General features: G+C 42.9%; 6 protein-coding genes and 1 long non-coding RNA gene across 9 annotated transcripts; 5 read left to right on the top strand and 2 right to left on the bottom strand.

Annotated features, from left to right (window-relative positions):
* The first annotated feature begins 23748 nt into the window (after window positions 1-23748).
* dlx4b (distal-less homeobox 4b) lies at window positions 23749-35760 on the top strand. Its single transcript, XM_035398302.1, has 3 exons — window positions 23749-24325; window positions 26913-27106; window positions 35143-35760. The coding sequence occupies exons 1-3, from the start codon at window positions 24004-24006 to the stop codon at window positions 35392-35394; spliced, it is 768 nt and encodes a 255-aa protein (XP_035254193.1). The 5' UTR covers window positions 23749-24003; the 3' UTR covers window positions 35395-35760.
* A 17358-nt stretch (window positions 35761-53118) lies between these two features.
* On the bottom strand, window positions 53119-57790 carry dlx3b (distal-less homeobox 3b). The gene is made up of 3 exons (XM_035398301.1): window positions 57250-57790; window positions 55363-55547; window positions 53119-54332 (listed from the first exon to the last, which is right to left on the bottom strand). The coding sequence occupies exons 1-3, from the start codon at window positions 57587-57589 to the stop codon at window positions 54021-54023; spliced, it is 837 nt and encodes a 278-aa protein (XP_035254192.1). The 5' UTR covers window positions 57590-57790; the 3' UTR covers window positions 53119-54020.
* Window positions 57791-75675: 17885 nt separating this feature from the next.
* LOC118217179 (integrin alpha-3-like) lies at window positions 75676-113300 on the top strand. Of its 3 annotated transcripts, XR_004763135.1 has the most exons (26): window positions 75680-76113; window positions 95242-95369; window positions 96444-96526; window positions 97544-97790; window positions 98413-98514; window positions 99152-99353; window positions 99692-99885; window positions 100643-100731; window positions 101396-101532; window positions 101793-101876; window positions 102309-102376; window positions 102475-102611; window positions 103278-103424; window positions 103840-103937; window positions 104876-105044; window positions 105366-105440; window positions 106197-106276; window positions 106964-107041; window positions 107489-107591; window positions 107932-108108; window positions 108478-108591; window positions 108806-108922; window positions 109025-109120; window positions 109215-109340; window positions 109990-110152; window positions 110562-110699. XR_004763135.1 is itself a non-coding variant. In XM_035399002.1 (25 exons), the coding sequence occupies exons 1-25, from the start codon at window positions 75914-75916 to the stop codon at window positions 110727-110729; spliced, it is 3219 nt and encodes a 1072-aa protein (XP_035254893.1). In that variant the 5' UTR covers window positions 75676-75913; the 3' UTR covers window positions 110730-113300. The 3 variants fall into 3 exon arrangements, 2 of the variants coding, with proteins under 2 accessions (XP_035254893.1, XP_035254894.1); XM_035399002.1 differs by lacking the exon at window positions 109990-110152 and having other exon boundaries at window positions 75676-76113; window positions 110562-113300; XM_035399003.1 differs by lacking the exon at window positions 110562-110699 and having other exon boundaries at window positions 75679-76113; window positions 109990-110224.
* A 126-nt stretch (window positions 113301-113426) lies between these two features.
* On the top strand, window positions 113427-116068 carry ccdc103 (coiled-coil domain containing 103). The gene is made up of 3 exons (XM_035399166.1): window positions 113427-114068; window positions 114370-114502; window positions 115036-116068. The coding sequence occupies exons 1-3, from the start codon at window positions 113926-113928 to the stop codon at window positions 115510-115512; spliced, it is 753 nt and encodes a 250-aa protein (XP_035255057.1). The 5' UTR covers window positions 113427-113925; the 3' UTR covers window positions 115513-116068.
* On the top strand, window positions 116068-117437 carry LOC118217283 (Ig-like V-type domain-containing protein FAM187A). The gene has a single exon (XM_035399165.1). The coding sequence runs from the start codon at window positions 116090-116092 to the stop codon at window positions 117356-117358; it is 1269 nt and encodes a 422-aa protein (XP_035255056.1). The 5' UTR covers window positions 116068-116089; the 3' UTR covers window positions 117359-117437.
* Window positions 117438-117676: 239 nt separating this feature from the next.
* LOC118217282 (angiotensin-converting enzyme-like) lies at window positions 117677-139169 on the bottom strand. The gene is given in 25 exon segments (XM_035399163.1): window positions 117677-119083; window positions 119210-119394; window positions 119876-119998; window positions 120570-120668; window positions 121111-121255; window positions 122130-122353; window positions 122763-122935; window positions 123366-123463; window positions 124514-124705; window positions 125458-125601; window positions 125776-125863; window positions 126884-127042; window positions 127712-127848; window positions 129007-129212; window positions 129629-129751; window positions 130212-130310; window positions 130561-130705; window positions 130897-131120; window positions 131513-131685; window positions 132121-132218; window positions 132571-132762; window positions 133109-133252; window positions 135001-135094; window positions 135338-135508; window positions 139141-139169. Coding segments are annotated over 23 exon segments (3477 nt in total). The 5' UTR covers window positions 135074-135094; window positions 135338-135508; window positions 139141-139169; the 3' UTR covers window positions 117677-118850.
* A 1274-nt stretch (window positions 139170-140443) lies between these two features.
* On the top strand, window positions 140444-143602 carry LOC118216998. Its single transcript, XR_004763116.1, has 2 exons — window positions 140444-140580; window positions 143379-143602. It is a non-coding gene; the product is annotated as an uncharacterized LOC118216998 (long non-coding RNA).
* The last annotated feature ends 577 nt before the right edge of the window (window positions 143603-144179 follow it).

Here is a 144179-nt window from a genome sequence, read left to right as displayed (position 1 = left end):
TCAGAGGGATCTGTCCACTTGAGTAACGCCTCGCAGAGTGAGGTTAAGTGACTGGTCACGGCGGCCAATCAGTCTGTATCCATGGATACAACCGATCTCCCTGGATGCCAGATTGTAACACAACCACCTGTAACGCCTGTCACAGGGGAATTTTTCTCCTGCGTTGTCCTATGCCATAACTCGCAGCTCTTGTTATTTTATTTTTTTCTTAGAAACCGATTGCTTTCTCAAGTGATGGAAGAATTACATTATTAGAAGTTCTCCTGCCTTCTTGTTCTCTTTAGTGACATCTATTTTACCTCTTTTCTTCTGTAGGAGTTTTTTTTTTCTCTGTTCCGTTCAATTCATTTGGCTTTGACAAGGATACTTTTACATTGCCTTTGCGTACTCTGTTCTCTTTCTGTCAAAGCATTCACTCTCTAACTTTCTGTCTTTCTATCTGTATCTTTCTCTCCCGCTCTTTCTCTTTTTTTCTCTCCCCTCTCTCTGTCTCTCTCTCTCTCTTTCTCACCAAGTCTGATGTCAGTCTTTCTCGCTCGTGTACAGTTTCTGTTTTGACACTGGGGCCTAATTACGATTGTAAATGATTGATCACTGGGATTTGATGGAAGAATGGACAGAGGCCCTCTCTCCTTCAGCAGGACCCAGGGCTGCAGTTCAGATGGGCCGGGGTGGGGTGGGGTGGGGGGGGGTGTTGCACGGATACCTGTGTGTCCCCCGAGCAGGGAGATTAGGTTTGAACACCTGTAGATTGGCCCGGCGGACTGGCTCATTCCGAGTCCTGAGAGAGACAATAATGCAGGTGTTGGGAGGAATCTCGGGCCTATTGTCCGGCCTAATCCTCCTATTTTAGCTCTTAAGGCTGGAGTCCGGGGGCATAAGCCTTCTCTTTGTCACCCGAAGGGACTGTACGAGCCCACTTTGGGAAGGGGATCCGGCTAATTGGTTCGAGAGCGTGAATGAAAACACCGGCCCAGATGGCGATGTGCTGGCCTCGCGCTCCGCGCGCTTGCTTGCGGCTCTGTGGTGCGCTTGCTTGCCGCTCTGTGGTGCGCTTGCTTGCGGCTCTGTGGTGCGCTTGCTTGCGGCTCTGTGGTGCGCTTGCTTGCGGCTCTGTGGTGCGCTTGCTTGCGGCTCTGTGGTGCGCTTGCTTGCGGCTCTGTGGTGCGCTTGCTTGCGGCTCTGTGGTGCGCTTGCTTGCGGCTCTGTGGTGCGCTTGCTTGCGGCTCTGTGGTGCGCTTGCTTGCGGCTCTGTGGTGCGCTTGCTTGCGGCTCTGTGGTGCGCTTGCTTGCGGCTCTGTGGTGCGCTTGCTTGCGGCTCTGTGGTGCGCTTGTCGTCTCGTTAGCTTGTCCTGCCACCCCCCGGTGTTTGCTGCCGGGAAGCCGAGTCCAAGTTTCAGTGCTAAAGCAGCAGTGCAGCTCCAACGCAGATTTACGGGGGAATGGATTTCAGTGGCTAAAATAAACAGGGTCTCATCAAGGACAGCTTCGAAAGTACAAAACAGGGCCGGCATTGTGAAGCAAAGCCCTGATGTGATTTCGTTTTTTTTTTTTTTGGGGGGGGGGTGGGGGTTTGGCTTTCCAGATGGGGGTGAGGATGCGCTCCCCCACCTCTACCTCCACGGCCCTTAATGTTGGGGCAGCTGGTGATGTTGGGAGCTGTGCCTCCCTGCTCGGGTATGGAGGCAATCTCTCCCCTTCCTCTCCAGACCAGACCTGGTTTAACCCCAATCTTCTCCATCTGCCTCTACGCACGGCCCTCTGCAGCTGCGGGTCCATTGATCTGTGTGGGGGTGAGGGGGGGGTGATTGGGGAGGCTGGGGGGGGGGGGGGGGGGGGGTGAGTCTGGATGGGACAGAGGCAGAGGGAGATAAATTGCAGGGGAAACGGCTTAATTGCCCCCCCCCCCCTCCCCGCTGGAATGCAGACGGCTCTCTCTGCTACGGCTCTGGGACCGAGGCGAGTCCGTCGCGGAGGCCTGGCGGAAGGTCCGCTGTCCGGAGCCTCTGTGAGCTCAGACCCACGCTGTCCCCCCCCCCGTGGGACTGCCAGGCCCCCTCCAAAAACACAGTCTGCAGCTTCCACTTAAAGAGATCCCTCGCAGTTCCATTAGATTCGGCCTCCGTTTAAAGATCCGCTTAAAATGAATGAATTCGGTTAACAGGGGCTTTCACTGTGACTCGCCGTCAGCTGAAATGAATGTGCACGTGTCCAGTCTGAATCCAGATCTGCAGCATGTGCTCATATTTATAAACAGTCAGCTTTTCTTTTGCTTCTGTCCGTACCGTACCTTTTAGCTGTTTGCTGTCCAGTAAACGCAGGGATTAGGCAGGGATTTTCAACCCGTTTTGCCATATTTTTGTGTTAGGAGGGAAAGAGCGAACTTGCAGTCAAAAGGCTGCAGTTTCAAATCCTAACTCCACTGCTGTTGCGAATGCCAAAAGGAAGATGGAGCACAGTTATATCTTTGATTGATTTTATGATTTTAGGTGCTTGTCAAGCATTCAGAAATCAGAACAGATACAGAACACAATGACTGTGCTTATACCTGTACTCCTAAAAATGATTTTTTTTCTTTTGGTCATCTTGTTATTTTATACCACCTAGTGGTCTTGCACCTGTTTGTGAAATTCTTGCCTTATTCAAGCGGATATAAAGCAATAAGTTGTTCAATGACCTGCAGTGTAAACCAGTGCAAAGTTCTGTACTGTAATATTCTGTAATACAGGCATCGAGACAGACATAGAGGACAACACAGGAAGCTCCTGACATCACGGCCCCACATTGGCAGAATTACCCACAGGCCTTTGTGTCGTAGTCATACTCCTCTCCAGCGGCTGCAGGTGTTTAGCCAGCCTGTTTCCTGTGAGTCACCTCAGGTCCTTGGGCTACCGCTCTAGTAAACAGACTTTATAGAGGATGTGACCACTCAACATTTCGTGACTGTCCCGCGTAAAAAACACTGTCCAATAAAGTGTGAGCGCTGAGAGAGTCACCCTGGACCGCTTGTTTTTCGCGAGTCTCGTCAGGGATCGGTCGCTCTCGGGAAAAGCGGGCCATCGGGGAATCGGCAAGAACAAAGCAAAGCTGTTTTTTTTTTAATTAAGTCGTTCGGAGAGGCTTTTCTGGAGAGCCTTTTGAAAGGTGAAGATATTTACCTGTGGGGCTGGAGGGTTTGAGGGCGGTGGTGCTTTAATGAGGAACGCTCCAGTGAGCGCGAGGGGGGGGGGCACGGGGTGGGGTGCGGTCATCAGAGCGACCGGCGGGTCGGACCGAGGGGTCGAGGGGATGAAAAGGCAGGGGCGCGACCCGGGGGGGGGGGGGGGGGGGGGGCGTGATGAAAGGGTCAGCCTGGTCGCAGGCGTGCGTCCGTCCCCTGCTTTGATCCGCCTCTCAGGTGCTTCTCCTGCGGCCGGTCACCTGACCGCCCGCCTGCCCGCCCCCCTGCCGCTCCGGGGCTGTCGCGCGCTGACTCGGCGGTTTTTAAAGCCCTCCGTCTGTGCGCAGGAGTGCCCCCCTCCACCCTGTCCCACCTCAGGGGGCCTCAGGATTCCCACGGTTCAGCCAAAACAAAGGACAGAAATGCCTGTTTGATTTCATTTCGTTTCAATTTCTGCTTGAGCTGCGTTCAGTTGTGCTTTACTGGTTAATCAAGGAGGGCTGAGAGAGGACGTTTTGCCAAAGTATCTAAAAAAAAAATCTAACTACAGTACTGTGCCATGTTATGTCATTTATGATAGGTTGGCATGGTAACAATAATCATATGTGCTGAAAGATGTAAAAGTAACATTTCGGCTCGATGACTCTTGTCATTACATGCAGATGCTCTGATGCAGCTGTTTTTTTTTTTTCTTTACTGAATCAATTCAGGTTAAGTACTTAGCTCATGTGTACAATGGCTGTGCCCCCCTTGGGATGGCAAGCCTAGTTCCTAAAGCATTGTGCTGCACTGCCACCCATTGTCATAAATATCATCGCCCCAAGAGCCAATCAGAAAGCAGCCATGTGACATCTTTCTTTCTCTTGTGTGTTTTTTCTTCTCCTCAGAAAGACATAAGCACTGGATTAGGCCCGTGACATGATTAATTCAGCATCAGAGCGCCCCCCTTTGATTAGGAATTTATTGCCGAAAATGGAGATGGGGACACACACACGCACACATGCATGCACACATACACACGCACACATACACATACACACACACGCACACATGCACCCACAAATATACATGCACACACATCCACATGCACACACCAATATGCATGCACACATACACGCGCACACATACACATACAAATATACATGCACACACATACACATGCACACACACGCACACATGCACCCACAAATATACATGCACACACATCCACATGCACACACAAATATACATGCACACACATACACATGCACACACAAATATACATGCGCACACATCCACATGCACACACAAATATACATGCGCACACATACACATGCACACACAAATATACATGCGCACACATCCACATGCACACACAAATATACATGCGCACACATGCACACACATACACATGCACACACGAATATACATGCACACACATACACATGCACACGCAAATATACATGCACACACATGCACACAAATATACATGCACACACACGTACACACACACACACACGTTCACACACACACACACATACTCTAAATACGATCTCCTCTGGGTCGGTCCTCGGGCAGCGTGTGAAAAGCAGGAAACCAGACCCGGCCCTCCAACCGCCAGGAAAGCGATACGCTTCCCAGAATGCTGTGCTGCTCTTACGCCCGCGGCGCTGAGCCCGGCGCCTCTGGAGCATGCGTGCGAGGCCCCGCGTGTTCCGGGCCACCGGATACGCCTGCGCCCGCGGCGGCTTGGTTTCACGACCGGTGTTGTGTTGCATACTCCGCTAGTCATGTGTCACGGGGGGGGCGGAGCTAACGCTTTCATATTAATGTCACATGCAGATCGGCCAGTCAGAGTTCTGAACCATTGGTCAAGGCAGGTTGGGCAGCCGGTTTTTCTGTAGATCTGCATTGCTTGCAGACTCTAATCGGCAGCGTGTGGAGTTGGTGCGATGCGGCGGCTCATTTCTGATATTAAGATGATGGATAGATGCTCTTTTCAGAAGAATGTGGAACGGCTGGTTGCTGGAAGGTAGCAGCAGAGCATGGAACCCCCTCACATGGAGCCGGGGGGGGGGGGGGGGGTGGCAGGGGTGACTGTTCTCGCGAGCGCGCCCGTCTCCGGGCGTGAGCAGACCCTCAGCTCCGCCCCCCCGGGGAGGGTGGGGATGGGAGACGGATGGGCGGAGGGACCTGTAAGAGCCTGTTCCCAGATGGCAGCACGCCGCCTCCGCAGGGCCGGGGGGTGGGGGTGGGGGGGGTGGGGAACGTTTCGGGGAGGTTCAAAGATGAGACGAGCCAAAATTGCTGCCTTTGAAGTCGGTGTCAGGCCTCAGACAGCAGCAGACAATCCGTCGCTCTGTGAGCGCCTCCCCGGCCGGTACCCCGTCCTCCCTGGAGCACCTTTTAACATGCCCCCCCCACCCCCCCCACCCCCCCATGACAAGTGCTTCAATATGACAAGCTGAAACACCTGAAGCACTCTGGCACAATGAGGACAACAGAACCGGGGTCAGAAGGCCGACGCTTCGCGCCACCCGCCATTGTTTATTGTTTTTCCCCTTTGGCTTTCTCCAGAAAAGGTTTTTTCACTCACAGAAGCTGCTGCTGGGTTCGCAGTTGGCAAAGAGGGCCACTGGTGGTTGTTGTTGTTGTTGTTGTTGTGCTTGAACAATGGCTTTTTTTGCGGGCTTGCTTTTGCTGTGAAGGCAGACGCTGCCTTTGAACTCGCTGGAGAATGTTTTGCAGGCTGTAGCGTAGCACATCGCTTAACAGGCGGCTTTCCTGGCTCTTTGTTCATTAGTGAGGGGTGCAGAAGCAACCCTAGGCGGATTTTAGGTGTTTCGAAATGGCTGTAGTTTGGTCAACGTCCGTTGCACGCCGTGGCAACGTCCGATTCTGCCCGTAGCTGTGAGCGGCTTGCCGCAAACTGGTGGAATATTTAAAATGGCTCTGTGGATTTACACTTCCAGTGAGGCTTTTGGGCAGCGTAGTCATTTTTCCTTTCTGGCAGTTTTCTGGACGCACTACACCCTGACATTGTGAGCACAGAAAGTTGAGTTCTGAAAGTGGCATTTCACTGCCAGGTGTCGGGGTTAGGCATTTGTCCAGGTTATGCTTAATATCAACATCCGGACAGTCACTGTGGTTTAACTTGATGTTCCAACAAGTCACTCGATACACATTTACTCTCAATATTAAAATCTGAATAATATAATTTAAAACATAACTCAAATATAATAACTTAAATCAAAATATTGTCTCAAACAGTAATATTATATTTCTAAATTACATAAAATACAATATTAGTACTATTTAAATTTACAGCCTAGACACATTTTCAAATATAATGTTTAAATTCTACAGTATTCTTCTGTCAGTATTAGATCAGTGGTAACCAACCCTGTTCCTGGAGATCTACCGTCCTGTTGGTTTTCACTCCAATCCTAGCAAAGCATACCTCATTCAACACCTAGAGATCACATTGAGATGCTAATTAGTAGAATCAGGTGTGCCAAATTAGGAAAACCTAGAAATATAAACCTACAGGATGGTAGAACAGGTTTGGTTTTCATTGGTTTAGATGAGGCACTCTCACACTGAAGTGCTCTTATAATGGAACATACATTTAACACGAGGACTTCATCAAATTTTACATTGGGCATGAACATAAGATTATTATGATATATATGACATTATTATTATTATTATTATTCATCACTGTAATATAACTTTTAAAAGCTGCAATAATGAAATTGGCTATCAGTGATGTCATGCCAAAAAAAAAAAAAAAATTCCTGGAACAGCAAAAAACTATTGTCTAATACAATATTATTTGTTTGGGGTTTTGAAGCAACTTTATTGGCCATTGAGTTGTTATACATTTACAACACAGCCGCATGACATTCAATGTGAATTAAAAGAAAAAAGAAAAATGACAACCAGTGGACATACAGCATCAGATTCCACAGCCCTAATGTATTTTTTTTTTTTTTTTTTTAATGCTGTAAATCTATGTACCAATTCATCAAAGAAATGGCAGTGCACATGGTGGAGAAAGCTAATGTTGAGGATGTGCCCTTTCAACACGATGTGCGTTACTGGGTCAAGCTGCCAAGGAGCTGAAGTGACATTACTAAATTGAGTTGGCAGCTAAGGCATCATAAATGATGTTTCCACAAAAGGACGGTTCACGGGATCACTGAGGGCACCGTGTACGTCAGGTGCACTGAAACCCTTCATGAATGCATCATGATATCTGATAATACACCTGTAATGAGCAGGCAATTTGACATTGGTTTACATTAATTGTTTTTAATACCATTCATGAATACACAGCATTGTGCCTATTGTGAACTTGTCAGATCTCTTTGTGACAATAGATTTATTCTGTTAAATCCAGACTTTCATATTGTTCAATTCTTGCATTTTTATTTCCTCATACAATTTTACTGTGAAATCAGCTATTATGAATCTGTTGTAAATTCCAATGTAAACTGCTTATTAAGACACCTTGCACTGACAAAAACATTGATTGCTTTGCTTGTCACACACCATATCATTTTACAAGATTACAATGCACTACATACACGTAATTGGAAGGCATTTATGCATGCTTATGTTGGCATGAATAACTGGTATTCATAAAAGCATTGTATAGAATTGAAAGCGATGCCACTCTCCGCTATGTTATGTATGTCCTTCAGTGCTACATGTGTTGGGGATTGTGTTCCTGAAGTCATTTGCTATAAACGTCCTATGTTTACCCTTTAAAGTAGAATTAATGTCACGCCTAACTGAATGTTGTGTGCTACCATCCAGCAAAGAGTCGTGGCATTACATTGTGGAGTAATTGAACGGCACGAAATTCTGCTCTATTCTATTCTAAGATTTTAGCATGGCCAATTCGCAATTATGCCTGAACTACATTAATACATTTTACCCTCACCACCGCCCAATGCCCCATGGATAGCTCTCCAGGATAGCAGGTTCGTGTTTAGAACTGGATGCCATGCAGCAAGGAGTCGATGTATTTGCTTTGTTGGACATTTGAGATTCTGCTTGCTATTCGTCAGAATATTTGACAGGATGTGCAGTGTGAAGGCGGCTGTTAAGGTTCGCGCCATTTTCAGCAAGCTCCGCCCCGAAATGAGCTGCCGTGAAAGCGACTGGCCAATCACGTGCACTGCTGTGAATCAGATGCTGTACTTAGTCTTCACTGCGATGAGTTGCACTGGCACGAGCCTTTCACTGAAACAAACTCTACAAGCTCTACTGAAACCAGGACAGCACACGACACAACTTGAAGGACAGGTATCTCCAGCCTGTTAGGCTGCTGAACTGGGCCTCACCGCATCTCCATGGCAACCCTAATGCTCCAGCTCTTTGTTGTGAGTTGGCATGCTTACTTAGCGTGCAAGCGTGTGTGTGTATGTGTGTGTGCACTTTCAAACGTGTGTGTGTGTGTACGCATTTTCCTTCTCTCTGGGTGTGTATGTGCACCGCACGCCTGCCTCCCTGTAGTCCGATATCTAAGGACAAACTGATTTAGAGGGGGTGATGGTGACAAGCCTCCTCTTGTTACCAGTGAAATCACAGGTGAGCTATAGTGCTCTGTCTCAGTGGCCTGTCACCTTTGGTGCAGCTTTATTTAAAACTTACATCGTTCATGATAGCAAGGTATGTACACTCTGATATCAGAGAGACAGTTGCCACCATTGCAGTGGGAATGATGTAGAATAATTACTGCAATATGACAGCAACTAGGTAAAGCATTGTAATGAAAATGTTTTTTGGGGGGCTCCCCCCCCCCCACAGTAAACGTTCTGTATTTGTACTGTCCTCCCTTCTCACCGTTAGGCCTCCCGCCCAGGTTTGTTACCCACCTGCGTTCCCGTCCTGTGTCTGTGGGGAGGGTAGGGGAGGGTCACTGTACCACATGGTAGACGGTGCCATGCCACCTTCCCTGCTGGGCAGCTGGCAGAGGTGCCCGGCCCACGGTGCCCTCCCGCGGCGCTGACCGCCAGGATGTCAGAGATCAGGCCGTCGGCAGGGGCAGGAGGGCCCCACGCATGAGGACGGAGTCACATCTGGAAACGACTTTTCGGAGGAAATGGCCGGGGCTGTGGCCCCACCCCCTCAGATGCACAACCCCCCACCCCACCCCACCCCACCCCACAGCCCCGATTCGTGTTTTGAAGTCAGTCGTAATCACTGGAGGGAAAGGAGGCAGTTAAACCATTAGGCTAACGAGGGCTCCTGTAGCCCCCCCTGCCCTGTAAAGAGCTGGGGTCTACAGGTGTGTCCTCAGCCCCATTCCACCCTCGACTGGGACCCACATTAGGGGATGATTACATTTAGTTTTACTTGAGCCTGTTTCTGTAGTTTAGTGCATGCGTGTGTGTGCGTGCAGGTGTCTGTGTGTACGTATGTATGTGTGTGTGTGTGTGTTTGTGTGTGTGTGTGTTTGTGTGTGTGCGCTGTAATATATGCACAACCGTGCGCATGTGTCCACAGTGTGTGTATATGTGCGTGTGTTTTGTGTGTGAATGCATCTGTGTGATGTGTAGAAGAGAGGGGTTACTGGTTACTGCTCAGAGGGACTGCGCACCTGTTGTGATCTGCAGCCCGTAAATGTTCCTCTTCCCTCTCAGCTGCCCCCCCACCCCCACCCCAGCATCAGACTCACACCCCCCCCCCCCCCCCTCCGCTGAGCTGCTTGCTTGTCCCAGCCATTGGCTTTGAAGGCATTTCTCCATTTGGGAAAACCTCAGGAGCCCCACTGCTGCGCCACTGCGCTACTCGGCCCTCTCCTCCTTTAAGCCACGCCCCCATTTGTTCGGCACAACGTCACATTTACGGTGGGATCGCTCGCCCTCCCTTTTTTTCCCTCTCAAAGAGGAAGCTTCGCCAAACTGCGAGAAAGCGATACCTTCCAGTCCAGTGCTTGAAGCGTGATTGCCGGGGGATGGGGGGATTCAAATCGATCATGGGGGGGGGGGGGGTATCGTCAGTCTCAAAGGCGCTCACAGACTGCGTACGTTGAGAAGTAGCAGAATTGCTGGCACAAACAAAGTCCCGATACGGAGCGCTGGTCCGTTCCAACCCTCCTTAAGCACTGCTCCTGTCAGCGTTTGGTCAGGCCCCATTCCTCCATTCAGATCGCCGCCACAGCGAAATAGACTGCAGCGCTTGGGTTGCTTTCTAGCACATTCTACTCTCAGGAGGCCCACGGGATACTTAACATTCTGTACGGAGCCAAGATGGTGAACTCTCTGACACTGGGATATCTGTCTCTGCCTCTGCATGAGCCAAAAGTTGCATCACTGGAACTTATTGGTACATCAACGTAATGCATTTGGGTTGTGTTCGTCCCACGTTGTTCAAAAATATGTTTGATTGGGGTGAGAGCATATCTGCTTGCGTAATGTGAGGCGTTTCATTATTTTAAGGCGTGAAGGTTGTTAGCTTGTGTATTTATGAGCGTGCGTGTGCGTATGTGTGTGTGTGTATATATGTGTGTGTGTTTGAAAGTGTGTATGTGTGTGTGTGAGAGGTAAGGAATGAAAGAGGTAGAGAGCCCATATCATATTTGGCTGGTGGGAGTGTTCTTTGGTTGCTGAAGATGGTCTGTGTTTGGTTTCTGTGGTCAGCACTGCAGGAAGTCGGCAGCCGTGGATGCATCAATCACAACCGATGTTTCTCCCTTGGGGGCGACAGACAAGCATCAGATCTCGAACACAGACAGAGCACCCAGTGGATAATGATGTCTGTGTCTTACCTGAGACCTAAACCAGAGCTGGACTGTTCAAGCGAGAGAGCGATTTCCCAAAGAGGTGCTCTCAGATTAGTCCGACAGAAAGATGGCAATCTCTGCTACTGCCTCCAGTTACCCTCATGGCTTCCATGCATGGACAAATGCTCAAATCTGATAAAGTGCATTTTTATCTCTTTTTGCATCTTATAAACTCATACAAAGTGTTTAGTATTTATTTCAACTATGTAAATTTTTCTGTGCGTGCCAGAAAATATTGGCAGTCACCAAAAGGCTGTTCCAGGACCTGTGACGTAGATGCAAAGAACGTCATCCACACCTTTCTGTCTTCAGTTGAAGTCCATTAAAGGGCGTGGCTTTGGTGTCGAACAGTACCGTCGAAAATGGCCCCGTCCATATTTGGTTATCTGACAATAATTTTTGAGTATTGTCATAGATTTGAAAATAGCTTCATAACCTAGTAAAATTATGATCAAAAGAACACCGACATACACCTTTCCCTGTTCCCTTTAAGTAATAACATTGGAAATGAAATGTATGTATTAATGAAAAATTAGTTTTGCCTGGATTAGTTTAGCGCTAATTATGGAGATGGAAGCCAAAGCTAGCAGTGGTGAAATATTTGGACGTTGGCCGTTTTTTCCTGTGTAACCTTTATTTCTATAACCTGTTTCTGTATATTTGTACATAAGCGGGCTGACCGGCTGACTGTCTCAAGGTCACGAGACACATACCCTAGTCCACCAACTTTATGCCTCTGTGATAAAAAGCGAACATCCTGGAAGCATTAATTGAACACAGATGCAAGTACTATTTTTAATGCTGTTATACACAACTGTATTTTTTGCCGGAAAAGGTCGCCTCAAATTTGCCCAATCTGAAAAATTCTGCCCAGAAAGCGTATTAAGAAGACCGCAAAAATAATTCGCTCCCTCAATACATGAAAACAAATCTCCCTGGATTAAGGAGAGATTGCTATCTGAATTTGAAGGACAGTTTGAATGTTAGCGCTTGTAATTTCTTTTGTGAAACTCCAGTATGTAGGATATTAATGCAGTACTACTGGATGAAAGTAGGCTAGTTCGTGTGAAGGGAATTCTAGGGTGTGCGTAAGATTGAATAAGCGATTTATGACTGTTAATATATTATTGTGCCTTAAAATTTTAATTCGAAATTAATTACAATATCTTATATTGGAAGGGCTGCATACTGAAAACATTACATTGTTTTGTGTTCAAGTCTGGATGTGTTATATTCTTTCCATTTTCGGATAAAAACTTTAATGCGTAACATTATCTGAAATAATGTTTAGTTTTAAAATGTTCGCCTTAAAAAATGTATAAAAATGATTTAAATAGCCTGCTTCATAAAATGGAGTTGCCCAAAGGGAAGTCATTCCAGTTTTGCGCAAACGGTTTTAAAGTATGCAACCGAGGTGAAAACCTAAGGACATATGTAATTAACTGATTAAATAAATTATACCCTAATGCATCCATCTTTGTGATCTGTACACCAGTGACTTCAGAGTATAAATGATCACCCAATCATGCGAGATATACGAACTATGCCACATTTTGTAGAAGAATAGGCTAGAAAATGTTTAGATCAAAAGTACATTTTGTTTAGGACCATATTCGGGTTTCAAGGTGGGCTAACTTGGAGTGATATTTTTGTCGCTTAAAGTTTTAGTGGCAGGACGATAATAAGTAATAACGCCGAAAATAACTCTTAAGGACAACAATGCAAGGCTGAAACCGTCTTTGTAGAGTAAGATATAAAAGTTTTACATATTTTTCATGATCAATTCTGTCTGTTCAATTGTAAAACAGTTTGAATCGAACAGTTCGTCCCTGGAAAGGTGAACATTTTAAATTAATTATTCATTAAAATTCGGGGTGGATCGGAACGCGAACATTTTCTCACTGTCTTCTTTTGAACTTCTCACAGATGAGCCGTTTATCCTACTGTGAGTTTTAGAGTAGATACTGTAACGAAAGGCTCCATCTCTGCGTATTTTCATCTGTACTGCTAGTAACGTGGTAGTGAAAGTGGACAGGTGCACGCAATACAGCACGAACCGCTGTGTAATCACTTATTATTATTATTATTATTATTATTATTATGTGCCTAGTATCAAAGGGCGACATTGATTAATTGATGAATATAGATATAAACAGAAGAAACAAGCCCCTTTTCGTGAGAATACCGATTTCATTTTTAGCATACACATTTTCTACATCAGATGAAACATATTACTACGATTTTGTTTTTAAACTAAAGATAATACGCATGAATAATTATTTGTTGTGGAATAATTTAAACGTACGCGCGCACACACACGTGAAGGATATGTTTTTAAACCTCATGTTACCAGGCTAAATTTTTGAAAAAGTTAGTATGACTATCTCTGTATCTGTCTTGACTGTACCGACATACCGATGTCTTTACGACCCTTGCCGTGCCGTAGGCCACAACACAGCATGTGTAGAAATGTATGCATTAGAAAGAAAATACATGATTTAAAGCTTGAAATTGTTTTTGCTGGGACAGATTATGCGTTGAACACCCGTTGTCTGTAGCCGATGTGCGGTATTTGAGAGAGACACAGCTACTGGGTTTAGTGTATAGCCCCTGGCAAAGTATTAGCAAGCTGCAGTGATTTACAAGCACCAGAGTTTTGTGGGAGGTGATGTATATAGGCCCGTTTATTCTTTACATACGCTTTTTGTTATTCAGCTAAATGTGAGTTAACGGGGTGTGCTTGCATTTATGTTGTGGAAGAAAATCGTTCAATTTCACATTTCTCACTTGGAATGTTTTAACTATAGGGGACGAATTTGTGCTTCAGCCTACTACAGGCGTAATTAATACACAATGAAAACGACTTTCTATAAGGACATGAGAAGCGAAAGAACAAAAAATAATAAACACAAGCCATGTCTAAAATATGTCAGTGCAGTTCGAGTTACCCCCCCCCCCCCCCCCCCCCCCCCCCCCCCCCCCCCCCTTTTATCTATTCTCTATTTCATGCGTAAATTTCATATATAAAATGCTACCCGCTTTTGGGCTCCTGTCCATTAACATCGATTTCTAATTGTTTGCAGCCGCTACAATTACGCTTTATTTCCACAAAATCGTTACATTTGTTTTGTTTCTCTACAATGGCACCACAACACTAGATGTTCTAAGATAAAAGGAAAACGTATTAATTTCGATTTGTTTGTGAAGTGAAAAAATCCCCCATGCATACTAGTAAATCCTCGTTACTTATGTGTTATCTTATAGAGTAATGCAACGAAGCACACATTTCAGATCCCTCAAATCAATATTTAAATTTCTATTGCATGTGCATTACATCCAAATACAAGGAAATAGCCACAGTTGTGTCTTCCTTCGGTGCCATGGCGCGAGGAACCGTTAAAAATTAATTATAGCTTCGGTGACTGTGTCGCTTGAGCATTAAACATTGATCGTGGACGTATAGTTGACTATTTTCCGACTGCTTTTATATTAACCAGTGCACATGCTGTTAGTAATGATGAATTTGATTTTTAATTCAACAAAACAGTCTGGTGGCGTTATTTTCCAATTCACAACCGGAGTGGTCTTGCACGTGATGCCAGTTGTGCGAAAATACGTCAGAGGGGAGAACATCCCTGCCCTCATTACGTCGATCAGTCCTGGAACTGCTGCCTGCAGGGGGACGTGGAGTTATCTATGTCTCTCTGGAAAACCAGATTTACATCACGTTTTTTGACTTATATAATCCAAAAATAAGGCAAAAATGCAATACAGAAATCCTGGACAAGCAATTATTTAGTGGCCATAGTTTTAAGGATTGATCGCCATCAGAATATGCGCTTCATTGTGTGTGTCTTTAATGCATTTTTTACTGTTATTTGTGTTTCATTCAGTATGTTGATCTCGTGCAGAGCCTAAACTGCTATTCTCATTCAACTTCTACCTTCTTGCAAAAACATATTTTAAAAAGCCGCTGCTTTCTGAAGGATTAACTTTTTTCACCTGCCCTGAGGGTTATTTCCTTCCCGAAGATCCACGTCCCTGTTTTTGTTGACACCTGACATGTTATTCTCTCTCTCTCTCTCTTCATGAAATAATGTTGTTCAGTGTGCTTGCTTTAATTAAAAAAGCTGTGAGCTGTCAATGGTACGATAAGGGACAGTAGTAGTTTTCCGAGATATGTTAATTTTTCTCTGAAATATAACCATTTAAGCCACTATATCTTTATATGAGCTACCTGGCTTGGGCGAACACATGAAACACACACTGCCTGAATAATGGAGAAATAGAAAGTTTTTTCCCCATCAGGTTGAAAGGACATTATGCAGAACAAATGTACAAATAAATGCACAAATAAAATACAAAATGACTAAAATGATTACATCTATCATTCATATGAGGAGGAAGACAGTGCTTCTGTTTTTACACTAAATGTGATACATTATCTGCAGACGACAAACAAAATAAACTAAAAGTACTGTAACATCTCCCGTGTAAGACTTTTCAGGAAAATAAAAGTTACACACAATACACTAAACCTACAAAGCAACTAACTTATTTCTCCTGAAATATCTTCCTCCTTTGCTTTAGAAAGAGCAATATTACATGGACAGTCATGTAACCAGGTACATTTTATACTTTGTTTTGCTTTCTAGTAGGAATGTGTGTTAGCACGTTAGCAGAATGTGCACATTTGGGAATTAGCCATTTAGTCATTCAATATATTCAATCTGAAAGCATTGTAGAATTTTAATAGCATATTTTACTGTAGTCACCCATTTTGAAAATCTGAAACACTTTTTTTTTGAAAACCCATCACTTTGTGCATTAGAAATTATAGTTTGTGAACAATCCGTTTTCTTGCAGAAAGTGATCAAATGTTAAATTTTTTTTGTCGGTTGTTGGACTGGTTTTGCATGCACAGTTTGAATAAAATATGCATGTTTTTGGCTTGCCCGTTTGCAGGCAAAAGCTCGTAATCCCTTCTAATCTTTATTTTAATTCTTATTGTGTACTTCACTCACACCTAAGCCTCACATATTAACTGTCACGCTTGGGCTTAACGTGGGGTTGGTTAACTGCTAGTGGGCTGTAACTGATCAGCTGACCAGATATTTAAATTGGCTAATTTTGAAAAGTTTGCGCCCGCAAATAAAAAATGTTGCGATTTGGCCAGAGGTTATGGTGCAAAGTTTATTCGCTGCACCCACCCGCAGAAAACCCGTCAAAGAAACGCACTGAAAATAATTATGAAAGAGAGAGCAAAGCCGGTAATCCTCCCCCTTTGTGACGTACAGTAATACTACAGCCTGTCCGGGGATAGTGTGAATTGTGCCAGGAAGTTAGGAAAGGGTGTATTGTGTTTCCAGGGAGGGATTGACCCCAGGCGTGGCCACCTGTAACCGTATCCCCGCACACCGGAGGAGACTGGCTCCGTCGCAGGCCTCCAGTGCTTCAGAGCCACTCACCCAATCAGACAGCGGCGTCTGCGGTGTTAACGCACGGGGCAGCTCCCGCCTTGGTGTGCGGCCTCTGGGCTCGTGAAATGGCGAAGCGTCATACCCGTGACTCAAGAGCCGCATTTCCGAAAAAAACTGCCAAATTCCAAAATTTAGGAGACAAAAAGAAAGAAGGGGTAAAAACTGTTCAGAAGAGATAAAAAGGATTATGGTAAGATTTTTTTTGTGGTCGTAGGACCAATATCTTGCTTAATCCAAGCAAGCTAACGTGTGGTGCATTTTGTGGAGCCATAAAGATGATGTTACAGGCGTAAGGAGTGACAGACGGGAGGGTTGGGGGGGTTGGGGTTGGGGGGGGGGGGTGCATTGCCCTGGAGATTTTGAAATGTTTGTCGGCGCTTCCACGCAGGCTAACAGAGGCCAAAAGGCCGAGGGCAAAGCACTGGCTCAGAACGTCAGACTCACAGATCTTTCCTGACAGAAAAATGACAGGCGGATTGCGTGATGCACTCTTTCACACACGCACTCTGCCACACCCACGCTGTCATACTCTCTCATGCGCACGGACGCGCCCTTGCACACATGCAAGCTCAAGCGCACGCATGAACAAATGCGTGCATACGTACATACATACATCCACACATCCACACACACAAACACACACAAACACAGCAGACAAACGCCACGGGAAAAAAAAAAAAAAGGTAAGTTCAAAAGAGCAGGCTGGCAGCCGTGCCGGGGCGAGACGTGACGGACAGACCGCACACGAGCTGCGGGGCGCAGGCGCACGCCCACTCGCACGCGAAGGGGCGCGCGTTTCGGGCGGCGGCGACGCCAGCCAGTCTGGGCCGCGCTCGGGCGCATTGTTATTAGCGCTTCTCCCCAGCGCGCAGTAAGCCGCGGCGAGGACACTTCCCCGCGCGCTGACTGCAGGGCTCCGCTTTGTTCTCCTCCGTAATGCAGACATAATTACAACCTTAAAGAGAGTCTACCTTTCCTTTTCAACTCCGCACATCTGCCTCCCTCCCTCCCTCCCTCCCTCCCTCGCTCCCTCGCTCGCTGTTATGACAGGCATTCGGAGGTGGCACCGGTTAGCGGCACCACCCTGCTGGGAGCCGCTCCGCTCCCAACTGCACCCTTTATTCGCCGGTCCGCCCTCTGTCCCGACTGCACCCTTTATTCGCCGGTCCGCCCCCGGTCCCTACTGCACCCTTTATTCACCGGTCCGCCCCCGGTCCCGACAGCCCGCCCCGCCCGCCGCTCCTCTGTGTCGTGTCTCTTTGGCACGCCGGCGCGTACGCTCGCCCCGCGATCGCGCCCCTCTCTCTATCTCCCCCGGAGTTCACCTGAAAACCGCCGGACGTTTTTGCGGCCTCCTGACACGAAAACCGCCGTTTAATCCCTCTTTCCGGGGCCGCCCCGTGACCTCTGTCGCCGTTTCAGGTTTTGGATTTGCATCTCGAGCGCAGCTCGCCTTTGTGGCACACTGGAAGCGGCGCTTTTGAGGGCGACAGGGCGTTTAAAGAGGAGCACGATAAGAGCTCTGGGTCATGGCACGCGTGGTCCGTACGGTGGTCGAGTCTTAAATCGCGTGTGAACGCGCGGCCTGACTGGGGGATCGGTGTCCCTCTGTGTCACTTTCTGTGCTATGATCCTTTCTCCATCGGTTACCCTCTCTGCTTTCCCCCTGCAGGAGTAGAGTTTTCAAAAATGCAATAGAAGTGCAGAAGGCTGCTCTTTTTTCTTTTCTTTTTAAATCCCATCAAATCACATTGCGGCCTAACGGCGTGAGGTGGAAGAGCGATGTGGCAGCGCGTTGATAAAGGAGATTGGCTAGCGTGTTTTGTGGGTATGCCTTTAGAGCGTGGACAGTGTGGGCACTGGCCCTCCCTTCCTCCCTCTCTCTCTCTCTCTCTCTCTGGCCTGGCTTCCATGGCCCATCAGCACTTTAATGACAAAGCCCAGGAATCACTGGCTCTCTGCTTTTTCCAAATGTGACTTAGCAGCGCTTAAGAACATAATCATTTGCGGCTTTCTGTGTGTGCGTGTGTGTCTGTGTGTGTGCGCGTGCGTGCGTGTGTGTGTGTGTGCGTATGTGTGTGCATGTGTGTGTCAGTGTGCATGCGAGTGCATGTGTGTGTGTGTGTGTGTGTGTGTGTTGGTTCTGTGCACCACAGAGACTTAGGCTGTCCTCCAGCTCCTGCTGAAGACGGTTTGGTGCTGGTGCCCAGCGGCCCGTGTGAGCTAGCCCCACACACTGAACGTGACCAAAATTAGCAGCTGCTGGGCCAGCTATGACCTCCCACCACCCTGAAATGCACGCACACACACGGAGCATGCATAAACACACATACCACACTCATGCACCTGTGAACGCGCTCTCTCTCTCTCTCTCTCTCTCTCTGGAGCATGCACGCACACACACACGTACACACACACTCACACAAACGTGTGCAGACACACACATTGCTCTCATTCGGTTAAACACACACACACTTGCTCTCTCATTGTGTTACACACACACACACACACACACACACACTTGCTCTCTCATTCTGTTACACACACAGTCAAACACATGTGCACACCCGGTTGAGGAGCAACCCCAATGGCAAGGATTGTAGCAGACGCATTCGTAGCCTCCCGCTCTGTCCTTAATTGGACGTGCAGATCAGTATTAGTAATGGGACAGCATCACAGCTTTGGTTCCAGGATTTTGACGGGGGTCGGAATCAAAGTCTAACGATGCTGCTGAGACTCTTCAATTACCATGGTGACGAGACCTGGCAGCGAAAGTCTGACACAAATCAGCAGGGCCAGATTTGAACTCCGCCGGCACTCCAGCTAGCTGTCGTCTCTATCACCGAGCTTCCCTGTCACCACAGAGTTCGTTGCTAAGCGGCTTCCTTTGCATGCTCAGGAACTGCCATCATTTCTTCATTCAGCTCTCTGGCATCGTCCACAGTGGGTTTTATGTGTAAGTGTCAGATCAGGCCTCCTGTCTGTAAAGATTTCCATGGGCTGGGAATCTGGTTTCCACTTGTAAGAGTGTGGATGACGTGTGTCGTGGAAGAGGTCATTCTGGCTGTTTCCTGTAGCTCAGTCCTAGCTCAGCGTGCATGCGTGCACGCATGTATTAATGCGGGAACACTATGAACGTCCATTTATTAGTGAGGGGTATAGGAAAGTATATGGCATACTTTATGCTAAAAAACATCATACATCATATTTCCTTGGGGAACTTCCAAAATGGTCAACATTAAAAGCCTGAGTTATGAACCAAAATGATACACACACACTTTTTGCATCTGCTGGTCAACTTTTAAGGCCCTTTTGCCTTGTGTTTCGTATCAAATAAGGCGTTTGTGTAGAACTGTTAAGCCCATTTAAATATTCACATTGAATTTCATGTGGAATATCAAAAATGATAACCTAACACACCCTATAACAACTACATAGAAAACCTCAAGTTGCCCAAAATAGCTTATATAACAGCTAAGTAATATTCAGATGTTATATTAATTAATTTCAAATATATTGAAATTAAGCCATTTTAAAAGAATACTTCTAAGAATACCAATTTACATACTTCTGAAGATTCTATTGCTCCTCGTTTTGTTTCATTTTTCTTTTTTGTAATTACCAGCCTCAAATTTATTTTGAAGTTTAAAGTAATATCTTACTTAAGCTTCAGGTCTTACTACTTACCTATACAGTCACATGTATAGTATTGAGTAATTCACTGTTGACCTTCAAGAAGGGAATAAAGGGGGAAAAGTCGGTGTTGGCAACAGTCTGCTGAAATTACACGGTTTAAGGTTGAAGGAGGGCGTGTTCGACGGTTACGGGTTAAATCAGAGACGTGGGGAATTTTGGCGTGAGATAAAAAGATCACGGGAACTGTAATTCTCGATACGTCAGGTCTTTTATCTAATGACATACGTCCTGCAGCAACAGTCCCGCAACAAGTCCATACATTTTCAATGGTGCGCGCCAATACAGTATGTTGGCGCCAAATGAAGCTGTAAAATACAGCGAATTTCTGAATGGAACATGTAAAGACGCCCTGCTGTCTGGAAATTAGAATATGTTGAATTTATTCTGACGTTTTGTATTTATTGGTCTCTTCCCCAAAATGGTGGTGAATTAAGAACTTCAGACAATATCGTGGAAATACATACTCACACAAAAAATGTATTCTGTGTTTTGATTATTTATTTTCCATACTGTAAAAAAGTTTTCAAGTTATTTAATGTAATGACATCCATCGCAAAACTTCAGATACACATTAACCAGAATTTTAATTTGGCCAGTATTGTATTTTAATATTCTTTGTTTTTATTATTATTATTATTGTTGTTGTTGTGGTTTGATGTTGTTGATGTTGTTGTTAAAAGAGCTTCATTTTTTAAGAACAAAAGTGCTTACAGACAAGCTGAATGTGATGCGTCAGTGACAAAGACTTCTGGATTGCAGTCTGGCGCCGGGTTGTCACTCACAAAATATTCTGACATATCTTCAAAGAGCTGTCAAGTTATAATGTTACACGTTCAAACGGGATTAAATACGAGGCCTGGCCCCGTGGGCATCTGATCAGCAGAGTGCATAGCTGTATATTGTTCTTTTATTCGCCATAAATTGCCACACTTACATTTTTGAAAGTGTGTCCTTGCAATTGGGTCTTGGATAGAAAGTGTTCTATTTATATGGAATGTATATATTTTTGTCGATGTTAATATATAATCACATTTAATAAATCGGACACATACGCGCGCACTTCGGTTTTGTTTATACGGGTGGGTGTGTATGTGTGCGCGCGCGTGTGTGTGCGCGTGCGTGCGTATGTGTGTTGAATTTATATAACATTTGAATATTAATAACCTGTCATAAGCTATATTGGCCGACTTTAGGTTTTGTTCGTAGTTGTGTATTAGGTGTATTAGGGTATCATTTATGATTGAAATTCCACCTAAATTCAATGTAAATACATTTCATTGGACTTAGCCAATGTACGCAAAAACCAGCACGCAAAGTGTGTGTGTGCAATGTGTAATATACTTTTTAATAAAACAAGCGAATTCCTTCAGCAATTCATATGCTTATAATTAGTCGTATCGTTTATATTAAATTATCAAAATAATTATGAAGCAAATTTCAATCCTCATCACTTGGACCTTTGGGATCTCCGTAGAGTGAACAAAATGGTATTCACATGGAAAGGGTTAGTGCCAATTAGGCGCGTGCTTCTTAGACTATAAAAAGCTTTAGACATTGCAACTGGCTCTCTTCAAATATAACCCTTAAATATAATAATTATGAAATTATTTTTTAACGAAGGTCTTAGAGTTTCCTTTAAGGAGATAATAGCACGTTATTTTCTGGCCTGTTTACTCGTTCAAACATAATATGTCGGTTTATAGATGGTATTGCACATGTATTCAGGTTAGCGTACTCTAAATGTTGATAAAACAAACACCTGTCCGATTTTAATTTAAAAGAAAGTTTAGATCCTCTATAGTTCAAAGTAGGTCTTTAAATGTGAACTTCTGTGCTGCTGTCATACCAAATGTTTGGATTTGTTTTTGCCCTACAGTGTTGCATTCACTGAACGCATTTGAACTGGTTGATATTATTATTATTATTATTATTATTATTATTATTATTATTATGATTGTTGTTGTTGTTGACAACTGCTGCTGCTGTTGTTAGGCTATTTTATAAATTGTTCAACGCTACAATTGGTTTAGTTCAGTATATTTATTGTTATTTTGAAATATAAAAATAAACAATACCATAAGCTATATTTCATGTGCAGTGTTAATTTTATGTGTTATTCTGATGAAAGCAATGCTGGTTTGCTGCAAAGCGCCTAAGTTCATATGCTATATAGACATCTAACAGTTAAATTGGTAAGGTGCATGTGTATTCCAGATAATAGTGTGACTGACACATTTTCTGTTGCGACTCACTCTCATTAAAAAGTCTGCAACCGGCATTGTGATATCAGTGACGTGATCCACCAAAGTCTCCCTACACACACACACACACAAAGGTCGATCAGCCAGATGTATTCAGAGTTGACTGTACACTGAACACTTTAAATTGAGGGCCTAAAAATGTTCAGTGTACACGCCTAAGGCTCTATAGCCTATGTAGCGCACAGTAGTCTACGTTTGTCTGTCGGTCTGTTTCTGCCTATTAATTCTCGGACATAAATTACTCTCTTGGAAATAAATTACCCTTGTGTTCTTTTGGCTGAAAATGATAATACAACCGCTTTTAACATGTTGATATCCTCCTCTGTATCCAGTATTTGTGGACACAAAGAGATGAGTCTACCGTTTTGCCTATCATGCAGTCGACTAATCTATTCTGAATAGCGCAGAGTCAGAGACACTAAAACACGTGTGCCCCTGCACCCTCCTCCACATATCGCGAGTGTCGTTTTCTTTCTTCATATGTTTTGTTTACAAATATTCCAGTTAATTGAAAACATCGGGATGTAAATACCAAGACAGTGAACGCTGTTTGGTTTAAATTACGGTGTTCAGTTCTCGGATTACATCAAATCACACGTTTTAAATTGCCATCGAGAACAGGGTTTTAACTTTTACAATAACACACAGTCTAAACTATGTGCATTTATTTATTTACTCTTGGAAATGTGTATTTATTCGATGTATGTCCATCTATTTAACTAGGCCTACTTTCTGATATTTTGGTGTTTTACTGGTCATCTGTTTTGTGGTTGCGTTTTTCTCCTCTTCCGTGCGTTGCGTGACCTTGGAATACCAGGTATTTCAGCATAGTTTGAGTAAATGTAATATCATGCATCTGCAGTTTAACGAATACCGTTACGTAAATCTTGTTATTTCATATGGACCGTAGCCTATTTTGAGTTGCAGCGACTTGTGGCAATATTTCGTGGTGACGTTTTTAATATTGAGATAAACTTGTAATCAGTTGTAGCTTTGTTCAAAACAGTCAGGTACCTCGATGTATTACAGAAAAGTAGAGTTGACCTGACTTCACGTAGACATTTCATCTGTATCCTACACATTTTATTGGCATTGGCTACATTTGATTATAAAAGCAAAAAAGACAAAACACACACATACACACACACACACACACACACACACACACATATATATATATATATATATATATATATATATATATATATATATATATATATATATGGTTATTGAAAAGTCGCGCTAATGAACTGATCATGCAGGCAGAGTTCGTTAGCTTTAATCCATTTAATTGGCTTTGCCCTTGGGGTCGAGTGACATAGCAGGTTCTCGCAACCAATCAGTGAGGCGTTCGCGGATACCAAGTGGGGTTGCGAGACTTCGGATTCATATCCATGAAGTATTTGGAGAAACTGCGAAGTTTCCTGAAGATTTAACTGCGATTTCCTCTAAACCATATTTAGGCTAACTCTACACGGTGCATTTGTCAAGAATCTGGAGGTGCATTTGCAATCTAAGGAATACATTTTACTCCGCTGTTTTTGAAGGATGGATCTGGTTCAACTTTTCTCTCGTTAACGGCAATTTTATGCAGTCCGTCTTACCACCTCGTTTTCATGGACCTCACGATCAATGATGACTATGAGTTCAATGCCTGATAGTTTGGTTGCTCCAGACCCATCAAAATCAGCCTTTCTGGAGTTCGGTCACGGGTTCCCTACCCATCAGCAACACGCCCCCGCGTTGTCTCGCAACCACTATCCGGTTCACGGATTGCATGCTGGTGGACACTCGCAGCACGAGAGCCCCTTCTCGTCCAGCGCGAGCTCGTACGGACGCCCGGTGGGATACACTTACCCGAGCACGGTCCCTACTCACCATCCCAGCACGTACCTGCCCTACCAACATAACAATCACAACAGCGCTTTGGGGCACACAAGACTAGAAGACACTGGTACGTGAAATATAATTATTTTTAATTTTTTAAAGCTCGTTGTGCCCTGAAGTAAATGTTTTCTGCGGTATATGTGTGTTTCTGGTTTCGCAAAGTAGGCTACAATAACAAATGGTGTTGTGGAGCGAAAACCAAATGAAAAAGCTCTGTGTGAATGTTCATAAGATGTTTTTCGTCTGGAGATGTGTGTTAGGTTTTATATATACGCGTAATGCTAATGTAGCCTATTAATAGCTGATTTTGACTAAACGGTGTTGTATAAAACTGGCAACGTCCCGTGCTGGTGTATGAGTGACCTATGGTCTATGCATGTGTTGACGCAGCCTTCGCGTTGTGCGCTAAAATTACGTAGCCTAATTCCCGTTAATATTAAACGTTGCCCAAGTAGCCTATATCTGTAATTTCAGATGAAAAGTTTGTGTGTTAACGCCCCTAATGAAAATGAACCACACTTGTAATTATGGTGGAACTACATATCATTACACGGGTTTTTGTGTGCTGGTATAATCAGTTTTAAGTTGTTGCTTTTAAATAGTTTTATAGCTCATACCATTAGTGGACTATACTATCGTAAGTTGATCGTGTTCTGGTCATTTTGGCACCAACACTCAGAAAAAAAGGTATGAAAAAGCGTATGTAAAGGTACTAACACTTGTCACTGGGGTGCTACCCTATAGGGACATAAACTTGTACCCTATCCAGAAACACATCATTCAAATACCTTTTTTTATTTTAAAAGGTACTTATTAGTACTCAGATCATTGGGAAAATGTGTTCCCTAAAGAACAACAAATTGCCTCAACTGTACCTTTATTCCTCAGAATGCCCTTTTTTGTGAATATACTTGTTACGCATTTAATCTTTGTCTTTTAAACCATTTTCCAAAACAACAAAATGTAATGATTCAAACCGTAAAACTACATGCGCAGCATCCCCTGTTACCTGTAACGTCTTGGTACCCTTCTGCTGCATGTTTAGATTTTACACGGACTAATTCGTCATTGATCCAAATATAGCAATACAGAGTAATCAATACGCTACACGTACTTTAACACTCTCTCTCTCTCTCTCACACACACACACACACACACACACACACACACACACCGAACACATATCGACATAATATCAAATTAATCATTTTTGTATTTTCTTGGTCGGTTTTCAGGTCGATTTGATAAGCCTGTTTTAATGGCTATATCCAATAGGCCTATCGTGTATCCGTCGACGTGTAGGTGATCAATCTGTTAGTGTCTATGAAGTGCATTGGCGGCGGTGCAGGCCGGAGTGTAAAGAGTGTGATGTATGCTTCATGCAGAACTATTACACGGTAAATAAAAAGGAGGAGCACTGACACGCTTAACATTCACTCTGTGGTTTCCCGCAAATACAAGGCTTTGTGGAAACATGGAATCTGAAAACCATTTTCCTTTAATCATAAGCTCCGTGGTATTTGCCTTTGTAATTACTTGTATCTCGTTTTGTTCAGTGTTTCAATGGCAGGACTTAATAAATATCCGATGACTAATATCGTAGTTTTACAAAGGCATGGATAGGCTACCTTTCAGATTAATCACTGACGGGTTTTCAGTTGAGATTTTTAATAATAGAGAGTAGGCTATCGGGAAAATCAGAAATTAATACATCGAATTATTATTAGTATTGTTCTTGTTAGTAACAGTAGTAGCAATGGGAGCATCATCGTGATCAACGGCATTTGTGTCTTAGGACTCTTGCGGCGAGAAATAAACTTTTTCTCCTCCAGTTTGAAGTTCTCACGTATATAGTTGGTGTAGCCTATAATTGGTCATTTATGTCTCCAAATGGTTTAAAATCTCATTATTATTATTATTATTATTATTATTGGATATGATTCCCTCTTTAATACTCTTTCACAATTTGTCGCCTACTATTGTGTCCAGAGCAGGGGGAGTTTCACTTCACCATAAATCTAACTGGAGAATCAATTCGTTTTAATGTAGTGATCGTGTTTCTGTGATTAGGCCTACTGGCATAAATTAGGCTAAATATCAACGAACATGTTAAATGGTAAACGGCAAAGACTAGGCCAATAAGCAGAGAGTGAGAACCTAAGTGATCTGCCGATCTTTTTTTAAATTCCCTTATTAATCATATGTATGCATGTACAGGCACGTATCAGCAAGCTTGTGAGAACGATGGAAAAGAAGAAGAAAAGAAAACCTCCGATGTAGGCATATTTCTGAAATATCTGTGAGAATTGTCAAACCCCTTTTGGTAAATTTGACTTGAAAGGTATAGCCATCCATTTAAAATGCCCGATAATTCAGGAGTCTATGTTAGGCTTTTTTCCACTTCTAGACTGAGATACTGAGACCTGGGCCTACTCCAAGGGGTCGAGTGCCAGAATCAGGCGAAATACAGTGAGACGAAAGCCTTTAACTACAATACAGTTCAGTTCATTTTACTCACAAATGATGTATTCTGCAACAAACGCAAATAGATCCCGCTAAGATCTGTGAACTGGGCTGCATTGGATTTTGCTCAAACCTGGTTTAACCATTTCTTCTCTAATGTTTTTTTTTTTTGTTGTTGGTCCCGTGTTAAGATCACGAGAAGCCGACCGTCATAGAAAATGGAGAGATTCGCATAAACGGCAAAGGGAAGAAGATCCGAAAACCCAGAACCATCTACTCCAGTTTACAGCTGCAGGTGCTCAACCAGAGATTTCAGCAAACCCAGTACCTCGCCTTGCCCGAGCGCGCGGATTTGGCGGCAAAGTTGGGCCTGACTCAAACGCAGGTAAATTTACTGCCTGTATCTGACGCAATTTCTGTTGCTTACAACGGCAGAACACGTTTTCGGCGGCGGTTTTTGTGCCGCAGGATGAATTTTGGGTTCAGGTCGTTTGTATGGAGACGAAGTCTATTACTCCTTTTTAGATTTATGGTCTGATTTGACTTTTCCAAATTACTGTGTCTGGTAGCGGTGCATTTATGCAGGGGAAAAAAAGAAAGTGACTTGAGTGTGAGAGATCATTCTGATGATAATCATGTTGAGCTGGTAGGAAATCACGTCTCAATGGAACACTGACGGAATTTGACGGTGTTTCGGAATTTGACTTAAAATTATTTCGTTTAACTAATTTAATGGGCTAAATATGAAATGACACCCTTGTCGTAATGTAGCCTATCTATTCATGGAGTCGTGTGCGTTGTCGCAGGTTAAAATGAGTGGGAAACCTTTATTTGGATGGTTTAGAAACTCGTTAAAATAGAGTTGCAAAGGACAAAAATACAAGGTCCTCTTTCCGAACAGGCTTTCATATATTCAAGATCAGGGAAAGTATGTGTGTATGCATAAAGAATGAGTGTAATGTCAAATCAAGCTAAAAGCTCTATCAGAATGTGTCTTGAGTTTAATCATAGTGTAGGAGGTAGTATATTTTGTAATAATACAGTGTAGGCAGTAATACATTTTTTTACTTATGAAGTGTAGGAGGTATTACATTTTTTATATATATTTATTGAATATAACTTCACTTCCCCCGTAGAGTAAGCCCTGAGTAATTAAATAGGAGTCTGACAGTTCTAGGTAATTAAATGAAACTTACAGAATTGTTTCAGTGAAACTCACATCACAACTCTCCACTGAAATTCTGTTCTATGACATATATTAACTAGCAGTGGGATTCCCACTCACAGAACCACATGAGCTACAATTGTGATTAAGAGACAGACAATTTGAATTTACGTTCATGATTCTTATTCATATTTATTATTATTTTCACTAGTTCAATAATTTTCATTATTTTAAAGAGTGAAACCAACAAAATAATGTTTGCTGAATGATCAACGACTATTCGTGGGTTGAAATGTTACATTTTGTTTATTTATAACCCAGAACATATTGGGTGAGGGAGTCAAACCTGTGTGTTCGTTTTTTGTTTTCCTTAAGAGTTCATGTATGTAAAAAGGTTTTGTGTTCGAGTGAATCAGCCATGAGAAGTGAATGGCATTGTATGCCACACCTTTGCAGATGTTTGATGGGCACAACACTGCAAGGGAACTGTGTAATTCCACCTCTGGCAGCGAAGCCAGCCAAGGACATAATGTATTATGTGGCATTTGTGCTCTCCTTTAATTACTTACTAATCATGACATGCACTACTTATGGATGGTTACCCTGAATTCCTTAAGTGTCTGGATTCCCAAAAAATGTTAAGGTGACTTTCAGTTGAACATTTTCTGAACTTGTCAACTTCTCTGTGAACATACAGAACCTCCTTGGCATCACAGGGCAGTGGGAGGGAGATAAGCGGCGGCCATCTTGCCGCAGCCAAAGAGTGCCCACAGAAGTTGTGGATATATCGTTTCAGAATTTTAAGCGACCCTTTCACTCCACACACATTCTTAAAATCGTCCAGGGACCAGTTTGTTCTTCCTTGAACTTGTCTTGAGTTTTAACTTTGAAGAACACATTTAACAGATTTTACATTTTACAGTATGCAATTGCAACTGTAACAAAGTTTTGGTGTAACAAAACCAATAATTAAATTGCTTTAAAAAATCAGATAAAAATATGGTTATTTTATGTACATTTGTTTTTGTATAATTGCAATATTTTATTTTATTTATATAGTATATTATACTTACCTATATTTGTTTTATACTGTAAGTTGTGCTATAAGATTCCCCAAATTCATTCACTCAGCTTGTGACCTTTACTCACAGAAAATAGCACAATTCAGCTGAGTTAACAAATTTCCTTGCCGCAATCCTCTGAGAATAATTTTTCAAGCTGTTTGAAGACTACCATCAAAGGATTAATGGCCTGGCTAACAAGGGAATACTTTCAGTAGTGTAGTGGCGAAATGGTAAATCACTTGAGGGATTCATTTGAAAATTAACATATTAACAGAGATATAAAAACATAAGCAAACAAGCTGGCCTTTTTTTGCAGAGTGAGGAGAGTTGGGGGTGGGGAGGGGGGGTGGTGGGGGTACAGCAAAGGAGAATTCACGGTCCAAAGGAAGAGGTATAGTTAAGGGAACCGAGCCTCCATCTTGATCTGATTTCATTTGCAAAATGGGTGCCGCGACATTCTCCTGCCCTGTAGCTCCTCCAGATCTAATTTTAATGCCCGGTCTCCATGTATTTGTGGTTAATTTAAGAAGAGCCCATACTTGTACTGTCACAATATGAACAGGCTACAGAAAGCGTTTTCAGTTGTACGCAAAGTTACTGGTATGGGTGAAATGCTTTGTCGGTATTGGTCCCGCTGTCCTTGCAGAATGCAATATACCTCAATATATTGCAAATATGTGGACATTTAGTAAATTATCATGTTAACTAGTAATGCGTGTATTGAAATGTGATGTATATTTAAGATATAATTACATATTGAAGTTACAATAATATTATATTTAGCCATATATTGTGATGTGTTGGAGTATTTTGTGTCATTTCAATATATTTTGGTATATTGTCGTATTACTATTACCAGTGGCATTTCTGTGGGTTCAGGAAGGACAAAGATAAGGAGAGACGACTTGAGACGGCCATGAGACTGAGTGCATCCAGGGTGTATCTCTCCCCTGCCCTCGCTCTGTTGAGAAAGGCGCACGTCCTCCGTGTGTTTCGGCTTTTGGGGCAGGCGTTCTCCTCTGTGCCCCTCATAGGCTATTCTCAGAGTCGGCACTCACGGAATGGTACGGTATGTGAGGCATATAGTGACGCAGTGCGGTCTCAACAACCTTTACCCTTTAGAGAGTGAAAAAGAAAGCCTGCTTCTCTTGTCAAGTCGAAGAGAATGACCAGCCGATTTCACAAATTCACTACCAGTCGTTTTTGTTAATAATCCCAATCAATTAAAATCCAAAATCCAGCGGTTACATTTCTGTTGTGATCTCATTCCAGCATGGATTTGCTATAGCGTCTTGTATACAAATATAACATTGTGTATTAGATACAAATAAAGGCTTTGCTTTACAAAGTACAATACTTAATATTAAATCCACAGTGGGATTGTCTGGCAAATTCTGAATTTATATTTAGTGCAGATTCCTTAAACTTGTAAAATAGCATTTGCGATAAATGTGCGGCCTGGGCGAGTCGGACTTCGACGTATGTGGGGTAATAACTGCAAGGGGAGAGGCGTTTCTGTGCCAGTTGTGATGAAAAATGCAACCTGTCTAGGTGGTGCAGGCTATTTTTTTCTGCTGAGACAATGGCAGTGCTTCTGCATCATTGTGAACTAACCTGTAATTTAGATGCTGACTCATTTTCCCACAAATCATCACTCCTAAGTAACATTAAAACAGTAGCAAATGTTTTTCGACTGTTCGCATGACCTGTAGTCATGTAAACATTTTCACACGCATAGAGCTTGCAGTCCGAGGTAATGATACGATTTGAAAATGACTCAAACTTGAGGCCTCTTGCTCGGCACAGTGGTTTCCCACAACCATTGTTCCAGGTTTTTGTTATTCTGTGGTCATTCCCAGTTATTGTTTATTATTTAGGTGAATTTAATTAAGTTACCCTTCTGTCACATTGTTACCGCGTTACGAGTCTTCCTGCTGTCGCTATTCTTATTTTGTTACTTTTAACTCTGCCATTTGATTTCAGTGTTATTTTTAAAAATATATTTGCAGCATTCAGCCATTTTGTCAGCTTATTTAGCTTCTGGTTGTTGATGATTTACTCTCCCATTGCAGTGTAAACCAGTCATTTGATCAATTTCCCAGTTTTAATTCAACCGTAGCAATTTAAGGGTACAACGGACAAAAACAATGAAAGGGATTTTATTAATCCTCAAGATTAAGTATGTGAGAAATTACGCTAAAAATCTTGAAATTACTCATTTGGAAGGCAGGGAGGCCTGTTCACGCCGAACACAGGCAGTGTTTGTATGAGCCGAACCTGATCGTGTCTGTGTTCCACACTGTGCAGGCCACTTTCAGCAGTGCTGTATTTTTTGGTGCCATGTTAAAAACTGAGCACGATTAAGTGACTGGCGACCCATATGGGTCCGCCCGGCTCTGCTTTTGGCCTTGCCCCTGTAAGATTTGCCCCTGTAAACACCTTTGTAAGTGATATGCTTTAGATTTGAACCCGTCTTTCAGAATTTTGTCGTGCAGCTGGTGGACAGAGTTCAATATATTTTTTCTTCTGCTCTTGGTCAACAAATGATGCACATGTTTTACAGTCACGAACACAAACACATGTATGCGCGCGCACACACACACGAGAAAATGATCTCAAATGTAGACATATGCAGTCACCACCTACCAAATGTGCATGTTTAGTTTGTCTGTGTGTGTGTGTGTGTATTTTGGATGAGGAGCTTTATAAGGGGTAATGACAATTTCCCGTAAGCCAGCCTTGCTTCTATAAGCCGCAGCCAGGCCAGTCTAGACTATTGAACCAACAGAACAGTCACATGTGTGGTTTAATTTCTACCTTTTCCTTTTGCCATGTGTTGCATAAAGAAACGGTCACCCTTACATATTCTTTCACACACATTTTATTTAAAATCTATGGTATCTCATATTTCTCTGAATACTAATCCAAGTAGCCCGATTATTTTGAGTTGCTCGGCTCCTAATGTGATGTACACTTAAGACATCTCTGGAATAGTGTTCAGGCATTGTGTGTGTGTATATTTTTCAGAATCAAGCCCAGGTGTACATTGTGCTGAAAAAGCAGAGGTTCAGTGTTTTACTGCGTGCCTGCTTCACTCCTGATTCATGAGTTAAACAGCAGGGACCATGTATTTAAATGGCTGCCCCCTTTATTTCTATGCAAGGAATCTCTAGAAAACACAGGAATAATAATGATCAGGGAGCTCCCTTAAGTCTTTTGGTTTGGCTGAGAATGCACCCAGACTTTTTGATGCCATTTTTAATAATAGTGTAGTTCGCGGTTACTCCAGGTAGGCGGTAGCTAGTAATTCATTCCCGTTTGATTAGCTGTCCTTGGAATGATATTTATGTAAAAGGTTAGTCTCACTGCATTGTATGTTCAAAAATGTAATGCCTTTCACATTTATAATATTTTAAAATAGTTTATCGTGTCTTGACTTGCGCATGGATATCTGTCTGTTTTGCTATACGTGTTTTAGACATTCCTTTGAATGCCCTGGAAGGCCTTTTAACCACCATGTTTTTGGCCTTTATTCTCTGTAGCTAATGTCAGTCGGCATGACGTTTCCAAACATGAACAGGACTAAAATGCGCTGACAATGTCAAAAGAATTGTGTACCGTGCGGAAATGATCTGCTAATCGGAACGAAAATGTTCCCGGTGTATCGAATATAGATGCATTTCTTTCTGGAAAAAGCTTCTTGGGAACTCACTAAGAAGACCAAACAAAGAAATATGGAAAGAAATTAAGTAACAAACTAGCCAAGGCAAAAATCCAGCTCACTGTTTGATTTCCCGATTATAGCCCGAGTGCCCTCGACATCATTTTTATTTTCACAAAGAAATTCATCCACTGTGTCCATATACCCAGCAACATGCTCCTTGGCCAAATTTAGTTAATCTCTATCCCCCTCCCCCCCCCAAAAAAAGCATTGAATTAAAAAAGAAAAGGCAGATTTACCACCTGCACACATTCAAGTCATACCGTACATTAATATTCATTGTTAAAGTACAGCTCAGAGTTCTTTTTTTCCTGAATATTCATAGTAAAGTCGATCTGTACATATTTACATAGTGCTTGATGCATGCATGCTTTATTGTTCATTGCTGTGTTCATTCCAGTATTGTGTATTTTTTGTCTGCATTAGCAGTCTGCTACCTTCTCCCCCCGGAGAAGGTAGCAGACTGCTAATGCAGACAAAAAAAGAGCTTGCCTTTCGTAGGAAGCCTGTATGGCAGAATTGGGCCTGGAGTATTTTTGCAAGGCCCAATTACCACACATTTCAGACCAAGGCCTTGTCACCACTCTGTGTTGCCCCTGCAATCCAAACCAACAATTATGGAATACTTACATGTGCTTGATTGACATTTCAAATATACATAATGAACAACAACATAAAAATGTGACTTAATTTTACAGGACCTCAGGAGACTTATTCTCTGTCACTGCGGAGCGCTTTTTATTATGTGCACGGCAATGCTTTTATTGTATTATTCCATTTTGCGCTGGGGAAAAGCACTGGCTCTCGGTTATAATAATAGGAAAATGGCTCAGAAGTAAACAACGCTGTGAATGTCTTCCAGGCATTTGATCTGTGAGCATAAACAGTTGTGTGCTGGAGACGGTTTTGGCCCCCGCACGTGTCCTTTAATTGGGGGAAGGAACCCGTCCGCGGGTTCCTCGGGCACATGGGATCGCTTGGGTGCCTGAAACAGACAGGATCAAACCCACCGCTTCACACCGTCTTCAGAACGTCCCCCCCTTTGAAAGGTTTCTGTGGAGAGTTTGAACCTGTTTTTATGGATGGAAACCTCATTGCTCTCGCTATGGTCTTTACTTTGACATTCACATTTGGCAAGCAAGCCTGTTTTTGCCAAGTGTAAATGAGTTACTTTAACTTTTTTAAAGAATTTTGTGAATTCAGTTGCTTGCATGGATTAGTATATTTTTGGCTCTTAACTAATGTTTATTGCACATGCCAAAAATTGAAAATAAAGTCATAATAATGCTCAGAGATGTTTTTATTGCAAATTAACTATGTGTATATATGTGTACGAGGTAACTATGCTTTAGCTAGTACTTTTGGATTGAAAGGCTGTTAACAGGTTGCTGCCCATAGTCTTTAGCATTCAACAGTCAAAAGAGAGATTCCCTGGTTATGAATACCTGCAAATAGACAATGCACCGTGTCCAAAACAGTCTCACAGAACATTTAGTTTTGTGGAGCACCAGAAGGACTTGGATGGGATTCTTGAAGAACTTAAGTCTCAAATAAGAATAGACCATCCTTTATGAAAAATGAATGAATGCCTTGATAATTGGAAACTTAATAATAATAATAATAATAATAATAATAATAATAATAATATTATTATTTTATTATTATTATTATTGTTATTATTATTATTATTATTAAAAATAATAATAATAATGCTTCTAGAAAATGTGGTTTTGTGGGAACACTAGTTATCAGTATCAGACCTGCCTCTGCGTGAAAATGTTTAAAAATATTTTTATAACTTACCACCCACATTTTGCGCTTCACAAAACATTGGAATTACTTGGGGACTATTTTATAATACTGGCTGCACTGTGGGTATATTAATCTTGTGCCATCTTTGTAACAAACCAATTTATAATTTCATTTTCATTATTCTTTTAATGGGAAAAGGATCATAAATAAACCCAAGTCGTAAGGCATTTGGTCTGTCGTCTTGTTTACACCACATTCTGCGGGGGCATTGAGTCTCATTTAACTTTTTCCGCGGTGGGCTATTTTAGTTTTTGGTCATAGTCTAAACTTTTTTTTTTTCATTGCCCACGTGGAAAAAGCGGAGAAGAATAATACCCATGCTTATAATCAAGCGACACCCACAATGCGGTCGCACGTCCCCATCAAAATTATTGTAACTCCAGCGTGCATTGCTCCATGTATTTCATATATTTGCTATATCATTAGTGGGGAATTGTGAAGAAATGTTCTAAAATTCAAATAGAATTAAATATCGAAGTTAATTGACAGAAATAACAATGAACGTAGTGTACCGTCAAGATGCATGCCAGTTCTAAAATGACTGTTTTGTTCCTGTTGCCATCATCTTCGTCGTCACCATTAATAGTATTAATAGGGATAGTGGTACCCGTCACCATTCATTAACGGTTAATTTCACATTTTACCCTTCTCTTTTCAAGGTCAAGATATGGTTTCAAAACAAACGCTCCAAGTACAAGAAAATCATGAAACACGGCTCAAGCGGACCGGAAGGAGAGCACCTAAACTCCACTTCGTCCATCTCGCCTTGCTCGCCGGGACTGCCTCAACTGTGGGACGTGTCCATGGCGAGCAAAGGGGCACCTATGCACGCAAGCGGCTACATGAACAATTTCGGACACTGGTACCCCGCTCATCATCAGGACTCTATGCCGAGACCACAGATGATGTGATGGATCATCTCGGTTATAAAACTACCAAATTCCATCGCGCGACGTTGGATTATAATCAATATTCCTGAATGTGTGATTCGTCTGCCTTATCCTAAGAACTTTTTTAGATATCTGTATATAGCCTACATATTAATCTTTTTTTTTCTTATAATGAATGACATACCTTTTATGTGGACTTGTAACTAAAACTGGACTGTTTTCGTTTTTGAATGACAACTGTTCGTTTGGAGTTTATAGGCCTTATTGTTTTTGGAAGTTTGAGAGTTGAATGCATATTTGGAAACAAAGAAATACTCGGCCTAACTATTCTGAGGATTCATATCTGTAATTTCAGGCTGTTTCTAATAAATCATCAACCTCAACGGATCCAGTGGTGTCAGCTTAATTTCTTGCAGTAGGCCTACGAAGGGAACCTTACAACGAAATTTAACTTGCTTCAAACCGTACGGACTATGCAGCAAATCAATCAGAGTTTACAAAAACTGTGTTTTTTTCTCCAATATATTAAATTCGTACTTATTCCTGAATATTGTTTTTATTCGATGCTTAAAACTGGGAGGGCCTACCCAAAGCAATTTTGGTAAATTAATTTGAATTGCTTTGTAAAATCCAGCGAATTTAGCATTTCTACTGACACTGTCAAACAATTCCTCAACATATACAGACACTTTTAAAATACTGTTTGGTGGCAGGGTTAAGCCGACCTAAAGCAAGCGTAAGTCTGCTTTCTGTAGCCTGGTTGCTTCCGGTTTTTGAGCAGATAAATAAAAGGATCGGAAATACGGGCTTTCCCAAGATACCTGTTGGGTTGACTACTTTTCCTAATTCTTTGTTTATTTATATGCATGTTGAATGGAGACAAATAGGCTTATGAAAATAGCCCCCTTAGGGACTAAGCTGTTTTTCAGCTTGTTGACCTGGGTTGATCCATAGGTTCAGTTTGGTGAATGTCCAATACTAAACACCAGCTTAATTCAGCAAACAATTTTCATTTAATTTGAAGGACAAAATGTTTATAATAATAATAATACTTATTATTATTATTATTATTATTATTATTATTATTATGTCGTGATAATAATAATAATAATAATAATAATAATAATAATAATAATACCTATGATATTTTCTGTAGGCGTACATTTGGATGTATTTTAACTTAATGTAGGCCTAATAAACACCATTGACATTGCTTAAGAAGTTTAACATGTTAGAAGATGGATTACAAATGCATCGACATACGAGATCTAAACGCCTAACACAAACATAAAACAGAACCGAAATGTCTTCAGCATGATATCGAGATACTCATTTTATCTTTAACTAAATGTCAATTTTTAAGATGTAAGTAATCTTATGCCACAGACCTATTGGCCTGCACTTAGAATTCTTGTTGAATTCCACATGTGTTTGACTTCCACGAATACCTGCATTTGAGCACATTAGACTACTATTTGTTCAGCTGATCATTGTCTGATGTTGACGCACCCTTATTTTTCATGCTGACAACAGGCCTACACTGTGTAGTCAATTCGGGTGGTTTACTTAAAATATTTAAAACATATATTGTAATTTTTGTTTATCTTAATGTATTCATTTCAAGCACGATAGACCCTCTGGATGGCTTAGGCGAGCTTGGCTTTCAGAAAGAGAACAAATTCGAAGTACAGACTACGAGTGTAATCTCATCTGTGAAATGTTCGATAGACATTCATATTATTCAGGTATTCGGCCTACTGATTTTTATGAAACATAGAAAAATTGAGTTCATCCTCCCAGAAATAAGCCACCGAAGCTGACTGACAATGCGTTTAACTTAACTTCAACAAAATAGAACCATTCCGTTGTTATACCGGTCCATTTCAGAACAAAAGCAATGAAAATGTCTGCCTCAGTTTTTGGATTAGTTTGAAACTCATTTCTTTTGATCAGTCATTTGTTTCTGTTGAACCACACATATTAGGGTACTTACTGTTATTGAAGGATTTGTCTTCACCATTTGAGATGAATTCAGAAAATTGTCTTAATAGATGCGGTCTACGTTGTTTAGAAATGGCATCAATTCTCTGCCAAGAAGAGACGCATCCAAATGCGTGCATTTAGCCGTAATATCTGTCCCAAATCTGTTGTTTCCGCTGTGTAATTAACCGGAGATGTCCTATTTATCTGTATGGGATACATTTGTGTATTTTAGTCTGCTTCTTGTTTATTCATTCATTTTTCATTTATAAACTAAGTCTAGAACAATATTATTACAACAGCATTTCATCGTGGTCTGTTCCTTGTATTCATTTTGCAGTATATTGTTTTAATGTTAAATGTTTAAAGGTTTTACGTTGAATTGGGCGGCTGGGGTTTTCAGTATGCCCTTGGAAATATAAAATAATGAAATATCAGTCTACCGTTTGAATTTAGTCTTGTTCGCGTATTTATCATTTTACCCTCAGTAATAGCATGTCTCAATAATAATGATTCAATGTTTCTTGTTAATATATTAGTTTTATCAGCTATCCAGTTCCTATGCAACAATAATAAGAATAAGAATTTCGTTGTTATCGTTTTTATAAAATACAATTATTCGATATAATACCACTTCAAATTAATTCAGAAATATTGCTCCTTTTTCACGTTTCAGAATGTAAGTAATAGTTCATTAATGATAAAGTATTTCCTTCAGTTATTTAGTCAATTATATGAAGGTGTCTCTTGTAATAGGCTAGTAGGCGTAGTAGTAGTACACAGTATAATGTTGTGTTAAAATAATTGTTGAGTCACTGTTGGACCTATATGCACTCTGTTAGAGTTGAGTAGTCGTAGTAGTAGAATAACATTAATACACACGTCGTTTGCATATATCAATGCATGCCTCAAATTGTGTGAAATTAAAAGATCTGATTTTTTTTACAGAATTCACAAAACAAAAATGTAATGCTTATGTTATCACCACTATCAACCTCCTGATTATGATTTAGCAGTTGTCTTTACTTACATCTGTACAATTTCGCGATGCGTAGAACAGCGACGAGGAGTTCGGGGATGAAATCGTTCTTCGAACCTCGGGCGCGATGGAAAGGGATCCGAAGCTGAACCAATGGGTATCGGGTCAAATATTTTACCTCCTAAACATCTGAACAAGCAAAACGGACGCTATTTTAAGAATTCCAAATGCTTTTATAAAATGGCCCTGCAAATTAAGGTAATTTGGCGTATAGCTTGTTAAATAAAGCTTTCATTCCAACAGGATAATTACAAGCAATTTACAGCCCACAGAATGTCTTTCTTAATATGAAAAAAATCACTGGGACAGGCTTGTTGGCTTCGGGAAGAAGAGAGCACATGGACCATCCTCTGTTGGTATGGGTCGAGCCGACTAATAGAAAGGTCATTATTACACCAAATTACTCGCAGGTGTAACGCAGAAGCAAGGCGAAAAAAAGAGGGAGAAAACGATGTGAAAACGGTATATTATTTAAGATGGTTGGTGCATATGCAGCTGCCAACAGTAAGCTTGTAGCTCTTTATTTTAAATGTAGCCAATAGTTGTGGATTACAAATTAAAATACTGAGATTTTTATGAGTACAAACGACCGAAAGAGAGGTTTGTCATTGAGATTTAAGCGTTGGAATGTATAGAGATGATTTTCGCCCCGGAGGTTTATATTGCTTTTACGTTTTGCATTTCGTCTTTTTTTTTGGTGGGGGGGTGTCCTCAAACACACCAGTTGGGAAGGTAAAATGCGAACATTTTGAAGTGATTCCTAAAAAAAAAAAAAAACACTTTAAAAAAGCGGTGAAAATCGAAAATCACTGGGCTATTGTCTAAATACACGTTTCACCATAAAGGAGAAAGCAAAGTATTTCCATAACATTTAATCACGGACGCTTGATACTGGCGTATATTCTAATAGTGGTTCTTTCACCGTGTGGGATAATTGTTGATTGCAGCTCATTTGGATCTGGGAACCATTTTCCTGCACCTTCTGCGCGCTCAATAAGATGTGGGTATGTTTCAGACAAGTTGTTTATTAAACATAAATATTCGTTTCAGATACCCACTCGAATAGTCTATATTTCACGTTGTGATTTACTGGGTACTGTAAAAATGTCGTCAGTACAAAATGTATTATACAAAATTGTAAAAAAAAAAAAACAATACACCTATTACCGCAGTGAACAATTTTTATTTCAGTGTGTATACTCGTAATGTCTTGCTTATACAAAAGTATCATATTTTAGCCCATATTAATTGTGTATGCATGTGTCATCTGATTGTATTATCATATTGTAATATGATGAATATCGTTTTAATGCTATGTATATAATGACATATAGACTGATCGTATTCTATTTGTCTGAATTTGATAATCAGCCGCTTGTGTTGTGCCGTTGGCATTCTTTTTTCTACCTTTATGGCATCACTGTTAACGGCTTCAGTTAGTTGTCTGACATTTTCCAACCGACAAACTCTTGCTGAACTGATGGAATTGTGGAGTGGTGCACTTAACATTTTACAAAGTTCGTTAATCGTTGTCGTGTGATTCTTGGATTCTGACATTATTTTGTCTTTCTTCGCACACAGAATAAAGAGGAGGGAGTGTCCGTATTAATAATATGATTTCAAAGCTATTTTGATGCAGGTTTATTTCAAAAGACTACGGGACATTATTGCTAATGATTCATTTTAAATGTCTTTTAGTATTCTAATACTTCCTAATATTTATTCTGCTTGAAATTTTAAGTGCAACTTTCGTTATTGAGCAAACCTATCAGCCTGTTCCCACGGACCAAGACAGTATTATGATCAGCCATCATAATAGTAACACTGACTGTAATAATACATTTCAGAAAAAATTGTGGGCTGCATTAAATCAACATTTGTCCTTAGCCATGACTTGCAAGTAAACACAAGCGTTAGCATTTTTTCTTCACAAACTTGGTTTGGTGAGCTAGTTTTAGTGACAGCTGATCTCGCCAAAATGAGCCTGAGAAGGAATATTGCTTGTGATTGTTTGTCAGTGTTAAGGACAGATGTTGATTAATCCCAGCCTAATTAATTAGTAATAACAGATACCTGTACTATGGCTCAAAATGACATGTTTACTGTCCAGAGGGACTGAATGCAGTCACTGATTGGCTCGCATGGAGCCAATGACATTGAGATAGTCCTCTAAGGACTACCCCCCCCCCCCCCCCCCCCCCCCCCCGTCCTGTAGTTCTGTCAGGTCCTTTAAAGCCACACCCCGTTTATCTCCCCTGAGGGAGTTTACACCCCACCCCCACAGCAAGGGCACCCACCTCAAACGTTTGGAACATGCAATCTTTTTTGCCCTAGCGTTAATACACGCTCTTTAGAATGCAATTCGGTATCTGAAGTCCAAGTTTAAAGTGTCCTATACCTCGATAACGTAAGTAATTGTTTTTGGTCTTGACATCAGCGCTACGTCGTGGCGAGATTTCTTCGACCCAGTGACAGCAATATTTTAGCAAGTGAAAATGAGTGCTGGGCGATTTGACTGCTCAGGTACATTTAAGGGTGGTGGGTCTTACTCCTGGCTCCTATGGAAGATCATTAAAAACCCACTCCAGCAGAAATTCTACCCTGTTTTTTTTTTTTTTAACTCTTATCCTTTTCAAAACAGAAATAGGCAATGTGGGGGTGTGGTGAAGGGAGGCAATCTGGCTGGCCTTTTACTATATGAAAAATACAGCATTCACTTGATTTACAGATGCCATGACCCTGTACACAACTTGCACAGCCTGCCTTTGCACTATTATCCATTTATATGGCTGGTAGTACCTCATCTAAGATCTTTAAGTTACAAGCCCTGTAAGTGTCTGTAACCACCATACAGAACAATCACCCATAGAGCTTTTCTGCATTTCAGTACCAATCTCTGAACACATTTTGAAGGTTTTCTTTGCCTTTCAGGGCAAGAGATCAACCCTAGCCTTAAACTTGAATGGATACCTACACTTATGCTATGATCTTTTTGCATAGATTCCACTATGACTGGTGTGCTGTTAGCAGGCTTTAGTTGCCTTGCCAACCCCGGACTGCTCTCATGGTCGTGTTAATGTTCACCTTTTTTGTAGCCCTTTGATAAACACTATCACCCTGTACGATTTTATGTGAGATTTTAATGATCTAATTTCTGATGCTCCATAGAGGTCTTGTCTCGCTGCCAGTCATTATCCATCTGGCCTAGCAGACAGGCCTGTGATCCCCCCTCCCCCCACCCCCAGCCTGCGTCGAATGCAAACCCAGCGATCGCCATTGCGTAGCCAAACTCCGAGATGCGTGCCAACGAGCGGAGATCATCAGGTCAAAGCGCCTCCGGAATATCCGGAGCGTGAATGTTGTCACGGACGCGCATGTAGCCTACTTACCGCTGCGGGGGGACTTAGCGGCCAAAGGAAGGAGGAAGTTGGGGCCTCATGACTCTGCGCGAGGGCAAGACGGAGGAGAGCCACCGCCGCCGCCGCCGCTGCTGCCGCGTAAATTCCCAGATAAAGGGACACAGGGTTGATTAATTCAGCAACCATCACCCTCCTTTATATACCCTCTTCGCATGCCGGCTTGGCAGTGATTATAGGCCTTGTTTACTTGAGGTGCAGAGGAAGAGAAGTGTTATTGAATGGAGTGGAAAGGCATCTCTGCAAATTATAGGCAATTTCACATCTTCAAGATTAGAATAATGGGAGCTCAATTTGGACAGGCAATGCAGCGCCTTCCAAACAGGGCAATTATGGGGGGGGGGGGCAGCTTTGGGAAACTGGAGAGAGCGTCAAAAAGACAGAAGGGGACAGAGTAACGGGAGAGGTAGAGAGAAAGGGAGACTGAGAGAGAGGGAGATCTGCTGTTCATTGCTATCTAGGTACAGGCCTTTGCATCTGAGGTGTTTGATGAAGCTTAATTGCAGGATGCAAACAAGAGGAAGTGCGACGTATTGATATCACCCAGAATCCCAGCTGTCCCAAGAGGCAACAATTTCCAAGCAGCAACAATGGTCCTGATTATTGTTATTAGCGTGAGTGATCCGATAACTGCTCCAATAATTGTGATCTGCTTCCCATTCGTGCTCATGAACGCTGAGGATTTCGGTTTAATTTGATGGCTGCGGGGGAGGGGGGCAGCGCTGTCACCAAGCACAAAATCATAGAGGTTGCTACGGTGGGTGGGAGTTGGGGGGGTGGTGGTCACATGACCCTGCAGTACACAGGCCACAATTTACCCCCGCTGTGATCCTCGGATAGGGATCAGGAAGCAGCAGGAAGACAGCGTAGAGACAATCTCAATTACAGGTCCCTTCACAGACCCTGTTATGGACTGTTGTGGACCATGTTGGCTGCCTAACATGGTCATTGCCAAATCAGGGGAGCTTCTGAAGGTGGGACGGCCTTCCACTGGCAGGACAGCCTGTGGGGTGAACCAGGGGTCAAGCTTAGCCCACAGCTGTCAAATGCCTCGGGTGTTTTATTTTGATTTTTTTTTTTTTTTTTTTGGTGCTTTGTTTTGCACCTAAATGACTACAATGAGTGATCCTAGGACAGGGCTGAAAGTCATATCTGGCTTCTGGCTTTGAACAAGTGCCCGACAGCTGCTCAGTCTCTTTGCCCGGTGACACTTTCCACTCTGCCAACTGCTCGACCTCCAGATAAACCCTCTCTGGTCCCCTCAAGACCCCCCTCCCCCCCACACTGCCTCCAAGCATTTTTTTTTAACTTGATTTCAAAGTCCCCTTTTTGCCACAGATGGGCTTGTATACAGTATCATGTTCAAGTTCAGCAGTTCGAGTCAGCACATGCAAGTGAAATGGCTATGCCAAGCTCGGCTTCACCCCTGCTCTGACATCCCCCACCCCCCCGCCGCTCGCCAGACCACCCCCCCACACATACTCACACACACGCAGTAGACCACCCCATAATCTGCATGTTCATCTTTCATAGCCGTGCCTCCCCAGACAATAGCAAGCAGGCCCATGTACACTTGAGAGACCTCACATGGTGGAAGAGCCAAACTGGTACAGTCTGAGCCCCACTCTCAATGTGGATATGGGAGAGGGGGGGAGGAGGGAGGGGGGGAATACAGCTAAAAAATGTTTGCTAACTGGCTAACCCTCATGTCCTACCACCACCCTCACCCTGCATATCTATCAGCAATTTTGCATTATTCTCCTGTTTCACAGCTCACAATAGGAGGTCTTGTGTTTTGAGTCATAAAGTTTAATTTTCCAAAATACAATTTCTTCTGTGCGCACAACCTTCCTTGGCTAATGTTTGCGTATGAATTGACGAGAACAGAGTTTCTGTAGTCGGGAAAACATTCGAGGAAGTGTGGGGGGGGGGGGGGGGGGGCGAGAGTTTTGGATTTATTATTGTCCATGGAAGAGAAAACAAGTCCTTGGGCGGCCTGTTGTTCTGTTTCCAGAGACTTCTCGAGATCCCATCGGAAAACAAATTCATTAGCGGAGGGCCGAGCTGGCGGGACTCTGTCTTTATTGGGCCATTAAATCTGGGGCATGAAAGGTTTGCATTTAGAAACACAAGGTTACTCAGACAGCACTGCTTGTGGTAAATAAACTCCCTACTAGCCGTACCCCCAACCCCACCCCACCAGTACTCCTGTCTCTTCACTTACCAGCTCTTAAGACTTATTCGCTCCTGGAAACTGCAGCAGTTATGGAACCCTGGCGTGCATTTTGGATGCCAGGTCTCGTAAAAAAAAAAAATTTTTAAACCCAGAGGCGCGGACTTAGAGGTGGGCCAACAGCAAAGCCTCCGCTTTCAACGCCGTGGCTTCCCAGGAATGACCTCACAGATGCTAATGGAAGCCAGGCTAGTCGATCCAAGAGGACGAGGACCTGGGGAGATGGCCCGAGCGCAGCTTGCTTGTCTTGTCGTAGCTCTTTGGTTTATTACTTTACGGCGATAGTCGGAAATCAATAGTGTGAAGCCCAGGTCCCAGTACAGCCAGAGTATAGAGCTGATGTGTGTATGCTCCACAGAGAAGTATAATACTATGGCCTATGGCCGGTATTCAATCAACAATTGTCCTTAACTTTGACTAACTGTTGAAAAAATTATATTTACTCATCACAGAAACGGTGTGGCAATCGCTAACACTAGCTAGCCAAATTGTGAAGAAAAAGTGTCATTGTTGCATTTACTTGCAAGTTAAGGACAAATGTTGACTGAATACAGGCCTTGGTCTCAGGGAAATCCTGAAATAACCTGTATAAGGGAACATTTACCTCAAAACAGAATGTGTTTGCTTTGTGAAATGTATTCTGAGCATACTTACTGTCGTCTTTCAGTGGCCTGCTTACAAATGCAGTCACAACATTTTGTGAAAAATCTATGGAAAATCAGATTTATCAATATATGTGTTATTAAAACAGTGCACTTCATTTTAGCAGAAGATCATGTGCTGTGAGCACACCTATGAAGAGCTATGAAGAGCGAGTCATACTCGCATACCTCTTTGTAAAGTAGGGTAGATAGGTATATTGGATTTCACCTGAAAGTTGAAGTGACAACTGGACCACAGATTGTCAGTCAATGATAAATTCACTGTACATAAATTTGCCGTTGCTTATACTAGCCAATTATAATGAAAACTATTTAAATACAGATAAATCCTCCTTAATTTATCAATTAAATGCATAATGACAATGTAAAAGAAACTCATCAGAATTCCCCTATATGGATTGAGATTAATGGTTGCCTTTGGGTTGGATGTGCCAGTATAATGGGGCCATATACAAGACAAGTTGCGGTGCTGTAATATTTTGGTATACATACCGGTTTCATCTACACAAATTTAGATCCCCCCCTATTAGATTCAACCCGATTGTCAGTCCCTCTCCTGCAGCGTTGCGCAGAATTTTATTACAATCCCTCCATATTCCACCTCATCTCCTGCTTGGCATAATCTGGCTCTTTTCCTGGGTGCCCAGGCATTCTCAGTGGTCCTCCAGGGGGATACACACTCTGGGAGACCTCTGAAAATACTGGACTGCGTCCTCTCCAAGAGTTACAGACGGCCTTCTTTCTTCCTGCTGATATCTATTATTTTTATTTACTAATTTGTTCTGGTTTTCATGCCTGTAAAATTCCGTTTAGTACTCCCTTACCCAGTCACCCTTTGGTATGATATTTGTCAGTGGGTCGAGGGTTGGTATCTAATCTGTATAACAGATTTGTTTCACAGACGGCCTGACAGCCTTCTGTTCGGGCAGTGTGGGAAGGGGAGCTCCAGCTCGGGTTGTTGCACTGGTATGGGAAAGGGGAAAGTGGGGCAATATTCTTTTTTCTTCCATGAATTTGGCACACCAACTCAACCACTATTAACTCATACATAGGGTCTATACTACTCCATTGAAACCCTTATTGTCATATATGTAAATCTAGAACTGTTGGTACTGTTTTAAATATGCTCTGGAAATGACATAAAATCGTTTGTTTTTGGTCTGGTATTGCCACTGAATTATCCAATACCCTAATTGTTCATGTTACAGTGTTGCCCAACCTCTTTCTCTTGAATGATGGCTCCTCACTGCAGTTCTGTGTTTTTCAATGCCGACTTCTTTTGGCTGCATTTACTGCAGCAAAGAAGACAATAGGCCTACTTCAGCAATGGTCTATTCCTAACCTACCACTCATGTCTACCTGGGTGTCTAATATGAAACGTATTGCTACTCATCAACAATCCTCAGCTAGTTTACAGGGAGCTAAGGGTAAAACTATTTAGGCATGGACAGTGTCATTGAAGACATTGGGAAGCCATTGTATTATGACCCCAGTGTTACCAATATATTCAATAAAACGTTGTTGACAAAAAAATATTTCAGTGAGTGGAGAGACTGGTTTTCTTTGAATAACTGAAAAGAGTTTTACTAGAGGCGGGGTGGAAACGGTAACCCAATCTGCCGGGCTCAATTTGAGAGCGTCTATTCTTTTTTTATTTTCCTTCTCTTTTCTACATACTTCCCAGTGTCGCTCTTCCGTCTGGGGGTGATGTCATCACTCGTCGGCCCGTCATCCCGAGCTCTGCCTGTCCAAATTATTTGGCGCGTCTCTCACTGTCGAGCGGCAACGGCGTTCCACATTCTTCTCTGGCACTTCAAGGGTTCTGTCCGGAAGGTAAGGTTGAAAGGTTCTGAAAATATAAACAAGAGAACACAGGGAGAAAAAAAAACGGAATTCTGCACCTTAACATCAGAATGAACAATTGGAACCAAACTGGTTTTGATCACAATCTCATTACCTGAAGCTGAGATATTTGAAGACATTTGAACGAGTCGGCACTTAGAAAGCGTGTTAGTTCTTTGTTTTTCAGACTTGGGACAGTGCAGTCCCTCTGGCTTTGGCGTTTTTCCTGAACTGGCATTACTGGTCCTCTGTACTTTGTAATTTGGTAATTCATAGCATATTTTAGCTTTTAATGTCCACTTGATGCCTGTGATTGCTATGTGATAGAAACATTTCACGTCTTTCTCCCTAGTATAAATTTGATTTAACGTAATTATTTCTTGTTATCTAATTTTGTTTAAATGTTTAATTTTCTTATTTTGTTTGGGAGTAGAGGATGATTTGGGGTTAATTCTCACTTTGAAACTGTTATGCTTTTAAAATCCTGTTGACATTACTGCTAATTGTTTGAGAAAGGCAGGTAATTGCTTTCTTTTGTAAAGTTGGAATCATCTGTAAATAGTAGTCATCATTCTGATGACAGATAATAATTACTTTAAAATATGTTGCCATGGTATTTGAAATTGTAATCTTTGAGTAATATCTAGCAAAGTCTGATAATCCTTATAGATACATTCCTTCTGTCTGTACTATACATACTGAGTGTTTACAGTGTTGGCTAAGTGTGGTGTAAAATTACTTCCTACCTTGCAATGGTTTTAGAATGTGTCAAGACATTGCCATGACAACCATGAAATGATGCAACACAACACTGAAACATGGGAAGGTAAGGTACATGGGAAATGGTGAGGTGTACTGGTCAGAGCTAATCATACAGTATGTACTGTATATACTGTATATTCAGTTCTGTTTAAAGTCTGCAGTTTGTGGGAAAAGTGAACCACGTCTGTTTTTTTTATCCTTTGCTCTTCAAATGTATCAACCATTTATAAGGAGTTATGGCATATAGATGCCTTTCCTTCATTCACTTTGATGTTTTTGTATCTGATGAGAAAATGTTTATGATTATAAAGATGTTTATTTAACACTAAATTTCAAGGACTGACTAAAATAAAAGAAAACCTGTTTTCTTGACAGTGGCATTACAAATTGTGAATGCCGTGTCAAGAATAATTGGCACAAGCATTATGAACATACATACATGTTATAGGTCACCTTTCATCTTCTAACGCAATTTTCACTTTTGCTATGAAATCTATTCCTTCTGTTTTCCAAAATATAAATATTTTCCCATCTCCTATTTCCATTGCTGTAAACATCTCTCGTGTTGAAGTATTAGAGCGTGTGTGTGGGTGTGTGTGTGAAATAACAGAGAACACTCCCTGATGTTGCACGACACACAAAAAAAAGAATAAATCATAAGGTGTCAGCCCGATGGGCTCATCTGAACTAGACTTGCTGATTAAATGTTTTATACCTTGATAGCAGAGGTGGAAAATCTAGGTTCAGAGAGTAAAAGTTCTCTTCTATATTTTGTTCCAATCATCTGGATTTGCTCATTATCACAATTCTACAACCAGGAGGTTAATTAGTGAAATCAGCTGGCTGAGTTAATGGGTGGAAGAAACACATGGCTTTCTGACCCCTGGACTTTCCTCCTGTGTTTGATAAACATCACTAGCAAATGTGACTTACAACCAAGCCATGCAATTGGATATTTGGTGTGTAGAACAGATATATCCATGGAAAGAGTATGCTGGTCTGGAAAAGCATACAGTATGCTTGGAATCATGCATGTGGGGGCCTATGGATTCGCTTTATGTGATTCCGTATGATATTTATGGGAGCGTTTAAAGGACGATCCCCAAAGGTGCAAGGACAGAGCAATGTCCTGTTCGCATTACACTGTTCCGCCCATCATTGTAACCGCATGAATAGTGCCTATTCTGCCGTCTAGTTCACTATTAATCAAAATTTTCAGTAAGCATGTATCTAAACTGCAGCCAGGAGAAGCAATACCAATAAATTGCCGCACTTGTTCTTTTAGTGCAGTCCCCGAGAGGACGATTCTCTCTTCAAAGACAAACAAAGTGATGTGTGAAATATGTTGGAGAGATAAAAAAAAAAAGGGCTAATGAATGCGGGTCTGTGTGCTCTTGCGAGAAGACGGCACAGGAAACGAGGTGGGTTTTACGCGCTTGCCGCCCGAAGCGTTTTCCATTATTAATGCGCGCAGCTTTTAAAGCCCGCTGCCATGCTGCATATTTCACCAGTGACGAGCTCCCCGCCACGCCATGTACGGCTAGCGCTTAAATGGCAGACCGTACGAGGCAAGGTTTTCAGCGTTAATTCAACTCTGATGAAGGATAAAACATTTTACAGTTTTTCAGAATTTCACATGGCACTTACTCGTTTTCATTTTTAAAAACAATTAATTAGTCACACTCTTAAAAAAATACACATACCGTTTGTATAGTATTCTAATACTGGCCTAGTTTGTTTTCATAGTTCTGTTGAGAAATGTGATTAATCCCAAACTCTATTCTGTCACTGGCTCGTTCTTTGAAAATATTTTGTACAATTTAAAGTAAATTGTAGTATAGTATGTCCCTATGAATTACCCAGACACATCTTATATATTTAGCAAAATCGAATGGAAATGTGTTACGGTAATCACATTTCGCATTAGATATCGGCAAAATGCCTGTGGCCTACCTCTGACCTTCCAGATAACTGTGGGTATGGTAAGTATGGTGCTCAAGTTCATCTGTCTTCTCTCATCAACCAATGAGAATGCATTGTGTAAGGAGGTGCCAATTATTTGCCTTGACAGCATATTGAGAACTGACAAAAACAAGCTTTCTTTCTTGTTAAGATTTTTTGAAGAAGGAAAACGGAAAAATCTCCGATGACAGTTTGATGGCTGTACCATAAATTTTACCTGCAGGGATTTTCACGAGCTAATGCGGCATATTGCCTTGATTATTTTATTTTGCACATTTTATATCAAAAGTTTATATCAAAATACTCTAAATGAGTATGAAGTTACTTTAAATTAGTTTCAGAAGTCCACAAACAAAATATTAATGGTGCAAATGTACTTTGTTCTCTTAAAATGAAAATTTGTTGATGAAAATGTAAAATAAAGTCTTGGATGATAAGAAACAAGTTAGTGTTTTAGAAGCAAACAGTATACAAGAAAATGAAACCAAAGTAGCCTATTTACTCTGGCTTAAACTGGGCTCGTAAAACTTGGAAGTGAAGTGATGCGTTTCTGTTTTCTATTAAATTGGAATAGTTCGAGTAAACTTCCATTCATATTTATGTGTTCTATGATGTCATCTTACTTATTTTGCACCTACTGCATGTAATTGAATGCTAAAAAGAAAAAAAAGCTCAAGGAAATATGCCTGTGTGTGCGTGCGGGAACACATGCGTGTGTGCATGAACGCTAAGAACATGTGCGTTTATCAGTAGGGGCTATAGTAAAGTATACGGCATACTTTATGCTGGAAAACGTCATGCATCCTGTTTCCTGGGGGCATTTCCGCGATACCCAAAACAGAAAGTCAGAGTTGTAAACAAATGATTAATTCAGTGAAGCTACATTGCAGCCAAGAGCCATGGATAATACTAATAATAGAATAGCCCTTATAATGGCAGCAGTGTTATTTTATTGCTTTAAGTGGGTGGAAGATAATGACATTGAACAAATTGCATATATTTGTTTGTGGAGAATATTGTGGTTGGAGTAATTCCACCATATGTCCATCTTTAGGCACAGAGGGGCCCACTGCAATAAAGTATAAGTTGTGGATGTTTTCAGGTTGATCCTGTGGTTAAGATCCACGCTGCTAGGGGGAAAAGTGGGAGGTCATGGTCGGAAACTGCGGATCAAATGAACCCTGCTTACCACACAGAAAAATGCCTCACCACTGCCCCCTAGAGGACCGTGCATTTGGTGAGTAACAGGAAATTTTCCATTTTTTAAAAATATGTGAAAATTACACTAATCTATGGCTGAGAAACCCCACCCCCCACTTCAACACAATGGTTAATGTTTGGTACCATTATCCAGAATTGCAATGGTGATTTAACATATTAGTCTGTGGAAATATCTATGTCTTGTTACAATTATAGCGTGCACCTAAGACATGCAGTTATTCAGTGTATAAATGTTTAATAATTAGAATGTTCTCAATGTTACCAAGAATGTACACATCAGACAAGGTGTTATGTTTGCCTGAAAACCTTTACAAAAAACATTTAATTTGTGAAATATGGAAAGTAATATTTCTATAATAGGAATATATTATGACAGTTATACATGGACCCTCAGGTACTCTTTCAGGTTGGGGACCCCTTACAGAGACTTGACCTCTTTCTCTGAATGGGACACACAGGGAAGATGCCATTTTCAGATGCTGGTCATGTATGCACAGAGAACTTTACTTTGAAACCCAGACCCAAGGCGTGCACTAAGGTCAGTTAAATTAAGATAAGCTACATTTGAATATTGAACAGGTTTTATACTTAACACCTTTTAAATGCAGCATTTCATTTATCGTAAAAAAAAAAAAAAAAAAACACTATCAGAGTGTGGGCTGCATTAGTTTAACCAATCAGATTTCTGGTGACCTCACCATTTCCTCCATGACTGCAAATACAAAGAATTCATATGTATAACCTGATATGAAATGAATTTATTACATAAAGGTGTATGCTATTGATTAATTGACTTTGGACCGGAGATATATTACAATTGGATAGCTAATATACTTAAATATTGTACCTGTTGTAAAGCAACTATTGAAAAGAGGGGGAAAAAATGCACGATTCTAGCCGATGGGCCAGGGAAATTGTAATCAGTTAAAATTTGAATAAACAGAGAGAAATGTCTTCCTCCTGAGCTGTGTGGAGATACTTAGGAAAAACTGTGAGGATGTATTTATATCGACCTGAAACCGTTCTGAAGGTGTGGACCGCAGGGCAGACCCGTGTGTTTCCTGGAGCCACTGAGGCCTAACTCCTCAGAGCGGTGACCGGCTGCTGGGGTGTGCTGCACCCTTCACCACCGTCAAGTGCTTCGCAGTTAACATGTCATCAGGATTTCCTATGTCCATGGCAACGCACCATCAAAAAAAAAAAAAGTCCCCGTCTCGGGCCCGCGTCGGTGCCAACGTACACACCTTGTTTCCTAGCGCTGGTTTCACAGTCTCAGGCAGAGCCACGGTCAGACCAGCGGCTAGGTTTGTGCCGTCGCCATGGAAGCGTTCTGTTTTTGCCGAGGTAGCCGAGCCGCTCACCTGCTGCAAGGGCCTCGGGCAGGGCCTCAGAATCTGAAAAAAAGTCCCGGCGCGCCGAGGGTTAAAGTACAGCGTGTTCTTCCTGAAATCCTGTCAGCTTTCAACCTTTTTTTCCCCCCCTCCTCCTTTCTTCTTTTTGTTGAGCCTCTTGTTTGGTATGTGTGCGCCTGCAGCATTGTGAGTCCTCAGGCAAGGGAACATCTCCAGTAGAGACTTCTCACTCTTCTCCCCCCTTCTTTTTCTTAGTCGCTCTCTCCCTCTCTCATTCTCTCTGTCTCTCTCTCTCTCTCTCTCTCTCTCTCTCTGTTGTGTTCTTCCTTGTTATCTGGCAGCGGAATACTATTAAAACCCAGTGACTCCAGCATGTCTGCTTGCCTGTCGCCTCCTACAGCCGGTTTGCACGCAGCCCTCAAACCATAGCAGGGCTGCTCAGGGCCGCATCTGGCTGCGAGGGAGGCAGCGCAGTCAGGCTGAGCCAAAAGACTTAACCCTTTCCTGCCCATCGCTGCCAGCAGCTCACACACGTTACCTCTCAGGCAGCGTTTTGTGTAGGCTGAAAATATTCCTGTTCCCCCACTGTTAGCAAAAATTAGTGCTTATCCTAGCTTAGTAAAAACCTTGCTTCATCCGATAATTAAAACTACTTACTTATCTTAACTCGCGCGTTTGACTTAATATTACTTCTCCTGAGTGTTATATGACCACTACTCTATGCCACTCTTCACAAAATAACTTCAGCCATAGGAATTTCAATGACTGGTATCGCATGAAATGCATGCTGGTATCTGTAATTTTATTTTAGCTGTTGTACCACATTAGATACTGGGTTTCAACTTCTCTGAAGAGGCTAATGAAGAATAAAATATGGTGAATTAACATGTGTTTTTTCATCATTATGTATATCATATTATTTAGAATACAATAATAGCCATAACACATACTTAACTAACTAAGGTAATAATTGTGGTAATTTAGGATGCCTCCTATCAATGTTTTATACTATTTAGAGTCGTGATGGAAACAATTATGACTTCAAGATGACGGAAGAACCTCAATATTGTGTATTTTCTGCTGACCCAGCATGGGCACGTGGACACGTTCACACACGCACACTCAAGGGTTAATTTCTACACAATTTATTCACTCATTAACAGAATAATACATTCTATAGTTACAAATAATTTCAGGAGTTATTTTAAAGGTTCAAGCACCAAAGTGAAGTTTGCAATTAAAAAGCGATGTGTATTTAGTGGTTTAATTTTTCATACAAAACAAAGCTCTATTTACAGATTTAAACTTTTTTTGTTTGTTTTTTTTTACAAAATATATAAATAATGACCTGAGTTTATATAGCACATATGGTTTACACTCTACCTATATTTACCATGGGTTATACAAGTAGGCAACCTGCAAAATTTGAAATATTTTTGTTCTACCATTTCAAATGAGTTATTGCAAAGAGAGTCATTTTCATTCCTACCATTAGACATTAAACAACGAACATGATAAAACAACCGTCATTAATAATTTAAGAAAAACACAACAGAGCACGTAACAAGCCTAGTGATATAACCCTTAAGCAAACATAGTGTATTTTCCTAAATCAATGTTTTCCAAAGTCAAATAAACTATTTCATATATGTCTAAACACATGTCATATGACAAATATATAAATTACTGCAACTCCCATGGATATTACTCGATGCAAGTATTGCCAAACTTAAATTGTCGATGTATTCAAAATTCCAAATCTACGAAATTTGCAGTAACTGACACTTTGCACACTAGCGATGACAGTTTCGACATATACAAAAATATATATTTTTTTACATTTTGAACTTTTAAATGCTAGTATATATCACTTTTTGGTAGGCCTAAGGTAACATAAGCATAGGACATAGTAGGAACCATGTACTGTAGTGTCGCAGTTCTCCTGGTGCCTCAATCACGTGTTCAGACCGTCCGAAGCAAAACAGTATCTTGCATTTACGTGTATTCCCGGAGTCAGCTTATTTATTGGGATTATTATTCATTTTTATTATCATCATTATTTTATTTTCTTCTTTCTGAAGTCGATTGCTTGGGTCGAATACTATCATGATGAAAATCAGTTGCATGTAAAAGTCTTTTTTTTCCCCCTTTTGAAACATATAAACAAGTCTTTACAAATTAATACACTGCCCCCACGCTTTGCGGCGGCGGAGTGTGATGTACGGAGCCCGGGTGCTGTAAATGAGATCCTTGCTGGTACCAGTGACTGCTGTAATCTTCCATATAGGATGGCGAAGAGCTCAGTGGTGGCTGGGGAAGCTGCCCCCTGCTGGCGGGGTTGCTGTGAGCATTATTGTCCCAGACGGCCGGGGATGGCGGTGAATTGCAGGCCATGGAGTCGCTGGCGTTGGGGCTGTGATCCAGTGGTACTTCTCCGTTCTTGTACAGCTTCTTGAACTTGGACCGCCGATTCTGAAACCAAATCTTGACCTGTTTGTGAAGAGTAAGGGAAACGCATTATTTACGAATCCAGAATCATCTTATCTACACGAAATCAAAGTGTATTTATGTATTTATTCATTTGACCATAAATGGATATTAATAATGAAGGGCGATGTTCTATTGTGCGACCAGGCATTTGGGGATAGCCTACATGATGCAAAATGCTAAAACTCTAGATTCGGTCAGATGATTTGCAAAGGGACGGTACACAATTAATATAATCTGCAAGGACAGTCTCATTCAAAATTATGCTTCGCGTGAGCCCTCATTTGGCCTACGCGGTGAATACGCACAGGAGCGTAATTGTAGTTTCCTTACTACTAAACACACCAAGTACTAATATCCTCATAAATAACCCGATGAAATCCACCAGTGTACATAATCAGCGGCTTTTATTTGATGTAATGAAAGGTTTTGTGTGTACACATTTCGTATTCTGCCGGGTCTCAGAAGTTTTAGTTCGGGAGTGCCGTATATACGACCTGTCCGCAGCAGCTTTGTCTAAGTATACATAGCCTACCATTAGATTGTGGCGGGCACGCATACTGTAACAATGTTCAAATTAAAATGATTAATCCATGTCACTGTGCATTGTATAGGCCTATCTTTGCCATCTGCGACTGAGCCAAACTGGGGCCAACTGGTGAAAAGATTTAACCAATTTTTCTGTCCGCAGTAAACGTGGCAGCCTACGCTGCCTATTTTAAAATTGGAACAATTTTCAACGTTCATTACAACTTGGATGCAACATGATATAATTGTTAAACAAACCAGCATTTTCATGTGACAAGCAGCCGCTTTACCACTGCACGTGTTATATCCCTTGCGTGATTGTGTGTATCCATGCTACTGTTTTGTATATAGGCCTGTTTATTGGATAAGTCAACACACTCCACCACTGTAAATTATTCAGTGGCTACAATATCTAGTGCAGCTAGCTTATTTTCTATTTTTCTTAATGATTGGTTACGAACATTGTAACACTTAGGTTATCAGAATCGACTTGTTCTGCACTTACCTGCGTCTGCGTCAAGCCAAGTTGAGCCGCCAGCTCGGCTCGCTCAGGGAGAGCCAAGTATTGAGCCTTCTGAAACCGCCGCTGCAGAGCAGCTAACTGGTAGCTGGAATAAATAGTGCGCGGCTTGCGGATTTTCTTCGGCTTCCCATTTACCATGCGCACTTCAGGCTCTGGTTCTTCTTTAACTGAAATTAAATAGAATAAATACATAGTAAATACATGAAATTGCGCGCATATTTTTAGGCTACATGTTTACTTGATAATTTAGCAAATAAAAAATAATCAACCACACTTTTATATCCATTGGCTCTTAATGAATGTCCGACTAGCACCATTTCAAAAACCCACGTATACAGACACACACACACACACACACACAACATTTAAAAACACTTTTGGTAAACGCCAAGCAAAAATCTTGTGATTTAGGCGCTCATATATGCGCATTTTTATGCGCGGTTTTTGTGAACAAAGTCAGATATAAGACCTTGTTGGAATAATACGTCCTGGTAAATCGGCGCCTGTGCTAACAGCCCTGACACCTGATATGCTGCGGACTTTCGGGTACATACCCTCGGCAAGGGGAGGGACCACGGAGGTCTTGCTAAAAGAATCGCAGCACTCACCGAGTTGAGTTTAGTAAGTAAAATATTTATATAATTTATTTTTTATTTAAGTATGATAATTATTACTGTTTATTACACGTATATTTGTCATTACAGAAGTAAAAGCGAGTACAATGTGTGCGAGTATAATGTAAAATAATTTTTCTTCAATGCGGATGTATAAGTTTAATTTTTAACGATTTAATGTGCACGAATACAATATTAACATGTTCGCAAGTCAACGCATGCCTTCTTATGGTAAATTATCATAATCAATTTTTCATCATGTTTTTCTTTTAATATATTATTTGTAAGGCAGTGCAAAGTCATTTTGTTATTTTGAAAGTATACTGTACCTGCACACTAATCGTCCGCTATCTCGTAGTTATTGACAGAATGCAATGCAACATTTTGAATAAACCATTCTGTTTCACATTCTTGTTTTATAAATTCTGCGCAGAATAATCACTTAGGCCTATAAATATGCAATATTTTTACTTGAATAACCGTTGTTTGATTGGTGTGGAGCAAAAAAGAAAAATAGAAAATAATAAAGGAGAGAGCAGGAACAGAATTCTTAACCGCAATCCAAAACAGATTTTAAATACGTTTCAACCCACATTGAAACCTGAAAACTGATTAGCAGTGCCGTTTCCTCTGCTCCTGCAGGCTGTTGCCTAAGTTGCTGACGGATGTTGTCTGTCGCGCTCCTGGTTTTACTCAGCTCGCGCTCAAAAATGTTCAACTCTTAACTTTATGCTTGGCAACATTCGATATAACGATACATTATTTGGGGGGGGGGACATATAAAGTAAATATAATTGTCAGTGGCATATGTTAAAAGATGCTATTTGACGGCTTAACCAAAACTGAAAACATTTTCAGCGATGCGTTCACATATGGTTATTTCCTGTATGCGAGGACAAGAATTAAAAATAGGCTACTACTTACCGACCAAGAAGCACATCGGAACTACCCTAAATCTCAGAACATCGTATCTTATTTCGTCATTGTATCTTAAAAGGGTATCCAATTGCAAATTTAGTGAGGGTTTGTGAGGATAGAGGCTACATTTCACGTACGTTTATTCAATCAGCATTGAGGGAAAAGTTTAATCGGTGTCAGTATCCGATCATCGTAAATATAACACGCAGTCCCAAAGCCGAATTAAGCGAATTATAATTTAAACCAGGAGGTATTCACATAAAACAAAATGTGAAAACCCAAAGTTGTCAAATAATCCACAAGGTTTTAAGTGCGCGCGCGGCTTACGGTGTCTTACCTATGTCCTGAGGTGGCGTCTGGAGTTCCCTGTTGTAATGTCCGTATTGTCTGTATGAATGGGAGAAGGGGTATTCTGATTTGGTGGGGTAGGCCCCCGCACCCCCCATCCCATTTAGATTAAACTGGTGATACGGGTACGGGTTTATGGGCTGCGAGTACGACTGGCCGTGGTAGTAGTCGTGTTGACCGTGTACCGTTTGTCCACTGTAGTAACCCATATCCGTCGCAGAAGACTCTGGCAGAGTCGGGGAGTCTTTGGCTGCGGAATGGCAGTTCATAGAGCCAGGGAGTTCGGATAAAATGTTCGTTATCTTCTTCTCAAAAGTCTGTCCGCTCATCGTGCGTCGCCGCCCGCTGGAAGCAGGAACGTCCAACAAATATGATATAACAAGCTCTCGGTGCCGAAGTTGCTGAAAATCTAACTTCAGGAAGAATAACGCGGCAAATACAAATGGAATTTGCCTATGTGGAGCATAAATCCTTAGAGACTGTCCCCGTCTAATTCTCTCGGCGATACTGCTTCACTGTGGCACCACTCATCCAAGTTGAACTCTTAATTATAGAGCGTTGGGGTGGATGCTGTGCTCCTATTGGTTCTGGCAAGTTTTTTTCTCCCTTACTTGCCCCGAAGGCTAAACAGAAGAGTCGCCCAGATATTCTCTCCTCCCCTCTGCAAAGCGTCCACATAAACCTTCCTGGTGCCAGACGTCAGGCGCTGAATTTAGGTTCACTTTGATGGATTTTATTGTTGTTATTATTATTATTATTATTATTGATCTAAGTTTTTAAATCTCTTTGAAATGTAGTTAAGCAAACAAGTCACACCTGCAAACAAAAGTGTTCTATTGATATTTAGCCTATATTTTGCTTCAATTGATTTTTTACAGACATCTCTGTATTTATTTATTTATTTGTTTGTTTATTTATTGCTTATATTACTGCACTTAAAAATCCTCTAAAGCACTGGGTTGGCAGATGCTGGTTTCTTCAAATAGTAAACCAAAATGAGCAACGATTAAGTTCTGAAGAAGTTTGAGGCACTTAACATAGTCCTCCGATGTCGTTCGGTTCTATGGTTCCTAGCTGGATAGCCGCCTACAAGTCGGCGTGCGTGCATTTGAATGAAAGAGTACTTGGGCCGTATTTTGTTGCTGGGGGCCAGTGGGTGAAAGATTGATTCGATAAGGGGATAATGCCCAAGGCCGCCTCCGGGGGGTTCTCTTGTTCTGACCCCACGGTAGCTAGGCGTGGCAATACCTGAGCTTCCAACAACCCCCCAACATTAGCTTGTACAATGAGCGGCTCACATAAAATTGTCAATGCACTGGTTTTGTTCAATTAACCGCTTCGCTTCTGGCAAAGTCGACATGCATCCATGCATGCACACTATACAGTCGCCAGCAACATAGATACAACCTGTTGGCTTACACAACGTTTAAAAAGTTCCTTCTGCAAGTAAGTAGGCCTTTATGCTATGGATCTGGAATAATTGATGTTGTTTAAAAATGCTTTATTGTGTCGTCATAAAAGAGACAAAAAAAACTCGACATGTTCTCTCCATTGGCTTTTTAGCCCGAAATAACCTTCCATTATGGTTTTGTAAAACACAATTAACTTCAGTGAATGATCCACTGAGAGTCAAGCAGTCGGGAAGGGCTTTGCCGCTACATTAATTCATAATGCTGAGCTATTTCAATGAAGACAAAAAAGCAATACGAAATCAAACGGTTCCTTATAGCTTTATTTTGGCAAAGTCAATCGAAGGCATTAGGCTACTGCAAAGCGATGTAGCATTGTCAGTAGAAATGAGTATATGAATAGACTCGGTAGGAGTCATATACAACAAATACTATGTATTTATGTACAAATATATTTAGAAATGTGTGTGTATTTTATTTTGACAACCAAGCTCAGGGAATACCAATATCTTCCAATGAATTACATGGTACAACAGTGCCCCCTGGTGTTTTAGTGGATTAACTTATTTTTCTTTCGTTTAAAAACATTTTTTAAACCAAATATTTAGTGAAGTATATTTTTGTTTATTGAAGGTACGTACCCATAAATGTTTACTGAAGTTCGTGTTGAACATGGCAGTAACCTTTCGAAATTTTGTGCCAAAATGCAAGAAATTGTATGCCTATCTAAAGATTTTGAGTTTGTTTCGCAAAAAATAATTATCATCATTAATAACTAATCCGTGCCCCTAAATGTCAATGAAGAGAAATCTGACGTTGCATAAAGATTCCCGATAACTCCTAGCCTACTCGAGTCTCGACGTCGCATTGCATCTTTCATGGGGTTTTGCTACCACCTTGTGGAGGTTATAGGATACCTCGGATGTTTGCATTGCATTACAATCGCCTTGTAGACCTTGTTGCCCGTAAAGAAAGCTTTTTTACCTGTATTCCAAGTGTTAAGTGGACATGTTCAGCAATAAATTATTGCCGTTATTACTCGCCCACTTACATATAATGGCTATCATAGCTTGACCTACACATCTTTTTTGCACCTCAATTTTTCTCAATCATAATTGATGTGATGGTGCATTTAAAGCAAATCAACGCAATACTGTCATTATTAATTCATAATGTGTTTGAAAAAATCATATTGGTTCCTCAGAATGAATGTATGGAAATGAATGACAGCAATGGGGCACTTGGGGCAAATGGGGATGCTGCTCGGGCACCCAGAGCAACCTGTGATTAACAGCGCTACAGTGGTGTTTAGGATTGACAGTGCTACACTGGTGTTTAGGATTGACAGTGCTACAGTGGTGTTTAGGATTCACAGTGCTACAGTGGTGTTTAGGATTGACAGTGCTACACTGGTGTTTAGGATTGACAGTGCTACAGTGGTGTTTAGGATTGACAGAGCTACACTGGTGTTTAGGATTGACAGTGCTACACTGGTGTTTAGGATTGACAGTGCTACAATGGTGTTTAGGATTGACAGTGCTACACTGGTGTTTAGGATTGACAGTGCTACACTGGTGTTCAGGATTGACAGTGCTACAGTGGTGTTCAGGATTGACAGTGCTACACTGGTGTTTAGGATTGACAGTGCTACACTGGTGTTTAGGATTGACAGAGCTACACTGGTGTTCAGGATTGACAGTGCTACACTGGTGTTTAGGATTGACAGAGCTACACTGGTGTTTAGGATTGACAGTGCTACACTGGTGTTTAGGATTGACAGAGCTACACTGGTGTTTAGGATTGACAGTGCTACACTGGTGTTTAGGATTGACAGTGCTACACTGGTGTTTAGGATTGACAGTGCTACACTGGTGTTTAGGATTGACAGTGCTACACTGGTGTTTAGGATTGACAGTGCTACACTGGTGTTTAGGATTGACAGTGCTACACTGGTGTTTAGGATTGACAGTGCTACACTGGTGTTTAGGATTGACAGTGCTACACTGGTCTCTTAATTTATTCTTTCTGCTGGAGCGGCCGGTGAGGTCTTTCCGGTGGCCCAGAATGCCAGGCTTTCCATTTGTCCTAAATGGGCAACCTGGCTCTTTTCTTGTCTATTCATTCATTTGCTTTTTCCCCGTTTCAGAATGGCCAGTCATCAGCAGCGATTGCTGCAGCCTCTGTAGCTGATTTGGGTGAGCATAGATAAGCATGTGGCTCAAGTCTGCGCAAGCCTGTTTCAGAGGAGCAGGTGCAGCTCTCCGGGTTGGGGCGAGGGGGGTGGGTGGCATTGACCATTGGGGGTAACGGCGTAATGAGATGCTGTCATCCCGCCCGGCTGAAACCCCGCCCACCCCTGGGCAATTGTGCGCCGCCCTGCTGGGTTGCTGGCCATTGGCCGGAGGGCACGGTCTAGACCAAATGCTGGGGAAGGGGGTTTGCACTCGGAGCGCACACTCCATACCCAGTCCTAGCGGGGGGGAAGGAGGGCAGATCCGTGCACAAGTACATTTGGAACTGGGGGGCGACATAGCTCAGGAGGTAAGAGCGTTTGTCTGGCAGTCGGAGGGTTGCCGGTTCGATCCCCTGCCCCGGGCGTGTCGAAGTGTCCCTGAGCAAGACACCTAACCCCTAACTGCTCCCAATGAGCTGATTGGTGCCTTGCATGGCAGCCTTTCACCGTTGGTGTGTGAGTGTGTGTGCGAATGGGTGAATGAGAGGCATCAATTGTAAAGCGCTTTGGATAAAAGCGCTATATAAATTCAGTCCATTTACCATTTACCAAGTACAGTACCTTTACACTGAGCCACCAGCAGCCGCAATCTGGCTCCTTTTTATCCTGTGGGCTGGACTCCAAGCGACCTCAGCATAGTGGTATTCATCTTTTTTTCAAAATGAACTTATCCATTATGAACAATAAAAATAAATGTGTGTAAAGGAATATACTAGTTTAGGCTATCTTTCTATATCTCAATGATGGTGCCTCTCTTTTGACCTCAGGCCAATATCTGAAATAGGTGTTTTATCCCACACTACATTTTTAACGCAAGCCAAAGCAGCTTTGAATCTGGGGTGAGCATCCTGTTTGAACTGAACATATTAGAACTGGTTAAAAAAACTGAAACTAAATGTATGTAATGACTGGTAAATGTTTGTAACGAGCAGTAAATGTATGTAATGAGTAGTAAATGTATGCTCGTTTTACATGAAACATCTATAGTATCTTCTGGCTGTGACATGTAGCCATGGCCAGTTTCAATAGCCCCTTTTAGATAAATCTCAAGTGCTTGCCTAGAAATAGAAAATGGGCATTACCTACTTTTTATCGTAAGGTGCCCATCAAACAATACACCACAAACTAGGCCTGTGCCAGAGCTTTGCGCCACATCATAGCTGGAGGATAGAGGAATGAAAATAAACATGTTTAAGTCCTTGTGCCCGTGGTCCCTCAAGCTCAGCTGGAGAGAGTTCCCACACACCACGCAAATGCATGCAGTTGCCAGTGTGAATCACAAGAGGTCTCCAGATGTCATCGAATCACCAGTGCCTTTACGGTATTGGCCCAAAACGGCTTGCTTTTCTCATGGATTATTTTGTTGAACTGTAATATAAATAGAAAACATGTTTCAAGTATGCACTGTGATTTGTCCTTTACTCTCTTGGAGAAGGCAGAGAGGGTAGCAAAAAAGTGTGTGTGGAGGAGCAAAACCCCAACCAGGGTTACAGGGGGATTCACACGTGAGTTGAGAAGGGCCACCCTGTGGACTTTGGTACACGCCTCACCCCAGTTCCAAATGATTTCTCTAGAAGTGGTGATGATGGTATTCTCATAAATCCACGTTTGAAGGTTTGAACTTTAACAGTCATTTGAGTGGTTGCCAAGGAGAAGAGGTACTGTATATTCCCAGTACCGTAAGACTGCAATTACAGGATTATGTAGCTTTGCCTAAATGGCATGATCCCATGTAACATGCCAAGCGTAACTGGCAGCTTTTTGCCTGCAGTGACTAATTTTAACAGTTATCCCAGCCCTTTTTAAAAATCTGAATGAGCATGACCCTTCAATGGACAAGTGTTATAACATGCACCACACCGAATGCTTGTAATGGTGACTGCGTCTAATGTTCTTCAAAAAGAACAAGGAGCATCCTCCCTTGTCTAATGGAAGTTTGTGCGGTAGAAATTGCTCAGGTTTTTAGTCGGGATGACTCAGGGTGCCTCCTATACAGAGCCACACCCATGGGTCCTCAACCCTAATTATCCGCACAGCTAAGCCACAGACATTTATGTAGAATAATAGAGGATTCTGGGTACTTATCATGTTAAGACACTGTTTCAGCGCATGCTGCACAGTCAGTCTTCCACCAAATTCTGACCACATATCTGAGACAGTACCCAGCGGGCCCATGGGATGGATAATAATGCATAATTAGCTTTAGTTTTGCCCTGGGAAGGAGGGTTTTGAATGCACTGCAAACTAAGTCTGTCTTTACAAGTGATTTAGTCTTTAATAATGAGACTTAAAATCTAAAATCCTTCATATCAGCCTGTCATAAGCTACTGTTTGCTTAACAAGTGAAATTTTCTTACCCCACTGGCAAATCCTGAAATTAGTCAAACTGTCTCACCTCATTGGCAATATTTTTGTGTCATTTAGCAAAAAACAGAAATATGATTTAAAGTCTAAATATAAGACTAAAATACTTGTTGAGATTTCCTTATTTTTTGTGTTGGACTGTCCTTATCTGATTGCACATCAGCGCTATATGGCACCTGCAGTTTGTCTGGGCCGACTTAACTGGTGAATAGAGGGGTGAAAAGATGCGGAATCCTGGAGTCACATGTTTCAGAGCACGAGCATGTGTTTGTCTGCTCTCTCCTAAACTGGTAGAGAAGGCTGTGGCAATGAGCGTGAACACACGCAAACTGGGCATCCCCCAATGTATTTGCATTTATGCTTCAATGTGCCATCTTCTTTTTTTTTTGCATCTAGATAACATCTGGGCTGATGGTAAAATGAATTACACCACCCTAAATGCCGCATGTGACATATGAACCCTGTGTATCTGTGTGGGATGCGGCTGCAGAAGGCTGCAGAGTTGTGTTTTAGTGGGAAATTGGAAAAATGTGTTGGTGATCCTCAGTACCGATACGGCACATGGCATCAATTAGCGAAGATATTCCTGCGTCCGTACTCTGCACTATATCCTATATCGGTTCCTAAAACTACAGTCCTGTACTCCTCAGGTTCACTTTCATGCTTCACAAGTTTTATTGGTGATACATTTTACAATCATTGTTTTTTTAAAGTTATGAAGGCATGTCTATAATATCTCTAATCTCTCTTTTCCATCTCCACTCAAAGTCTGGACATGTGCTTATGTTGATCAGATTTAGCCTACCGACTTAGTTTGGAGGAATTTTTGTTCCTTAATGGTTTTGCCATCTGTTGAAGCCAATTTGTGCTGGTGACCCCACTTTGCTGCAGAACTGAGCATTGATGAGCAGCACTAAGTGAAAAGTCAGTAAATTAAATCCTTGTATTATTTTCATTTTACATCAGTGTACTTAGGGCATGCATACGAAATGAAAGTTTTAAACAAGCGATGTCTAAGGCTGATGGCCCATCAGAGTCTTTATGGAGAATTTATAGAGAAATTATACTTTATAGATTACATCCACAGTCATTAATCATTTTGTAATAGCAAATCAGGGAGAGTTCACTTTCCGGGGTTTTTGATATTATTTCTTATTTTAGATATGTTTTTGATTGGCCCAAACATATTTAGTATTTAGTTTTTTTTGCATTTGAAGTTTGTGGTCAAAAGCAGGTTTTTCAGCCTTTTCTGATCCAGGGACCCCCTCCTGGGCTCCTGGGGCCCGCTGTGTCTGCTGGGTTTTGATGTGCTCATTTAAGTCACTGATTGGCTAAAGAGTCAGCACACCTTGTTTCAGAGGCGTAAACTGGCTGCTGATTGAGAGGAAATCACAAAAACCAGCAGAGACTTCTGTCCTTCAGGACTGGAGTTTACGACCCCTTCTCTGTGGGGTTAAGAAGAGCAGGTGTGTGATTATTGTACAAGGAAGAGTTTGGAGACACCACAAGCTGAGATCTGTAGTGTGTGGATGGACTTTTACGCTCGGGATGTCTGTCTGGTTTCATTGCTGCTTCTGAGGTATATGTAAGGACATTGGAGTATTTTCAAGCAGATATCAGTTCATCTCGCTGAATTATTGCTTTTTAAAAAAATTTAAAAAACTTACATATATGCAGCCCTTGCACTCACAGTCCTTATCCAGATTTCCACAAACGTTTGAAAATGAATCTTCATGCAGTTTCATACTGTATTTGTCTCTGAACGTTTCTGCAGGGACAGCATAACGCTGGTGGCGTATTGAAACATCGGAGCACAGTGACCCCCGGGAATCGGCGAGGATTGTTAGACGAAGGCTGGGACGTCCTCCAGACGGATGACTTTGGCGGCCCGACGGAGCGGAGAGAGGGAGGACGGTGAAAACCCAGCGGGCCGCCGAGAGGCTCGGAGGACGTCCTCGCTGCCTTCGCACGGAGGTCAGAAAACGCATCAGTCAGAGTAACCAGGAGTCTTTGGGGGGGGAAGAAAGCGATGAAGGCAATTTCGGGCGGGCATGGAAAATTACAGCTCCCTCGAAAGACGTAATTCAACCTGTTATTTGGGGAGCCTGCTTCTGTGGTTAATAAACGATGCCACTCCCCTCACTTGTCCTTTGACCCCAACACCCCCCCTCCCCCATAGGAAAGCAAAAAATAGTAGCACAAAGAAATCAGACTATAAGCATATTGCCTAAGAGATTGTGCCAATCCTGGTACAAAGTACTGATCTTGGATTCCCTTACGAGAAGTGAAAACATGAATCAGAAATGGGAGGGAATCCACTGTTTAATATATCGCACAATATACAAAACACTCCTCTGTTACGATTACTAGGAGTAGGTAATGCACCACAAAGTGCTTTGAAGGCTGCAACACATTTGGCAGAGGGGCTGATGGGAACTGAAGTCCTGAGCTTTTTAAACTTGTGGGATACCGTACAACCTTTGATCCTGGACTTTGCCTCCCAGACTCACTCTGGCTAATGTGTCTAGCAGGGCTCTGGCTGAAGCGATGCATTGTTGCCAGGGCTGAATTGGATTCCAGATTAAAATGCCAGTGTGTAGTACGGAACAAAGGCAGTTATTATGGAAGTAGTGACTGAGAGGCAGCGGGCTGTGTCTCACCGTCGATATTCTGAGCCACTAGCCCTCACACTGCCAGGAAGAAAAGACTTTTAATTATCTAAGTGAGAGAAGTAAAAGAAGTACAGATCCATAGTTCATTATTCTTTTACTGGACACAAAGGCCCCAGAACTAATTATTCTAGTATTTTAATTATTGTAATAGCAGGTCGGATCCTGTCCTCTATGCTCCAGTGATGCTTGGTTGGCTTCACGTGATGTCACACTGTGTACTTTCCACCATGTTGGCTCTTAGTGAGTGAGGACCTGCTGTACACCGGCTAACCTTATCGACTTGCACTTGGTGGGTGGGTCTCAGTTTGACACAGTGAAGAGAATCTCATTGTGACTTGAAAGAAAGGGAAATTCTTTGCTATCTCCCAGCAGCGAGAACAAGCCTTTCACTTATCTCTCTGAGCCACAGCCAGGAACTGGTAGGAACACCCAGTAAATTATATCAGCTTGCTCTAATGGAAGGGATGACTCTCTGTGTCTCCACATACACGGCCATGCGTTCCTCTCTGCATCATTATTTACCGTCAGAAATCATGTATGATCTAATTCAGTGACAATATGTCATCCTTACAGTCGCTCATTGACTATAGTGCAGTGGCAAATGTGCATCACAGTATCATGTGTTGCTGGATGATCAAATTGTGCATTATGTATTTTCATCTCTCTGGGCCATGCCTTGTGGGATGAAAAGTGATTTGGAACAGTGTTGGGTCAACAAGAGCTGACAAAACATGTGAGGAATATGTTTCTCTGTTTCCCTTGTTATAGAGCCTCATGTAACTGTTGCTTTAACTTATATAATATAAATAATAATATGAATATACGCTAGGGTAAAATGTATAGCTTAACTGTGACGGTTCTTATATAACACACAAATAGTTCAAAGCCGGGAGTGCATCAGCAAGACCTGTGATTTGAGACAGGTGATGTCCTAGTTGGAGCAGGAGAATGAGAGCCATTTGTGTGGATTAGAGAGACATCCCTGTGCCCTTCAGCAGTGTACTCTAACCCAATCACACTCATCGAGTTAAGACCACAGGACACCGTTAATACTTCTGGGGACCTTGATGGACTCCGAGTTTGCCTGGACAAACAAGCATGTTAGAGCCATTCAGGATCTACTCTCCCCTCCCATTCATCCTGTATGAGAAGGACAGCATTAACAGGGGATAACCTTTCATCTATTTAAAAAAAAAAGAAAAGAAAATCTATTCTTGCTCGGATTGCAGACTGCATCTTGTTTTCCTGTGTCAGGTCAATCCCTTCTTTCTGGCCGTTCATCTGAATGTTTACCTTTTTCTCAAAACTTGTTTGCAATTTATCTCAGGCTCAGCACAGAGATTTGAACAATATGACCTGATCCCCGATATAAGCCACACATCTTTGGTGCAGCACATGTCCCTCGTATGATGTCTCCGATCGGCTCAGGGACGCCCAACAAATATTCAGGATTGAGCTAAGAATCCTATTATATTTACCAGACAGGACAAGAGAAGCCAGATGTCAGGACTAGACCCTGTAGAGAACAGGGCATGCATGTTTGCCAAGAAATAGATCCACCGTGTGAAGCACAGGGTTCTGCTCAGGACAAAGAGCAGGTAAGGTTTCTCGAGCGGATGTGATATCTTGTGTTTCACGCGAGTCTGGGCTCTTTTCTGGGTGAAGTGGATGAATGTGGAGAGCCCGTGATGAGCGAAGCTGAGATCAGTGTGGAGGAAATGTGGAATTGCTGTACAAACACAGCAGTTCTTCATTTTTAAGGCCCAGCTTAAGTAAGGACATTGTTCACTTCAATGTCCTTATTTGACGTTGTTTGCTTCAGTTCAGGGAGTGACCGTTAAAAGGATGGGGGAGTTATAAAAAATAAAAAATAAAACCTTCAAAACCTAGACTTTACTGTGGGAGAACATTCCACAACTTAACAAATCAATGCTTGGTAGAAATGTTTAAGGATGGCTATGAGAGGGGTGAGGGGAGCTCTGTAGCTTCCATGTGGAAATGCTTGAAGTTTGTAGCATTCAGTCTACAAATATACATGATCCTGAGTTAATCCATAATCTATGGTCTTATCTTTCTGCCAGTAATGTGCCGAGCATTGTTGAAGGACGCAAAATTTGTTGAATGCAAAATTTCTTGTTAAATTTGGTCCAGTATTACGTATGTATGTTGGGACAGTGGTTTGCCGTGTACAATTCATTGTGTTACTCCCGCAGTAAGTTTCATTTCATTTTCACCAGCTACCCCTCAGACAAATGCCAAAAACAGCCATTTCCTTCCTCGCGTAATCTTGCCCAGGGGACCAAGGGTCAGCGGAGGGGAGGAAATTGGGAGGCTTTTCAAGAGAAGGATTTTATCACACGACTCAATTTTGTGATGAACGGCGATGCGTTCAGTCGCTCCCAGAAGGGGAAGCTTGACCCCGTCGGATGGAGGAGGCTGTTTGCACGCGGACGGTCCTCCATTGTTCACTGTGTGACACACCTGCAGCGCGTGCCGCAGCGTTCTCTGCACTCTGGGTGGGTTACCACAAACCGGTGACCTTACGGAGGGAACAAGAGAAGACATCTGTCCTGACAAATGGCTCATGAATTCTGGTAATTTAAGGTTTCGAATAGGCTGGGCATCGGCAGCAATGTCTTGGAGAATGTGTTACTCTACATTGTTTATACACACACAAACACACACACAGGCACACACACACACACACACACACACACACACACGCAGAGAGCAATCTTTTAAGGGCCTATCTCTCAGTTGTTACCAGGACTGTTCCAATCCACAGAAGAATACTCTTCCTCATCTTTTTAATCCCTATTGGCTAATGGCATCCACATTGGTGGTCTATACAAGTATCCTCACCACTGTAAAGGTTTTAGCACCCTATGATAAAGCGCATAAATATAATGAAAGCTGTTTTCATTATTGCAAACCTGTGCCATTGGTTGTGACAGATGACAATTGAGACAATCATAAAAAATTTTTAAAAAATAGGCTGCTATTTTGCAATATACCCTAGTATATGAAATATATTTCCTAGTCTTGGAAATTAATATTTAATAAATGACAGTGTCATATTATGAAGGATATGCAAATTTTGTTGTTGAGGTCTGGTATGGGAAGACAACATGTTTGTTTCATCTACGTCATTCAGTAGCCAATAGATGTTTACAGGCTTCTGTTTGAAAGTGGGATGTTTTGCATGTGAAAAATCACTGTGCCAGTCCTCTTCAAATGAGCTTCTTTTTGTTGTCCATCTCCTGTCACTCAGGCAAACTTCCTATCGTGCCTAATCAGTGCAGGAAGTGCCACCCCGGCTCAAATTATAGCTAACTCCTCATTCTGGAGATCTTCACTGAGATTTTCATCTCGGGAAACTCAATTTCCCATTTTCCCTTTCATCCATGCCATGATAGCTGAAGGGATGGAGTGTCATTTTGGGTTGTGGATGTACGTGTCAGAAATGATACCCAGCACAAAAATGTAAATTTTGTCATTTTAATTAACGGATAATGCTATCAAAATGGAAAATACTAACTGTTCACAGCCTTGCTGGCAGTGCTGTGGGAAAGTTGGGAGAAATGTGTAGGCATTACTCTACCTCAGGCCTTCAACAGGATTCAGAGGCCAGAGCATAGCAGTGAATTAGGCCTTTGCTGAAAATAGCTTTTATTTTATTTTATTTTTTTTTACTGTGTGATTCAGAATTATAGTGGACAACATTATAATGAAAAACGTAACATTCCCAGAATAAACTGTGTAATTGGATTTACAGTAGCACCAGATGATGTGCATTAGGATACTCCAAAGGAAACATGGTTCCAAACCTAAGGGTCTTAGCAACTGCTGCCAATCACAGGAAAGGTATGGTAAGAGAGTACACCAGTGTAAACCATGTTAAGAAAAGTTTTCTGGGCATATGTAAAAAAAAAAAAAATTAGACCATTTTAGGATGCATGAAAAGTTTCAGAAAAGGTTGAAAACCCCTCTTTGAAGAACTCTGTGTACATACTATGGAAGCCTCTAATCTGGTCACTGATTGCACAGTTGCCCCTCTACCCCAGTCTCAGATAACACAGCCATTCCTGAGAACAGTCCCACCCAAACGCTCACAGATAAGGCAGCCATTTCTAAGATCACAGAACAAGGAAGTTTCTCTGTCCACACATCTCTGATACTGAATGTACTGTGCCCTGACTATCCTCCTGAGACCTGGCAGAAAAAAGCAGTTTAAATTTAGACATAATACAAGCTTCGCGGATGACAAAAACACATTTCACTGAAAATACTGTTTCATTTATTTTTTATTTGAATGTCCCTTGTACTGTGTGTTTCAGCATCGCAGGATATATGGTTCTTTAAATTATGACCAGAAACTCATGTCCACTACAGGGGGCTAAATGAATTGCTGCTTCTCAGGAAGATATACTATACACCAGTGGTAACTAACTCTGTTCCTAGGTTTTCATTTCAACTCTAATTTGACACACCTGATTCTACTAATTAGCAGCTCAACAAGATCTATAGCTGTTGAATGAAGTTTGCTTTGTTAGGGCTGGAGTGAAAACCTGCAGGACGGTAGATCTCTAGGAACAGGGTTAGCTACCACTGCTGTACACTAAGCTCAAAACAAATACTGCTGCAGGCATCCAATTCAGTTTGAAATTGAGATATGGGGAAGCATTGAGCAGGAAGAAAGGAACAGGGCAGAAGAGATGAATGAAAGGAAACAACAAAATGAAAGGGGGGGGGGGTAAATTGCTCAGAACATCCTGAGTGGTGTCAGCTCTGAGCAGAGCCACAGCTACTGGATCAGGGCTCTGTTCCTGAGGGCAGAGAGAGGGGTGGGGCTAAGAGAGAGGGGCGGAGCTAGGCCATGTGCTCGCCGAGAGGCATGAACACCCGTGGGTATTTAATATTCACATATTATAACATATAAAACAAAAGGAGCTAATGTACCCTTGGACTTCTATATTGGTCATCAATTGTATAGGGCCAGATAAAATGATTGGTACTTCACAGTGTAGATAGTTCCACTATATGACACCATTATAACTGTAAGTAAGGACACTCAAATTAAAGGGAAGTGATAAAAGCTCATTTTTGCAAAGACCATAACTGTCCTCAGAGCTGTATAATTAGAAGATGAGCTGAGATGAGCTCAGGGATTGGTCTTGGGTGAGTTTTTTTTTTGTTTGCAGCATGTTTCGCATATACCCAGTGCATTTCCTCTTCAGTGAAAGAAAGTTCAGTGAAGCGGAGTAAAATTTTCACAACATGATTGCCATCTACGATAGCAACCTGACCACTTGACGTAGCCGCAGACACCACAACATTTGCACGAAGGACACAGTTTTCGAAAGTTCTGCTGCAAAGCCATCGCTGCAGACGCAAGGCAGTCTGGGAGGTCCAAAGCCACGAGCATTGTGGGTATTCAGGATTACGAATGCAGGAGCCGCTAAATGAAAAGGCCCACTCAGTCACACATTGGGCTGACTTGGACCAGTGCTTCACTTCCTGTTTCCTGTCTGTCCCTTATTAAGACCCACTACTGGTTTGTACAGATAAGAGGGGCCGGATACAATAAGAACAATAATCCTGGAGCAGCAACGATACTGCGGCTTGGTATGGGCGCTCTCACAGTATAAATATGTACGGCACTCGTCATCACGGGCGTTTGTTTGAGGCTTACACCCATTGAAATGATGTAGAGGTGGCAATCAAAGAGGAAGTGGTTGTAAGAAGTTTGGTATTCTCAGTTTTTGCCAGAATTCTTTCTTTTTTTTAAAATATTATTTTGTAAGGGCTTTATTTTTGATAGGAGGTTAACAACATCAGCTGATAAAGACCAAGTAAGAGTCTCTGGGTATGTTTTAGATACTTATACTTATCTTTAAACAACATAATAACAATGGACCCATGTATAAAAGATTATACAGTGCAATAGTGCATTCATTCTCAGTGACCCTGCAACTGGATATCACTATGTAATGACAAATTACATAGTGTCTTTTACGTGTCTTTCCAGCTTCCACAGGATGACAGTGAACAGGCTGTTCAAAAATGTTTTTAGTACTCAAACAAAACGCTGCTGTCCTGGTCCCTTGATCTATGGTCCTATGAACTGGTCTTGATATGCGAAACTGGTCGCTGTCGTCACTAATTTATCTTCAATCTGATATCGAACCTTTCAGTCCCACAGGGGAACATGAGTCAGTTGATTGTCTCTGTTGCGGTTTGCTGAAAACACGATGCTTATCTGGAGAAACTTCTGCAAAACACAGGACTCAGTAATTCAGAATGTGCGCCGATGCGACTGAAGGAATAAGGTCTGATTCTGATAACACCTGCATGCCTGTTAGCTTCCCATCTCCCTGTCATGTGCAGTCATGCATCTGCTCTGAAATCAGCTGAGAAAAAAAACTCATTGTGGCTAAACTGCGTGAGAAAGCAGACGAAATGCAGAAGTTCAACTGCGTGAGTGCGATCCATTTGAGGAATAAAGCGCACAGAAAATGTTTCAGTTGTGCATCATAGCGATGGACCCTGTAGCCGTGCAGGTCTGTTTGTTTGGTGTGGCCGACAGGGGTGTAATTATTCTCTTCCACTGTTTTTAAAACTATGAATGGTCTGTCTCAAAGGTAGATAAGGTAGGTAGTGGCACGCATGCCTGTTGTCTTTGTCTAATTTGGGCAGGTGCTGGATGCATTGATTGATTGATTGATTGAATTTATTTGATAATCTTCAGAAAAATACAAGAGGAAATGCCAGCAGGAACATCATCAGGTACCAGTCATAAAAAACTATCAAGTATAACACAAGAAAGCTAAAAAACATATATCCATTATGGTCCCTAAAGGGGGGGGGGGAGTCACATAGCAAATTGGCCTGAATCCATTGTTACACAACAACGTCAGTATCCTACAATCATTTACAATCTCAAAAATACATATTGTCATAATTCAGTGGAATCAGCCGCAATGTCACTATACAGTATAAATCTACAGAATTCAACTCAGTAAAAAAAAAACTAAAAGAATATACAGACATTCAGCAGTAGCTTAAAAAAAACAACACAATCGAGGCTATAAGTCAAACTGCTAACAGTCCACAAACTGCAAGGCTGCCAGTAGATCTTTAATGCACCAAAGTGAGTGACATTTCACCACACTGCCCAGTCTATGGAAACCCTCCCTCGCCCAGACAGTCATGAGACGTTCTGCTGGACTAACTGCACTCATAAGGACCAGGGCAAAAGAGGGATCTGTACCCAGAGCTGTCCATAGACTTTTGGGGGGCCCTAGGCCAAAAATTATTTTGGGGGCCCTTCCATATCAGTGGAACCTTCTCATTCTGTGTTCAAAGGATGGTGATAAAGGGGGGGCCCTTGGCAAGAAGGCGGGGCCCTAGGCACAGTGCCTGATCTGATCTAGTGGGAGGGACAGCTCTGTTTGTACCCAATTCATGCTAAATATAGCTAAAGCTTGTTTGTTATTGAACATTTCAATGATATTCAGCTATATAAAATTAGCACACAACATCTAATGAATTGCTCATACTATGACAAGTTTGGAAATATAACATTCATAAAGGTTGGAAAATCTTATAACAAATGATGGCTTATGCTACAAAATTATACTCATCTATAAAGCAGTCATTCATGTTAGGACCTGATTATAGCTCTCCCAACGATCCCCTTTTAAATGCCAAGCCTGTCAGAACATTTCTCTGTAAGCTATTTGGCAAATAGATTTATAATGTGAATCACTGAAGAGCTGTATCTAGAAATGTGCTCTATACAGACTTAACCCTGACTACTGTAATGGGCTCCACAGCTGCTTTATTTAAGTTCCAAATGAATGGGTGATTAGCAGCTGTGCTACTGCAGTAGTACATTTGATGACATCTGATTGGCTGAATAAAACATGTGATGTAAATTCTTCTTGGCTGACCCATTTAAGAAAAGACCCCTTCCTTTCCACTCATTAAAAAAAGAGTTTATGAAAGATGTTCAGACATTTTCTCTCGCTTGTTTGCACCAATACTCCCTATAGTTTTAATCGATGCTTACTAGTTTGAATCAACACTACCTAGTTGTGAATCAACAGCCTAGTCATTGCTGTTACCCACATGAGGAGTTCCATAATAGAAGGAAAGTAACCTGTATGCACCTGGCGTATTACTGCAAGGAGCTAATGATGCAATATGCTTCCTGTAGGGGCATGTATGCCCCCCACCCCCACCCCACAACAGATGCATCCTCTATCAGAAGAGCAAATTTAAAAAAGTCATTCCTCTAGTTTCACTTTTAGTCATCTCCTCCTGTTCCCTCTCACACTCAGTAATCTCCTCACCTATGTGCCATCAGATACACAGCCATTCCACATGGTCATACAGTCTAACTGTTTAATTGCATTGGATTTGGGATGGAACAAGCAGGACTGAAATATGATCAAACAAGGAGCTTTTGCCCATGTCTGGAGATTAGCTGGTCATGCTGAGAAATGCCCTGATCCCAGAATCATTTCTAATTTCCTGAAGTTCTTCTATGTCTATTACCTCATGAGTTAATACATGCCCTGGATAAATGTACACGTGACAGGGGTGTCCAAACCCTGGAATGCCCGCCTCCATAATCGGCCTACAAAAAGATTGAGGAAAAGTCTTTCAAGGTTCAGAAAGCATCAGAGAAATGGGGAAGTGTGTGTGTGCCTGTGTGTGTGTGCATGCGCGTCTGTGTATTTGTGCAGGCACGCATTTGTGTGGTATGTAGTTATTGGGAGGGTGGGTGAATAAGTCGGCTCAGTGATTCGGAAACTTGGAATCATACCAGGACAGGGTGATAGGGGCAGTGCTTCGAGTCTCAGTGAGAAACAGCTCTCCCCTGGCCCCTCCCAGGGTGCTCTTGGGGGGTGGGGTGGGGGGGGGTGCCCACATTTGACTGACTCTGCGCAGATATGCAGAGAGCCTGTCCGTTACTAGCAGGGCTGTTCAGAGGCCCGTGCAAGCCGCAAACAGCTGTGTGAGGGGGAGGCTCAACAAATCAGCTTAATAACAAACATTCACTGAGCTGCAAATCAACTTAATTTACAGGCTTCTGACCTGTACCGGAAATACCTTTTTTTCCTGGTCAGATTAAACGTAGCTTTGTCCTCTTTAGTTATCTGCTCGAGTCAGGTGCCTTTACATATCATCTTGGATTTTCCTTTTTCTTAATAAATAGAAGAATACTTATGAAAAAAAAGTATATGATAGTAGTTTGTGCAATTATATGTGTTTTCACAGGTCGTGGGAAATGGAAAGCCAAGTAACAGATCCTGAATTTTAACCTTGTCAGTAGGCCACATGGATGATAAATAATAGGCTACTCAAAAATTCCTCGTAGTGGGTACATTCATTTGTACATTCAGACTGTTTTGGTAATCTGTGAAGCTTTATCTTTTAATGTCCTTGTCTCAATACGGTTTCATCCTATCCTTCCTCGACCAAAAACCTGAGGCTGATCTGAAATGGTAGTGTGGTTTTTGCCCGTTATGATTGGTTCGATTTTTTTCTGATTCAACAGGTTACATTAGATTTTAGCTACATGCTTTTTTTGCAACTGTAGTTTATATAAAAATGCACATATTGAGCACACGCACACGCACGCTGTTGGTCAACAGCGCATTTGCGAAAATAATCACGTAGCCTCCGGCACATCGCATATATTAACATTGTCAAGGTGGATGACTTCTATTTTGTGTCGGAACCACGTCAGGGATTTAATTTACGCCTGTCCGGCACACCGGAAGAAATGACTAATGTTTACAATGGGCATGAATGTATTCAGTGAATGGGTGTGGATGCGAAAGGGAGAGGGAGGGGTGAATTTTAGAGAGCAGGAGAATAACGCGCACACACACGAAAGAGGTTTATTAATGGTGTGTGGCTCCACTGACAAGGGATCGCGAGCGGGCTACACTGCTGGGAGTAAACATGGCTCAGCCTGATCGGTTGCACTTGTTGTCAGCGGGTTTCTGTTTTTTATTGATCGCCTTATTGAGCACAATACGGATTTGTATTGCGTTTAACTTAGATGTGCAATTCCCGGTGATTAAAGACGGAAAAACCAAAGACAGTTTCTTTGGATTATCCGTGGCGTTGCACAAGCAGACGAAAGGAGCGTCCAGATACCTGTAAGTAAAAGTCCGTTTCGAAAATCCGTCATTTGGCTGTGTGCGCCGCGCGAGAATGGAGTAGACAGCCACGCTTCTCTCTCTTCAATTTCCATGTGGTAGCTTATTGCGTCGGGAAATATGTAATCAGAAAGTCGAATGTCAAATAAATAGTTTTGTATCAGAGTTAGCCCATTTCTGGCCCCATATCACCCCCATACAATCTTTGACCGAAAAGTTCCCCTATAAACGCACGTGTTAGCTGGAGTAAACCGCGTCTAACAAACACATTCCCTTTGCTGTTGTTTTATGGTCTCGTGCTAGTTTATCCTCTTTAGACTTTGGACGCAGAATTAGAACAACTTTGTGTTCCAGAAGTACACTGTAGGCTGATAGCTAAGCTGCGACTGGTGCTTTGAGCAAACCGTTTTACCAGTGTCACCTGTTATCGTGCACCCTACAACTGCCTGCCTACTGCAGTCGTTCAAGTTTGGCCGCAAAATTAATGCGATTTCCGTTTTAAGGTTGGGTAAAAAGAACTGTTTGTTGTTCAGAGCAACCTAAGTGGTATAAAGGCAACAGCGACGTTGGCTGTCGTTTCTGTGGCGTTTCATTTTCTCGAACACATTTGATTAAATAGTTTGCAGATAACATCAGTTATGTTGGTTATGCCCTACCCCTCCATGTAAACCAGTTTAATCCGTAGTATTTAATGTTGATTAAATAGGATGAAGCCGATTAGTAACCTCGTAAGTGCTGCACAAGACTTATCATGAAATTAATTTTCACTGTAATTATAGTGCTGTCGAGGGTCCATGATTTACAGTATTGTAGTCCTAGTCATTGTCGACCTTAGACATTTTTCAAACAAACCCGTGCAACAAAGTTTCATACCGGCTACAGCTAGGCCTACTGTGGAGCACACATTTACTTTAATTTTTTGAAAATGTACTTTTATGGTAATTTGGCTGCCGCCTCAGTGGAACGACGGGATCCTATTTTCACGGTGTAGGCCTACTTCCATTAATCATTAACTGCATTTACATACATTCCAGGTTTCAGAACAGATAAGGCCGGAATGAGTAAGAGCTAGCAATGGTGGACAAGATCGTAATGCATGATGATTGTTCTTTCTGGGGAATCTTGGTGCGCACTTTTAAAATTGATTCTTAAACATATCTGAATTCGACTATGTGACAAAAAATTTAATTATATAAAACTCCGTTGTAGGGTATAACCACTTTCCCCATTTTCCGCCACTTTCCGCCCATTTTCTGAGTGACTGTCATTTCGCAGTAGATCTGCTTATTATTATTAGCAATTGCAGTAACAGTTGAGCACTGTGTTGTTAATAATTGTTGTTAATGCATTAATCAATGCAGTTTGATTAAGAAGGCACAGTAAGAATAGTAGTTAACACAATCTAGCCTATATTAAATCCTTCCATTACTATAATGGCACTGGAGAAAAGTGAGCTGACATATTTGGTATTAAAAATGGTCATCTTTGCAGTACAGTGAAATGCCATTAATTTACTGTACGTGTAATGGGTGAGAGAGTGGTGGCAGTATTTCTGTAGTGTTAAATACAGTAATTAATAATGTCCTATAAAATGTACAAAAGAACATAACAGTTTAAAACATTGCTCTGAATGATGAAGTGATGAAGTTTGACCACTGAGAACACTCAGTTTGACCCTAAACTTAGTTACAGGTGATGTTAATATTCAGGTTTTTTTTTCTTTCTTTCTAAATAAGGCAGCGAATCTGCTCTTACCTCATACTCTGACCATAGAGGGGGGAAGGGAGGCAGGGAGGGAGGACAGGAGGACTCTTTCTTTTGAATTTTGTCCCCTGGCAGTGATAATATACTGTGTAACTGTATGTTTATTTGATATATGGCTTTTATGTTTTGCTGTTCACTATTGGCAATTTATTTTCAAGTTTAATATTTTAAATGTAGGCAGAATTGCATCAATTTGGTATAATTCTGTTGCAGATGTAAAAAGGAAAAATAGATAATAAAAAAAATCTATATTTGGACCCAGTCCCAATACGTGCGCCTGCATGTTAAAGTTCCCGATAAAACTTCCTGTTGTGCATTCATTTCACTCAGATGAAGCTGCGCTGCATAGATTAGTGAGATGTCTCCCTGCAGTGAAAGAATGCATGAACCCCTGACTTCAGTAATGGCCGATGCTGCATGGAGACCCACGTCTTGTGAGTGCAGTGACCACATGATATTTCGTGGCTTTCGCGTTTTCCCCGGAATGGGTGAGAGATTAAGTGCATGCTGCCCTTTCGCTGAACTGCAGAAGGTTATAGGTTTTATCTGACTTGTCTGCGTGGGCAGCACCTGTCCTTAGGCCCTGCGCAGTGCGACGGATAACCTTTCCAATCAGCATACCTCGCAGAAAAGGGCTCGGGAATATTGTCGTCCTGCTCAGGATTTATTCCTGTTGTCTGTCCCCAGTGTCCGTACAGAGGTGGTGGAGAGGGGCATTTGTGTGTCCTCCTCCCTCTACCTGGAATGTATTAGAAAATGAGTTGATACCTGCTCTTGGTGTTTTTAAATCTACGATTAAGGATCGAGAGGCGGTCTCATTGCCATGTTTATGTTCTGGCTAGATTTGGTGGAATGTACCATATTCATGATCTTGATTTTAACTCCATTTGCTGTGTTTGATAGATGTTGTCTGTCTGCAACTTTGTGTAATCGACTTGCTGTTGCCTGTCTTAGACAGGTCGCTCGTAAAAAGGATATTTTTAATCTCAGTGTGAGCCTATCCTGTTTTAATAAAGGTTAAATACAATAAAAAGTAAACATCCTGAGATGGGTGAGATTTAACAAAATTTGGAAGGGGCTGTGATAGAGGCCTATCACTTTCTTTTGGGGAACTGCTGAAAGAAGACAGGGAAGTAAGTGGCCATGTCACTGTGGCTCTTGTGTAAATAGAATTGTGGGTCCCTGGTTAAGCTTCATCAGGACAAAGGGGTTAAGTCCTCTTGGCAGGTTCTGAGCAATTGGCAATGAAGTTCAGTGTCATTTTAATTAAATGCGCACCTGCTTATGGTAAACAAATTTTAAGTTGTTGCTACTTGCCTTAAATTAAATTCCTTGCTTGTATTATCTATGCAATTGGTCCGTACCTGTGTTACTAAAAGCAGTTGTCTTGGAGCTGCTGGGTGGCTCAGCGCGTTAAGGCACCATTCCGACCATTCAAATTCCGACTGTAGCAATGCCAACTGGGCCCGCAAGCCCCACAGGGTGATGCATTAGTGACAGCAGCGCCACCCAGGGTTGGGGAGGGTTAATTTGGTGGGAATCTATGTCTCCAAAGCCATTCCTAGACTTGCCATTGGCAAACAAATAATTTGGGGGTCCCTCCAATACATTGGCGCTTTCTGATTGCTGCTGCTTGGGCCCTGGGTGAGAAGGTGGGGCCCTGGGTGAGAAGGTGGGGCCCTGGGCGAGTAGACGGGGCCCTGGGCGAGAAGGCGGGGCCTTAGGCACAGTGCCTGATCTGCCTAGTGGGAGAGACGGCAGTGCATGTCTCATTGCTTTTTTCACTATCCTGTCCTCTAAAATATGGATCAGAGCACAAGTAGAAGGAGCTTATTACAGCATCAAGCCCATCTTTGGTGTCTAATGTGCTCTTTCCTGTAAAGTTCTATAAAACGTGTTTGCGACAAAGAGCCAGTTACGACAGCTATGGATAAATGTTGGTCTAATTTCCTAAACTACTGAATGTCCGTGACAAGACTGGGGTCTCTGGGCTATAGAACTGCTTTCATTTTTCATCTTGTCTGTATCATGGTAGCAAATGTGAAATAAAGTTATTTATCAACATGAACTGGCATTGCCGCCATACATAACTCTTCCCCGTGTCCGCCCCCGGCCCCCTTAAGGCTGTTTCAATCTGTAAGAAGCATGCTTTTGCAATGGAGGAATGTACATGGCATGCAGTAACTAAAGCAAGCTGTGCTTATGTACCAGCAGGGAATCTGTTCTTTGGAATAAAACACAATCCAACTTTAATTAACTGGAAATGGAGTTTGTGCCATCCAAGTCACATAGGTGCTTCTATTTCTTTGGCACAACCCATCTTTTAACTCTGTAAAACCTGGAACACACCAAGTACCCTCTCACCAGATGTGGAAATCACACAGCCACCATCCTCACAAGACAGAATGATGTGACATTACCAGGGAACTGCTTTTTTTCTGCCACTGATTTCAGCCCTCGGGTTATTCGACGAAGCAGGATTACAGAGGTAGCTGTATAATTGTGCTGAATATAACGTGGAAGGGCCATGTTGTGATGTGATATGAGGATATAGTTGTGGTGTATTCAACAGGTGAGCGGTGCACTCTTGGCTATAATCGATCACCCTGATTTATATCAAGCCTTTAAGGGCAGATCAGTTAGTGTTGAGTCTGCAAGAAAGAGGAGAGATGCAGAGAGAATGTAAGAGGGAGGGGGGAGGAGAGAGAGAGAGAAAGAAAAAATGTTTGAGCTCCTTGAACACCACATGAAGTGATTCTGCATTATAACATTTTGTACCATATAGGACCATTACCCCTGGTTTTAAATGAGGAAACGGATGACACAGTGACTCGAGGCCTCCTGTGTACACAATGCAAGGGCCAGAGAAAGCTCAGAAAAAGAGTAAAGATGTATAATAAAGTCCATGTCCATGTGGAGACAGAGAGAGAGACAGAGGGAGCGAGAGGTTGATGTAAGCCAGTGCTCACTGGCGTGCACCTTCCCAGACTGAGGGGATGCGGATGGAGATGGCCGGGAGGGAGCAGATCCGGTAATGAGCTGTTCTGCAGTGAGCTCTGAGCGGTAAGACGGATGGACATGACAGGGCGCTTCCTGGACATTGCTCTGTCTGGGGGGAGGGGGGGGGAGGGTGGGGACGGCCGACACAGGCCACCACAGGCCTCCTGCACAACCCCGCCGGGAGGTGGGCAGACAGAAGGGCGCTGTCGCCGCGTGTCTGCGAGCCCAAGGTGGTGTCGCCGGGGTCATGACCCGGACGATGCGGCCGATGGCGCCAGTGAATTCTGTCCTGGATACTGGTGAACGTGGGCACTTCATTTAAAATGGGCTTTAATTTGCAAAAACTGCACTGGTGTCTAAAGGATTGAAGTATTTGAAGTTATTATTTGGTCTGGGAGCTAGAACGCAGTCCCCATCAGCTCAGGGTGAGGAGCTGGATCTGTTGTTTAAGGTTTTTTATTCATAAGGTTTGTTAGTGAAAGAATAAATATGGTGGAAAAGTGTATTACTGTACTCAGAGTCTAACCTGTTGGATAATTCTAGTTTTCTCTCTGTCGTATGCCCAGAAAAATTAGAAGCCCTTCTATTAGCATCTTCAGTTTAAAAAAAAAAAAAAAATCAAAAATGTGAGTTTTTTTTGTCATTTTGAAAGGCCATAGTGATTATTTTTAGAATTTTACTACCGTAATAGTATAAATCTAATCTCAGTTCATAACGGGCTATTGCACAAATGAGAGGTAGTGGTATAGTGGGGACTGTACAGTAATTCAGCAAAATGATACTGTGCACCTGAGGTTCATAAAAACTGATTCCATCCCATGTTTTGGATGGAGGGTTATAGCAGCTTAGTCCCAATTTTTCTGTTGGAACAAGGTAGACCTGTGGTTCCCAACCCTGTTCCTGGAGATCTACCATCCTGCAGGTTTTCATTTCAACCCTAATTTGGCACAACTGATTCTATTAATTAGCATCTCAACGAGATCTCTAGCTGTTGAATGAGGTGTGCTTTGTTAGGGTTGGAGTGAAAACACACAGGACAGTAGATCTCGTGCTGTTGGATGAGGTGTGCTTTGTTAGGGTTTGAGTGAAAACCTACAGGATGTTAGATCTTCAGGAACAGGGTGGGGAACCACGGAGGTAGACATTGTAGGCCGGACATTTTTAACTTGAGCACTCATGAGGCCTGTAGGGGCACCAAGCAAATGGGCTCCTGTCTGCACAGCGCTGTGCCTTGTGTTCCTCAGAGGTGGTCACCTGAGCTTGGGTCGGTTCTTCCGACCCGAGTTATGTCTGGAATGTGGCACCCTCCCTTGTCCGCGTAGCGTGCAGGAGTGGCTAACATCGCTGGTATTTCTCGTCAGACTCACCCAGGAGACACGATGGCCCACCATCGGTCGATCAGACACGGTACAGCGGCCGTACCGGGCAAGTTCTGTTCATCGACTATAGGAGTTTTTTTTTCTCTCCTGAAAGGCCAGTGGGTAGTCGCTGTGGCTGAGTCAAATACACATTTAAATAGCAGCGCTACTGAACCTTACTGAACTCAGGGGTTTTTGCGGTGCGCCACTGTTAGTCTGCATTTTCTGTTATTTATTGGATGGGCTTCAGCTTCAGAGTGGATGAAGCTCCTCGAGTCAGATGCTTGCACTTTGGAACATAATGCAATTCTATAGAGTATAGCCCTCAAGGCCCGTTCTGCCAGGTTTAAATCAGTCCTGATTCTTGTCCTATATTGGGTTATGGTCAACACTGAAAAAAGTAATTAAATAGATTAATTCCCTAAAAAAAAACAGTTTTCCTCTCATTCTGCATCTTTCCATCCAATTCTTTCCTTTCTTTTCTACCTTCTACCTTTTCGTCACACTCAGTCGGCCCTGCCCTCTCTCCCACCCTTAAACGCTCTGTTCGGTGCGGATGCGTTTGATGATGAATTGCGCGGGGAAGTGGAGCAGCAGGAGCATCGCTTTTACCGCTGCCACTCGGTTAAAGTCCTAAAAGCTGTAAAACATGGATCATGGCACAAATTGCACTCAGGAAAAGTATCCGCCACAAATTATTAATGCGAGGCAGTAATAATGGCTGTATAATGCGATGCGATGTCGGAGAGAAGAGAGGAGGGGCATGGAGCCTGGATCGTGCTTGGCTCCGATCCGGTCGCTCCGTCCCGTTCCATTCTTTTCCCACGCCAGCAAAAGGAACTTCTTCGGAACCTTGTTTATCTGAGGAGACACGAGCGCACAAAAAGTTGATACCAGAGCGCTTCTCGGCTTTCGATATCCCCGCGAGGGTGCTCATTTGAAAAAGGGATTTTAAACAGGATAATCTGCTCTGGATATTGCCTGCAATTTACATTGGGCAGCAAAACGACCAAATTTATATTGTTTCGCTTGCACATTTGCTCTCATATCTTTGGGTTCATTGCATAGTGTCATCCTTTATCTTTTTCAATAGACAGTTATCATGCATTTTTTTCCAATCCTGATGCCTATCAGAGAGTCAGTGTGAATCAGATTACACAGTGTTATTGAAATGGAGGAGATACATGCAGGAATGCATGAGAAAGATGTAGCAAATACTGAATAAGAAGATCACAGGCACTTGAATGACTGCCAAGGCAAAGAAGAAAAATGGCACTAATGAGTCTGTGTTGGAGACTCATTCTTTCACTGTAGTCCACGGCTTGGATTCATTCAACATTTTTCATTATATTTGATTTATGATTACATTTTAGTGATAGTTTTCCCCCTTGGTGCTTGTTCAGGGAAAGATTCTGGCAATTGCGGATTACTGTTAAGAACAAGTGATGATTGAAACCAGGCTGGTGTCTCAGAGTCCTCAGAGCTGTGATCTCCTACACTAAACTGTATTGTAGATTAGCCTCTCCAAACTAGCAACTGTGCTATACTGTAGATTAGCCTCTCCAAGCAAGCAACTGTGCTATACTGTAGATTAGCCTCTCCAAGCAAGCAACTGTGCTATAGATTTTATAGATTAGCCTATACAAGCAGGGAAATCTCTGATGTCTGAAGTGGAAGTGAGCACTGTTATCGCAAGGAAATGGAGACTTGTGAATCATCAGCACGTTCTCCAAGCCAGAGTTGTTTTATTTCACCTTTGATGGAATTGCACTGCATATTCAAAACTCAATTCAATTCAAATATGTCTTATCAATATCTGATCTGATACCTGAATGTCTTCTGTTGTACTCAAAATAAAAGGCATCTACGTTTATTAAATTTTGAAGGAGTGACTAAACATATAAAATGGCACGCATTGAACATTACCAGCAGCGGTTTATGTCGAGCCTTACGGTCTTGAATAAAAGAGAGGGTTTTTAAGAGCAGGTAGAAGTTATAAGGTCATGTTCAATATATATCGACTGTCGCCGTGGAGTGCGCATCGCTCGTGGTGGGGTTTTTTTATGGGAAGCGGGAGCTTTCGCCTGAATCTCTCCCTGCGCGGCTCGGGCGTGATTTACTCACAGCAGCGGACACGCTCCCCCGCGGCCCTTTCTCTACTCGTCTAATTGAAAACCCCGCGTCTTAATGAAACGCCGTCCTTAATGGCGCTCTCAAAACCAGCTCGTGTCAGCTATTCCGGTGTCATCCATCTGCGCTGTCAGCCCCCCTCTGTGAGAAACATCCCCTTCGCTCTCATTCCCGGCTGTGCCGTATATTGGTGCGATCGTACTCAATTGCATGTGGGTGGACGTTACTTTTTTCTGGAGGTCGACGCGCTTGTGGATTAAAAAAAAAGTACTCGTCGTAAAGTGCAGAGCCTAAATGTCGCATTAAATAATCCGGAAGTAAAACTCGCACACTTATGCTCTAAAATGAGAGTAGTATTTTATTCAGCCATGATGATTGCTGGTTTGACGCATAGGTATTCATCAGAACATGTCGCACAATTTATACAGGTCTGCTTAAATACTACAACCTATGGTACTTTAAGATGAACACATTTTTAAGCCATATAGCCTACAGTTAAATACAAATGTGTTGGGACAGTGACAGTTAATTTAGGTGTATATATTGTGGGGACTGTGTGTGTGAGATCAGCAATGAGTGTTTAGACTAATGAGTGTCAATCTTCTTTGTTTAGATTTAATGGTATATTTTGATACGCTTGGCTTGCTGAATATTGTAATGACAGGTGATAATGTGGACAAATGAAAAACAGATGGCTATACAGATTGGCTGCAGATGATCTTTCAAATGTCTATTCAACAGGAAATACCTGTAGAGAGAACAGAGAAACTGCCCTTTGCCACACAGGGCAGGAAGAGAGTACTGCCGTCATACTGTTTTTTTAAAAACGAAACATCAGAAGTGAAACGACCGGGCTTTGTGTGCTGCGTGAACATGCTTGCCTCGGGACCATCACGTAGATTTTGTCTTCACTGCATTTATCTTTTAGCTTCGATGGTAGATTTATGTCATTACATCTGCGTGGTTTGGTGTTTTTCAGGAGGGATCGCAGGTGGCGTGATTTCATGCACCCACATATCGTTCAGTGCATCTAGTGATTCAGACATACTTATCTCTCTGTTCAGAGCAGGAAAAGGCCTGCACTGGGCCAAGGCTCGTAAAGTGTGCCCGCGTAGGAGTGTTGTCTGGGCTCAGGTTTTTATCTTAGTCTTATCCATTATCCTCTGCTGTTAAGTGCTGTTCATAGGTCCTGGACGTGTCCGAATTGGCACACTTGTCTACTATTAAGTATACAAGTTGTATACAGCTTGTATGCTACTTGTATACTCAATAGTAGGCAACTGCAGTGATTCGGAAACGGCTCCAAGTAACCTCTCATGCACTTCCCTCCACGTCCTGCTTTCTCATGCCTTACACGGCTGACACGTATGCCAAACAAGTGCAGACGAATCCGTTAGATGCAATGATGGGAGTGTGAGGTTTCATGAAAAAAAAAATGGGCGGAGCCACCGTGCTCAGTGACTTACTGATTCGATCCTATCATTGCATTTTGCTGTAGGAGAGTTAGATCTTTTGATTGGTTCAAACATATCAAATGATTGACAGCTCACTGTAACTCCATCTGCTTCAGGGTAAATTTGCGGGAAACTTCACTGCCTCTGCCCCTACTCAGATGAAACAGAACTCCGTATTCAGTGGAGCTGCAGCGGCATCCGGCGTGATTTCAGCTTAATGGACGATAAGCGCTCGTCCTGTCATATGAATCACTCGGAGAATGGCAATGAATCATATGGTTAATGTATTTGAACAGCATTGTAGCATGGAATGTACTGGAAACGCTGGAAAGTAATTTATCTGAATACGCCTAGCCCCGTGACTCAGACGGACCCTTGTTTTTTAGTGCATTCAATCTAACAGTAGAAATGTGGATGACTTTACTCCAGTCGACTTGCCGTGCTCGTCGTAGGTGATCTTTTTCATGCGTTTGCTTCGTATTTGCTTGGCTGCGATTTGCTGCCTCTGGCAGGTATTTGTATAGTGCGAGTTTGAGTTTTCCAGTGTTAGGGGAATATGCTGAGTTGGAGGTACTTCAGAAATGTTGACTGAGAAGGGCCTAACAGGGTGTGTGTGTGCATCTGCGCATGTGCATGTATGTGTGTGTATGTCTGCTCTGACCTCCTGTTACACAAAGGTCAGGTGGCTTGGCTCCTGAACACTGGATATAGGGTGTTTGACTTTCAGACACACCGCAATGAGGTATGTGTGTGCATGCGTGCGTGCGTGCGTGTTTGCATGGAGGGTTCCAAGGTTAAAAGGGCTGCACCCAAGTGAGTGTTTACTGCCTTTTTTATTCCACCTCCATTTCACTCCTTTCCATGCCATAGCGGGCTACGTGTTCTGACTGTGTCAATAACACTCCTGTGCTGAAACAGTATCATGGACACTGGATGTAAAATCATCAAAATATTTGGCGATGAACAGACCATTTGGAGCATCTAGGCTGGGTATTTGTGCACTGCAGTGGTTCTCAAACTTTTTTCTAAGGCCTTCCTTTAATAATAGGATTTTTTTTTCTGCCTCAATGTTTTATTGTTTTTTGGTTTAATGCGCACAGTGGTCTTAAAGATTTCCTCATTTTACACTCAACGACATTCAAAGCTCATATATTTGTATCTTCTGCATATGCAGCAATCTGTTCACACTGCTTCATTAGACCAGGCTGCTCGCAGCACTATGTCACACTACACATGCACGTCCAGCTTGTTGATAGGTATGAAGCATTTGAACAGAAACAGCTGCCTGCCCTGGCTGAGAACAACAGGTCCCCAGCAGCGGCTCCCCGTCAGCGGCGGGAACCTCGCCCGCCCTTCCCTTTCAGCACGTTCCTCGCGTCAGTCCGAGACTTGCTCGTCTCCATGGCGACGGTGCTAGTCGGCGCGCGCGTTCTCCTGGGCGCTGTCAGCGGGCAGCCAGCCTTGGCGACGGCTCTGCGCTGGCTGGCTCCGGTTCGCTCTTCGTGCCCGAGCGCTCCTTATCTGAGCCGTGTTTAGACTTGGCCCGGCTGTGGAACGCCGGCTCCCGCGTGCCTCGGCGCGTTACCTCACAATGGCGCGACCCAGTTCCTCTCTTTCTCTCTGCTGACGGTGTTGCGCAAAATTTCCCTGTCTGAGAACCTGAGCCGATGTGGGTACCGATTTCACCTCACAGGATGTGGGACTCGCACGCCGCAGACACAAAAAGAATAAAAGTATGATGTAGCCTAGCCTACGTGCAGATGTGTAGGTACCATGGCCTCTGTTTCTGTTTATGCACGTAATAAGGACAGCATGCAAATGTGCTTCTTCAAAAAAATGATGTGATCAGATCACGAAAAGTTTTTAAAAACTTTTTTTTGTTGCCTAATGCAGTGAGCTCCATAATGTTTGGGGTAAAGACTTTTTATTGCCTCTGAACCTCACATTTATATTTGTAATCAAACAATTTGCATGTGGTTTAAGTGTAGATTCTCAGCTTTTATTAAAGGGTTTTTTTTAAGAATACATTTTGGTTTCACCATGTAGAAATTAAAGAGCTTTTTTACATGGCTGCCCATTTCAGGGCACCATCATATTTGAGACAAATGGCTTCACAAGTGTTCTTATTAGACAGGTGAGTTCAGTTAGGTCTTTAGGCTAGATATAAGAGGGCTTTCAGTACCTAGTCTTGATTCAAGGCTCTTGATTGCCTTTGGAATCTGTTATTGTTATTTGTTAAGATAAGGTACCAAGATACCAAGATTCACTTGTATCAGAGTGATGGCAGGAACAAAGTGTAGAGGTCAAAAGCAAGTCCCCAAGATCAAAAGCACCCCCCTCATCTGTGAAACATGGTGGGGGTGTCATGGTTTGGGCATGTGTGGCTGCCACAGGTACTGGCTCACTTGTTTTCATTGACGATGTAACTGCTGATAGCAGAAGCAGAACGAATTCTGGAGTGCACAGAAGCATCTTATCTTAGTTCAGGCAAATGCTCTGAATTCATTGGCTGGTGCTTCAACCTACAGCAAGACAGCAGCAACAAAGGAGTTTTTCAAGGGCAAAAACCGAAAAATTCATGACTGGCCAAGTCATTCCCCAATATGAATCCAGTTGAACATGTGTTTCATATGTTATTGGTCACAGACTACGTGCAGTCAGCAGTCATTTCTTGCAAAGGATGTGCGACAATATACAAAACATGACTACTTTAATTTACATAAAGTGAATATGTCCCAAATGGTATGTTGCCCTGAAATTGGGGGCGATTTATAAAAAGTGCTGTCATTTTTACATGGTGAAAAAAATTTATGGGTGTATAAAAATACTAAATATAAGCTGAGAATGTGTACTTTAACCACATGTGAATTTTGTGATTACAAATCCAGAAATTGTGAAGTAGAGCCAAATCAAGAAAAAAAGGTCTTTGTCCCAAACATTAGCTCACTGTCAGGACTGCACAACTACAGTAAATGGTTATCAGTAATCTAGTCACACCATCTATTCACAGCGGCACAGCTTGCCTCATGCACTCTTGCTGTCAAGTTCTCTAAAAATGGGAAGATCTTGGAAATTAGGATTGTATATTAGTGCTGGGCTCTGCCCTGCCCTTAAGGATTGATTTCTTAGAGACATCAAGCTGGCAATAAAAATGTCAGTTGTGTAACTTTGAATTAATTTGAGGTCCTGCCCATAGAGTAGCAGTCCCAGGCACGCTGGCTCCTCCCAGTGTTTGGGGAAAGCCTTTCCATAAGCCTCTAGAAAGACATTACAGGCCACTCCCAGAATATGTGCAAATAATTTCATGCTTGTAATTCTCCAATTCTATAATTATGTTTGTTCTTACATTTCAGTCATTCTGAAATAAAATCCTGTAATTCTAATAAAGATGTGTTTGATTTCCACGTTCTGAAAGTGACTGGACATAAATCTGGGTGATTGCTATCAAAGTTTCACAATAAGTTGATCTTACCCTACCCATTTCCACTGTAGTGCATGTTATCCATAAGGCTAGGGCCTGTTCATCCCAGACAGGAATTTCAGAAAATTTCTTTGCATACTTTGAGAACAGTGGTTTGGAGGGCAAAGACAATGACACTCATTTTCTCAGGAAAGCCTCAGCATCTTGGAAGCCACAGTACCATTCTACATTGACCACATGGTTTACAGAACTGTCTTCTTCAGAAGCCTGTTAAACATTTAATTGGGCAAAAAACCTAAAACCGGTGGGAACTCAAATCACAACATGAAAAACCCAAAAACCTTTGTGCATTTACTATCCTTGTTTTTTGTTGCAATCCATCTAGAGCAGTGGTGTCAAACTCGTTGCCATGGAGGGCCGTGTGTATGCAGGTTTTCATTCCAGCCTCAGATCTTGATTATATAATTAGTTAAATTATTTGCTGAATTAGGGATGCAGGTTTGTGCACAATGGTGACCCGACTTGTCTAAATAAAAATGTTCTTATATTCTGTGCTTCAATGCAGTTAAACGCATATGGCTGAATGAGTAATTGGACTCAATTAAGGCAGCATTAATTGGTTGGAATGAAAACCTGCATACACACGGCCCTCCATGGCACGAGTTTGACACCACTGATCTAGAGCCTTGGTTTTCAACAGGGGATCCGTAGACCCCTGGAGGTCCTTGAAGGTACTTGTGGGGAGTGCCTGGCCAGACTTGAATGTCTTGGAGCCTGGAAGGAGGTCACTAAATCAGGAAAGCTTGAAAAGCCTTGGTCTCTAATTTTAAAAGTATGTACATTTGAAGCAATTCAGTCAAGTCTGTTAACAGGTGGATAAGAGGTTTCTTTCATTCAAATGAATATTTGGACAGTGACACAGTTTGTGTTGTTTTAGCTCAGTACTCCAGCACATTGGATTTGAAATGAAACTATGAATATGAGGTTAAAGTGCAGACTATCAGCTTTCATTTAAGGATACTTACATCCATATCCAGTGATCGGACCATGTAGGAATTGCAACTCTTCTTATACATAGTCCCCCCATTTTAGGGGACTAAAAGTAATTGGGGTGACATAGCTCAGGAGGTAGCCTAAGAGCGGTTGTCTGGCAGTCGGAGGGTTGCTGGTTCCATCCCCTGCCCAGGGCGTGTCGAAGTGTCCATGAGCAAGACACCTAACCCTTAATTGCTCCCAACAAGCTAATTGGTACCTTGAATGGCAGCCTTTCACTGTTGGTGTGAGTGTGTGTGTGAATGGGTGAATGAGAGGCATCAATTGTAAAGCGCTTTGGATAAAAGCGCTATATAAATGCAGTTTATTTACCATCCATTTAATTGGACAAATCAACATAATCTTGTAGTCCTTTGCATTCGATTATGATTGTTTCATTTCAATTCCAGTGTGTTGGTGTCTAGAGCCAAAACGACAACAAAACCTTGCTGTCCATATACTAAATTAGACTTTTAAAAATGATTTTGATTGCAACTACATCAATTCCACTTACGGTAAACGCAAAATAATAACAAGGCAAAAACAGACCCTGCTTTTATAGCACTTTTATGCTCCCAGAACGTGTAAAACAGAACTGAGATGATATTTCAATACATCTGACAGTTGACAGTTATTCTCACTGTAGTTGACAGTTATTCTCACTGTGGTTTTCTTGAATAAATAGCGAGGTCTGCCTGTGGTCTGTGCAGGGTGAGGCGGATATTATCAGTTCAATCTGTCTGACGCTTTTCTCCGTCTGCTCTTATAGCCCTGACAGTCATCTTTCAAAGCGTCTGTCTTTATGTTTGGTTCTTAGTCCATTACAGACTGTCTTACGACCAGAGGAGCAAGCCCTGCCGGCTCCTTATCTTTGGAGGCATTTGTTTGGTGTTGTTCTTTTCCAGGCAAAAGAGAAACATTATTGATGTCCGTACATCTGCCAATAAATCAGAATTAATGGTTTCCTTGGCCAAGTGGTGTCATAGAAACCCTTAGTGCTGCTTCTGCACTGCAGCGTATGCACTACAGAAATGAAGATCCATTAGTTTTGTGCGTAACTAAGTGAATCCTAATTCTGTTGTCACGTGCTGGCAGTACTATATTTAATGAGCAGAAGCATTGCTTTTTTTCATTTACAGATGGACAGTCATCTCTGGAGGGTGTTACAGTATTTCCTGTTCACCTTTTCAGCTGTGCAATGAGTCAGAGACGTTTTATTAAAGAAGACAAAGGGCGAAAGCGCTTAGTTTGCTGCAAAGCAAGCACAAACACCCAGGTCTTTCTGTTCTGACGGCTTCCTGTAAGGTTGGCCCTGGCCTTTGACCCATCAAACAGCATTTTGTGCAAATAATAGTTGATCTGCTTTTCAGATCGCGTCCACGATAATGTCAGATTGACATTAGACCCAGTTAATGCATCATGCCCAATGCCCACTGTGACATGGGGAGATGAAATGACCATTTTTCTTTTCTTGGGTACTTCATGCAAGGCTTGCATTCTTTCAAATTTGAGCATTGGCCCATCCGATCATCAAACATGCATTTGCGGGGTTTGTCAGCAGCAATATTGATTCCCCCCCCTTAATAAAGTGCTGTACCCGCCCCTCCATTGTAAGTTAAACAGTGATGTCACCTCCTCATGGGCTCCGCCTCCTTTCAGGTGAACTGGTCCCACCCTGTGCAGAGGCACTGGGGGCCCAATCGGCAGATGGGTGACTCAACGGCTCGGCTTTCAACGGCCTGTTCCGACAAGCTGTACATGAACTCTGTACGATTGGTCCGTTATTTTTCTTTGAAGATTTTATCCCTGTTCCCCCCCCCCCCCCATATCCTCCATAACTCTGAAAGGCATCCGTTTCAAATAAGAATGGAATCTGTGAGCCCGTCCTGTTGCGCAGGCTTCCTGCGGAAAGCGATTGCTCACCTTGCCTGGCACCCCCAGGATAGTATCTCTGAAGGCGGGTATTTGGCTTGGCGGTGCGTTTGGAGGGAGTGCCCGCAGGTCGGGCACTGCGAGGGTCTGCCTCTGAGATTCCTCAGCTCTACCTCACTCCCCAGCGATTGGTCACCCCCCATGATTTCAAATTGCAAAATACCAAAAGGGCTGAGCTGTCCACTTTTACGAAATCCCACATCCAAACATCCTGTGATCCCTGGTGAACCTGTAATGAGGGATGGGTTAGATCAGGGGGGTCCAGTCATATCCGAAAAGGGCCGGTGTGGACGCAGGTCTTTGTCCTAGCCCAGTATTAAGACACCCGATTCTACTCATCAAGGTCTTGATTGGGGACTAGCCTATGATCTGCGAATTAGTTGAATCGGGTGTCTTTGCGCTGGGCTGAAACAAAAACCTGCACCAACACCGATCCTTTGCAGATGAGATTGGACACGCCTGGGTTAGATTATATATTCGTATTAATGATGCTTGTTTAAGGCTCTTCCTGCATTCCGGAATAGAATGGAGTGCATACCTGGGGCAGATGTAAAGCACGCTTTCTTAATTTTTATTGCTTGGCTTTTAGATTTAAGATGCGGGGTTTGCAGTGTGATTGAAGATCAAGGGGTAGAAACAGTCTTTGACCTGGCGTTCAGTCAGATCTCAAACTTTCAATTTCCATTCCAGTTCATGGCAGCTGTAAGCATAGTCAGTGTGTATCATTTCCAGAATAAAATACTCATCATTTTATGTTTTCATCTGTAATTCTTTATTTTCCTTATCTTTATTTTCTGGTCATTTGTAGACTTTCAGAATTGCTGTCATGAGGATAATTCATAGATATAATACTAATTAGGGATGTGATTTATATATTCCTTGTACATCTGAGACTGTGAATGATGTTCTTGCCCTGCATGGTTCAAACATGCCATGTCTGCCAAGAAAAAAGCCTAATTACTTCTGGGGGTGTACTTTAGAAAATTACCCTGTTCTACAGGGAACTCCTGTCTGCTTTGTACAAACACACACATACCACACAAACACAGGCTCTAATTTCTCAGCAACTGTATGTGGCACACACACACACCACACACACACAGGTTCACCTTTCTCAGCTATGTGGCTTTTCACTTGGTTTAATTCTGTCATTCTCACAAGAAGTCTTGACAAAGCCTCTTACCGTATGCATGTGGTTTAGTCATTTCAGTGTATTTCTCATAGCCCAGATGTTAATGTGTAATTACTTTGTTGTTAGGTGTTAATGTTTAATTACTTTTAAATTATGTTTAATTAATATCAATGCTTTAGGGTTAGTGGGAATGCACATTTGTTTTCAAAAAGAGAATCATAGCTGAAATAAGTCAGATCCCGCATCTTTGATAAGGTGCACCAGTCCTCACTACCATTATTGCTGTGAAGTTATCCCACACAAAACACAAATCAAAATCCACATTTCACTGCCCTAACAAGTGGGAACATGCCAAACCCCCTACCCCTGTGGTTTTGAATTCTCTTGGTGCAGTGAATGCTGGGATATCTTAAGTGCTTATTCCCTAATCACGGGGGAGGCTGGTTCCCATGGTCAGCAGATCCCACAGGCTGCTGCTCTTGTTCTGGCTTGTGACTGAGGCTGGCTCTGTTTGCCCTACTGCCTTGTAAACATGCTTTTATTAGCAGCCCCGTTGCAGTGTGGGTAAATATTAAGGCCAGGTCCAAACTGATGGTCCTAGTCAGAGCAAAGAGCACAGCCTCAATATTTCTAGCGGTCTTGAATTTGCCTGTGGCATTGCCTGTCTGGAAATATGCGGTATAAGCTTCCTTATAGTGTTTAGGCCATCATCTCTCACCAGTCTGTCCAGTGTTAATGTGCGCCTTTAAAGCAGGACATTTTAAACAGTACATATGAGAATCTATGTCCCAGATTTTAGATCCACGCCCAAAAAGGGATTAGCAGAAAAGAGGTGTTCTATTGTTCCAGTGTTTGCTCTCCAGTGTTTACCTGCAGTGTTTATTCACTTGTGAGAAGAAAGAGGAAGTCTATGCCTGCCGCATGTCCTTCTACAGTCAAAGGTGTTGGCTGGCCTGCAGTCCGCTGCTGGTGCCAGGTGGTGCCTATTGGGAAATGTCCATACTTCAGACGTGAGACTTTTTGGTTGTAGGGACACCAGCTGTGCTACACAGTGCATTTATATGAGCGCAGGCATCCTGCAGATAGCGCTGTAATGTTCTGCATGTTGCCGTGCAACAGCCGCAGTGAATGGAAAAGAGGGGCATATCTGGACCACTAGAGGATAAATGTGGCCATTTTGTGCCATTACCCTTCACTTGTCGCCCCCTCTCCCATGTCCGCGTTTCTGCCCAGCCAAACCTGATTTGCAGTCACGTGACTGGAGACGGCGGGGGGCTGGAGATGGGGGTGGCGGGAGGAGGGGGGCGTCGAAATGAAATTAGACCCCCAAACCGGATGAGTCTGACGGCAGTGCTGTGTCCTTCAACCACCCTCTGGGTCTCCTTTCTACGTCTTGCACGTTTCTTTCCCTCCCACTCCTCTTTTATTTCCATCTCTCTACCTCTCCACACCTTCCATCCCTGTCCTTCATCGTGCTCTTTACCTTCAGTATGTTTTGTTAACATGTTTTGAATAGAAAATAGCCTGTGCTGAACTGGTTTGAATCTGTACTATAGGCCAAGGATACTCAAATCTGGTCCTCAAGGCCAGTGGCACTGCTGGTATTCTTTTCTACCTCATAGTTAATTGCTCGATTAATGGCACTGATTGGTCACAGATTTAACTCACCTGATGTCCCAGGTTTAAATCAGTCCTGATCTTAGGGAAAGAATGAAAACCAGCAGCACTACTGGCCGCAAGGGCCAGATTTGACTGTCCATGTTCTAGAGTACGAAGTTTGAATCTCAAAGGGCACGCTGCTGTTGTGTCTTGAGTGACACAGGCTCATTTAAAGGTAGTTTGCCTTAATCTCCTCTGGTTTGGTTGAAGTTATAATTTTATTTGTGTGTGTGTGTGTGTACCTAGACTCCTCACCGGAGCACCGAAGGAGAAAGCCCAGCCCCAGCTGAGAGTGAATGAGACTGGGGCCGTCTACTCCTGTCCCATCACCATCGACCCCTCCGACTGCTCCAGGATGGATCTGGTCAGCTCAGGTTCGAATCGCCTCTCCCCCTCTCTGGTCTCCGTGGCCTCCGTGGCTGTTGGCTCCGCCGTTATTTTCATCTCAGGGTGTATTTTTCCCCTGGATTTTTCCTACAAAAATTTTAATTAGTTTCAGTCTATTTTTTTTTTTTTTTTTTTTACAGAGAATAGCTCTTGGTGTATTAATTGTTTGCATATATATTTAAACAATATGAAACTATGTGAAATTAGACAAAAAAACATTTCTTCCACCCCTAATTGTTCAGTAATTGCAATTTGCAGTAGTTTGAAAATAGAATAGAAAATCTGAAAAGGTTCAGATTATTTTTTCCACCTTGTCCGGTTCTGAGAACCAGAGCTCCCATCTGTGTTATTTTCTCTGAAACAGACCTGTTTACTGGGTTCGATGTACAGGGGAAGTATCAATCTCTTATCATGGCTGCATGGGTGAAGTCATTGTCTCTTCTAGACTCACATTCACACTGAACACCACATGTACTGAAGGCGTGATTTCCTGAATTGACATTGCTGTGTTTATTGCTTTTAGTCCAGTGGTGTGGGCTGTGGGAAAATAAAAACATATTGAGTCCTGAAATAACAATAGATAGTTCATAGATCATGACCTGTAGCAACTGGTCTGATATGGTTATCTCTTTATATTTATCACAGAGAGGAAATAATATATGTATGTATAATTCTGTAATCAAGTGAATTGTAATGGAGGGATGAAATGAAAAATATACTAAAAATGATTTACTTTATTACAGTTAATTTTCTCTCTTTATTTTTCTCTTAACCAGCACCAGTATGTGCACATAACTTATGCACATATTAGGCTAATATTTGGGAGTTGATTTGCTGATAAATATTCTTTAGTTTTTCATTATAGCATTATAGCAGTTCAACACGTGTATCTACATAGATTCTGTAATTAATTTGAATTTGTCTGGGAAGCAAACTAACCCAAATAACAGTAGATTGTACTGCATATGTTCTCATGAGGCACTTTTGAACGTCTCCTTGGTTACGGTCTCTAAGCTGTGTTGACGGTAGGAGCAGGCTAATGTTTTGCTTCCTGCATGCAGTGGCCCCCAATGAGATTGTCGAGGGGATGTGGCTGGGTGTGACGGTGGCCAGCCAGAAGGATCAGTGGGGAGGACGAGTGCTGGTGAGTCCACCCCCCTTCCACTCCCCTGCACAAACACAGCGAGAGGGGACAGGTGGAGGGGAGGGGGGGGGTGCTGTTCTCCCTCTTCCTTTATCCTTTCCATTTCTAATGGGCCCATGGAGCTCTTCTTTGACCATCTCCTCTGTCTGTGGCCACCTCAGGAAGGGCACTTTACATGCGTATAGTTTTACAAGCTGCCCTGTATTTCTGCAGTGTTATTTATGTGCTATTGGAGCCAGTCTGAAGGATGTATAAGCCCAACCTCATGATTTAAGCACTTTTTTACACCGTTAACCAATGCTCCTATCCAGAGTGTCTTAAATTCTTTTTACACACAATCCATTTATACAGCTCAGTAGTTACGGAAGCAATTCAATTTAAGTATCTTGCTCCAGAGTACACTAGCTGCGCCCCACCAGGGAACTAAAGCTCCAAAGCTGAGTTCCAAGCCCAGCTTCCTAACCATTATGCTACCCAGCCTACACCGATGTACACTGCCTCTGTATTATTAGAACTATGGCACACTTTCCTGAAGCAGTTTAGCAGAAATACCACCTGACCTGAATTCAAGCCGGAAAGCTTGTGGTCGTCTGCAGTTTCATGAAACTCTACTTCTCACTTCGGCCCTGTCATTCTCTGCTCTGAGCCTGGCATGTTGATTCACTCTGGAATTAGACATTGCTGTGTGATGGCATACTTTTGTATTGTTTGAATGTTCCCACTTTTATATTTTTTAATACTTTAAATACCCTACTGTTTTTTTTTTTACCATGTTAAATACCTTAAATTGGAAGAGTAGGGCCTGCATGTGCTCATGCTCTAATGTTTTATTGAGTTCCTAGCAGGCCTATGAAACTGTTCTTCAGCTTAACTTGAATGTCATGTAGCTCAAAGCAAAGTCAGACATGTAACAGAGATGGAGTGAATAAATATACGCGGTCCAGAGGATATGTAAACACGAGCTGCACAAAAAGCCATTGTGTCTGACTTCCCTCTCCCGCCGCCCCCCCGGTCCAGGCCTGCGGTCACCGCTACGTGAAGGTGGTGGGCCCCGAGCTCTCTCTGTGGAGGATGGTCGGGAAGTGCTACGTACGGGGGAACGACCTGACCTACGACCCCACCGACTACTGGCAAACCTTCCCGTACGAGAACTGCAACCCGGACGAGGACCACGACAGGGAGGGGCTGTGCAACATGGGCATCTCTGGTGGCATCAGCCATACGGACGTCTACATCGGCTCCCCTGGCAGCTTCAATTGGGAGGGTAGGGGTGGCAGAGCAGGGGCGTGGTGTGATCGTTGTGAATGCCTACTTCAGTAAAGGAACCACATAGTTTTTCTCTTAATGAAAAAGATCCATTGATGACATTGTAATGACATTGTCAATATTTTGTCAGTGAGTGATAATATAAAGGTAAATACAAATAGTGAAGTGATTTAATTTTTCATTATTATTATTTTGTTTATTAGACTGGAACCTAAACATATTTATTCATTAGAAATTGGGGGTATTAAGAAATTGGGTTCTGGTCAAAGAGAACTTGACTGAAAACAATGTTGAATGTTGACCTGAATGTTGATGACATTTAAAGAAGGGCATCTAAACAGATCCCCATGTACATGTGCATACATATTGTGCATTTATCTGTGCTCATGACTACTTTGAGCAATTGAGTGCACTTGCTGTAATGTTTTCAGGTTCTTTATCTATTAATTCAGAATCTTCACGCTAGCTAGCCATTCACAATATTTTTGTTTGTGATTAGTATTTTTATTTTTTAAACGATAGCGTTAATGCATTTCCTAATTGTTTGCCTGTGTGTGTGTGCCTGTGTGTCTCTTTTCTAATATTTGTATCTGTTGTATCATTATCTGCTTATTCATCAGGCAATGTCCATGTCACGTGGAGGAACCCCGTTCCTGAAGATTCCTGGGACTCCAGGACCAAATCCTTTCCGGATTTCGGCAAGAAGAGTTACTCCTACATGGGTACAGTGGCCTTATGGCTTTTTGGTGCTGCTATTCACACTCACTGCAACCGCACTATGCAATCAGGATACATACCACAAAAACTCAAACATAGGCATTCAAGTAAGAAGCACCATTTCAACTTTAAAAAGGTTAACAAATAAAGGCAGCAGTTGTTCCCTGCATGTAAATTTATGTGGAGCGCAGACAGTTTCAGCAAAAATGGACGTAGTGGGTCAGATTTAAACCCCACAGAACTGCATTGTAACTGGAACGGCTAATAGTTATTTCACATATTTGGATAGCTGTTTCAGTTATAATGCAGTTCTGTGGTCTTGGGGTTTAAACCTGCGGTTCAAACTCCAGCTAAACACGCTGTATTTGACCGACTGTGTCCATTTATGCTGAAACTGACTGTTCTCTGCAAAAATTTACACGCTGCCACCAGGATCATTAGTGACTGACATGAACAACGCACGGTGTTTTTAAAAAAAATACTTTTTTGAATGTACTGCTGCCCTTCTTGGCCAGGTCCTTCTTGAAAAAGAGATTTCCATCTGGGTGAGACTTCCTATTTAGACGTAGTGTAAATACAATAAAAATGAATTGCTGGTTGAGCGATCAACACAGAAGTTAAGGGACATGTGGTGCATTGCAGGTTACTCGGTAACTGAGGAGAAGAACCTCCTCAGCATGAATGAGTACACGGTGGTGACAGGGTCTCCACGGGATGATAACAGGGGCTCAGTCACTTTGGCAAAGATTGAAGACACCCTGGCCGTCGTGTTAATCCTGAACGGGGAGCAGGTTGGTTCCTATTTCGGAAACTGCATCGCCACCACTGACCTCAACAGCGACGGGTATGCCATCTTTAAACTAAGCAATAAAGACTTTTGCCGTATGTAGTAATTGTACAGTGTGTATTCTGTGGCTGTGGTGCTTTATGAAATATATCACAGATTGTGCCTGGGACTTTTATAATGTAATATGTCTTTTACATGAGTCATTCCAGTCTACAGCTCTGTTGATATATTCTGTGTTAATACTCAACAAGTGTGTGCTATGATAGTGAAAAATGCAAACAATCGAATAATAATAATAATAATAATAAGTATTGTATTGGATCTGTTTGTAAATTGAAATGGTTATGAACCACACTCTTCCTCTGGCCTTCCTCGTGTTTGCGTGTGCTTTACAGGTGGAACGATCTGCTCGTGGGTGCCCCTTTCTATTTTGACCGCAAGGGGGAGAAAGGTGGAGCAGTTTATGTCTACATGAACGAGAACGGCTCCTTCCGGACCAATCCCAGCATGACTCTCTTCGGCTTCGCGGGTTCTGCGTTTGGGATGAGCGTGGCCGCCATCGGGGACATCAACCAGGACGGGTTCCAAGGTGCCACGCTGCGCCGTACCCCACCCCTCCTCTAGTCCCGCACACAACCGATCACTCCGATGCTCCTCACTGAAGAACTGAAAAACTCCAATGAAGGGAAAATGGCTGGATATGGCCTCACTTCCACCTCCGTGTTATCGTTTCCATTAGACCCTCTATTACACTCATTCCTCTCCCCCACCCAACGCCGCCACCTCCGCCACTTTCTCTACCTGTCAGTACGTTGTTCCGATGACCCACAAAACACACAGGCTCCAATCATGCTGCATTGTTTCCTCCCACTCCACCACCAGTAAAAATGGCTGACATGATGCTAGTTATCCTGAGATATCACCGGTGTCACACTGCTGCCCCCTAGAGTTGGCAGTGTGTATTATATAGTAATAGTGTGCTGTATTTTTACTTCTCGGCACTGTAATGGCCTCATGCAGAGCCAAGGTTCTGTCATTACATTGTTGTTCATTTTAGAAACTTTTATTGTATTTTGCTTTTATTTTTCATTTTTTATTTTAATCTACTTTCATACATCAATTATGGGAAGGAGGAGTAAATGGACAGTTATAAAAGTGCTGCTAATGTTGTTTTTCATAATATTATCATATAAACCTAGTGACGTGAGTTATTTGTATAATACACAATGGGTTTTTTTTTTCCCTGAATTTCCCCTTGAGAAAAAAGAAGTTCTTCTATTCTGTTGAACTCTATGATAGGGTCAGGTTGTTCACCTCTCTGAGGCCTTTGGTGTCTCTCCTCCCAGATTTCGCAGTGGGTGCCCCGTTTCATGGGACTGGCAAGGTTTTCGTCTGGATGGGCAGCCAGAAGGGCATTGCTGAGGAGCCCAGTCAGGTATGTCTGTGAATATGCTTCTGCTTAGTCTTTCCATTAAGCCATAGGCAATACACAGCAGTCTGAATGTGAGTTAGGCCGCATACATACCCTACGTGAGTACACAAGCGCAAATGACAGTGTCAGGCCCCTGCACTGCAAACACACGTCCCGGTTGTACGGTACATACTCAACGTGCTTTCTTATGTTCCTGTGGAGGTAATAAACCTGATTCTTCAAAGGGGCCGATCCAGGACAGTTGTGAAAAGCACAAATTGAAGAAGACGGCTTCGTCCTCTTGTTGCCTGCTATAGCGGCCCTCGCTGTGACGCTTGGCACTACAGCTCGCGCTTGCTGTACGTTGCGTTAAGAATTTCAGGTGGCACATTGTAGAACTCAACGCACATGAAATCCACTTTGCGTAGCTCGAAGCATCCACGTTCGCATACTTGCGTAGGGTATGTTTCAGGACTTACTCCTACACAATTATTGACCAATATAGCCAAGTGAAAATGGAAGTGAATAGGGTTTTAATATATATTTATATTGGAGTTTGAATTCCTTCCTTCCTTCCTCCCATTATGATATGATTTCATTTTCATCTCATTTATTAGGACCCCCATTAGCCCCAAATCATTATTCAGCCGCTGTAGTCTCACAGACGCTTCTGACTCTGCATTGGCAGGTGATTGAAGGGAAGGATGTGGGCAATGGAGGCTTCCAGACGTTTGGCTATTCCATTAACGGTGGCATGGACATGGACCAGAACAAGTATCCCGATGTCCTGGTCGGCTCCCTGGACAATCGAATCGCTCTGCTTCGGTTTGTGTTGATCGTCATGCTGGCTTTGGCTCCAGCAGGGCTTTAGTTAACTAATTCAGCTAATCGCTAACTTTATTGAGCCCATTTAGCTTCCTTCCTCTGATCTGAGAGTTCTTCATTTAAAAATTTCTGCCCCCCCCCCCCGGCACCTGTTAAATAGCCCTGCTCTCAAATACTAAAATTGACCATTTCAAATGAAGCGAATTCGGTCGAGACGGAGCAGTGTCGATACCGGTGCTTTCTGTTTGTTCTGTTTTTAGGGCCCGTCCCGTCATCCATCTTAATAAAACCTTCATTGTGGAGCCAGTTCTTGTGGACCCCAGCCAATGTTCCAGTGATTCATGGTGAGTCCATCAAACAAAATTCGCTGAAGTGAATCTTTATTCGGCTGCTGTAGTCTCATTTCTGATACGTTTTCAGGATTTACTGAGGAGTCTTTCATTGCATTTCCTGTCAGAAAATATCCTGAACACTGCTGCTCTGTTGTGGTTATGCTATGTTGAAGGAGCACCCAACCCTGGTTCCAGACAGTTGTAGGGCAGTTCTCGAGACCAATGGCGTCCTAACGTCCCAGAGATTTACAAAGAGATAGAAACACAGCAAACACAGTTCCATAACCATTGCTGTGTGGAATTTGATATGTCCCACCTGGCATTGGGTTAGCATGTGAACAGAGCAGAGTAACAATACAGTTAATCTGAGAATGCCTGTGTTGTATTGTAGTGCCAGGCCTAATGCGCTATGGGAAAACTGAGGCTAATTGATCTGTCTTACAGTGTGACAGTGAAGGTGTGCTTCTCCTACACTCTCAGCAACGGAGACAAGGACTTCAAGGAGAAAATCAGTGAGTGATGCCCCATTGCCCAATAAGGTCGGGCTTATAAGCTCTCAGAAGTTTTGATTGGCTGACCTGTGAGATTTATCCCCTCCTTTTCCCACAAGCCGTCAAGTACACCGTGAAGGCCGACAGTGCCAGACGCAGCTCTCGGCTCCGTTTTGTTGACAAGCAAGACGAATTCATAGGCTTCCTGTCCATCCAGCCCTCCAGCACGTGCCAGGAACTGAAGCTCAGCGTGGTGGTAAGGGGCCGTCTCTAGATCCTGCGGCCAATCACATCCCTACCCTCAGTCATGTGACATCGGTGTACAGTAGCTCCAGACGATTCCGTTCAAAGCTACACACGCCACAGGAAGGGCTAAACATGAGGCAGTAATCTTGTTGCTTGTTAAAATGAACTCTTAGTTGAACATGAATCTTTTATAAAGAATTGAATAATAAGTTGCAGTTGAAATGTATTTTAAAAACGATGTAATTGACATTAAGGAATAAAGATTTTTTTAATGAGAAACCCATCATATCTGAATAAGACTACACAATCTGTCAAAATGTATAAAATAATGCACTCACAAGTGTATCCTCTTTAGAGTGTACAGAAGATTGTAAGGTATGATTATAATCCATGTTTTGAAAAGCAACTCTTGGGCAATATTTGGGAAATATTTTCTAATAATTTCTAATGGTATTTTCTAATAATAATTTCTAATCCCTTTCTTCCTGCCACTCACTGAGAGCTCCACAGCAGTAACATAAAGCTGTCACACCCCACACATCAAAGACAAAAGGCAATAAACTTTTTAACAGTGAAGGAGTGTTTTGCCTGTGCCCTGCGTTATCGTTGTGTAATTCAGTGTTGTGAATGTTGGACGGCGTGCTGCAGTCTGCTGTCTGTCCTTTTGCCGCCTCAGGAACCGCTGCGGGACAAGCTTCAGCCGGTCGTCTTCTCCCTCAGCGTGTCGCTGGACGAGGGGAAGCCCAGTGCCCCACAGGCGCTCCAAAACCTGGACTCCTTCCCCGTGCTGGACAAAGACCAGCAAGTCGTGAACAAAACAGAGGTGTGGCGCGCGAGCTTACCGGCAGCGGCCCGAACCCTCCGGCCTGCGCCAGGGCCCTGCTGGATTCACGACTGCGGCCCTCACTCACTGCACCGCTGCTGGGAGCACAGTGGTGTCTGATACGCTTTTTCACCAGGGAGGCAGATAACCCCACATGCACTGTAGTCCCTAATGCCTGAATGTGTGCGTTATCTGATTAAATCAGGTACGGTGTTGGCTGACTGAGTGCTCTTTAGAGGAAAACTTGCTTGTCTGTGTTCTCTCAAATTGACACAGGATATTGCAGTTCTGGGAATTCCAAATTGAGAGAGAATAAATTGTTTATTTATTTATTATTGTTACTTTTTAAATCTGGTTCTAAGATTGACTAAAATGTGTCTTTCTCTTTTTTCTCCTTTTTTAAAATCCGTTTCAGATTCACTTTCAGATGGAATGTGGGTCAGACAACAAGTGCAGCAGTAACCTGCAGCTGCGGGCAACGTTCGCCAGTGAGCAGCAGGTTCTGTTCCCCAGGTGAGTGTGCTGCCCAATCCCCTCTCGGGTCAAAGGTCATTCCCACTGGTGCAGAGGTGGTCAAGTGTGAGTTGAGGCTGAACACTGGGAAAAATAAATAAATAAAAAATACCTGCCTGAACAGGAATCTTCATGAATAATTATGTCCAGCCTATCTACTATACAGGGATATACTAGTGTGTGATACCCAAGTAGATCTAATATGTGAGATTTTTTTCCTGTTTTGGCAGTTAAACCATACTTGTATCGTACAGTTCAATGTCATGTATTATATATTACCTTATTGTAGTAAACTAGCTGGTAAGGGTAATAAATTGTGTGTTTGTTTGTTTGTGTGTGCGTGTGTGTCTGTGTGTTTGTGTATGTGCATGTATGCGTGTGTCTGTGTGTTCATGTGCGTGTGCGTGCGTGTGTCTGTGCGTTTGTGTATGTGCACGTGTGCGTGCATGTGTCTGTGTGTTTGTGTATGTGCGTGCGTGCATGTGTCTGTGTGTTTGTGTATGTGCATGTGCACGTGTGCGTGCGTGTGTCTGTGTGTATGTACATGTGCACGTGTGCGTGCGTGTGTCTGTCTGTTTGTGTATGTGCGTGCGTGCATGTGTCTGTGTGTTTGTGTTTGTATATGTGCATGTGCACGTGTGCGTGCGTGTGTCTGTGTGTTTGTGTATGTGCGTGCGTGCATGTGTCTGTGTGTTTGTGTATGTACATGTGCACGTGTTCGTGCGTGTGTCTGTGTGTTTGTGTATGTGCGTGCGTGCATGTGTCTGTGTGTTTGTGTTTGTGTATGTGCATGTGCACGTGTGCGTGCGTGTGTCTGTGTGTTTGTGTATGTGCGTGCGTGCATGTGTCTGTGTGTTTGTGTATGTACATGTGCACGTGTTCGTGCGTGTGTCTGTGTGTTTGTGTATGTGCATGTGCATGTGTGCATACGTGTCCAGTGAGGACGGCCATCAGGTGATGCAGTATAACTCCGGGGTGAAGAAGCTGATGGTGTTGGTGAATGTGACCAACCTGCCGGCCCCAGGAAAGCTGGCCGAGGACGCCCACCAGGCCCTGCTCAACCTCACTGTCCCATCCGCACTTCACTTCTTTGGGGTGCGCTCCTCGGTGAGTACAGCAGGGGGCGCCACTTTGCTCTGCGGGTCAATGCTAAGGTCGCACAGGCCAGAAATAATTCTCAGATGGATGAACAGAAAAGGTTTACCTATTTAACTTTCTCCATGAACATTATGAAACATGCCACTCTTTACAGCCAAGGCACAGCATTTAATTTGATGTATTTTTCTTAATCAACTTAATTAATTTCCTCAAGACATTATTCCCCTACCTGTGACCAGAAATCAATAACTAAGAATAACTAAGATTAATTGTAGCCTGATTTTGGCCTTGTATGTGTGACCTGTGTCTTCTTGGGGTGTGTTTGGCCAGGACAAAGAAGTTGAGTGCAGAGTGGAAACAACGGTGTTGTGTGAACTGGGGAACCCCTTCAAAAGCAACCACCAGGTAGGAGCTGCCATGTCAGCTGCTTTGGTTCCTACCCCCTCACCTGCAGTTCTTTACAGCCATTGCAGGACTGAATGGGTTCTGTCCAGCTGCCTGTTTTCACTCCTTGCATCTCTTCCTCGCGTCCTTTCCTCGCTCCTTAGCTCCACCCAATGGAGAATGTGAGGAAGAGATGCAAGGCTGAGGCACGAGGATGGAGGAATCGAGGAAACATGTATTAGGCAAACAGAACGTCCTCTCTCGTCGAGCGTCAGTTTGAAGCCACGTCGATTACAGATGTGGCAGATGTAGAGAGGTGGGTCCACAGGTGGATCATTTTTAGGTCACGCGCTCCGAAAAAATACTTCCGCAAAGACTCCACTTGTGTATCCTCGCTGATACATCCTCCGGGAGCCTCCTCGCTCATCCCTCCTCCCTCCTCCATGGAGTATTTAACAAATGGGCATGTCCTTAAAGATGGTGGGATCATGCAAGGACTGAGGATGGATAAAATAAGCGATTGGAATGAACCCAATGTTTTTTAAATGTTTCCTTGCATGCTGGGATTTTTGATAGGATCTGTTCCAGTATAGGTCAGGTTGTGGTCCATGAATGTTCATAGTGTGAAAGCACACTTCTAATTTAAGGGATATTCTCCATTGTATGTTAATGTACTGTTTGAACCCTGCTTGAATTGCTAAATGTACTGTTAGAAACTGACGGTTTGTGGTGTTACACGCAACTTATGATCACAAACTCTGCCCCTCTGTCCTGCAGGCCAACATCCTAATAATATTTGAGACGTCTGGGATTAGCTTATACACTCAAGAGATCCAAAGCACTCTGCAGTTGTCCACGTGAGTGTTGCTTACTGTCGATGTTATACTCCCTAGCTGAGTGGTAGAATGTCCCCACTGTCCACCATTCAGAATAGTTGCTACCAGGAACACTCGGTAACTCTTTACTTGGACCCTTTGACACATGGGTGATTAAACTGTGCCATAAGCATTACACAACAGCTATCACAAGATGGAATAACAGATAATGTCATCTTATGTCAAATTACATAAAGCTGTCATATTTTTATTGGTAAATGTAATGACAGCAAGATTTGACTGCATTACTGTGTTATGACAGATACAGTCATACCATTTATAACGTGTTACCGAACCCTCCCTACCTGTGTTGCTACATTGACAGTCAGAACTGGTCGGCATTTCAGGCTAGAATCACTTTGCTGAAACCTAGTGCATGACAAACGACTCTCAAAATCCCTCAGACATCCTGTGTCTGTTACTGTTGGGGAGGCACAGAATCGTCTAGAATGTGATTGTATGCTATAGCATTAATATTTGCCTTCATTGGAACTAAGGGGCCTAGCCCAAACCATGAAAAACAGCCCCAGACTAAGTGATGTCCAAATACTTTTGGTCATATAGTGTGTATTAATGGGTGGTGTATCAGTGGTATATTAGTTCAATCATTAGGCTTGTCTGCTACCATGTCGATAATAATCAGTATTGAAAACCTGTTTTTTTTTCCAGGTTGAGTGAACAGAGTGATCTTGACCCACAATCCATTGCCCTAATGGTGGAGTATACACTCCAGACAACATTTGCTGTGTAAGTCTGAACTAACTCAGGAGTTCCTTATGCTGATGAAACTTATCAGTACTGCAATAATCACATTATCATGATTTGATTCATGTTTGTGAATTCATGACTCCGAAGCAGATGGGACCAGCCTGTCGATTGTAAGAAGGCTATTTATTAGTAGGCTGACAAAGATTGAAAACATCTTGACATTGCAGCACCTTGTACACCTTTTGGAAACACAATTCATGTCAAAAGTTGAAGATGAAGCCAATTATGACAGCAGCGAAATCCAAGCACTTTCAAACACTATTCAGAAGCACTTCACCACTTTCCCAACTAAACTGAAGCATTTTCAAAGATTTTGGGGTCGTTTTTTAATCCTGACTGGTCCCTTAATCGGACATTCCTGTAAGTGAGTTTAGACTGTTTCATTGAAGGTGTTCCCAATGTCAAGCAGCTCATCTACCTCCACAGAGTCCCCCATAAAACGCAGGCTGAATTCAGTGGGACAGTGATGGGTGAATCAGCCATGAAGTCCTTCGATGACATTGGGAGCCCTGTGGAGTATACCTTCACGGTGAGTTAACCGCTGTGTGTGGATTATACATTGATGGTGAGGTAACCGCTGTGGATGTAGTATAATTTCATGGTAAGTGTAACATATTAATGCAGTGGATGTCAAAGGACAGGGTGAAAGTGTGACGTGTATGTTTGTGTGGATGGTTCTGCTATAAAGAAGAAAGGATATGATGAAGCGGTTGCCTCTTGACTATGGCTGTAGTCATAGCTCCAGCACGATTCAACTGATTTAGTAATTGCCTGCTAATGCCACGCAGCCGCCATTTCTGGGTAGGGCAGTGTGCTGAGTAATTCTGTCTCTAAGGTGTCTACTCATTGCTTTATGACCTATTTCTAAGGTGAATGTGCTGGGCATGCCCCTGGGAACCATGGGAAATTTGGAGGTGGAGTTCCTCTGGCCCTACGAGGTCGCCAATGGCAAATGGCTGCTGTACCCAACAGAGATCTTGACCAATGGGGTATCAGACTCACACTGCATCCCCCCCGGAGATATTGTCAACCCACTAAGGCTTAATGTGAGTGGTGGGGGGGGGGGGGGGGGGGGCTCAGAGTTGCAAATGGATTCTGCTGTATTCTTAGTAGTCTGTAAGCCAGAAAGAACTACGAGGACAGCCCTTATACCACATTCTTGGGTCTCCTTGTGTCCACCGTGTACGATATTTGTTGTGAAATCAAGATTCTATGAAAAATTGCTTTCTAGTCTAAAGTGTAGCTCTTCTCATGTACTTACCTGTGCATTTGGGGGTAGAGTATAAGAGATCTGGGTCACATTCAAACATCTCTCTCTGTAACTCAAACGCACGTCGTGATATCCAAATAGGCTTTCTTTGGCAGGGCAATCACAAGTGGCTAAATGTCTGCCTGCCTCGTGTCTGTCTGTCCAGGCATCAGAGTCCAATGCACGGAGGAAGCGGGAGGTGGATGGTTCTGAGCCCAGGCAGATCGAGCCCCTGGCAGCCAATACCTTACGCATACCACAGCGGAAGAACATCGTCCTGGTGAGGGCCAGATCACACCCTGTCAAACACTTCACCTGTTACCATGTTGTTCTAATGCCTGAACTATTTAAGATGACCATTGCCATGTCTATGAATGACAACCACCCAATAAGGAGTCTTTGGGGTTTCACAGCCACAGTGTTTCTCGATTCTAATGGAAGGGCTCCCCCTGGTGGGTGACTGAGGATCTTTTATTCCGTATTATGTTTTGGAGGACTGTGAACTAGGCAAAGATGTGAAATGCGTGAAGTTCTCCTGCCCTCTTCAAAACATGAACAACTCTGCGGAGGTGATCGTCAGGGCACGGGTGTGGAACAGCACCATGTTGGAGGTGAGAACACCTGAGGCGCTGAGACTCATAACGCAACTCCGTCTGGTGGGCTGACGTAGGTGTGGTTGCTAACCTGCGGAAACTGACGGAATGTTCCCTCAGGACTACATCGATGACCGTATAACCGTGAAAGGCCTGGCTACGCTGAAACTGGTGACTGACAGACCTGCCCTCAAGATGGACAGCGCCACCAGAAAGGTGAGGGTGATGATGAGTTACTGATGACAATGACAAAATACCTCCTATTGGCTGTTCTTATAATCCCCACCTCTCCCCCCCCTTTCTTTCCCAGTTTGTTCTGGATATAGACCCAAAGGTGACGGACAAGCCTCTGTACCAGGCCCCCATGTGGATCATCATCGTTTCTGTGTTGGCCGGCGTCCTGCTCCTGGCTTTGATCATCCTCATGCTGTGGAAGGTAAGAACATGGCCTCCGACTGAATCCCTCCTGGGTGAGTCCGTTTCAGGTGTGATCACAAGGGCATTGTATTGCTCCACAGCGATTCTAACTGTGTGTAAATGAGTAACCTGTTTCACCCCTTCCACAGTGACAAACCTGAAGGACAAACCACAGTGACAACCTGCCTCTCCTCCCTGCTTCTCTTTGCACAGTTAATGCGTTCACTGGTGCCATTCAGAAACCATCAGTTAGCTTCTTTTTCAAATCAGCTGGATGCTGTATCTTTGTTTATGAACAGTTATTTTCAGTATTTAGGTAAAGCAATTCTAGTTGAAAGCAGACGTTGCATTTTTGGTCTTTCAGACAGGATGTGTGCGTGTGTGCCTGTGTGTGTGTGCGCGCGTGTGTGTGCATGTGTGTGCGTGTGTGTGTGTGCGCATGTGTGTTTGTGTGTGTGTGTGCTCATGTGCGTGCATGTGTGTTTGTGTGTATGTGCGCATGTGTGTGTTTGTGAATGCATGTGGACAACCATGTACACATTTACACATCCTTTCTAAAGGACATGCTTTTAAAGTGTAAGGTTTCACGTCAACCTGAGCTCCACCCCAGCGATCAGGAGGGCTTGTGATTGGCTAATGCTGCTCCATGGTTCCTGCCCTCCCTCCAGTGCGGATTCTTCCGGCGGGCCAGCACGCGGGAGATGTACGAGGCCAAGGCCCAGATGGCCGAGATGAAGACCCAGCCCTCTGACAATGAGCGGCTGACAGATGAATGCTAGGAGAGGGTGGGGCCCATGGGGGCCTCTGTGTGCACCTCACTGGGGTTCCTGGGTAATGCTGTCTTCCGTCCACGTGCTGGCTGCTCTCCTTCACAGACCAGCTATTTTTATCCTTTAAAAAAAATCTGAATGTGAAAGATTTTTCCCTTTCTCCCTGCCAGCCCACTAACTTTACTCATTCCTCTCCCTCCTTGCAGTCCTGTGTTCTCTGTTTAAATGAATGTTTTTCCACTCTTTTTCCTCTTCAGGATAATGTGGGGACGTGCTGTATCTGTTTTTCTCTCTGCTAACCTATCATTACATCACTTTCCTGATACGAAGACAAACACTATGTTCATTCACAACTAGAAATAGCATAGAATACCTTTAATACAGCAATCACGTGACGTTATGCTTGAAGGGAGCCTCACATTTTTTTATTTCTCTCCTGCGCTCCCTGTCTTTCTGTCTCTGACTTACAGTGCGGCTTTTTCAAGCGGGCTATCTACTACAGGTTAATGCCAAAGTATCATGGCGTGAAAATTCGCAAGGAGGAGCGCTACCAGCTCAGTCAAGGTTTCCTGACTGAGAACCCGAGCAAGAAACACTGGGTCACCAACTGGACAGAAATCCACCATCTTTACTACTGATCCCCAAGCCCCTCCTCCAGGGCCTCTGGGGGAGGCGGTGATTGGAGGACTGCAATTTGCCCCACCCAGAGTTGGGTGGGGCCACTCAAGTTCAGACATCTTTGTGAGAACTTGACAGTGGTTTTTGTGCATTATATTTGTTTTTTGTTTTTTTTGTTTTGTTTTTTTGTTTGTTTTTGTCTTCCTTGTGTCATCAAAATGTTTTCTTTTGGTGCAATATTATTTCTGCTATGCTGTTCTTAACAGCTAGTGGAAGTTAATTGAATGTACATTGATCTGGTTTCCTTAATATGTTTCTTTTTTTTTTTTTTAAAGCACTAGAACTTCTATATTTTCTTGCTGTCAAATCTACATTCCAGGTATGTTTTTTCATGCAGTGCATTATGTTTAAATGCTTGTTCTTGGCTTGTAACTTGATTTCCTGGATTTATTATATGCTGGTGAGATTAGCTGTCATAAAAATTTGACCGTGTGATTGTCTGAGCTTACAATAACTTGTATTGGATCCCGGAATTTCTTAAGTACAGAGAGTGATTCTGTAGTGACTGAGTTATTCCCTGCCACTGGAAATCCTCAAACCAGGGTTAGACTGAAAGCCCAGTGTCACTCCCCTTCTGCCTCTTGTCCTCCTTGTCCTAAGTCTAAAATTATTATGGATGGTATGTTATCGTGCAGGTTGTATTAGTGGTAAGTTTTGTTCGGATCAAGGTTTCATAGCCTAATGTAAAGGTTAAAAAGCTGAGTTCTCTCTGATGACCGTACTGTCTGCTGTATTTGTACTGCTGTGTGGTTTTGTGCTGTTAGTATATCATTAATGAGACTGGCCTCAGCCAACAACTGTAGTTCAAGTCATTAGTAGGTGTGTACGCGCGGGTGGATTTAACACTTGGTGTGTTTATAGTACAGTGCCCTACTGAAGAAATATGGACTCAAGTCAACTGACTTGATCGTTCAGTAAAGCAATGTGTGTGCTGTCAGATGTTGCCATGCAAATGACTGGGTTTTCTTTTTTTCTTTTTTGTAAAACCTATTCTGGAAAATCATAATTTTAGACTGATCAAAACTAAGAAGGTTGTGGACATATTAGGTGACTTCAGTTTACAGTTGTTGAATAACTGGCTTGTGCGTGGAGGAATTTAGAAGGAAAGGAGTACTGGGAGTCAACACTTTCTATTCTTATATTGTTTATTGTACCATGTACAGTATGTTGTTTTTGGTGTCTGAGAAGGTCATAACATTCCACATAGACTGAGGGGTGAGCCAAAAAATGTTCCAAATGGCACTGCTGTTCGAGTGCCACCCAGTGGTCAAAAAGTATTTCTCAACCAAAGCTATTACAGTGCTACATTACAAGTGTCTGAGGAGTAAGTAGTAGGCTGTGCACCTGTTTTATGACTAATTATAGTGAGCCTTAAAAATTGAGGGACATATTATTATTGCTAAAACTTTGAGGAGATAGGGTCTGTGCTGATTGGTTGATTGAACTCTCCCAAAGTACAATACTCACACAAGTTTTGTACAAAATGTCGTATCAGCACAATGTGACAGACAAGATCTCCTGGTAGCTATGGTATCTAAGGAGGATTCACCATTAGGTTCATGGGACAGCACTGGCCTTCCAAGAATGAAGTGGTCCTGTCTCCGTTTCCCACCGGGAGGACTCCGCTGCGATACACCCTGACTTGCCTTATAATCCTGAGATATCACTAAATCACCCCCCCCCCCCCCCCCCCCCCCCAATCAAATGCAAGGCAAGAGCCTTTTGAAATGAGAAACTTACAGCATTGCTCAATTGTGATTTATTAGCACTGTTTCATGATTTCATCATTGTCCTCTTGTGGCGTGATCCGCTGTGATTGTCAGGAAATCAGAAAACGAATCTACCAATCTGAGGGCAGATTTTAGCTCAAGGGAGCTCTAGGCTGCTGTAGAAATCCTTGCAGCTTGAAGACGGTCGGCACTAGACAGTGAATTTGTATTCCACATGTTCTATAAGCCATTCTGCAGCAGCTGCACAGATGCTGTGAATGAAAGGGCTTTTATAGTCTTTGAATTCTGAACTTTAATATCTTCTTCACGTTAGCCTTTCTTATGTGTAATACCTGTTGTATGTTTAAAGAACATATTTCTTGTACTTTTTTTCCATATAACTTTATATAATGCGGACTTTTGCTGACTCAAAGGTTGTTAAAACGCATGACTTACAAAAAGCAACAGTAATGTTTATAATCATTCAATAATGTATTTTAAAATGATTACCTCTGCAAGCATCTTAAAAGTTCAGTCATCATTCATGGATAAATATTCTGATACACTGAAATACACAGAAAAATATTCAGGTACCGCACCTCAAATTACCAAATATTAATATTTAGAGCTCCCTTTACCTAAGATGCTGCAATAAGTGCTAGGTACTGTTCTTTATGTGGTGGATGGGGCCAAATGTCTGTCTAGCAAATAGCTATTTTGTGTATGTATGTATTTAAGCACATGATGACTGTTTTAAAACATGCCGGCATTGTTTCTTTTTGTACTGAACTATCTCAATGTTATTAAAGTATTTTTAAATAATTCTTGTTTCAAGTCAATGTTTGTAATTGCTGGTTTTGGTTTTTGATTTGCAGTTTTTATTATGCCGATTTTCTTCGGCGCTTCACAATTTCAAGCGGTGGATTTTTTCTTTAACCAAGTGACCAGCCTATTTGTTGAGGGCATTGCCATGGAGACGCAACCAACACAGTAACGTCAGCAGTCGGGTTTCGAGATCAGGAGGAAGAAGTGTTAATTTTCTTTTATATTTAAAATTATCTCACGAAACGACATTGTAGCTTTTCGTATTTAAGACGTCATAAATATTGAGCGATATCATTCGTTCGATATTCCGGTTTTCTTTCGTGTCAGCTTATCCAGGAAATAAACAAGCCAGCTGGAGCGTATAGCCCTAACTTTACAACGGAGCGATAGGTGGAAATAGCCTGCAAGAAAATATCGTTAATGGTGGATGTTACTGAATGCGTGAAATATGATCTAATCTTTACAGTCTCGTATCAGTTTAAACTCCCTTAGCTAACCTAGCATGGCTACTTAGCTATTTGTAGCTGTCATTTTGCCGTAGATTACAATTGCGTCCTCGATCGGCATTTGTTGGTGAAGTCACGTTTTAAGAGTAGTCCTTTTTGTTTTTATTCGCTGAGAAATGGAGGATTCCGAGGTTATTAATTTTTCAGCGCTGGAGAAGGAGTTGCAGGCAGCGTTGGAGGCAGACAAGAAATATCGACGGGAGAATGATGCAAAGTTTCGCGCAATACATCAGAACGTTGGCTCTTATGAGGAGTTTAGGTGAGCAACCGCTGTATCGTTTCAGGCGGGCCACGTTGTTTCCATAGCTACACTCCAGTCCCATAGTCATTCTTTCCCTGGCGTTTTACATTTCTTAAACGAAACAGTAGCATTAACCATAATGTTGATATTAATAATACATGTCATATATTGGGGATAAGAGTCTAATGTCTTTTTTGTTTGTTTTTCTGTTTCTTTAATTGTAGCACAGTTTGCGCAGTTATTGAAAGTGCTTTGTACCCTAATAATGTCCCTGAAATTGAATCAACGCGAACAGTCCTGTTCTTCTAAACCTTTTTAGAGATATAGTACTGGCGTCGCACCTGAAACCACTGGAGAAGAAGGACAAGGCGGGCAGCCCACGCACGCAGCCTTGGAACCCCATGGCTTCTGGAGCTAGGAAGTCAACCACCACACAGTGTGAGACCATGGAGGTCAGTCCGTCAGTCAGTGCCATATGGGCTGAGATCCTGAGAGCCAGTGGTCATCCAAATAAGTTATGCAGTGTAAACAGATCTGCAGTATAGTGCATGTTATACTGCAAGTCTTAAGTCTTTGGAAGTTTAATGCTGTGTAGATGAGCGACTGTTTTGGTACCTGGGGACCAATCAGGTTTCACCATGAGGGATAACGGAACATGTTGATCGTGGCGCCTCCCGCAATGATGGAAGCCAAAAAACACAGAGCTTTGATTCTTGTGGTTCTACTGTCAGTGCTTTCCTAGTGAATCTTGTTGTGGCCTTCAACAGTCAGCTTAATTGCTTATGTGCTATATGAAGGTAGCACTTTGCAATAGCTGTACTGATAACAAACAAACTGGAGTACTCATCTCCTAGTTGCATGTGTTTTGTTCTGTGTATTGATTGTGGCTATATTTTCTACCATGAACTATGAATAATATGATAATATGTTCAGTTGTATTTGAAGTTCTCACTGTCCATTCTCTATGCGATTTTTGCATCCCAAGGCGTCCGAGTTCCGGCCCAGAACGGCAGCCGAGTTCAGCCGCGACTGGCGCAGGTTCGAGGGGAGCGCGGAGGACAGGTACCAGCTCCTGGTCTCCCTCGGGGGGGAGGGGGTCGGGCGGCTCTTCAGCGCTGAGGTGGGGTGCGGCCTGCTGGGGGAGTTCCTGCTGGTCCTGTGGGGGTGCCTGCGGCCCGCGGACGCCGGGGCCATTCTGGCCGTCCTGGAGGGGATGTCCCGGACGGGCCGCTTCGGGCTCAACGTGTCCTTCCTGAGCCGGGCGGAGAGGGACGCCTGTCTGCGGCTCATGGGCAAGCTGATGGAAATTTTGGGGGACAGGGACCCTGGAACCGCAACTGGGCTTCGGGGTGCAGAGGCTAACACAGGACAGGACGGGGAGGCTACAGGGGGGGAGAATGTTCTGGAGAAATTAAAAAGCTTAATGCAACTTTATGATGTCCACATTGATTCTCCTAAATAAAAAGTAATCCCTCTACCTACATAGGGATAGTTCTCATTCAGAAGTTTTTATTTTTATTATTAGGTTTTAGTGCATATTTTAGATTGGCCCAGATAGTGTTTGTGTGCAATGAAGGATATTTTCGATACGTGATGAAGTGGACTATATGGACCAATCAAAGACATACACTAAGTCTGAAAAAAACAACAACAAAAAACAGGAAGCACACTATCATTTTAAACGGATATGGTTAAGAAGATACTCTGTTTTGTTTTGCAGTGTTATTGAAAGACTATGTACTTCATTTTATAGCTGATGTGTTCATTGGGGCTATTTTTAATGTATTTACACTACACTGTACCGCTTCACTGAAAAACAGTTTTTTAAAAGTACACAGACAATGTGCATTTTAGTATGTAAAATCAGGCCCTCTGTTACTCACCATGCATTGTGATGTCATAGTCAGCTTACAATGGATTTGGAATGTGCACTCTTACTAGCCTTCAGAGTGTGGAACTCACTGAACTCACTGCACTTATAAAGGAGCCAAGCTGAAGAGCTCACTTACTGTAAGCTGTGTTTTCAGAAGCTGCAGGTAATGCGGCTGCCCCTGCAGCTGCTGTTCCTGCAGATTTTGCTTTGCTTTCCCGCGCTCCTCTCTGCCTATGAGGCCCCGGAGGACAAGGAGGACGTCTTCGCCAAGAGGGCGTGTCCCGCCTTCCTGGTTTTCAACAGCGCAGCGTACCTGGAGGACATGACCGTCGAGCTGCCCTGCCGCTGCAAACCCGAGGAGGCCCATTCGGTGGTGTGGTACTACCAGAAGCACCTGCGGGGGGACGAGGCCCGGGTGCTGACGGACTTCGAGGGCACCGTGCTGGTGGACTCATCCCGGGTGGGCCGCGGGACGGACCTGCGGACGCGCTTCTCCATCCGCCTCTTCAGCCTGCTCATCTTCCGGGCGCAGGAGGCCGACTCGGGGCACTACCTGTGCGGGACGGCCTCGGGGCAGTTCTTCTACGGCTACGACATCGACGTGCAGCGGGCCCGGCGAGTGTCCTTCCCCCGCCGCCGCCCAGGGGGCCGCGCCCGTGACCCCCCGCGGCCGGAGAGAGGGGCGGAGGGGCCGTACCGCACGTTCACCAGCTTTTGGCCGTGGTCGGTGTGCGACCGGTGTGGCGTGCGGGGGGAGCAGACCCGGGTGGGGCTGTGCTACCTGCAGAGCGACTACCTCAGCGTCCGCTACGTGCGTGGCCAGTCCTCGCGGGCGGCGGCCCCCTGCGGCTCCGCGGCGGTGCCGGCCCGCTTCCGGCTGGGCGAGGCCCGGGGGAAGGAGGGGGCGGAGCTGGCTGTGCGCGACTGCCACGCCCCCTGCCCCCCGGAGCCCGCGGCGACGGTCGAGCGGGAGACCCTCCTGGAGTTCCTGGGCTACGACGCGACGGCGCCCCAGGCGGCCGTGTACTACCACAACCACCCGGCCGGCTCGGCGCTGGTGCTGGCCTGCCCCGGCGCTCAGCCGCAGCACGCGGTGGCCTGGGACCGGGGCCGGGAGCCGCTGTACCGAGCGCGGCACATGGAGGGCCTGAACCGGACGGCGCGGGTCTACATCGACGCCGGGCACCACCTGCACCTCCGCCCCGCGCGGCTGGAGGACAAGGGCTCCTACTACTGCTGGGTGCAGGGCAGGCGGGCCGCCGAGATCCGGCTGGGGGTCTACCTGCGCCTGGGCCGCACCCGCCAGGTCTCTGACCCCGAGTCCGTGCACGCCCTGCGAGCCCTTGGCTTGTGCTATGCGGCGTACGCCCTGCTGTTCCTCCTCTACGTCCTGCTCCGGCTCTCCTGGAGGTCTCTCAAGAGGAAGAGGTTGTAGTTCTGGCTGTACTGCGTGTGTTTTTCATTGATACTGAAAGGCTGGCATTTAAATCTTAAATAAAAGGCCATTTTCACCATCGAAGTGAGTTTATTATGAATGTGTGAGAACCACAGCCAGTTTTCCACAGAATATATTGTTGGTCTTTTTATGAAATAGGTGCTCCAATTTGTGTCCAAAATGCAATGGTATTTATCTTATTTTGTGGGTATGCTGTAGGAGGGTTGGACTATAGAAGGATTAAGACATTAATAGTACCAGACCATTTGATTTTGGAGCATTTGCATATCTCGTATTTAGAAATCTGAAAAAGGCCACTGTGAGACATACATTTTTTTATTCTATAAAGCCAAAACCTGCACGTTTACAAATCGGAACAAATAATTTAAAAACTGTATACACAACTGTCTGACTTCAAACTTTTGTACACTTTTTGTTTTGTACACTACTTCACTTTAAACATTTGTACACTGTCCAGGTACTATAAATAAATTATAAAACTCTCACCGTTGCATAGTCAACAGTTTTCACCTGACTATAAGAATGTAAAGAGCATACAAAGTAATTATTATGGTGCAGACGAGAAAGGGGAGAAGACACAGGCGTTCAGTAGTGTTGGGCAAAGCAGGCTTTGTGATTATTCAAGAAAAGGAGCACTCCAGCAAAAAAGAATAAGTTAATTATTAGACCTTATTTCTTGTATATTAAATTATTTCCCTAGTGCTGAAAATGAACCCAGCTACTCTCAAAACAAAATGTTTTGACATCAAGAGTGTGAAATGCATGTCACATTTTTACGTGCAAACCTCAAATGGCCTAGCTGGCTTTGTAGAGCAGAATATTCCGAAAAAAACAATATGTTGATTTTTGTAATATACTCAAAGATTTCATGGCAAAAAAACGGTGTTTACCGACAAAACAGTTGAAGTCTTTGAATGCATGAAGCCAGCATATGTGCTTATGCTGAAATCTTTCCTGCCTTTAAAAAGTAGATTGGCATAAGGGAGTTTAATAGCATAATTTATATATTTTTTTTCAGTTGAGTACTTCCTCAGCAATCTGAAATGATTTTTTCATTAAGGCCCAACTGATTGTGACCAGCAAGCGCAGCAAGAGTTCTCAGGACAGCTAAAGCTCAGTTCAGACCAAAGATTTGCAACGCGACGAGCTGCAAAATGGCGACCCTTTGCAACATTCTAAAACTCGACAGCTGAGATTAGACGAGCTGAATCTCCTGCAACGGCAAGCGCCCAGCATCAGACCTTCTGAAAAGAGGTAGTCTACGCTGCTGCGACACCTCTGCAACATTCAAAAAAGGGTTACGTCACGTTGCGGATCTTTGGTTTGAACTGGTCTTGAGAGTATTAAGTCATGCTTTCCACCCTTAATGAAACGGTAAGCTCAAACTGCTTGCAGCTCGTCCCCAATTCCCAGTTGTGGCCACAGTGTCCTACACGCTTGTGTCCATGGAGACGGGTAAAGGCCACGCCCCTCATTTGGCCCCCAGCTCCAGAATGGAGGCGGACTTGTGTTTGCTGGTCCTGCTGTGCTTGCAGATGCTGTAGACGCAGGCCGCGCCGAACACCAGCGCGAGGACCAGCAGAATCCACTGCCCCGCAGCAGCCGCCGAGCGGTCCACGCTCATGCCCAGGAAGTCCACCTTTCCGCCCCCAGTGGAGGGGGCCGCGGTCGGCCCCGAGGCAGGCCCCGGGGGCCTCTCCCGACCTGGGGATACCAGAAAGTGCATGCAGGTAAGGGCTGAAGCGGGATGGATGAATGACAAACCAAAGGAGTAAAAAAAAATAAAAACAAATGGACTCTGGATCACGGCCCTTGAAAGCTGATACTCACTTCCTGGTATCCAGTCGTACTCGGGCCACCCAAGGATGTCCCCGCTCTTGTTGTTCTCCTTCTCCAGCCAATCCATGAGTGGCTGGAAGTACCTGACCAATGGCAGGGCGGACATGCGGGGCTGACCGGTGAGCAGGCGCATGGCTTCCGGCCAAGGTTTGCTGGAGCCCAGCTTCATCACACCCCTGCCCATAGGCACACATTCAGAGGCCGTTTGAGTAGCTTAATCTCTCGCAAGAATTCACAACGATCTGTGGATGATTGCTCCTGGAGATCTACTGTCCTGCAGGTTTTCATTTCAACCCTAATATGGCACACCTGACTACTAATTGACAGCTCAATGAGATTTAGCTCTAGCTGTTGAATGAGGAGCGCTTTGCTAGGGTTGGAATGAAAATGGTATCAGGACAGCACATCTGATGTAACAGGGCTGGTTACCACTGGACTATCACTTCACTTACGTTATGTGAATGCGCTATGTTTGTTACTTCCATCAGGCATTGAGCATTGACAGTAAAAAGTAATATGTTACACACTGTAATTTACAGTTGCAGATAAATTGCATGAGCGCTTGGTGTAGCCAATTCAGTCCCCTTGAAAACACTGGACAATTTTTGTGGAGATGTTGTCATGGTGACGGTGCATTGTATGGAATGGTACGCTCACCCCAGGAGTTTCCCCGCCTCCTTGGACTTGTGAATGTCACATGTGTGCAGCGGACCACTGTGATTGGCCGCCCTGCACAGAGCCTCGTGGAACTGGAACTGGATGATGTAGCTGATGAAGTACCTGAGTGACAGGGAACACACGCCCCTCATTGCAGTGAGTCTAATGGCATTATTTATTTATTTAAGTGTTTATTTATTTATTTGTTTATTTATCTTGTTTGTTTTATTGGTTTCTGGTTGGTTTTACTGTTATGAGTTTTATTATCTTGTATTGGGTTTCATTGTTTTTATTGACTGTCTGATGTTTTTTTTACTGCTTGATTGTTTTTATCGATTGTTGAGGGTTTTTATATTGATTGTTATTCTTATTTCTTGTGTGCATCTAATTTCTTTTAAAGTTGAGCGGAATTGCCAGTTCTCATCATCACTTTTCTTATGTTCTCCTGTGTTACTGTACATACTATTTCAGTCAGATATGTTTATGAGCTCAGCTGTTGCCATAGATAAAGATATATGGACAAGATAATGATATGAGGATATTTGTGGACTACTTGGGTTGACCACTGGAAATATGAACAGTATGCCTTCGCATCTGTTTCTTTGACTTTTACAAAGATAGATCCCTCATATTTTACCTAGCGGTCCAATGGCCAACAGGATCACTGCAGCAGTGATGCACATGACACACATACCTGACGTAGGGGACGTCTGCTGGGATGTGGTACTTGGCTCCTGGATCGAAGTCTTGCTCAGTGCGGGGTACTGGTGGGCACACTCCCTGGTACTTCAGTCTGAAGAGAGAAATTAATACCTAATTACATTATTTGCTTTGCAGATGGATTCACCCGGATTCACCCATATGGCTTGTTTTATTTTAAAACATGCACTCTATTCATACAGCCATTTACTGTCGTAGCTGAAGTTCAAGGGTTAGAACAGCAGTGTCCCCTCACTCCACTGAGGATTTAATCCTGCAACCTCCTACTTGCAAACCCATCATTAACCACCACACTGTGTGCATATTTACTAGAGATGAAATTGAACTGATGTACTACAACTGTACTGCATTGAAATTTTGATTGTTATTGTAATATAGAGATATTAAATGATTACCAGGGAGCGCCGAATCAAAAAAAGACGTGAGCGAGTCTTTTTATGAGATTGGCTGAAGTTATGCTTGTGCAGCCAATCAGTTAATAATTACTATGTTTTTGCCGAAGGTAGGGGTCTTACCTGAGGTTCCACCATGCCATGTTGTATTCCCCCTCTTTGATCCGTCCGTCAAACACCTTCCACCTCCACTGGTCCATCAGGTAACCAAACGGCAGGAAGGATATCTTGTCCAGTGCAATTTTCATCAGGTAGTTAATGTCACTTTCTGTAAACATGCCAGACATAATGGTGAGGTAGCAGGGCATAGTTTTATATGCACATAGTTTTATATTTGTTTGTTTGTTGGGGGAAATTTTTTTATTTTATATAAACATTTTCTTTGTCTATCATTGGTATCATTGCTGATTGGAACCTTGCATGGCAGCCTTTCACCGTTGGTGTGTGAGTGTGTGTGTGTGAATGGGTGAATGAGAGGCATCAATTGTAAAGCGCTTTGGATAAAAGCGCTATATAAATGCAGTCCATTTACCACTATATAAATGCAGTCCATTTACCATGCATCAGCTCTAAATGTTTTAGCTGTATTGTTGAACAGCAGGGGGCAGTGTTCCTACATAAATGTAAGGTGCAATATGCTTTGGAGATTTCAGATTTGTTGAGGGAATTAATATCCCACTGCAACTTTAAGGCAGTTGAGATTACAGTGGGATATTGGAATTCTAATGAGGATTTATTTGTACCTATGGTACATTTTATAGATCTGTGACCATCACTAATTTAAAGGAATGAGTATCTTACCTTGTCTGTAAGGCGATTCAAATTAGAGGGGGATATTGTAATTCTAATAAGGACTTATTTTTACCTGTGGTATGTTTTATAGATTTGTGACCATCACTAATGTCATGTTTTATGTGCTACCATGAGGGAACCGAAAGTGATGACCCTCCACTGAAATGCACAGTGTGGCAGCACCAGGGCATCGTTTCTCTGGGTAACTGCTAATCAGCATAAGAGGCACTGTGTAGACAAGCTATGGCCCTCATGCAGTGGCCTTCCATCAGCTGAAGTGAGCTTGGTGATGGTTGGACTGGCAGGAGTAACTGAAGTATCGGTGGTTGATGGTTGACGTTTGTACTCACCGTAGTTTGTCTCCACCTTATCCAGCAGCCCAATGCTGTGCAGGTGTTTGGGGGTGGAGACGGAGAGGGCCAGCACGTCCCCGATGGCCTCGTGGAAGCCCGGGTTAGCGCCGTCCCTAAAGCAGAGGGGCTGGTCCCGGTACTGCAGGAAGTACTGCACATGGCCCATCTCGTGGTGCACGGTGATGAGGTCATACATGGTCACTACCGTGCACTGCTTGATCCTATCGAGGTAAATGACAAATGTGCACATTCATATAATCACATATGGCACAACGTTCCTATACGTTTTTGTTTTTTTTTGTTTTTTTTACTCCATGATGCTATTGCTTTAATGTTATCATGCTATCGTCCTGGTATAGTGTAATGTTTTAGAACCTAGCTTGTGGGTTGCAGGTTCAAACCTCAGCTAACCACTGCTTTTGGGTATTACTGAGAAAACTATCTCACCTGAATTGCTTCAATCAATATGTTATATTATAAATGGATATTTTGTGGTGACAAAATTGCTGTGTACGCCTGTTCTGTAGATAAGGGTGAACACTAACAAATCATTTCACCCGAACACTGTGAGAGCATTATGCGGTAGCATAAGGACACAGCAGGCCGGTGAGACGGAGTCTGGCGCTGCACCTGAAGTCCTGGCGGTTGTAGAAGTCCCAGGCGGAGGCGTGGCACACCACCTTGCGCCCGTCTGTGGGCTTCTCCAGCATGGACCTGTTCCAGAACTCCGGCGGCATGGGCTCCAGGCCCAGGGAGGAGAAGAAGCGGTCTGACTCCTCGAACATCCTCCTTGCGTTCCAGCCCTGAGAACACGACACCCCTTTATCCCCATTGCTGTCTCCCCAGTGTCCTGTTAGGCAGTCCTTCCACCCAGGTCCATGGCCCCTCACCATTACCACAACCACGTGACAAAGATATTATAAACCTAATGCTACTGGGAAAAAATTACTGCTCTTATTCTATAGCCTAAACTTTTACTATGTTGTACAAATAAGGTTCTCAATTAGTATTTCAGTTAGATTAAAACTAGGCAATGGAACTCGATACATATACAATTAAGAAAACTTTTAATACCGTATTTGTTTGTGTGATTATGCACCCATTGTGCATTATGCTTGTTTCCTATTCTGTCTGTATTTTCACAGCCTACAATATCTCTAATCTACATAGACCTTCTTAATAATAATAATAATAATAATACTAATAATAATAATAATAATAATCTTATTTTACCTTAGCGATCATTGCCGGTGTGGCATCCACTTGAGTGGCATCAGGGTAGGGCATCATGAGATTAAATATATTAGACCAAGTCTGTGCCCACATGTTACCTGTTTGCCGCAAAGAGAAATAATGGTCATGGTGCTGACTAAGAATGGCATCCATCTTCCTGTGCTCCACAAAGTATGACAGAAACATAAATGCATGACTATAGCCTAGGAATAGCCTGGCCTACGCAGCCTATTGTTTTCAGAACCAATATTTCTAAACTGCACTCTTTTTGTCCATGGCTGTCAATCAAGTAAAAGGACATTTGACTTCCAGTTGAATGGTGACTCATTCTGTCATGTTGATTGACAGTCGTAAACTACTTTAAGCCACATTGTTCACATTATATATTTGGCACATTGCCAACCATTATGCATTATTCCATGCCATGAATATTAAGAGAAATTCTTCCTTTGAGCATTAATATTTTATGCGAGAGATATGTTTACAGTTCTGCAATTTTGTATTCAACACATCATCCTGAGACTCAGCAGAAAAAAAGGTAAAAAGAATTACATTTTTTTACATAATATAATTGGATGATAAAAAGCTGTTGCAGTGAAAATATATATTTTTTTAAATGTATTTTATTTTTATTGAATGTGGTGTAGGTTTCAGCGTAGTAGAATATACGATTCTTGCGATTAAGACCATAGATCCATGTCCCTACAGGGTGCAAAAATGAATTGCTGGGTCTGAGAAGGACATATGCCAGTTTTCAGTGTATCTGGTCCTGTGGACTGGTTAGTTAAATCATACTCTAATTTGCTTAGAAAAGTTTTAGATCTCAGCTATAGACCGTAATAATGTAATGATCGATGCATATTTTATAATGGTACCATTTTATGTGACTTTTCTGCCCAAATCCAGATTTGAATCCTAAGCTGGTAACTCTAAAGCCTTGTAGCACAACCAGACATGCTGTCACTCTGCCCAGGATTTAATGAAACTAAAATCCTGCAGATTCCCTCAGCACAGGACATGCTCCCGCACTGGCTCAGTCACACATACACTGCTGAGGATTTAGCTGGCAAACCGCATTAGCGACCGCGGACATTTTGTCTGCTTCGCTGCCTTTATTCCCGTCGTGGCCTCTGATTGGCTGGCCTTACCCAAGAGGTGGGCGGGGATTGGACCCCTCAAGTTGACGCGACTGGCTCCGTATTTGTTGTAGAGCGCCCGGCGCACGTAGGCGTGCAGGTTCAGATAGAGGGGCTCCAGCTCCCTCCAGAGACCCTCCAGGTCCTGCTCGAACGTGGGCGTCTCGTACACGGAACGCCAGGAGGCTCCATTATCCGAGTGCCCTTTCAGGAATAACGAGAGAGAACGGCATTGTGGGACAGCGCTGATTCTCCACAGTATCAAGAGAATAATTTACTTCCTTAGTCTAGGAGGGTTTGATAGGAGGTTAGAATAGCACCTCATCATCGTTGGTTACTCATGAATTTTAAAAAGGACACTTCAAAATATGGAGCTCACCATCTGCTTGCTCTGTAAAATCATTTGCCTGGGCACTGACCGATAGACATATATACATAGACGCCGCATTGACTGCATTGGCCCGTTGCTGCAATACGTCAATGTTGCCGCCATATTGGACCAGGCAAGACTGGCCTGAAAACAAATACAAGTAAACGGGGGAGCTGCAGAAAAAAAAAAAAACTTTTTTTTTCAAAACTTTTTTTTTCAAAACTTTTTTTTCAAAACTTTTTTTCTACTCCACATAAATCATAAACCCTTGAATATAAAAACGACTCATTGAAATCGGTTGAGAAATGTAAACGATATAGTGCTTTTTATCCAGAAAAACCGCAGCTCCCCCGTTTACTTGTATTTGTTTTCAGGCCAGTTTTGCCTGGTCCAGTATGCCGGCGATGTTGACGTACGATCCAAAGGCCAATGCGGCGTCTATGTATATATGTCTATGCACTGACCAGTCAGAATTTAGCTTACGCCTCAAGATGTAAGAATTCTATGTGTTACTATGTGTCTAGTGTATACTTTTCCCATGACCAGAACTTTACATGGAACATACAGACCATTTCTCAGTGCTTACCGTTGAGCCTGGCAGCCTTGTTGGCAAGCTGTACGTATTTGGCATAGTCCGGACGGATAGCCCTGCCAGTGCCATCATGCCAGCCCTGCCAGGCAAACAACAGCTCCTTGTAGTCCCTTGACTCAGCCATGATCTTATTCAGGTCTGAAACACAACACAGAACTCTGACCACTGCCGGTCCATGTATTATCAATGGAATTTACCAAAGCATGATTCCTATTGTTATACTGCCCCTGGGCATAGGTTTCTGGTGGATGGGCGTGCAGGAACAGTACAAACGCTACCAGACCAGCAGATTAAATGTATGGCCTCTATTACCTGGGTCAAGAGCGAGGCATGAGCCATTTTCTCGGCACACCTCTGCCACGCTGTACTTGGTCTCCATGGTAGCCATCAGATTGTTATACTGAAAGAAAGCCAAGGGAAGACAATCTCACCCCAAGCATAGCATCCAGCAAGACATGCTAGCAGCTCAGCTATGCCATATCAACTACACAGAAACCCATGCTTCAGTAAGGTTTTATGCAAAACATTACATACATACACAGATTCTATAGACGATATAAACTGCAGTCCTTCTGTGGTCTCTACTTCAGACTATAAGGGTAGAGACCAGTAAGATAGGTAAGACAGTGATAACATGTTCTGACTCTTCCTCTGCTTTGAAGAGCCTTGTGTGCTTGTCAGTCTTTTATGAGTTATTTATTGATGGAGGTGAGTTTAGATCAAGACTCATAGGTGTGATGGACACAATTCCCCAGGTGCCATAGCCTATGGTACAATTTCAGGACTCAGGAATGAATCACTTTTTTAGATGGACTGGACAGAATCGCTTGTTTCTGCAGGTGCTAGTAATCTACAGGTTGAAAAGCATGTCTACTATGCGGATCCCCTGAGACCAGGGCTGATCTGGACCATGTGTTGATGACTGAGTGGTATCCAGGGAACAGACTGTCTCCCTTTAACAATCTGAACTCTGAAACCTGCGTTACACAAGCGTGGAAAATCGCTCCAGCGTAGGACCTCCCTGCTGCATAACTCACACGCATTCTTTTACTTGTGTTTTTTCACAGAGTAAAAATCTCCTTTGATATTGTTATTATTATTATTATTATTATTACTATTACTATTATCCTTTACTTTTAGCCGGGGGGAACCCACTGAGTTCAAAGTCTCTTTTTCAGGGGTGCCCTGAATTTTTATGATAAAATGAAATACAGTAGCACATCAAGTATATATGCAGAATAAAATATGACAGAGTAGTAATAGATAGACATATATAAAAAAGGACATGGAGAAATAATGATTAAGTAACTACAGAGAATCATAATTATTTAATAAAAAAGCCCACTGTAAACATAAGTATCACGATATGTACTGTCCATATTACATAAGCTAACCACCATGGGCGTGTCTTTGCGCTTACCATCTTCAGCTCCTCTTCCGGGAGTCCTGCGCTGTGGATGTCTCGGATCCTGTCCAGCATGCGTTTTATTGAGCGGTCCTGGAAGTCGGTGGCATCAAACTCCCGGGCCTTCAACCCATACGTCAGCGTGTGGTTGGACATTTCCAATTTCTTCTGCAGCTGGAAGGGGTTTAAACCAAGCTGAAGTCCACAGATGCTATCAGCCACTCTAATCAGTTCCAGCAGTGCCCTTTTGTTGAAATACAGTTATAGCTGCTGTGGCAGGTCTTGTTATTTTGTGATGTTAAAAGCTGGATGACCGCTTTTTTACAGCTGTAATATTGTAAAATAATTCATGCATGCTGTGTTTTCAATTACAATTTTTTTCCCCCTCTGGGTTAACTTGAGATGGAATATGTTTGTCACAGTCAGAGGTACAGTATCTTAGCCTGGGGGTGTAAAAAGAATTCATCAGGCATGACTAAACTGTGGTGTTTGGTTCTGATGCACAATAGATATGGATTTCAATGTTGAGATGTTTGGGTTTTATTTAAAAATGATGGTTCGGGACCAACCATAATAAGGTGGTTGGCCATGGTGCAAACCTGACACCAGCTGACAGGTTGTGTTAAGGTGCTTGGCTGTGGTCTAAGCCTGACACTTGTTGACAGGTTGTGTTAAGGTGCTTGGCTGTGGTCTAAGCCTGACACTTGTTGACAGGTGGTGTTAAGGTGGTTGGCCATGGTGTAAACCTGACAAGGGTTGGCAGATTGTGTTAAGGTGCTTGGCTGTGGTCTAAGCCTGACACTAGTTGGCAGGTTGTGTTCAGGTGCTTGGGCTGGCCCTCACCATGACCTGCTTGTTGTCCTCAGAGATGTTGCTTTCATAGGTCCAGGAGGACTCGATGTACGCGTTCCACACTTCCTCTCCAGAACTGTTGAATTCGGACAGGAACTTCTTGGCCTGGGCCTCGTCTGCAATCTTACCTGGGGACAGCAGAAACAAAGGAGGCGGAATGCATGGGGGAGCAAGAGGAGGTCTAGAGAACATGGATGAGTTCATCACACATTTTAGCATTTGCAAATTATGAAAAAAAAGTATTTGAAAATTGACATGAGGAGAATGTCATACTTTGCTTTAGCAGCACTGCATTCCTATTGAATGAAATGAACAACACCAACATCTTGGTGTTTAACTAGTTTTCAGAGGCATCTGAGTTCAGAGCGGCATTGAGAAATGGCAGCTTATTTCAGTGTCGAGGATCTCAAACAATGGCAGCATTATGAACCCACCCCACGATGGGAAGACTTAAAGCATTTACGGTGTGGGCTTTGAGGATCAGAAGACTCGGGCTAATAAGCAGAGCGCTACAGAACTGAGATAATGGAAGCGTCCCCTTTAGGCCTCTGGCCCATTGTGTGCGAGGCATTAAACAGAGGGGCTCTCACACTGTGCATAAGTCTTGTGTGCATAAGTAATGTTTTTCATTTTCAGCAGTTTCCAGGAGAGTAAATATCCCCAGGCGGTGCTCGGAGGCTTTTTCTGCGCTGTTTTTTTTTTTGTTGTTTTTTTTTTGTTTGCCGCTCAGTGATGAATGGCCAGCCGCAAGAGGAGAGAGCCTTGCAGGAGAGCCGTGGGAGAGAGACGTGCAGGAGAGGAGAGAGACTTGCCAGAGAGGAGAGAGACGTGCGGGAGAGCTGTACAGGAGAGCCGCATAGGAGAGAGTTTGGGACAGCTCATGGCTGAGCTGAGATTGGTAAATACTTTCACTTACAGCTGTCACATTACTGATAAATAACTAAGTGCTAACTGATTGCTTAGAAGTCATATTTTCACAAAATTGTGACTGTGACAGATAAGCAAGTATATGCTCATAATTATGAGGCTATATGCAGTGAGAAATTCATCCTAGTTTATTAAAAAATCAACTGCCGATTGCTGTTCGGCTCGTATAAATGAAATTCTCATATATACTAACTGAGACATGTTGTCAGCCGGCATCCAACAAGTCTGAGATCAGAATTAATGACCTACCACAGGGTCTCAAGATAATAACACAAGCAGCTCTCGAAATTGAGTTAGCAGGAACACAGCGTAGTGCAATAAACAAATAACCAATCAATATGAAAAAGTGCTTTTCCTACCGACATCCTCTGGGTAGTTTTCTGGCAGTGGGGGTCTCCAGTCAAAATCGGGCCACCCCAGGATCTCGTCCTTGTTCTGCTCCTGTAGCCACCGCGTAATGGGGTCAAAGTAGTTCATCAGAGGGCCGGCATCCATTTTGTTCGTCCCCAGGGCCTCCTGCAGGACGTCTGGCCAAGGCTTGGAGGAGCCGGCACTGAGCACTTTCCTTCAGCCAAAAACCACAGTTATGAAGGTGCAACAAACTGAAACGAGGAGGAAGCAATGTTGAGATTGCAGCAAGTGTGTGTTTATTGATTTCTGAAATTCATGATATTTTAGCAGAAGCTGAAGGTTGCTTGTAAAATGCTCCAACATCAAGGGGGACAGAACACAAGTGGTTTTACTTACACTTGAGCATTTAACGTCAGAGTCCTTCAGGCAAGACGCTGCTGAGTCAGTGTTCCCTTTTGATTTTTGGACATTTTACAATCAATTTAAGTCAAACTTAAGTCAAACACTCTCGTGCACGCTTTAATTATTCGTCTTTTGAGTATGTTTTATTTTTCAGTCACATGTTATTTTTTGACAGCGCAGTACTCAAGAAGCTGCCCCAGTGTACAACGTTATAAGAATGTTACGTACGCCAGGATGTCTCCTGCTGCCTTGGAGCGATAGATGTCACACTTGTGCAGTGGCCCCGTATGATTGGCTGCTTGGCATAACCTCTCGTGGAACTGGAACTGGAGAATGAAGCTCACAAAGTATCTACAAGGAACACAGAAATAGACCATGAATGGAGGAGACTGGTTTCTAGACCATAACATCTTGACATCCCTCACAGCACAGGGGTCACTGTTCCTGATTCTGGAGGGTCACAGGGTCTGCTGGCTTTTCTGTTCATCCATCAGCAAACAATTTAGACCAAGAAACCAGGTGAGGTGAGTTTACAAATAACATCCCAAATTTATCAATTATGTCCTGAATAACAAAGCAAACCAGCACAACCCTTAACTCCCCAGGAACAATGTTTGGCACCCCTGCCTTATAGTTAGATATCTGTTTTTTGTTTCATTCTAGGAAGCAGCATTCACCTGGTTGTTATTGCAAATAAAATGTCAATTTTGGAGCAGTGCCATGTTTCAGATCAGGAATGGGGTGGTGTGACAGAATATAATGGAAGAGAGGTGACAGCGGGAAGTGGGATCTTTGGCGGTAGAAACCCAACCTGATGTAGGGCGTGTTTCCAGGGATGTGGTATTTAGCTCCAGCGTCAAAGTGCTCCTCAGATCGATAGGTGGGAGGGCAGATTCCTTAGTATTTGGTTCTTGGAAAGGGACAGCAAACAAAGGACCACACTTATGGCAGAAACTACTCAAACTGCAGCAGGTACACCTCAAAACCAGCTAAACCATCATGCGTGTCTTTACTGTCGTCAACAATTCATGTGGCAGTTAGTACCAGCTAGCTACAAAATGGTGGACAAAGGCCATGCTTGTCATTGTTAAGCTTTTAGGTGCAGAGTATTGTTTCAGGTCTTTGCTGAGAAAAAAAACAGAAACTGCTTGAAGGCTGACCTCAGGTGCCACCATTCCGCATTGTAGCGCTCAGGTGGCGTGCGGCCGCTGAACACGCCCCACCGCCATTGGTCGATGAGGTACCCAAAGGGCAAGAAGGAAATCTTGCCCAGGGCCATCTTCAACAGGTAATTGATGTCGCTGTCTGTGACAAGAAAGCATTCCTGGTGTCAAAAATGAAAGGGCAACATGCACACAAATAACTAACTAATAATAATATGTGGTCACATCCATATTCTAGGGCCTATCAGGGAAGAGGACTATGATGTCATAAATCTTTTTGGCCAGTGATTTACTGCAGAAAAGAACGGTTGAAAGAGTGACAGCGGGCTGCACCTGGGTCGTCAGGCAGGTCGTCGAGCAGGCCAATCTCCCTCAGGTGTTTGGGGGTGGAGACGGAGAGGGCCAGCACGTCCCCGATGGCCTCGTGGAAGCCCGGGTTGGCGCCCCTTCGGAAGCTGACCGGCTGGTCCCGGTACTGCAGGTAGTACTGAATGTGGCCCATCTCGTGGTGCACGGTGAAAAGCTGCTCCATGGTCACGGTGGTGCACTGCTTGATCCTGAAAGTGAGGAAGTGGATCCCTGTAAGCGTGTGCGCCATGACCTTCTATAAATAGGCTACCAATGCACACTGTGCAGGTTTGTTCTGCGTTACATCCCATGTGTTTTCTGTTTCATGTGTGCATGACACGTATATCCTCATTGACAACAATCAAATCATCACTCACCCAAACTCCCACTGCCTCAGTACACCAGTCCTCAGGAGCATGGACGTACATCCCAGGGGGGACAGGGCGGACATGCCCCCCACCCCCAAAACATCAAATGCCCCCCCCCCCCCCAATATTATCAAGTTGTATTGAGTAGCACAAATAGTGTCCCCCACCAAAACAAATCCTAATGAGCATGTTTGTTTCCCCCCCACAATAGAAATGAAGCCCCTGGCCTTCACCTGAAGTCCTGGCGGTTGTAGAAATCCCAGGCGGAGGCGTGGCACACCACCTCCCGGCCGTCCAAAGGCTTCTCCAGCATGGACTTGTCCCAGAACTTCTGCGGCATGGGGATCAGACCCAGGGAAGTGAAGAATTCCTCGGACACCCTGAACATATGTGTGGCATTCCAGTTCTGCGAAGGTGGGGATGAAAACAGGTTTATTTGATGATGTTCATCTGATAATGTGGAAAACAGAACATAAGATGAGGATGCAGTAACAGTATTTTACATAAATATGTGTGTGCTTGTGTGAGTGTGTAAATATATAGCATAATACAGATTGAGCAGTTGGTAGTTTGTGTATTTATTCTACAAAAAAGTGTATTAGAAATATAGGTCAAGCCATTTGGAAAAGTGACAGAAAGCCAAGGAATATTACTCTGTAACAACAATAAAAAAACAGCACAATAATTGCATTATTAACATTTTGCAATGAGCTTATATTTTCAGGCAGTGGCTTCTCTTTGTAAGGTCCGTACAGGAAAGCAGCAGTAATGCTATCATGGCCTTGGAATGGTGGTATGTAAATATGCCTATGTCAAAGAGAGCTGAAGAGACGGCTCTCACCTGTTCCTTCATGGCTTGCGTCACGTCTACGTTGGGCTTATCGGGAAAGGGCACCATCATGTCGTAGACGTTGTTCCATGTTTGCGCCCACATGTTCCCTGCAGGCAAACAGGCTTTGACGAAGAGCAGAAGAGTCTGCTCCCCTGCTCCCTCTCACCTCTCCCCCCCCCACCCAACCATCTCTCACTTGACTCAAAATGTTATCCAAACATTAGCTTTTTTCCTTCTGTAATGCAGTAAGTATGGTAATCATCAAAACATCTCACTTAACTGTGCTGCGGAAGAAAAATTGAGTTTATCTTGAGGTCATACAGTATCTGTTGACTGAATCCAGACTGTATTATGACATGCATGAAATTGCATTAGAGATTAAATGAAAGACATGATTTAAAACAGGATAACATGGTAATGCATTGAGGAATGAACTATGTCCTCCTATAGCAGCCGTACCCAGCAGGTGGGCAGGGATGGGGCCCCTCAGGTTGATATATTTGGGACCATAGTGCTGGTATAGCTTGCGGCGGACGAAGGCGTGGAGGTTCTGGTACAGGGGCTCCACCTGCCTGTACAAGCGCTCCAGGTCATCCTGAAAGGAGGGCAACTCGTACCAGGAACGCCAGTAGGCACCAGTGTCCGAAAAACCTGGGGAGGGCACAGCACACAAGAACGGGGGTGAACACAAATCCAACATGCTTTGGTTGCCTTGGCTTTTCTATATCGAAATTGAGGTCCATAAATGTTCAAGCTTCTTATGAACTTACCAGTCTGAGTTACCCTAAAATATCATTTTAATGCCACAACTACTTAGTAAAGCAAATAGTTTTTATTAACCAAGAATTTCAAGGCTTATGAAATGTGCTTGGGATCAAGATAAATATTCACAGATAATCAATATGAATCTTAAGGGGCACCACAAGGCATTGCATAAACAGCTATAGCTTTGCCAGTATGTTCTCATTTTATTTTAAGGTGGCGTGTTGGTTCTTACCGTCCATGCGGGTGGCCTGGTTACTCAACTTCACAAATTCTGGGTACAGCGGTCTGAGCGGTACACCTGAGCTGTTGTGCCAGCCTTCCCATGCGTACAGAAGCTTCTTGTAGCTCCTTGAGGTGGCCATCACATCCATCAGCTCTGCAGGAAGCAAGTCCGCATCAGGGAAACGGGGTGGGATTGGACAACGGTTTCCAGTCTTAGTCAAGACGGGCCAATGCGGGTGAAGTTTTTGTTGTAGCCCAGTGCTAAGACACCTGAATCAACCAACCTGTGTCTTCAGTCAGGTGTTTTAGCCCTGGCCTAGAAAAACAGCTCACACCCTTAATGGTGTTTGGTGACCTCCCTGCTAAACCAAACCAAACCAAGGCTCACTCTGTGTTCACAAACTTTTTTCCTCACCTAAAGAATGCCTCAGGAAAAAAAAAAAAAAACAACTTGCATGCATGGGTCATTGATCTGTAGGTGATGTCGGTAGGAAAAATATGGCTAGCCTACAAGTGACGGTTCATTAAAATATATAATAATTGCAATTTTCCGGGTTTTTTTGGAAACAAAATAATGAGACAGTCCTAAATGTTCTTGTTTTATGCTAATGTCTCTGCAAATATGAGACACTTCGCAGAATGGGCAGTCATATCGGTTTCTGCCTGGGGACGGAACTCAAGACTGTAGTCAGCCAACAATCACATATCAGAGGTTATTGGCCTACTTTCATCCTGAGCTCACGCTCCTACTTTCATTCTGATCTCACTCTCCTACTTTCATCCTGAGCTCACTCTCCTACTTTCATCCTGAGCTCACTCTCCTACTTTCATCCTGAGATCACTGGCCTACTTTCAGTCTGGGGACTGCAGGCTGAACCTAAAGGCTGCTACCTGTGCTGTCAGGTGGGCTAAGAATGGGAGGGTTCAAAATACAATCTTGCAGTAGCCCTAGGAGTGGGCTGGCAAACAAAAAGATAATGGGACCGCACAAATTGCTGCTTTTTGCTGCAGTGGGGACAGACCTACATTTTTCCCAGTGAAACAGCCATGTGGATCAGCTGGTTTCATTTCCACTGGTTAGCCACCTGTGTAATCATCTGCCTGACAGATCATAGATGAAGTGCTTCGTAACAATGAAAACCACCAAACTGGCTTTCCGACACCAGGGTATAATATACTTTTCTTTAGCCTGGGCATGAGAACCCAGACAAAGAAACAAGGCAGACGGTTGGAGCAAATTTAATTGAAAAATGCATTCCACAGCAGGGGTGATCTGTTGCTTTTAAACGCTTTATAACAAAGGCCTGCAGGGACACTTGGATGCTGAAGGCTTCTCTTACCCACACAGTATTTGCTTGGCCAATATACAGAGAGGGATATTATCTAAAAGGGCAATCTATTGAAATAGAAATACAAAGGTTTTCACCTTGTTTGGCAGAATGGCTATAGGAAACTTCAGTTTTTTAAATGAGTAATAAAGGCTATGAAACATGTCGCATGAATGTTCAAGTACATATAATCTACAGAGCAACTGTATTTTCACACTTAAAACATAACCTTTCAGCAAGGACATATTCAAACATTCCTATGCTGTGTATGAGAGACCATTGGCGATAATCTACAGTAATATATATATATTTTTTAGGACAGATGTGATATTTCCAAGCTCTCTCTCAGAAGGGCAGCACTGTAACGTAATGATTCAGGAACTGGGCTTGGAACCTAGAGGTTGTGGGTTTGATTCCCCAGCTGGGACACTGCCGTTGTGCCCTTGAGCAAGGTTCTTAACCTGAGTCACTTTAATAAAATATCCAGCTGTAAAAATGGACTGCATGTAAAAATGATCTGAGTTGTGTAAGGCATTCTGGGTAAGAACATCTGCCAAACACTTTGGCGACTTACCAGGCTCCAGAGACCAGCAGATCTCTGTTTTTCCTGGTAGACAAACCTTGGCGGTGGAGTAGATGTTGCTCATGCTGCTGAGGATGCTGTTTAACTGAAAGGAAATGACACACAAGCTCATTTTTGTCCATGTTGGAAAAAAGTAGCAATGATGTTGGAGTCTGGTGCTCTCTCTGTGTCTGTTTCTTTCTCTTTTGCTCTCTCTCAGTGAAAACTCTCTCTCTTTCTCTGTAAGCTCACTCTCTCTCAGTGTAAGCTCACTCACTCTCCCAGTGTAAGCTCACTCAATGCAAACTCTCTCAGTGTAAGCTCACTCTCACTCTCAGTATAAACTCACTCGCTCTCTCTCTGCCTGTTGCAGGTTAGCTGCTCCCAGAATGTTGATCCTCTTGATCTGTTTCTTCAGCAGGGGGTCAGAAAAACTGTCCACAAGGGCGTCGCTGAAGAGCTCTTTGGCTTTCTTGCCCCAGGCCTCGGTGAAGGCTTGTCTCTCCAGGGAACCAGCGACCTGTTTTGGAGGGAAGCTGTGGTTTATCTTACCATCCCATGGATTATCTATAGAAGGACACACATTTTTTCTCTATTGCAATACGCAATCTTGTTCCAATAAAATGAATGCATTACTCAGACAGTATTATTACGCAAGACCATGTAAATCTATCACAATAATCTATAATGATAGATTCTGAGTGCAAATTGACTGATGGCATTGTGGGAAATGCTGTTTTTTATTTATGGAAGGTGAAGCCAGCCGCATTTGTTTCTACACGATGGTTCCTCCACCTTCGTCATTTTTAAGTGCAAATACAACAAATGAGGTTAGATCTTAAAATCTTCTTTTCATTTTTCCTATTAAGCTTTGTGATCTGAGCAGTTTTCACCGCAATGTGAACAGGTCACATTCATTTGATTTGACTTGCTATAAACAGCCCAAATACTGTCGTTTTAATTATGGCATGAATCTGCCCTGCAGGTAGAAAAAGAAAGGTGGACCAGAGTAGCATGAGTGATGGCCATCTATCCGTACAGTGCACAGAGCTCCTCCATTTCCAGGCCAAGGGATTCCACTGTGAGAATGCTGTTTTTCTTAGAAAGAAGACTACATAAAGAACCACTTGCAATATTTTTCAGTAAAGGTTAGTCCAAAATTTAAAAAACAAAACAGCATGCTGTCTCAATTAGTGATGTGATGCTATGTTTATGATAAATCATTTACAAATAGTCTATATTGGTTAATATTTTGTTTAATATGGTTTTTGCAGGGGGGAAAAAAAGTTCAATAAACTACTGAAAATGGCCTAGCAGCTTCTCTACACCTTTACTCTCATTGAGAGTGGCAGAATCTATGAATATGCAAATTGACATTGCTCGCTGCTGTGGTCCACGGGAAATATAATAATATTTAAAATAATATTTATATCGGCCTCAAAATCAAAATTAATTTCTTCATGAAACCCATAAACTTCTGCATGAGGTTGTGTAAAATATGCACTACAAACGGATTCCCTCTATGCTGTCAGATACATCCATGTGATTTTTAGAAACAAATTCTGCCCATTTTTGTTTTAGAACCTTTGGTAATCAGTGGAACAAAGTTCCTACCTCAGGATTGCATCCTAAAACTGTGCAGTATGGCAGGTTCAACACAACGGTTGTCACAACAATCTCAGTAACTAATCATCTTTCTGTGATAAGGTTTCAGTTTACTGCATCGCCCCCTTGTCATTTGCATATCTTTGCATAGTAGACCAGGATAGGTTCAACATATTTGTGGCATCAAAAATTTTGCTCGTATGTAAAAGGCTCTCCGATGACAAATTCTGCACAAAAATCTATCTGTATAGTGAAGGTTTAATCATAAAAAAACACATTTTTGAGTGGAAGGGATCTTTAAAATGTGTAGTTCCCAAACACAATAACTACTGGTTGCCGAATACCAGGTTTGTATGGTGATCTCATGACTCCCCTACCAAGGGAGAAAATCAATGGACAAACGCATACCATGCACATGAACTATATATATATATATATATATATATATATTTATATATATATATATACATTATATATACATTACTTAAAACAAGAAGCAGCCACTTTTCCAGGGCTTCTCACTGTATTGAATTAAAATCAACCCATGAGGAAGGATTTCTGGATGAGCCATCTGAAATATCAAGCAGCCATTAATTAGGCTGAGCATTTTCAGAATCCATTTCAACATGGACAGATTTCTGAGTCTCCATGCCTAGTGTGGTTTAATACTGCTGTTTGCACTCAATGTCGTTTCTCATCTCTGCACTAACAGGCACAAGTATTGGTTCCAGTTCTCTGCACATAATGTCGAACTGAGGCGACGGTGCGTCTCTTCCAGATCCGGGGATAATTTGAAATGCGAGGCACGGAAAAACCATCTGGATACGCATACGTGCCCAACTCAATTTCAAACGCCTAAATTTGCCATCTGAATTAATTCCCAAATACCGTTACAAAACTGCATGCACAAAAATAAAATGCTTCTGGCATCACAAAATCGTTGAATGCTCTCTGGAACAATCAGACGGAAGGCTAGTTTGGTCCACACACCCCCGTAGATTTTAACGTGTCATTCTTAGAAACTGGACTGGATATCATTTCTATGACAAAAATGCATCCACACACATCTTTATGAAAAAGTAATACATGACCTGGATATGAAAAATATATTATTAACAATATGTCAAACTAAACTTCATAAATGAGAAAATATGTCTATTTTCATGCACTGTATCTAATTACTTAAGCAGTTTTTCACAGCATATTGCATTTTACAATATGTAGTTTTCCGTTGCAACAGTTCATGTATCCTTAATATGATTTTATTTTTTCAAACTTTAATGGTCTACGCTTGACATACACTGCATGGTTATGATGAAGAGCAGCCTCCCACTTTGGCATATCACCAGTATTAGAAAAAGCATTTTTAAGTAAAGATGGATGTACAGTTGGTGCAGATGTGAGCACTCGCAGGTGTAGGAGTGGATCTAGGGGTGCCGGAGGTGCCTGGGTGCCTCTCCTCTCTTTTCATCTCTTTTCATTCTGCCCTGATTTGACAACAACAGCAGCCTGCTTGTCTTTTATCTTATATTCAGTACTGTCCTACAATACCACAGAACATCTGGAAAATCTTATGCTGCTGCTCTGTTTCCTGTGCAGCCTGGGACATTTTGTGGTGAGTGTGTGTGTGTGCATGATTGGTGTGTGTGCCTGTGTCTGTGTGCTTGTGTTTGTGCATGTCTGTGTGTGTTTATGTATGTGTGTGTGTGTGTATGTGTGTGTGTGCGTGTCTCTGTGTGTGTGTGTGTTTATATGTGTGTGTGTGCGTGTCTGTGTGTGTGTGTGTGTGTGTGTGTGTGTGTGTAGGAGAGGGGGTGTATGGTAACAGCTTGAATTCAGCAGCCAGTACAGAATCTGACAGAAAAACACATGCAGCAGCAGATATTCTGAGATACGGCAAATTGCAATGTTGTATATTGGTACGTGCCGTGAGTTGGAAATGTGAAAGTTCAACCATTTGTCAACAAAAGTAGCAGAAGCCAAGTGAATTTCCAAATGCCTGTAATAGAGAATTTTCTCAGATTCTCAGCTGTGTCATTTTTTGGTTCGAGTAGCATCTGAACAGAAAGGCAGACTGTACATGATTATACTTTCCTTGGCCGTTTGCACAGCATACATTTTACATATTATCCAAACATACTACTGGAGACTGCAAGAAGCACTAGTTCAGTGCTCAAGGCACTGGTTACTAGTCCAGAAAAAGCCAGTATATAATTTATTTAATGAATCAATCAACCAACAAATCTGTTAACCAATGAAGCAAACTGCATTTGCGACAGCAATCTTTTTGCTTTCATTGTCAAAAATTGCCGGACAGTCTATCTATAATCACAGTGAATTTAATTGCACACAGTGGATGGTGCAGTTTAGTGACCTCTCCAGTACAGCTACCCAGTATCCCTGATACACACACCAGAATCCTCTGGATCCAGCACTATTACAGAAGGTGAATCAATCAAATTATTATTCAAATAATCTTTTCTGCTCATGTGCACGATGGGGTGCATGAGTTGGTCCCCAGAGAGTAGGTTCCCCAAGTAGGTTTACCTGTAGTTTGGAGTTGTGGTCGGTCAGGTTGATGTTGCCTGTAGTTTGGAGTTGTGGTCGGTCAGATTGGTGTTACCTGTAGTTTGGAGTTGCGGTCTGTCAGGTCAGTGTTGTGTTTGGTCAGGTTCGAGTTACCTGTAGTTTGGAGTTGTGGTCTGTCAGGTCAGTGTTGTGTTTGGTCAGGTTGGCGTTACCTGTAGTTTGGAGTTGTGGTCTGTCAGGTCAGTGTTGTGGTCGGTCAGGTTCGAGTTACCTGTAGTTTGGAGTTGTGGTCGGTCAGGTTGGTGTTACCTGTAGTTTGGAGTTGTGGTCGGTCAGGTTGGTGTTGTGTTTGGTCAGGTTGGCGTTACCTGTAGTTTGGAGTTGTGGTCTGTCAGGTCAGTGTTGTGGTCGGTCAGGTTCGCTTTACCTGTAGTTTGGAGTTGTGGTCGGTCAGGTTCGAGTTACCTGTAGTTTGGAGTTGTGGTTGGTCAGGTTCGAGTTACCTGTAGTTTGGAGTTGTGGTCGGTCAGGTTCGAGTTACCTGTAGTTTGGAGTTGTGGTCGGTCAGGTTGGTGTTGTAGGCCCAGCTGGCGCTGGTGCTGCTGAAGAGGACCTCCTCGGCCGTGCTGTTGTAGGCGTCTGCGAACAGCCTGGCTCCGGCCTCGGTGCGGGGGTAGTCTCCGGGCAGCCAGTGGTCGGGCAGGCCATGAGCCACCCCCAGGACGACCAGCCAGAGCAGCAGCGGTAGTCCAGGCATGGCTGGTTGGGCTCCGGGCGTAGGTGGGGCGGGGGGGGGGGGGGGGGAGCCGTGGAATCTCTTGGAAGGAGCAGCGGAAACCTGGCCGTCGCAGTGTCGGGTCCGAACCGTTGAAGGTAGTTGGAAATCCGGCTGTACCCCAGTGGGCCTGTCTGTCCCTGCCTCCCTTCGTCGCTCAAATGCAGGCTCGGTCTGCACCGGCCCCTTTTAAATATGAGCGTGAGCCAGCCCACACTTTCAGCAGCCTTCCCTCACCCTCTCTCCCTACAGCCAGTGTGCTCTCCTGCAGTCTCTCTCGCTCCTCTTCTCCTTCACCCCCTTCAGTCCCTCCCTCCCTCTCTCGCTCCCTCTCCCCCCTCTGCCTCCCTCTCTCTGTCTCCCTCTCTATCTCTCCCTCTCTCTCTGTCTGTCCCCCCCTCTCTCTCTCCCTCTTTCTCCCTCACCCCCCTTCCCTCCCTCCCTCTTCTCCCTCTCTCTCTCTCTCTCTGCCCCCCCCTCCCTCTCCCTCGCTCTCTCTATCTCTCCCCACTGATACCTGCCTTCCTTTGATGGGCTCCTTGGTCGGGCTGAGCTGGTGAGCCCAGCGTCTCGTTGTAGCGCTGCCGTAGCGTTTTTGGAGGAGCACTTTACCGTTGGCCAGGGACCGCTGAGGCTGCAGAGATGGACCCCAGGTTCTGCCAGGTGCTCTTCGTCTGAACTCTGTAGGTAGTGAGATGTGCGTGTGTGTGTGTGTGTCTCAGACAGAGCAAAAGAGACAATGGAATGAGATTGATAGGGTGCCTGTGTATGTGACATTTCACAGAGAAGCTGTGTGTGTGTGTGTGTGTGTGTGTGTGTGTGTGTGTGTGTGTGTGTGTGTGTTTGGGTACGAAAAATAGACAGAGAGGCATACAACATGACTGCAGAAAGACTGAAGGAGATGAAGACAACATTTGAGGCACAGAGACTGAAGGAATGACACAGAACCTACGTGTGAATTCACTGTCAGTACTGCACAAAACGGCACTAAAAAGAATCTGTTTTCCAGGGGCTTTTAAAGGAATAACTCAATAGGGAAAAGGTCTTATAGAGCAGTCAGAACTAACAAGATGCAAGAACTACTTAAGACTGATATTAAAATGTCAGAACGTAACTTCACAATTGGCAGCTATTAACGGTAACTTGAAATTGTGCGTGCTGTGTAAAATTATCCACTCAGGTCTTAAACAATGGCAACCAAGCCTGCTGCCCGGATAGTTCTGGCCAACTTATCATATGGACAGTGCAAGTTATAAATATAAGTGGCCACTGACCAGCATAGTACTCAGTTATAGAATACTGACTGGAAATGGGTGATCAAGATTCAAACAAGAACACTTGATTAACAATACAACAGACTGCTTCCAAGCTTGGTAACTGGTTACTGGAATAGCAGACCCCCTATTGATTGGGAGAGACCATGTCTGAAAAAAGGTATTTAAAGCCATTCAGTCCTGATAATGGTGTTCAATTCACTACATGAACCCTTTGAGGCAGTCTTTCCTGAAAGCTTTGCTACATTGTATCACGGTCACCGCTTGTATACGTTTAATACATTTCGTCAACTTTTCATCGATACCGGAACTGTATCAAATTTCTTACAGCTGAGATAATTCAATCAGTGTCTGATATGTACCCGAGGGAAAGGCCAACCAAATACTTTCCCTGGATTTCTTTGTCTTGTATAACCACCCTAGGTGCTTTTAATCAGGAAGCCCATTGTTACCAAGCCCAGTGGGACGGGAAGACTCACTTTATCTTGGACCAATATCGCATTCCGACATCTCAGCTCGGCAACTGTGAGGGGGTGTATAGTGGCAAAAGCAGCCAAGGGTGAAAAAAGCATGCTCCTTTGACAAGTAACTGGTGCTCATTCAATTCCTTCTTTTTTTTTTTTTTGTCTGTGTCTGACAGGGACTCTGAGAACGTAATCGACCAATTGCACAGCGCTAGGGGATTCCTCGTGAAACAATTTCACAATCTGTTATCACGGTCCTCTGAAGCAACGTTCAGATCATTGTTTTCTACCCCTGGTTTTGGCTCATTTACTGATCTGAAGCTTGCCCAGGCTGTTTTTTAATAGCGCTGTATGTGACAGGCACGAGAGAAGAAAAAGATTACGACAGCACTGAACAGGGTCTCTTTAATAACACTCACTCCCTGCAGCCCGCAGAGGGTCAGTTGAGGCTGTGTGCTTAACCAGTCAAAAGGCTTGGTTCAGATTACACAGTGGTCTTATAAAATGGAGGCCCCTTGATAACAGAGGAGAGAAGTTAATTAAACCGGGCATTTCACACTGGTGGACAAAGGCAAACCTTGAGTTATAAAAGCTCATTTATTATTTGTGAAACCAAAGTCATTTATGAATACACTTTTGTTGTTCACCTTGGATTAGCTGTAATGTTTCCAGTCTTAAAGAGTTAGGAAATAGATATGTGTTAGGGCTGAGGAAAGATCTGCACTGTGTTTAGGAGCTTGTGAAAAGGCTTGGACAAGGGTTATCTGGAGGATCAAAAAGTTTTCACCAGGGTGATGTAACAGTATAACCTCATGTATTTTGACTTCTGAATTTTTTCAGTGAAATACTTTTAAAAATACATCTGAACACATATCTCCTTTTATTATTTTGTTGCATTTGTAATATGTTATTTCTATTATTTTTAATAGAAAATGCAATATTTGAAATGACTCCCAGTTCTAAGATTAGGGTTACAGTTAGTGTTAGGGTTAGGTTAAGAAAAATGTTTTTTCATTTAAAAATATTCATAAAGAATTCAATTTATTTCTTCAGATTCATTAAATATCTCCTTCTTCTATCTATGATAAAATCACAAATTTATGAATGAATGAATTTTTTTTTTTTCAGTGTTACATATTTTTCTGTGTCAAAAGTCAAAAAAATGGTATTCAATTAATGTGTTCAGATTAATTAAGTAACTCCTTCATCCATCCAAATGATAAAATCACATGTTAAGATTTTTAAGCATTTTCCTCCCTTTTTTTGGTAACTTTTTTGTACATAAGACTATAGTCAAATATATTTTGTTGATTATCTGCAAACATGTTTTTAAAAATAAATGTATAAAAACACACTGCATTTAATTTTATTCCTTTATATTGAATGAATATATCTTTTTCTTTATCCATTTCAATGATGGCCACAAATTCAGAAATTCTGCCAATAATTCATTTTATACATTTTTATAATTGCCTGTAAACGTGTTTCATCATAAAACACATGAAAAAAGTGATATATAGAATTTGTGCATTCATTCACTGTTTTGACAAAAGGCATATATATCTTTCTGATTGTCTGGAAAAACCTTTTTTATCCCTGGAAATGAATTCAAAATTTGAAATGTTTTACACTTTTGCCCATAAGACTATAGTTTTATATATTTTTCTACATGTCTGGTGTTACATTCCAATGTTTTTGGAGCCTTGTGCTTTTCTGCTGTATTTGTTTCTGTTTCCCCTACAGGTGGAGATAATGACGTCACATCTCCCTTGCGGAGGTCCTGGTCAGAAGATGCGATGGAGAGGAGATGGACACCGTTGCCCAACAACCCTCTTCAGGAGGCATAGTGACAAACACGCCATTGGCCATCGCCTGGCAACCAGACCTAGGGATGCCATGTTATTCTTATTAAATGTATCACCCTTTCAATTCATAGAAATGATAAAAACACACATTTATGATTTTTTTTTAAAAATTTCACGTTCTGAACATAAGACTATAGTCTTAAGTATTGTCTTGTTTTCTGAAAATGGGTTTTTCATCATAAATGTTTAATAACCTATGGAAAAAATTAAATTCTACAGATTTACCAAATGTATAACCGTCTTCTTGAATGGAAATAATAAAAACACAAAAGTTGGATTTTTTTCACATTTTTATTCACTTTTCGGATATAAGACTATAGTTTTTAAGTTTTTCTGATGCATTGGGAAATACACTTTTCATAATAAATGAGTGAAAATCCATGGTAATAAATGTATTTCTTCATATTTATTGAATGTAGAACCTCCTCTATCAAAATAAAATGATATTTAGGATTTTCACAATTTTTTGACTTTCTGGATATAAGGCTATAGTCTTTCAGTTATTCTGATTTATTGGAAATGCATTGCTCATCAAAATGTGTGAAAATAAAGGTACACATTCTCCATCCGAAGTTCTTTTTTTTTTACTATAAGACTATATAGTCTTATGTAATTTCATGATTTGTGAAAAATGAGTTTTTCATCGTAAATGTTTAATAAACTTTGGAATCCATTTTTT

This window comes from Anguilla anguilla, chromosome 17, assembly GCF_013347855.1.
Source record: "Anguilla anguilla isolate fAngAng1 chromosome 17, fAngAng1.pri, whole genome shotgun sequence".
NCBI lineage: Eukaryota > Metazoa > Chordata > Actinopteri > Anguilliformes > Anguillidae > Anguilla > Anguilla anguilla.
The sequence above is the reverse complement of the archived record's forward strand: the minus strand, read 5'-3'. Positions and strand labels throughout refer to the sequence as shown.

Excerpts from the sequence above, each read along its gene's own strand:
- dlx4b (XM_035398302.1), top strand. The coding sequence starts at position 24,004 with ATGATGACTATGAGTTCAATGCCTGATAGTTTGGTTGCTCCAGACCCA. Across the intron at positions 24,326-26,912 it reads CACAAGACTAGAAGACACTG|ATCACGAGAAGCCGACCGTC; the intron begins GTACGTGAAATA and ends TCCCGTGTTAAG. Across the intron at positions 27,107-35,142 it reads TGGGCCTGACTCAAACGCAG|GTCAAGATATGGTTTCAAAA; the intron begins GTAAATTTACTG and ends TCTCTTTTCAAG.
- dlx3b (XM_035398301.1), bottom strand. The coding sequence starts at position 57,589 with ATGAGCGGACAGACTTTTGAGAAGAAGATAACGAACATTTTATCCGAA. Across the intron at positions 55,548-57,249 it reads GACGCCACCTCAGGACATAG|TTAAAGAAGAACCAGAGCCT; the intron begins GTAAGACACCGT and ends ATTTAATTTCAG. Across the intron at positions 54,333-55,362 it reads TTGGCTTGACGCAGACGCAG|GTCAAGATTTGGTTTCAGAA; the intron begins GTAAGTGCAGAA and ends CTTCACAAACAG.
- LOC118217179 (XM_035399002.1), top strand. The coding sequence starts at position 75,914 with ATGGCTCAGCCTGATCGGTTGCACTTGTTGTCAGCGGGTTTCTGTTTT. Across the intron at positions 95,370-96,443 it reads GATGGATCTGGTCAGCTCAG|TGGCCCCCAATGAGATTGTC; the intron begins GTTCGAATCGCC and ends TCCTGCATGCAG. Across the intron at positions 103,425-103,839 it reads AAGTCGTGAACAAAACAGAG|ATTCACTTTCAGATGGAATG; the intron begins GTGTGGCGCGCG and ends AATCCGTTTCAG.
- ccdc103 (XM_035399166.1), top strand. The coding sequence starts at position 113,926 with ATGGAGGATTCCGAGGTTATTAATTTTTCAGCGCTGGAGAAGGAGTTG. Across the intron at positions 114,069-114,369 it reads GGCTCTTATGAGGAGTTTAG|AGATATAGTACTGGCGTCGC; the intron begins GTGAGCAACCGC and ends AAACCTTTTTAG. Across the intron at positions 114,503-115,035 it reads CACAGTGTGAGACCATGGAG|GCGTCCGAGTTCCGGCCCAG; the intron begins GTCAGTCCGTCA and ends TTGCATCCCAAG.
- LOC118217283 (XM_035399165.1), top strand. The coding sequence starts at position 116,090 with ATGCGGCTGCCCCTGCAGCTGCTGTTCCTGCAGATTTTGCTTTGCTTT.